The following is a 131,312-nucleotide window of genomic DNA, read 5'->3' on the forward strand; positions in this document are numbered from 1 at the left end:
ATCGCGGTAGGCTTGTTAGCGGCGGAGGTAACAGTTACAAACCGCGCCAGAGCATCTCGTTTTCTACTAATTTTTTTCCTAAATCCTCCTCATTTTATTCTCGTTACCATAACGACATGCCTCCTTTGGAACACTCGAGAATATTGATCTTATTTGTCACGATTTCTTGTATTCCGCATCTCCTTCCGATGCTTAACTGTTAATACGGAAGCCCCTACATTATGATCCTTAGGATTTCTGCGTCGACTTTTTTTTGGATCATTACATTTTTATGAGAAATATTTATAAGCAATATGATGACGCCAGGAATAATAACACGGAGGCGCAATTTTGGCTTGATTTCTCAAAGAGTAAGAAATTTATGTAACATTAATAATGATTGAAACGGTTCGTGTAATTTCGAACACCCACACTTGTCTCTACAACACAAATTTATTCCCCAAAATGTACGTACATACTTCAGGTACGACCACCAACAGCCAGCAGAGCATGTAGAGTAGGACAGCATCAGCCATTACAGTGCATGCATAGTGCGAGATGTCAATGTGCATTATTGTTGATAAAATATACAGGGTGTATCTAAATAACACCGAAAAAATTCAAGGGGCGATTCTCCGATGAAAATTAATAGGGGTCTTTGGTATAAAATTTTTTGAAAAAACCCTCCCCTGAAAAGTTACGCCCCTCCTAAAATTACAAAAAAAAAATTGTTTTTCTTTTTTATCTTCCACGTACATCAAGCTAAAGAAACCAAACTTGGTGAACATTATCTGTCAATAAAACTACACTTTTTGAATTTTTTTCAACCCTGAACTATTTTTGTAAGGGGTTGAAATAATCAACCCCTATGACATTTTTTCTTATAATTTTTTTTTCGATAAAATTTTTTCCTTTTAAAAAATATGTCTAAAAAACCCCATTCATTTACTAACTTTTTGATCTCTTCAAGTTTCTTCGAAAAGTTAAGGATTTATGACAAAAAAAAATAAATGTATTGTAATGTATTTTTAAAAAGATGAGCTGTTTAACGCGAGTGTATTTTGCCGAAAGATCTAGTGGCCTGTTCTTTACAATGGAATCCGTAGAAACAAATGTCAATGTCATTTATTGTCATATTAAATAACATTTTATTAAAAAACACTCAACCAAATAGTTGACCTATGATTCTACTAGGCTAAGAAGTTTGGAACTTAGACTAAAAGTGAACAAATGATGAATAATGTTATAACAGTAACAAAAAATAAAAATCTGTCGGATATTGACAATACAATCTACAAAAAATGTTGAAAATGATTGCCTTCAGCTTCAATACAAGCATCTACTCTTGTTCTCATAGAATTGCGTATGCGTTCAAATATTCCTGGTGAATTTTTTATCGTTTCACACCCTGCTACAATGCGGTTTCGCAAATCATTGATATCTTCAACTGGCCTTGAGTAGATCAAAGATTTCAGATATCCCCATATGCAAAAATCCAAAGGATTAAGGTCAGGGGAGCGGGCTGGCCAATTTACATATCCTCCTCGACCTATCCATCGATTGGCATACACCTCATCCAAGTGACGTCTTGCACGTATACTAAAGTGGGCTGGTGCACCGTCGTGCATAAACCATAAACGTTGCCTAATTTGAATGGGAACTTCTTCAAGAATAATAGGTAATTCTTCGAGAAGATGACAATATGAGTCACCATCTAATCGTCGTGGAAGAAAATAGGGACCAATTAAATGATCGTCGATAATTCCGAGCCACACATTTAATGAAAATTGATACTGATGATTTCCTTCAAAAAAGTCATGAGGATTTTCCTCAGCCCAAATATGATTGTTACGAAAATTTCTAATACAGTCTCTTGAGAAATTCGCCTCGTCAGTAAATAAAATATTTCTTAAGAACTGCGGCGCTTGGCCGATCATATTAATAAGCCATTGACAAAAAACCACACGTGGTAAAAAATCTCGAATCAGTAACGACTGCACCCGTTGGAGATGATAGGGATATAACTGTTGTTCTTTTAAAATTCTAAAAACTACCGAATGGCTTACATTTAGGACACGAGCTATTTTCCTGGTACTAGTTTCTGGGGATTCCTCAATTAAATTAAGTACGGCTTCATCGACAGCTTCAGTTCTAACTTCTCGGCTACGGCCACAGTCATGACTTCTCTTTTCAAATTTTCCAAGTTCCCGCAAGCGTTGGTGAATATTTGTGAACGTAGTATGGTGGGGTAATCTACGCTCTGGGTACTGTTCAGCATAAAGTCTTTGCGCTTCCAATGCATTACCGTTAGCATACCCATATGTAAAATGCATATCTGCCATTTCTAAATTCGAATAGTTAACCATATTTTCGGTTTATTAACTAATATTTTCTACACAAAATCATGAAACTTGTGAAATAGTAAGAAACAGTAACAATAAATGACATTGACATTTGTTTCTACGGATTCCATTGTAAAGAACAGGCCACTAGATCTTTCGGCAAAATACACTCGCGTTAAACAGCTCATCTTTTTAAAAATACATTACAATACATTTTTTTTTTTTTGTCATAAATCCTTAACTTTTCGAAGAAACTTGAAGAGATCAAAAAGTTAGTAAATGAATGGGGTTTTTTAGACATATTTTTTAAAAGGAAAAAATTTTATCGAAAAAAAAATTATAAGAAAAAATGTCATAGGGGTTGATTATTTCAACCCCTTACAAAAATAGTTCAGGGTTGAAAAAAATTCAAAAAGTGTAGTTTTATTGACAGATAATGTTCACCAAGTTTGGTTTCTTTAGCTTGATGTACGTGGAAGATAAAAAAGAAAAACAATTTTTTTTTGTAATTTTAGGAGGGGCGTAACTTTTCAGGGAAGGGTTTTTTCAAAAAATTTTATACCAAAGACCCCTATTAATTTTCATCGGAGAATCGCCCCTTGAATTTTTTCCGTGTTATTTAGATACACCCTGTATAATTTATTATCCGAATGAGGTTTGGAAAGTCTATTGAAACTGAAATTTAATTGCAAGATCTTGTCGGACTTTGAACCTGAACTCCTGAAGCATAGTACAAGCAAAGGGGCAACCTGTTATATAAATTTACCACAATCACAAAATGATTCCAATAATCCTTTGGCATTAAATTACGGCTTTACCATAAATGTTAATGTTAATATTAATAAGTAGGTAGATTGTAAGTTTGTAGCATTTTAGGTTATTTGTTGACTTACTAATGTTTCAAATTGATTTTTCTAATAAAAACTAGAAAAATAAACCAAACATTTGTCTTTTTATAATTATTTCTGTAAGTCACTAGTCATAAGTCATAACGTCTGTATTTAGAGAAACTACTAATCTTTCTAAAGAAAAAAACTTTTTCTACCATAAAATTAATTGGATAATCTCTGATTTACAAGATATTCTGCAATGCTGACTAGCACTGTTTAAAATTAACGGTTTGTATAATACAATATTGCGATAATTTAAATACATTTTACGTATACTCTTGCAAATTCAAGAAATCGTCTACATGGGAAATTTGAAGTGGTCCTTCAATACTGCACGTCACGTGACATAATCACCGGGGTGCTATCGCTATCGCCAACGAGGCAGTATGATAATATTGTAAAGTAAATAATTATAAAGTCAGCGCTGTAAGCGATATATGATAGCTTTAAAAATAATGAATTTCCTCGAGAAATTGCAAGGGTGAAAAATGTAATACGACATCAAAGGGAATATATTATATATCATTATGCCGCAGTTTTAGAACGATCTCGGAGAGACTAAGGAAATTGCACTCATTATTTCAGTATACCTGCTTCCTTTTTGCAATCATTTGGCAATCTCCAGGAATTTAAGAAAGAAGCGTCTATTTGTAATTACTGATTGATTTATTTGGAAATGCCAATTTTTACAGAAGGGTTGTTGATTTCCAGAATACCTTCACTCAAGTTTTGTGTAATACTTTTTACATTTGACCCTATATTGATTATAATCATGGGCGTAGCTAAGGGGGAGCAGGGCATGACCTTTTTTTTAGAATGAAATCAAAACGTGTTCAGGTTTTTGAAATTTTATTCGGCAAGCTGCTGATTGCGAAAGCTTTTTTTGGAGGCTCCATAGAGCTTGCAGCCCTAGGCCCTCCCCAAGCAAAAATTCTAGCTACGCCCATGGTGACCCCTATGGTTGTCGTGCGTTGTCTTTGCCTATTCCCATCGCCCCCATTAGGTCATCTCTTCGCGTGGTGTATGGCGTGTAGTGCTGGACAAATGTTCGTTAATCCGGTTATTTAGATGAAAATTATGTTTAAATGTAATGGTTTGATTACAATAATTAAAAACAATAATATATTGAGTCTCAGTTAATACTTGTTAAAATAAACGGATAGTTAAATTGTTGCCTATCCTTACGTACAATATAGGTTATGGCAATCTATTCGTCCGATTAGTTAACCAATTCCTTTAAACGATACCTAGAATATTGTATCTAAAGCAGATCTGTGTAGAAACCACTGTGGCAGCGTAGTAGTTTATAATAATAAAATTTAAAGACAATATGAAGTGGTACAAAACAACTCCAGAAATTAATGAAATGGGAGCAGCTTCGGCTGGTGCGGGGGGGCTCTGCGGCTCCATACTACAAAATTGTTCAATAATAGTTAAGCTTAAATTATGTTAAAGAAAAAGTCAACTCTTAATTGGTTTTACATAGAGTCAAAAGTTAATCACTTGCTAGTTAGCAGAAACTCGAATTTGAGTAAAATTCACTCATTTCGATTGCAATAGTTTCATTCACAAAGTTTTAGTTGTACTCATAGAGTGAAAATTTTACTCAATCGGGTGTGAACAGAAATTGATACATTATTGAATAAAATTGAGTGATTTTTTTTACAGTGCAGAAACACTGGCTGATGCCTCAACACTCTGACGGATGTCTGGACCTGTCTGATATTGGAAATGCATACTACATCGTTATTTCTACAGTTTTAGATAAAGAAAATGATACGTTTACTTAAGGACCTAAGGACTTAAGGAGCTAAGGTTCAAATAGTTGTTGTTCATGCAAAAATTAAGCCATTTTGGTGAATGTACCTATGCTTAATGGCCCTTTTCCGAAGATTTTATTAATATATTTTTCCTCATTATTTCATTTCATTTCTTTTAATTTAATTTTTGATCTGTATTCTTACGACCACGTGCTCTCATCGAAGACAACTTTAAGACCTCCTTGGTCCTCTGCTTGCTGAGTACCACCAGCCAAGTCTTCTAAAACCGAAATCTCAATCAAGTGCCGCGAATAATTAGTGACCCGAGGTAAGAGCGGTTAATTTGACGGAATCGTGATGTTCGAATCGAGTCCGGGGGACACAGCAGGAGGCGACGGGCGTCGGGATGCTGGTAGACAATTGCTGTGACGCGTGTTTTACTATCCTATCAATGCACCGTCATTACCGCCCTCTCCCGCCGTCCTCTATTAACTTTGTTACGTTGTTAGTTACTTGCTAGCAAATTGCCAGAGCACGGCCGGCCTGAGCACGTATACTCCCGCCGCACGATAGGGATGCAGGGAATTTTCGGCGCACCGCCGCCCCCGACACTGTAGCGAGAAATAATTAATAACAATAATTGTTATTTTGTTATAATTGTCATCCGGGGTGTTTCTAAAATGCATCATACAACTTATGGACATGATTCAGCACGATGGTAGTTACTAAGATTTTTTTTTCGAAATATTTAATAAAGTGACCCTCAAATTTCACGTAAAATATGAAAATGCAATAATATATAGGATGTCCCATTTAAAATAACGAAGTTGGTGGCGACTTCCGGTATAATCGAAAGTGCTGGAGAGTTCTAGATATTTTAGTTGCCCCTAGATACGTATCGAATAAATTGATCGATGCGAAGTTTCCAATTTTCTTCATCCTCGATAAAACAGCTGAGAGTTTATTTGACCGCACTGTATACAGTTATCACCAATACTTTGAAGTATCTACTGAATTTATGATAAACTTAGCACTAAACATTACCTTAACAATAATTTTACATTTTGTGCACTCTGTCTAATTTTAACCAATAACATTTAAATACCTACTTAATGTTGGGAAGATCCATTACCAATAAACATTACCTGCAATTTTTTTTTAGTTTATTATAGTTTGTTTGTGCATCGGCTAAGTCTTACATCGTACAGTAAATAAAATATCACCTCTAGGTGATTCCCTGTGAGATTGAAACTAATGAGGACCATGCATGTCACAAGTTGAGCCAATAAAACTTCCGAACAAGTTAACAAGTTATAAAGCCCTTACTCCATTTTCTGAGTGATCGTGCACGTAGCTACCTAAAATATTGTGCTTGTTCCTCAAATTCTCGAGATAGATCTGTCGGGTCAATTTTGGACCGGTTGTATAAGAGGGAGGTGCGAAAAGTGAGAAGGTATTGTTGAATAAAGACAACGATTGCAAAATTTGCAGGAAATGGACAATTTTCGGTTTTTAAATGTCAACATATAATCAAAGTAGTGGCAAAATCTAAATGTCCAAGAAGAAGAGCATTGAATTTTATTTTAGCGATAAAAAATTGCTTCGTGTTAAGGAATAAAGAATATCTGATTGAAATATTATATTTTTTTACTTAAAACTTAGCTTATGGGACAATAAAATTGAATTTAGAAAAAGAAAATCAAAAACAGTTTACATCATATTTAATCAAAGGTTTCAGAAATTTATTTAAAAAAATCGTTTCTGTAAAGTGTAAAATATTAATAATAAATAATAACCTAATAATTTTTAATTCCCTTCTATGAAATTAAATAATAGATTTTTTCAGTAGTCTCAACTTAATTTTCAATAACTACCTAATAAATTAATTACATTATTAGGGGAGTATTCAATGATATTTATTTGGAAATTAATATGTTTAGACTTAAAGCAATTTTTTATTTTTCAATTTCTGTCACGTTATAGAGAACTAATCAAATACAAAACGGGCCTGCCATCTCATTGTACTTATACATTGACATTGTTAATGTAAGACAAAACTGAAATTTATGAAAATGCCCCATTTTTGTGCGGCATATTTAAGTTTTAAATCCTCTATCGATTTTAGCAAAGCTTCCAACCTTACCGAAGAAGTTCGCGGTATTAAATTATAGTACAGACTTCTACCTCTCACTGCTGTAACTTGTTGTAGATTTCTACATTAGCCTCTGTAAAACTGTAAACTGCAAGTTGTATTCTGAATATAATTTAAAGGTATATATTTCACATTTTTAAGTAAATATTATTCAAAATTACAAGTAAATCTCTATATTTCAATGTAGAAAATTTTGATGATCGCAAAGCTGATTTAGTCACGCGATTGTAGAACAAGAGTGACACATATCATTACTATTTCCATCTAATTACATGAATATCAGCGGTACCAAACATATCAAACATATATGTCCATAATCTTCATATTTGAAAAAAAAAGTTTGTCAAAACTTTTGGGGATCTCTCAGTAAATATATGGAAAACAAAAGAAAACATTATTGGGATCAAAATCAAATGCACTGTTTAGATTTTTTTCTATGAATTTGTTTCTTTAGTACTTAAACATATAAAAAAAATGCAAAAAAGGAAATTTATTATAATAATTAATTTGGTATATTTTAAAGGAACCTACATACAGTGTGACCCAGTTGTGTAATCCATGGCCTGCTACGCTTTTTTGGAAGCGATATTTGGGAAAACACCACAGATTTTTTTATTATTTTGATTACTTAGTTTTAATCAGCATCATTTAAAACCAATATAACTCAAATTTCGTTCATTTAAAATAAAGGAAGCGTTTTTCTATGTAGACTAAATGTTTTAAATTTATTAAGTTACCGTTTCAGTTAAAAAATCTAGGGGGCTTTGGAAATGCCCGATGCTGAAAAACTAACCAATATCTGTTCCGAATGAATATAAGTCTATATGTAAATTATTTTCATAATTTTCACAATTTCGAACTCATAAGCAGAATTTATTGTTTATTTGTTGTAGTTACAAGTTTGAGGAATTTGCTAATTTATCACCTTCAATTGATTTGATGATAAAAAAGGAACCACCTCCAAATTATAATTTTTTTTAACTTAAGTTACCTTTACCACATATTTCAATGAATTTAAAATAATTCGAGAATTGCTTGTTTCGCAAGCAAACAATTTTTCTCTAGAAATACAATTTGAAACAAAGTCCAAAAGAACCACTTTTGTAAAAATTTTGAATATTTTTCAAAACTGTACACCTTGATACCTCTAAAGAAATGCAAAATTTCATCAATATCATTCCAATAGTTTTAACCAGTATTATCCGCGACCGAAATTGCTTGAAATGTTCCCCAATCTTCCAAAAATATGCACGAAATATAAAGCATTTCCGTTAAAATATAATAAAATAAGCTTTCTGTTATAATGGCGATACAGTCCATACAATATTTGTTGAGATAGAATTCCAATAAAAAATAAGCCCACAAAGTTCTGTTATCGAAACTACTGCAACAATTTACCGTGCTTTGAAATTTTCCGCGTTATTTTCGGGATATAAATAATATAAACACGATAATCGATTGGGAATTAAATTGCTTTCTTTTATTTTTCAACACCATTGACTTGTTTTAGTAAGAAATTACAAGCACAAGACGATACACGTACGAAGAAATACGCCATCGTAAATGCAAAATACAGTACCTATGCACTGCAAGCTGCAACGATATACGAAACGCCGCCAATGGCTTTCTACAAATATCGTACGGACTGTACTATAACGTTTGTCATGTAGAACTGAAGTGATCGTAATTACCTTGACTGACTTTTCCCTGTGCGATACAGATGTGTATTAATTAACCTATTCGAAATTATGAATCATTTTAACTTTGTCTATGAAATCGAAAATACTAATATTCTCAATTTTATATCTAAATGTCCTAGGTATATTTAATATTGTTTTGTTGCGTCGTCGTTATTATTGTTGTTGTTGCAGATCAATAGCATCAATAACAACAACAACAGCAGTGGTAACTACAACTGTTGCTACTACCACTACTACTACTCTTAAATCTTGTTACTTGCACTGGTTTCCTTAGTCGACAGTATGACTAAGGAGGATATGAAGCGTTCTACCGAGTTCGCAAGGAATGCTTTGACTACTTAGTAAGGAATACTCTGATTATAGATTAAAGAAGTCTACTTTAGTTGTTACTGTTGCTACTGCTGCTGGTGTTGTACATGTTATTACTGTCATTGTTCCTGCTGCTGCTGCTACTGCTGGTGTTGCTGTTGTTGCTGCTGTTGTTATTGTATTTGTAGCTGTTGCTGTTGTAGATCAATAGCGTCAATACAACGACAACAACAGCAGTAGTAACTACAACTACTACTGCTGCTACTACTGCTACTACTACGGAAACAACAACGACAACATCAACAAGCAAGATCAGTAACAGAAATAACAACGACATCTAATCTATGACAACAATGTTGATAACGCTCTTAAATATTGTTACTTGTTACATGTTATTATTGTCGTTGTTCCTGCTGCTGCTGCTGCCGCTGCTGCTGCTGCTGTTGTTGTTGTTGTTGTTGTTGTTGTTGTTGTTGTTGTTGTTGCACGAGTTAGAAACGACGAGTTGCGGACAAAGTTTAGTAGTGGTTTTTTGTTATTATGACCGTTTTGTATATTTTAATTAAATTTTTTTGCAATATTCAAGTTTTGTTTGAGTTCCACTCCTCAAAACAAATATTGCTCTGATTTACTTTTTCGTTGATTGACATTATTCCAACTTCTATACATTACTCACATACACTTTGCTCAATTAAACAAAATAAACTTTTTTTTGCAAAAATTAATTAATCTTCGATGTCGTAACTGGCTCAGGAAGTAAGGAATACGCCTATTCATAAAAGTTCACGAACAAAACGAGCTCGTTACGTCGTTTATATAACCTCCTCGGTTTCTAATTCCGCACAAAAAACACGTCAATCCGTCGGTGGCAGCTCAATCGTGGATTTTTTACTTAGACGAAACTTTCTCTCATTGTTGCTGAGAATTAATCCTCAAATACGAGTAGATCCCGCGGCTCCGTATTAGGTTTCCATTGATTACTTATGGTACTTAGAATTGGCAGTTCCATAATGGCTTTTGTTTGGGCGGGCAATTTGGCAGTGAGATTTGGGTTCGCGTAGGCAATAAAGTAGGCAAGTTCTCGTATGGGGAATGTAGACTTGTAAGATTTAGTGGAAAGTTTAGATACTGAAAAGTCATTTTTTCCTAGTTTCAGTTCGAAAATGTACAAAATCAAGCTCTTTCTGTACTTGAAAATGAATTATGTCCCTAGTATACCATTTTGGTGTAAAGTTATTTTTTATTATTGTTTTTTTTTTGCGATTTCTTATCAAACTACAGAACGTAGTAGAAAAACTGACGCACACGACATTTTTTTCATAATATCGGTTCCAAAATGTATAAAATAAGATTTTTGTGCACTGGAAAATTAATTCCGTTCATATTTTTATATTTTTTTGCAGTTTCAAGCGGAAAACATAATTTTTACGTTTTTAGCCGATATTTTTATCTATTTTGAGAATTATCTCTCGGAATATTTATTTTCGTAACATGTAAACTGCTTCTTCTTGTTCCAGTGACAAAACATGTTCGAATTCGAATGCTTAACACCCGATTTTACTAGAATCAATGTAAGAGTAATAGTGGTTTAGTCACAGAATTTGTATGGCATCGATTAATAATTTATTATTTTTTTGAAAAATTACATTTTCTTCATCGTGATATACATATATATTTAAATTTGATATTAATATTCCATTTCTCAAACTCGATAATGCTGTAATTAAAAAAAATAATAATAAAAATGTAAGAAAACGTTTGTTCCTAAATCATGTACCAAATTTGGTTCTTCTGCGGTAAAGCGTTGCAGAGATATGGGACACCCTGTATATTCGGAATTATGAATAGTAAAGTCCGAAAAATTTAAAAGATGTCCTTTGAAATAATTTAGCACAAAGAAAACTTCCCTTATTGTGAATCATTAAATTCCTCTTCAAAATCTTTAAGAATTTTGTTGAACGATACATAGTATATAATATAATCCGTATGACTTTGTCAAACAATAATTTTTGTCTACTTAAATTTTGAATAACACAATAATCTTCAACAACAAATTCATTAGACATAACTAAAGCATGTTTACAAATATGGCATTTATCAAAGAAATGAAACAATATTTGCGCTTTATAATCCAAGAAAAGGTTCAAAGGTTCCATCCACAAGTAAAATAACATATCTTTTTTCTATGAAAGGTACGAAAAAATATTTTTAGCATACTGAAAAAATCATTATCTTATAAAGTTAAATCTGTTAAAAATTTGTTACAAATCGTTACTAATGTTTTTGGAGAATACCGATTTTAAACAGCATTGATGATAAATTTAAACTTTTCATAGAATATCGATCTTTCTTTAGGAATGCAATATAATTACTTAATTTTAATTGTTAAGTTATAAATGACAAACTAACAGTATTCAAATTATTCTGGTTTGTATTCTCAATGAGGTCTATATTGTCTAAAGAATTCTCATTTTCAAAAATATATAAAATGATACAAACATGATTTATTTCTGAATTTTTTCCGCATTCTTTAAAATTATATTGGAGAGATTTTGTATTACAATGATATTAACAATAGACGGTGTTACCAATTTGTCTACATCCAAGTGTATGAATTTGTCATAAATAAATGTTTTGAATATACAGGATGATTCACAAATGGTGACCAAAAATGAAACCTCGTATTCTTTGGGGAATTAAGGGGAGTCTTTATCTGTTCACTTCCGATTTCATCTGCAGTATTCATCGATCTAAACTGACTTACTCCAACTATCCCCAGATGATGGAGACGCGCTTGGCGAAACATGCCCCGAGACCGAGCTCCGCCGAACGCCGTTTGTTTTTTGCATTTATCATTCAGCTTTTATAATTAACTTGTCTTAATTAAAATCCCTTTCTATAACGACCGTAAGGATCATTAAAACGATCCCAACGCCACACACCTATCAGAATCAAGCCATCTTTGAAAATAACCCTTCCCCGTCCCGCGGGCGCATTCGGATGAAGCACTTTTCAAATCACCCAAGTAAAAACAAAGCCGTGTGGGCCGGGATAATTAAAAATTCTTACCGCGGTAGGCTAGGCCTCGCTTCCATTGGGTCTCATTATTTTTCGTCTTCCTCTAATGTCACAGATCATTCTTCGGCCGCATACACTTAGCAGATTGAGGCAGGAGCGAAACCTGCAATTAACTTAAATAAGCATTTCTCTTATTAAAATCTACCAAACAGTAACACTGAGATTTTTACACCGTAATTGGTTTTATAGTCGGGGCTTTGCAAAATTAAGATTAATTGCAACGGGAGAAGGTCTGGCAACTTTAAGCAAAAAAATATGTAACGCATTTTAAGGGGTGGTTGTCGAAGTTATTTTGTGAAAAAATGTTCATATAAACGTAAATTTTTTATTTATTTTTTTAATTATTTCAAAAACTCGAAATTTGATGGCTGTATTTTATTTCGAAATATTGACAGCAACCTACTAGATAATGTACCAATAGAAATTAAAAATACACAACTTGTAGTAAAATATGTTTTATTTTTTCCCTCAAAAACGGTGCATCTTACAAAAAAAATGAAGGGACCAATTTCATTCAGAATTGACGGCGGATTTCTAAAAAAATATCAAAACGGAAAAAAGTCAGTGGGCGTACCATTTTTTTTATTAAAAAAGTTTGCGGCATTCTCCCACGAACGCCACTGGTGCAAGTAGAAATATTCAGATCACTCCAAAAAATGCACATTTACTCTCCAAATCGTTTTTCAAATTTCGAGTGAATATCTTTAAAACTCTTTGAAATAATAAAAATAAATTTAAAAAATTATATTTAAACACTATATCTCGGAAACGAAGCATATTTTTTTACTTTTTTTCACAAAATAACTTCGACAACCACCCCCTAAAATATCTCCCACTTATTTACAAACACCCTGTAAGTATATTAATTTTTTTTGTATAATTAAAAATCTATTTTTTTTAAACATGCAAATTTTGTAAAAACATCCTCGACGAAAACAGGAACATGAAGTAATTGTATGTGAAAATAATAGTTCTGCTAAAACATCATCTAATTAACTATAATTCTAATCATTCTCATTAATTAACTGTTTCGTATAATTAAAGATCGCAGGTTTTTTAGATATGAGTTTGCAAACTTTATAAAATATACTCAACAAAAGAAAAACGCGAATTAATTATATGTAATAATATCAGATTTAACTTACAAATCAGTTCTTGAACTTTCATTATGCTTTAAACATTAAACTGAGGGTAAAACCACTGATTAAAATTTGTACACAAATTTTCATAATTAATTACTCTTATCAATAATAGTTTTAGCACTAGAATATTACTTAAATAATATTCAGTGTTACTCAAATATTACTCAAGCTTGTACAACAAATTACTCCTGCTTGCCTATCGAATTAAATTAATTCTAAAGATGTTTCTAAATCTTTCCGAATTAATTTCAGTTAGATACGGTACAGTCTATTACCTACATCTTTTTTATTATTAGAGATAGACGTATCAAACCATTCAAACCCCATATCACTGCTAAGAATATATGTCCAAATATACAGTGTGTCCACAGATGGAGTTGAAAAGAGGGCAAACTTTCCTATTTATCAGTTTATGAAAAAAGTGATTCTTGTTAGAAAGTTCTGCTTGTGCTCAGATGTATAAAAATCTGGTTTTACATGGGCTTATTTGCTATTAAGACATGTTTATAAATACAACTAAATTAAAAAATTCATATTTTAGGACATAAATCTGATTGATCAGAAAACAGTCACTGACGTGTGTTTATTTATAAAAAATTAAGTAGTTCTGGACACGAACAAAAAAAAAATATTTTCTGCGTAGGTCAAGTGCCTTTTTCGTATAAGGTATCAAAAATTTTCGTTAAGAAAAGTTATTCAATTGGTCTAATTAGAACTTTTTAACTTCTCAGTCCCGCGTAAGTGCCTTCTGTGTATCAGAAATCAGAAGGAAGTTACTTAGAATTATTAAAATGTACGTCGAGTCCCAAATTTTTTGGCAATCTGTTTTAATTTTACAATTCTGTGATTTATCAGAACAAAATATTTAAAAAAGTAGGGTTGTTACCTTCAAAGACATATGGACATTTTTATTGTGAATAATTTTGTCAATAAATTTTTTTCCGAAAATACCAAAATATTTATTTTTTGCTTTTACAACTTCTAATTAGTTTTTCAGAAAATAATGCTACAAATTACGTTTTAACTACAAATCGAAATAAATGAAATAAACTCCTGAGTTTGAAAACCGATATTAAGAAAACGTATGGACAAAAAAAAATTGAAATTTGGACCATATATAGCCTCACTATTACTCTATTGTGTGCTAAAATTTCAGTTAGTTTCGTTATCCCATTTTTTAGTTATTAATGAAAATGTTGAAAAAATTATGGTTTTCTGCCTAGGTACAAAATTGATACCTCTCACTTTAACTCGTCGTAATTTTTTTTCTAATTTATAAAAAAAATCCAAATTTTTACTGACGACAAGTCGAATTATTGTCATATTTATATCATATTTATAACAGAGAAAGCTCAACAAAGTTATTCTTAAAGTAAAGTGTGATGTTTCCATGCTCTGTGCAAGCTTCGAGTATGTCCTAAATTAAAGAACATCTTAAGTAGCCGTCAAACGAAGCCTTAAATTTAAACGTATGTTTTTTACTTAAGAATAACGAATATAATAATAATAATAATAATATCTCTACTCCTCATTCTAATTACGAGAATTAGCCCATAAGTCGGAGACTTGTGCGGGGGAGGAGGCGGCATATTATTATTAGACAGGCCGCATTTGCGACCAGGAACAATTAATTTAGCATTCTTAAGGATAATCGCCATACACATATTTAATTTTTTTGTGGTCTTGAAGCGTGTCTTTTGCTTGTTGCCAAATTCCATACGCAAAAATTTGCACCACCTACCACCTTTCCGTCTTAATATCCCATTCAAGTAAAGCAAATGCAGCCTTCCCTGCAACGGCCCTCGTTTAAGAAACTTCTAAATTGCTGAATTTGTTGAGAGCATTCGGAGTAGTCGGAATGAAAGGCAATATATTTAATATCCAGAAATTCGAAATTCGCTTTATGTTTGAGGACCGAATGCCATCCCCGCAATGTGGTATTAATTTAAATTTAGCCAAGAGAATGCTGAGTAGATTTCTCTTTGAAAATAATTTGCGATTATGGTCATACGGCGACCCGGAGGCCGACGACGATTCAATCTCTGTGGATCTCAAAGAAATTTGATGGCGGATTAGTATGTAAGGAAAATGAATTACTTAAACGTTTTATTGCATGGCTGTCCGAGGAAATGACATGGGAGCAGCCAGGGGGAGGCTGGAGAGGATTACATATTTTATAAGAAAATGGAAACCGAAGTGAAAAAATTATAAGTGTGATCCTCAAGACATTGGACGTAATACCAGAGTCAGAAGATACGTAGAGCTCTCTCAGAGTTAAAGTTAGAATATTATGATTTCCTAATCACAATAACTCCCAACTACCAACTTTCACAAGATATTCTAATTCATTAAATTAGAAAGGAGAATGAAACATTTTATTTAACTTTGACACCCTGTATCTTTTTACCTGTCAACATTTTATTGAGACATTATTAGTTAAGTATTATTTTGCACAGAGCGTAGGTGCTGGCTCCATCTATCGTGCTACTTCAGACCTACGCCATTCTGTGACCTACAATTTTCTTTCAAGAAAATATAAGTTTGATTATAATATGCTATATTTGTCTTGAATAATTCCTACATTAATACTAAATTTTAAATATATAAATATATTTTAAGGAACTGGTAGTTCTTAAACAAATATATTTGCAGTTTATGATGAACTCTAAGAGATATTGTAGCTAAAGGCGGAGATAATAAATTTCAAAACTAAAAGATTAGAATTAAATTATAATATACATTTACAAATAATATAAATTCTAGGAAAAATTATAGATTACAGCAAATATTTCACATAGTTTGACGAAAGTATATAGCTTTGAATAGAATAAAATAACATTTACGGCAAATAATTCCATTTAAAACTATCTGCTCATTTGATCCAAATACTTTTTTTCAGTGATTTCCAGCAGACAAAATTTGAAATATGAGTAAAAGCAAATACCAGAGGTGTAACGAAGGACTCTTACTGTATATGCCATTGCTAAGATCAGATTTAACCTAATTAAAAAATATATGTAGACTTTTAGTTTTTACCAGAAACACATATGTAATTCATATAATTCAATAGAACATCATTAGTAAATTTCACTGCAATAAAATAAATATTTTTTATGGAATTATAGGATTTTTTTATTACAATTCTGAGAGATTCTTATGCAATATGGAGAACTACAATCTTTTATTGTTCACCACAGTATCTGATAATATAATAATTTTTAGCGATAAAGATATACAATTTGAATTTAAATAAAATATAGGTATGCATATTTATATAATAAAGCTGGGTACCTATATTAGTATCAAATAATAAAAACTATAAATATATTTAGAGCCAATGAAATTCAAATGAGGAGACTAAGCAAAATAAATTTTAGAAATAATTAATGAAACAAAAAATACAATTTAATAAAATAAAAACTAGACAGTTTATTTAAAAACATACATACAGGGTGTCCCAATTTATAGGCGTTTAGGTCATTTACGCAGTAGCTAGAAAACAAATGAAGATCAAATAGTTTCTACATATTTCAAAACTGTACAGGTGTACTTTAGGGATTCAGATCTCAGAAATTATAACAAGTGGAAACTTAACACTACTACTAGTACTAACTTAATAGGCTCGCAGACCAGTTTTAGCTGTTTGGATTTTAGATACATTTGTATAGACTTAAAATATTCAAATTTTTAAGATTTTTTTTAAATCTGTACAAACTTTTTCAAAGCTACTTTTTGCAAAGAAATTCGCTGTAGACTCAGATTTTTGTTTCTTATGTCTCCAAGAAACTGTCATCGTTTACTTTTTCTTATGTTTTTGGCACGTTTAAAGTTTGAACCCAATGATACAAAGTAGAAACGCTTATAGAAAGTCATTTTCATTGATCATACACATCAATATATGTAATAAAATAAAGTTGAATATATACGTATCTACCTGTAACTCGGTATAAATAAACACCCAGTCACATAATAAATATGCTTTTTGATAAAAGCGTGTTATCGAGAAAGACGATTTTATTTCCATAAATTTTATAATTAATTATCCACAATTACAATTTTCGACATGAAAAATATGAAACAAGTAGATAGAGTTTACATTATAATAAGCATATCAGCTTAGAAATCGATTATTTAATATTTATTTTGTCGTGACTGACAAAAATTTAATTTACTTTTAATTTTTTTTAACCAGGTACCTCCGCATGTGCAGGGCAGTGTATTTGCCCAGATACTGGACGCACATTTCAGTGGCCTTCCAAATATTTTATATATTTTAAAAGTAAAAAATTAAGGTCAGGGAGATGACCGGGCTTATTTTTATATTTCAACAAAGCGCCGTTTACAATACCCCATAATTAAAACGTCCTTTTCTATTACATTACAAAGTAATTCCAATCGGCAACAAAAATAATTTGACGTTAATTAGATGATTACAATACTATTTTGTGTCACGAACTAAAACAGAGCCAATTAATTGCGCCCAATTATGATAATTGAACACATCGTTACTAATTAAGCATGTAAGCTATTTGACAGTAATTGTAATAAAACGCAACCGAAACTGAACCGTATACCTCGCAAGAATAGAGCACAACGACATCCAAACAATTCCCCCGCTAACCACGCCTGACGCGCGTCGCCACTCGCGATTCTGGTCCTTCGAGCCGGATCGTTACGGGCCGGAATGCCGACCGACGGGCATGCCAATAAGGACGAGCTTTTCACGGCGATTATTGGTAGAAACGTCACCACGCCTACTTTAAGGGGTCCTTTTGACTTGAATATTAGGGAGTATCTTTGTTTGTAAGAGACCTACGGACTGGTTTTTCAAATTGAAATAGTCAGTTGACTCTCATATTTGGCCATGTAAGGTTCTGTACAAACCCCATTGGAAACCGCGCCAAAAATCGAATACTAATCAGTGGCCCCGCGCCGATCCGTACTGCCAGTGTTGTATTTAGTGTACCGATACAACGAAGGACCTTTTTCGAGTGGCGCGGGACTGAAAAATGAGTTCGTTCGTTTGCCGACGGTAACTGACCAAGTCGCTTGTGGCCGCGCTCACCAGGGCATCGAAAAATGAACAATGAAACGTTAGAAAACACCATACACGTCACTGCTCCCAGCATCCTGAACAAACCATCCCAGACCATGCCGCAGAGGTCGCCGTTCGCCATCCAGGAGCTGCTGGGCCTCAGCGATAGCCAGCACAGGTCCCCAACGGCGGCGGTGTCCGCCATCACGCCCAACGTGTACCCCCAGAGACACTTGCAGGCGCCTACGTGCTTCCCGTCGGACCACGGCTTCAACCACCACCACATGACCATGGCAGCCAGCCGCATGGCCTACTTCAACGCACAGGCGGCGGTAGCGGCGGCCTTTTTGCCGCACAACATTGCGGCGGCCGCCAGCATGAACGCTAACGGGGCGCCGTCGCCGGCGGCGGTCCTCGGCCTCGCCGGCCACCAAACTGGAAGTTCGGGTAAGGACTTTTAAGTATAACTGTCACTTTCCCTTGAAGATTGGAGTCATGTCCTCCAATTTTGGATACAATCGGTTTTCTGTTCGCTTACTCCTTTAGGGAATACTCTATAATCAGTTCACAACTAATTTCTATATATTTGTATCTTTCTTTTCGTTATGTTATGCTCCAATAACGAAATTAGTCAACCACTGAAGTGGGTAGATAATAATATTTGCTGCAATGCCCGAAGTATCCGCACAATTGGTAGATAATAACCAGATTCTTGCCTAATTTAGTCTAATTTACAATCAACCTTTAATAAGGCGAATTTACTGAGCCATATTGCAAAAAAGAAATGGAATTTCCAGTTCCTGTTTTCCTTAAATGTAAAAATATGTATAGATGATAGTAATATAAGTAAAATCATTTATATATTTTAATATGAACAATGAAGTTAAATTAACCAAGTTAAAATTCGTGCCTAACTTAGTCCAATTTACAATAAGGCCAATTTATTAGTTGTATTGCAAAAATAAATAGATGTACTATTTACTATTATCGTTAAACGTAAATAATACATAATATTTAAAATAATAACAAGTAAGGATAATGAAGTTATATTTGATGAAATAATTTTAAAAATTCTTGATTAATGTGGTCAAATTTGAAATAAACTAATTAAAAATCATGTGAAAAATGCAAAACATCACAAATAAGGATAATACTAAATACTTATTACTAAAATAACTAAATTAGTCAACCGTATAGTAGGCTGCGTTTACTGTAATGGAATTTTAGACATATCGACAGTAAAGTTGTATTCACGAGACTAAAGTTAAACAAAATCTTGCCTTATTGTGTCCAATTTACAAGCAGTTTTTAATAAGGCGAATTTACTGAGTTGCGTTGAAAAAGAAAACTGTATAACTATTTATTGTTTCTCCTAAATATAAAAAATACTTACATAATGTAGGAGTATCAATGATAACGTTATATCTCCCAGATTTTAATTAAAAAATTCTTGCCTAATTTAGTCCAATTTACAAGCGGCTTTCAATAAGACCAATTTATTGAGTTGTATTGGAAAAATAAATACATGTACTATTTACTATTACCATTAAATGTAAATAATACATAATTATATTTAAAAAAAATAATTACAAATAAGGATAATGAAGTTATATTTCATGAAATAATTTAAACATTTCTTGACTAATTTAGTCAAATTTAAAATAAACTAATTAATAAGGCGAATTTAGTTAATTGTATTTGCTACTACCCTAAATGTAAAAAATACATATCATCATTTAAAAAAAGAAAAAAATCGCAAATAAGGATAATACTAAATACTTATTACTAAAATAACTAAATTAGTCAATCATTTCGTAGGCTGTATTTACTGTAATGGAATTTTAGTAATATCGACAGTAAAGTTGTATTCACGAGACTAAAGTTAAAAAATCCTTGCCTTATTGTGTCCAATTTACAAGCAGTTTTTAATAAGGCGAATTTACTGAGTTGCGTTGAAAAAGAAAACTGTATAACTATTTACTGTTTCTCTCCTAAATACAAAAAATACATAATATTGTAGGAGAATCGATGATGACATTATATTTCTCAGATTATAATTTAAAAAATTCTTGCCTGATTTAGTCCAGTTTACAAGCGACTTTTAATAAGGCGAATTTACTGATTGTGAGTTGTATTGAAAGAATAAATAGATGCACTACTTATTATTGCCCTTAGATGTAAAAAATACATAACAATATTTAATAAATTAATATATAAGGACAATGCCGGTATTTCTTAGTAAGAATTAGACAACCAACTAAGAGATTAGGCCTTATTGATCGTAATGGTGGAAGGTTTAGGAGTGTCAACAATAAAGTTGTATTCACTAGATTAACTAGTTAAAAAAATATGTTGCCTAACTCAGTCTAATGTACAAACAACTTTTAATACGACGAATTTACTGAGTTCTATTCAGATATTGAGTTGAATTACTTTCTTGCTATTACTCTTAAATTTAAAAATTATACATTCTTGTCGGTATTCCTCTATTACTCAAAAAAAAATAATTATATTTTGCGAGTGGCAACAATTATGTTATAATTATCAGATTTTTAGTCCAATTTGAACGAATTTACAGGTAAGGCGAATTTACTGGATTTATTTTATTTTTTTATTTATTAACCGTAAATGTAAACAATATACATTAACGTGAATGAAATACAAAAATAACAAATAATAATAATGTAGCTGTGCTCAAATATCCAATTTTTCACAAGGGACTTATGTTGGTTACATTAAATCTAAAAAAATAGAAATAAAGATAATGTAGGTATTATTTTATTTTGCATAGATATTAAAATTTCTCTACCAACTGAAAGGATTAGGCTATGTTTGTTATAATAAAAGAAATGTTTTTAATATCAACAATTCGTCAGATTAGTATTTAAAAAATTATCTCCTAATTCATTCCAATTACTTGCAACTTTTAATAAGGTGGCTCTACCGACTTTTTTCGACAAAAGAAACCGATTTGCTATTTAATATTACCCTTAAAGCTAAAAAATACATAGTAGCGTTAATAAAATGTAAAAAATAATATATAAGGGTAATGCGGGTTAGTAGAGATAGTTCTTTTGTTACTCAAATATCAAGAGTCAATATATATGTTGACATAATGGTCGAAGTTTTAGAAGTGTCGTCACAATTCATCAAATCTAAATATAAAAAGTTCTAATTCAGTCCAATTTACGAGACATGCAGGTACTTAATTTTAATAAGGTGAATTTACTTACACTGCTTTATAGATTTTAAAATGGACTTGTACCTACAAATTTGTTCAGTAATTAATTGGTCATATTCAAACAATTATTTTGATATTATGTTCTTATGTTACAGTTTTGAAAGGACTGTCGTTTCGATGTCATAATTTTACATTAGCAGTAAGACTAATTTAAGTGTTCAATTTGCTTATTATTATTTTTTATAGAAGAATTTTATGATGGACAAGAAACGCCACAGAATAATTCTAGGTATATAATTATTTTTGTTTAACTGAACATTGGATATAAAAATGCTATCCATATTTATAGAAGTAAACTGATCAAATTTGATACGATAGAGAAAAAAAAAGTGTGGAAAAGCTGTTTGTTTTTTGTTCTGTAGGGGTTTGTTTAAGGAAATTTGAGAAATCATGTCAGTATCTGTATTCATAATTGAGTCTAAATTGAAACTGATATAAGAGAAAAGCAAAAAAATTACTTGTTAATCAAAAGATCACTGGCCATAATAAAAAAAATAGTATCATCTATATTATTATATATAATTATATTTAAGTTATTATTATTAGTTCGTATCATCTTAGACTTAATTGCGTTGCAATTGAAAGTAATACAAAATACTTTGTTTTCCAAAGGCTATACACTTATTATTGTAAATAATACATATACATATATTTAGCGAAACAGTAAATAGCATAATAATCCATTTACTCCTCGCTTGAGTCCGTCAAGACAACTTGTTTCCTATGTCAACTAGTGTACGCCATATGCAATCATTAACCTGTCAAAGAAAATAGTTGCGAGTTAATTTAGATACCAGTTATTTGTTATACTTAACTACCAACTTGGTATCTGTCAGTATAGTCACTTAAAAATATTAGTTTTCCATTAGCCCAACTTTACACACATATAATCATTAAGTGTTCTGGGTGTTCATTTAATTTGGCTGACAAACGGTCCAAAGCTGGACACAGATTTATGTTTATGCTGTAAAAATTGTTTAAATAAAGTAGAAATTAGAAAACTAAAAGAAAAAGGCATACCGGATTTTAATAATATCTAGTACACAGTGATATAATTTGAAACTTCATTATGTAAAAGCTAAATTTTGTTTTTTTTTCTAAATTATCTCTATTTTTTTAAGATATATCTATCTATATTTTTATTATATTAAGAGGACATATTGTAATAGATTCAAATATTTAGAAAAAATTATAAATACAATACCACAAATACCTAGATCTGTATCTGTATAAGAAAAATTCCCTTAAAAATATGTTGTAGGATATGAAAAAATATTTTTACGACAAAATTTCAAACAATCTATGTCCAAAAAATTCAACTTAAACTTTTTTAATAGTTTTTCATGGTATCCCACTTCATCATTCATCATGAACAAAACTCGCGCAGGAAACAACACCTTTGTAAAATAATGCATTCAAATATTAGTAAAAGCTTAAAAATTTGTGAGAAACTTCCTATGTCAGTTGAAGACAATCAAAATCTTGGTCATCTTTTGTGAAATAGGAAATTTAGTCGCGTCTTATTGGGAACCGTATACAAATTTTATCTAGTCAATTTAAGAAAACAATTGCAATTTAATTTTTTTAGTACAGGGTGATCACGCTAAAATTGACCCCCTTTTTCTCCATTCTTGTTAGAGGTACGAAAATAGAATAAAATAAAAATTCTGTGACAATAGATCTTTTTAGTAATGACGTCACATACGTCAAATAAGAGAAAGTACGCTAATGATGACAGCGATAACATATCACCAACAGCTCACCTGCGTATGAGGCTAATCTTTCCGAGCATGCGCATTAGGCATAACACAGCTAATGTAAAATTTTTACTTTGTTGAAATTTAGGAATTTAAAGTATCATATAAAATACACCTTTGAAAAGCTCCTTCGGTGGTCTTTTCAAGTCTAAAAATATACAGGGCGTTCGATTAAAAAAGTGCGTTAAAAAAATTTCTTAAATCTCTACAGCGTTCACTCTCATTTTTTTTTAATCTTGGACAGCAACGGAAAGAAAGGGAAAGTCACTTTTCGCGTGATCACCTTGTACACATATAAGAACAATCTTTGAATTGAAGTGGCTCAGGTGCAACAAAATCTTTAATTTATTTTTTTTTAACAAATATATTTTCGCCACAATACACAGTCAGACATTTACTAACTTTTCTTGCAACGATGCCACACTCTGAAAAAGTTACTCCTTTCTTTTACCCGAAAATGATTGTAGTGGTTAATAAAGTTAATAATAACATCGATAAATTAAATATTTCATAATTTGAATTGATTGTGTTAGGGACAAAGGTGGTTACAATACCGTAAAGTAACAAAATATATTCAACATCGACTTATCCGATGTAGATGCATGTCAGATAGCGTCCGAAATTAATTATCCACTTATAGTTTCCTGTTTATTTTAACCGGGTTGAATTAATAAATGATTTCGTGGTGCTTAACACGTCAGTTATTGTACTAATTTGACATAATTACGGTAGAAACCGTCTAGTCATGTAACCACCTCGTCGTTAAGGTTTTTTCATTCAACACAGACCACAGCTGAAGTATTACCACCGCGTTAACTGGCCTGTTATTACTATTATTTCGGGTGAGAGTTGCAAAACACTTTTTATGTATCTCGCATGTCAAGTTTTCGTCCGGGAGATTGCCGCAAAGAAGTCCCTGTACGGCTCAGAACATCGTTGTTTTATCGATATTCGCAGGCGATATTCGATATTTGCGGAAAGGTTCACCATCGTTAGTCGGAAGCAGTAATTTTCTTCTGATTAAATAAATTCAAAATTATTATCCTTAACAATCTGTGCAGATAGGTACATTTTCATGCTTAAATTTTTGGTATCGAAGTCGAAGAACATTATTTGACTTCCTTTGATAAGACTGTTTAGGAAAAAATGTTTATATATTTGACTTAGATTAATACCATTTTGCATGCAACTGAATGTCGTTGATATAGCGCTCAATATTTCTTTCTTCAAGAAGAAGATGATCTGGGCGGCCAATTCTGACCACCAAAACGGAAAGTTACACGACCAGGAAATAACTCATGCAGTAATTGAATTTTTTCTCGGGTTGTACGACATGTGACACCGTCTTGTTGAAACCACGTGTCGTCTACATCCATATCTTGCAATTTAGACACAAACACTGGATTACCATGTCACGATAGCGAGCACCATTTACTGTTATTGATCCAGCATCCACTTGCTGTTGCTTCATAATCCATTCAACGAACGCTCTTCGCTCTGCTTGGTCAGTAGGCTTTACTTCTTGAGTCAATTGAACTTTGCAAATGTCAAGATGCAAGTCTTTCGTGAGAATACGCTGTAAGAGCTCCTCGAAATGTCCAATTCTTCACCACGGTGCTGAATTGATGTCCCTAGACTCTCAGCAACACTCTGTGGTTCGATATTTTGTGTTGAACGACTTATTAAAGGACGGTCAGAGTGTTTAAGGTCACTAATTGATTGAGTCTCCCTGAATTTTTTAATCTCTTGACAGTTGATGAAGATAAATCACTATTCCGACCATATTTTGTACGAAATTTGGGAATTGTACCTGCCAAACCAACTATTTCCTGTAGATACCCTTAGAAATATCTTATTTTTGACGAATTTCATGGTAATTACTATTTATCAGATACATAAACAGTACATAAACATGTTGTTGGATATGCTGTTCTAGTTTCAGTTAAGCAATCGGTATATTATATTCAATTGAAAAGAAATATTTAATGAATGTAATTTTCCTACTATTAGAATAAGTTACAAGTACAATTATCATCACGTGCTTCTTATTTTGAATATAAGAAACACGGTATTGGATAAAATCGAAAAATTAGCTAAAAATATCCAAAAAATCTAACAATATTAAAAGCAAATGATTTGTAATATCAAGAATGCAAGTATACAACATGTTTGTGTGATTTACCTGCCCAAAACGGATAAACTGCCCAAATATTCTACACAAACAATGCAAGATGTGAAATTATGGACATATTTAGAACTTTACACTGTTTCAAAGTTATTAGGCTAATTGAAACAAATTCAATTTTTCTCTTAAATCTTATCAAGTCAAGTCAAACCATATTCTTCGATACCAGAAATCTAGATATACAAAAGACAAGACTCCTAACTGCTGATTTTGCAGAAAACAACTAGTTTACAAGCTACTTGCCCTAAGCAGCATTTAATTATACTACGACAATACCTAGTAAACAGTTAGACATAAATAATCATCCAAAATAAAAAGTAAAAATGGTATGTATAAATACAGTTAATAAAAAACCACTAGCTGATACATTGAAATTGTTACTACAACCATTCAAAAAATATTTTGTATTCTTGCTCTCTTATTAACACCCTTGTCAAGACTAATCACGTAAAAAACGGCTATTACAAAGAAATCTGTTTATTTCCACATTTTGCTTGAGATTTTTCAGGTCGTCTTCTTCAAAAACAACCAAGCAATAATAGACTTGTCATCAGGAACTGTCATTTTATTTTTAAGATTTGATATATTAGTGTTTGTAAAATAATGGATGAATAATCAAGTTTTATCAGAAGAACGGCCTTCCATTCAACTGAGATTTGCGGTAAAACGATACACTATACCGATTTTCAACAAGTATACCTTTTTTATGTAGAATCGTCCACGGAATCAAAAAATGAATCCTAAATGATTATTAGGTCATTGGCGTAGAAGCTGGGGTAAAAAAATCCCACTATACTACCAATTCCTACGCCATTCATCTACAAAAATTTGTAAATTTTACAGTAAATTATGCATATGTGTAAATGTTAACACCACACCAAATTTGAATCAATTTGTTGTAACCAAAGATTTCGTAAATAATATGAATTTAACAACAGACCAATGTGAAAACGGTGAGACTTAAACCCTTGCTTTATTAGACAATTCTGAACTATTTAATGAGTTCTATTTGTGGTTAAAGTTTGATTCACTCGAAGTGAAACACCCTGTATATCTCAATGTAGGATAGATCGTCACATGTAAGGTATTCCTCGTATTTCTCGCAAATGTTGTCAAAAAGTAAAAAGGTATCACCATGATTACACCCTGTTTCCGAAAACATGTTTATAGGAACTTTATTTGGTAATTTGCGGTACGAAATTCAATTTATGCTCTTTTCCGTTCGTAGAAGTAAGATTACGCTGCTTTCAAACAGCGAAAAAAGAACGTCAAAACTAGACCAACATTAAATTAGGTGGGGAATACACCAACACGGATCGACTGCAGCTCGTGGTGGAGCCGGAATTGCCAGACGTCTATCCGGAGAGTTTTGAGCAGCCCGCCGAATCGGATATGAGGCTGTTTAAAATGGAACGTAGCGGAAAGCGGCCCGAGCCCGGGTAGTCTAATCAGGGCCACATCAAATTACCAATTAGTATTGATGTTCAGATCACGACGTAATGAGCCATTGATCCTCATTACGCATCCTATTAGTCTGTCTTATGGAGATCCACCGACGACTAACAGCATTATAATTAGAAATTTACCGGAGATGCTTTCGTACTTCGAAACATTAGTAAAATTATTAAATGTAGCATTCCCGCCTCCAAACATAGTATTCCACATGAACCTGTCATTTTTCAAATCTTCAAAATGTTTTTGACAGTTGGCATCCGGGTACGCCCTCTACTGGTAGCCAATACAATGCGTATTAGAAGTATTTCAATATCCATATTTAGCAGCGCACCAATCAAGCGTAAGTTTGCCAAGTCATAAGTCAAGAAAATCATTTAAAATAAAATCTCAATATTTTAATTTCAACCAAATTTAACAGTGATAAATCTAATAAATCTAGTGACGGGTTCCAGTTTAAAAAATAGTAACTGGTTCCAGTAATTTTAATTGCAATATTTGAAAAACTTGTTCCCATATTTATTTAGCCATACCCATATACAGGTCTGGTTGCCCAGTTGAAAAATGAGCGCGCGGGCAAAGCGGCACAAACACAGCCGCACTGGGCGACCTGGACATAAATTCAGTTGTCAACAAATGGCCTAACAGTGCAGTGCAGCAATGCGGAATTTGGTGTGATTCAGATAATTTTAATTTGTTATAGGCACCTTCTATTAGTCATTCATATTACAATTGCGAAAGGGAGAAATACGAGGGATATTTTGTTTACTAATACTATTACAACATTTTGGAGATCTTTTGAAACGGAACAAAACGAAATTTATCATCGCTATAATAAAATTGTTTGAGGACATAAATAATTAAAATGTTGTTGGTCAAACGAACATATAATAGAAATTTTATATACAAATTATTATAAATTTTTACCTTTAGCAGAAAACTCTTTTAGAGACGCCTATGAAACTCATTAAATTTTATTGCTAGGCGTTTTTATACATTCTCAACCGACTTCGGAAAGACTATAAAAGTAATTAATTTAGAACAATTGTTTAGATAACTTCTAACGACAGCTTACTTGAAAAGATTTTAAAAGTTAGATATTATTAAATTTAGAGTGAGAAATACATATTCTCGCTACTATAGAATGATATTCAGAGCACTAACTTGTTTACCTCAAACGGCAACGCTTGTCTCGAAAATCATGTGAACAATTGAACGTTGTTTTTATAAGCTAGATTTGAATAACACTTTCTTTATGAAGATATCTCATTTTATGGAACACTGGTAACACTGCATAGTTGATATCCCGTTCAGAACGTTAGATATTCATTTTAAATATAACTTTTTTATTAAAAAGCTAATAAAAATAATGTTAGTACGGTCCGAACAATATTTGTCGAGATAGAATTCCAAAAGAAGGATAAGCCAATAAAGTTCTGTTATCGGAACTACTGTAATAATTTACCGCGGCAGTTGTCTTGTCTTATAATAATTGTACACGTTAGACACGATAGTCCTCGACTGGGAATTTAATTCTTTTTTTTATTTTTCGCCTCTATTAATTTATTTTACTAAAAAATTACTCTGCACAGGACAATGTCTTTCTGTGTCGAATGCGGTTAATTCCAAGAAAGTGATGCGGGGGTCTTCTTGAAATTCTATATCACAAATATAGTACGGGTTTTCTGAAACCTTCTGAATTAGAAATGTTCGGTACATGTTATTGGCAATTCTGCTTCAAAGCTGGCACTACCAACAATAAGCCAATAGTAGTGGTAGTGCTGAAATGGATTATGGTTATTGGAATCACAACACTAGGAGGGTTGTTATAAGAAAAATAGTTCCAAAGCTCCAAACTTCTACAAACTACAAAACAAAATAAAAAAATTAAATATTTTACTTGGATTTTATTTATTTATTTAAAAAATACAATATTCAAACGGACGAAGTTACAGGGTAAGGTGAAAGAGAACAGACATCTAACATTGATTGTGAGTGTAAAGATATAAATAGGTACAAGTTAAAAAAACTGAGTTTGCATTTACAAGAACAAAATTCTAAGGTAAAAATTCAAAGTTCCTTCTAAATGAACAGGGATTAGAGTATGTTGTTTCATTAATTTGTATTAATCTTAACAAAAATAACACAAATGATTAATTAAATTACATGTTAATAGCAAAATTAATTTAAAACACCTATAAAGTATATTGCGTTAACAGATTTTGGATGTGAATATATTAAACGTAACTTTAAGTAATTAAAAAAGCTATTAGTTAAATTTAGGTCCAATTTTTTCAATACAATAGACATTTTCCATCGTGTTATATTAAATTAACAACGAATTTACCAAAATTTGCCGTCACTAAACAACTACTACAACCTGCTATAGTTCTCCTAGTTCAAATAAGCAGCTTATGTAAACAGTTTATATAAGTATTTATTAATTGAGATATTACATATTGCCAGAGCTTTAAGTGTGTAGGTTTATCATATCCTGAATATTGTTGAAGAAACTGCTCTTTATAAAAGTACATAGTAATGTTACATACAAAATTAAGTTAGAAGATATAAAATAATAATATACAATGTCTGTTTAGCATCAAAATCGAAATTAATTTTCAATTGGCAACTACTGACAACAATTTTAACAATTAATATTTCTTCGGAAAGATGACAGAATTGCTCCAGCAATCAAGAAAAGTTTTTGGTAACCTAAAATCATCACTTGACATACTGACTTGCCCCAGTGATAACGGTGTCGACTTTTCAGCGAACGAAATGGTTCATTAAGACGAACCTAGTGCCGAGATGCAGTAGGTAATTTATAATAGGGCAGCAATGCAATATAAATGTGATGATCAGCGAGTGAGAGGTCTGAGTGGGGTTGGCCGAGAAGGCTAGGGCAACACAAAGCATCACACCACAAATTTAGTGAGCTGTGAACTGGTCCAGTCTTGATTTTCAGTCGCGAATGACGCCTTACTTACGGCTTATGTACAGGGTGCCCAGAAAAAAGGCGTCATACTTCCTTGGATGAAAATGAAAGGAATTAGATCAAGTTACGAGTTAAGTTATTTTGGTGAAATTTAATTTCCTATTAAAGTTTCAGAACTTCGCAAAAACTTTTTTTTACGGGAATTTTAGTCTAATTTCAATTGTCAATACGTAATCAGATGCGGTCCTAGGAATGCCTTCAGCGAAACAACATTTAGGGGCCTCTATCATGTTCCTTCTCTAGTTTCTCTTTCAGCAAAAGCCAGGAATTTGCTACGTAAAAGACAACAGTGTCATCAGCAAAATAAACAAAATTGATCACTTAGAATTGGGAAAATGGAATTTATGTAAAGGATACATAGAAATGGTCCCAGCACAGTACCTTGGGGTATCCTAAATTCCATTGTTCTAGTCTCATTTGCTAAGAACTTGTATTGAAACTACGAAATAATCTGGAAGTGGCAAAGAAATGTGGAAACAATTGAAGCCTATGTATTTGGAGGGACAAATTTGAAATTTGTTTAACAGATACAGCAGCAATTTCTGATCTGTCATGTGTTATTCCGTCAGTATTCCTTTGTGTGACTACGATTTAACTATATTCAGTTTGGTTGCTACGTCTTCACAGTCTTTTTTTTTATAAATGAAAGAAATAACACTTTTTTAATAGAATTAACATTCAAATATTTACACTCAAGAGGGTTGCTTGGAGCAGCGTAACGTGATTTTCGACTGCAGACTACGAAGGGCCGCGAGTCTTGTAGACGCAAATGATCCGTTGGTGACAAGCGTACAAAAGCTGGGTGCCCAGCAGGGGTTGACGCTCCACTCTGGCGGCGGCTCGAGCGGGCTGAATGCCAAAAACGCTCCTAAAGTCGCCTTACAGAAGGGCCGTCCTCGGCCCCGATTACAGCGGGGCAGACGACGCGATGCCGAATCCCTCGCGAACGTTTAAATCCTACGACTGCGTTCGATGCGAGTTAATTAAATAATTTTGCGTTCTTAACATTCCACTTTCGACGGAAATTATTTGTTTGGGCGAGACAGAGGCACGTCCACCCTCACGTGACCTTATTCAATCGACTGGTTCTTATATCTAAAGCCATCCATTTTTTTCTTAGTATTAACACATTATAAGAAAGATAGAATATATGAACAATCGATAAAATATTTTAAAAAATCATATTTTACGTTATATTCCACAGTCCAGGGCTTCAAATACCAAAAAAGTAACCAAGTGATTAAAAAATTGAAATAAGTGACCTAAAAGTAACTTGCAATAAAAGTAGTTAAAAACTTCGCAATATTACCAACCTTTATTTGGAATACGTTGTGTTGAAATTAAAAAAAATAAATTAAACTTAGTTTTATGCCTCGGAAATCTATATATAACAAAATTGTGTTATAATTTTACGTGAAAGATAATACCTTTGATCACCACCAGGTGCGTATAGTTTCAGTTGATTGGAAAATCTAGAAATATGCAAATGTCATTAAAGCGAACCATTTTCGAAATAAATGATACGCTACTGACTAAAATAAAAAATGTTACTGTATTTAGAATCTGCAGACATTTTACTGCAAAAATATGCCATTTTCAAGAACAAATTTCATTCAGTGTGTATTAAACATTTAAAAGAAATATAATATATTACAGTATGTTGTATATAACAAAGTGAAATCATCCATAAAAAATATCGAACATGGAGTTCCACAAGGTTCCATATTGGGTCCGTTACTCTTTCTGATATATATTAACGATTTTCTTAATTGTTTACCTCATGATACTAAAAGTATACTCTTTGCTGATGATACAAATATAACTAGAACCAACTTAAACTTTGAACAGTTAATGACATCAACTCAGTTTGAATACTTCGAAGACCGAAACTATGATTTTTAGTCTCAGGAATATGGAAAACTGGGATAATCCAGCACGTGTAAAATTCTTCTTCATCTTGACCCTAAACTGACATGGATCAACATGTTAATTATGCTTGCTCCAAGATATCAAAACATACTTATTTACTCCGGAGTCTCAAACGAAGAGTCTCAATATCAAGCTTGCTGATAGTTTATCATGGCTATATCAAATCCATCATAACATATGCTATTTTAGTATGGGGTCATGCTCCCTCTATGAAAAAAGTTTTTATTCTTCAGAGAAAAACTATTAGTCATATCTGACCTTGGTTTTAGAGATGACTGTAGAGAGCAGTTTTCTAAATTGAACATACTAACTGTACCCTGTGCATATATACTTCAATGTCTTATTTATGTCAAAAAACATATACATAACTTTGAGATCAGAAGTGAGACTCACTCTTATAATACCCGAAAGAGCACATACTTATGTAATAAATTTTTAAGAATTAGTAAAACGCGGGTCGGTACTAATTATTGGGCCAACAAATTTTTTAACACAATACCTCTCCAAATTCAAATTCTTAATGAAAATAATTTTAAATCAAGGATAAAAAAATACTTAATAAAAAATGCCTTTTATAGTTTTGAAGATTTTATTGACAGTAATGTAGCTCGAATATGAATGTTATCATTAACCTTAGTATGTAATTTATCATATTTATTTTAATTATATGTTATTTTTGTATATATTTGTATAACAGTTAGTTGATTGCTATCATTATGTGTATTGTCATTTACCACTTTCTTTTTTTTTTTGGTCGCGTGTAAACACTTTTATGTGTATGTAACACTAGCCTTTATAAATAAATAAATAAATAAAATAAATTTAAAATAAAACATTTTTGTCTCTCGTTTTTCCAAAATTAGTCGAGAAAAACTGGAGCTGGTCTGTGAACATCCCAAAGTAAACAACAGAATGGTCTAAAACTTCCGTTAACCGTTTTTTAATATACCTAGAGATCCCATACATCAATCAATCAACACAATCAGTCATTTTGTAATTAAAAAAACACACTTTTTAAACTTGAACAAGCTGTTTTGAACACATTTACAAAAACATTTTTTCGAGAATAAGTCATTTGAATTTGGAAAGGTATTACATTTACACTTTGTATAATATACTTTCCGAGACCGTGTTTACACTGGTTTACACAAGTCCAACTTTCATAATACCTAAATCAATCAAGTTTCTTGCATATCCACATCCACACATTTTTAAACTTACTTTATTATTGTCTCACTATGCCTAGTTCCTGTAAATTTTACTTAAAAATTAAAGAATACAGCTTTTTTCTTCCGTGATTTCTTAATTAGTTAACATTTAGCAGTTGTAGAGCAATACAACTTACTCAAGAAATTGCCTACATACCTACTTGTAAAATTTATAAAAACAATAAGATGTTTAAGTGTTTATAAAAAAAAATTATACTGTTATACAGGGTGTCTCCAATTTTATTAGCAAAGAATGCTTCGTTTCCGGGATCCAAAAATTAGATTATTATTTTATTATATTTCATAGGTGGTATTTCATATAAATGGTTTCAACTTTTTGTATTCTTACAGTAGATGATTTCTGATATTGGTTATTCATACTCTTCTATGAGTGAAACGCGTTGTTAGATAACATCGCTAGAAGCATCCGTTTTTGAAAAGAAAAATAGTTTAATAATTTTTGCTTGTTCGTAATATTTAGATGTTTTTATATCTAAAATTTGGTTGAGGAAAACTGGAAACTAGAAATATTTTGAAAATTGGATAAGTGCATCTAACTTTGGTTGGTGTTTCTAAGAAAAAAATGTCTTACTTGAAAAATTTAAAATAAGTCACATAATTATATAATAATTTAAATATTGCCACAATAAATGTCTCAAATTTTTTAGCAAGTGAACGTCAGTCAGTTCGAAGACACTTGTCACATCCTTTATAAATTAACGATGGCACACACACTTCACTCTGAAGGATGTAACAAGTCATCCACGACAACAGTCTCTATTCCCAATTAAAAACTATGATTGGTAATTTTGCGGCCACCCTGTAGCTGCGGCTCAGGTACGGCTTCCTATATTAGTCTGCACATTGCGAAACACCTCTCTATTCATTTGCCTGGAGGAATTAAACGGTGCCAGTAAACCGGTGAATAGGTGGCCAGGAAGCGTTCCTCAGCCCCCGCACTTGTCATGTGGCTGGGTCTTTCACACGTCCTGGTGTCCCTTATTCAGCCTCTAATGCGGAACGTCGCCTCATGTGACCATCTCTAATTAATAATAGTATGGTCTCCGTTTCTACACAGAAATCAAGTAGGTACTCATGAAAATAAAAAAAGTATATTTATTCTATTATCAGCAAACAAATTCGAAAACATTTTTAAAAAAATGGCCAAATAATGTTCTTCGTTACCAGAAATTTAGCTATGCAAAATATATCTAACTCCACGAGAAAGGTAAGTGTTGATATTGTCGGAAACAACCTAGAAGTCAGCAAATTGTGGAAATCAATAATTTTAAGTCTGATAAATTAAGTTTAGAATACGGGATACCTCAAGGTTCCGTCCTTGGGCCATCATTATCAACTTGTGACGTACTAGACTATGCTAGTGCAGAAAACTTATTTTAGCAACCCTTCTCTATCTCCGTGTTAGTAAATAAATTTCATATAAAAATACAGGGCAAATTTTTTATAACATTATTTAATTTTTCGTTAATATCCATCCCATGGAAGAACTAAACTGCAATTTTCGCATGGAGAAGAGCGAGATGTGTATCAAATCTGACTTTGCTTCATCTGCAAATTGAATCTTTAGTTATCTAGTATCTAATTTTGATAGAAACTTAAGAGAATTGTTAAAATTTTACTTTATTTAAGAAAAATAAACATCGTATCAAATGAGGCTTCAGCAGTATGCTTTGAACACTGATATCTTTGATATTTTTGATAGTGATTTCATTTGAAGACCTTTAAAATAAAGTATATAAAAGTACAAGACCTAATAATAACTGTCGAGATTTTTATAGTTGGATGTTTTTTGTTTAAAGGACTGTTACACAAATTAATAACTTTAAAAGGAAGAATTTTAAACTTATAATAAATAAGCAGCAGTTATGGCTCTCAGTAATCACTGCTTTGTGATTTGGAAATTATTTACTAAAGCTGCCACATCTACTTCTATTTTTTTTCTAGAAATTTTGCGCAGACTTCATTTACGCGATGTACGCTTCCATTTGTCCGCCGAAACATAAATTTGAGAGACAAAAAATCGAAAATATTGGATGAAAACCCGTCCGAGGGCGCGAACAATCCCTTTGTGCGGCATTATTTTCGCGTCAAGACCGAAACAAAAGACAAAATCGCGCCGAGCGCGGAAAGGAACCATCGGCGTCAATTCGGCTGTCGCCGGCCTTCCATTAGTATTTCAAAAACACGAACACACACACGAAAAGTAATTGAAACAAATTTTCCGGACCGTAAACATAACTTTATACAAAAAACGACCCTTCCGTTAAAACATCCAAGCCGGCGTTGGCGTAAGGTCCACCCGGCCTACTCCGATCCGGTTGTAGCCGACCGAATGTGAGCCTTACCGTTCGCTGTGGTGGCGCCCAACGGCACTCGTTGGAACTAATTAATTATCGGAGTCGTAGTTAATTACTGCCGTAACGAACCCCTTCCCTCTCGCTGTTGTTGGTAACCCTGTTTCGAGCGGCCCACTCCCCAGCGCCAACCCTTTGTTTTACTATAATTTAATTTCTACGTGTACATAGAGAGCGCAGTGCTCTCTTTCAGAATGTAATCAAGCTGTCAATGAAATACTGTCATTAATAAATCCATTTGCGTTGCGGCGTAGGCTGAAAAATGGCGATTGTTTAAACGTCAGTTGACGGGATTCGGACGGGGTGGTTTTGTTATCCGGCCCTGTAACCTGGCAATCGAACTTAAAACTTTCTTGCGAGCTGGTACAGCAGACTTAGATTTGATCAAATTTCAAAGATGGGGACATACTTTGCAGAAATATAACACCGAAGCCTTGAATGTTGTAATTAGAAATAGATAATCGAAAATTCGTTTGTTTTATTAAAAAAAATCTTTATTTTTTAGATTTAATGCAGAATATCAATGCAATTTTTAGTAAAATGTTGCCAATTTATTTTTTGCGATGAGAAATTTTGACAACGAAAGTCTAGTTATACCCAAATACCAATTTTCTTCATAATTTTATTCAAAACCTTGTTTTGGCGAGCTTTTTCATTATTTCTTTGCACAAAAAATATACCGTGCAACTATGCTTCTATCTCTTTCTATCAACATAATGTCTCAAGAGGCCCGAAATACAAGGCATGAAATTTTAGAAAAAAAATTTGAAGTGCCTATACAGAGCGTTTCTCTGAATAAGTACGTTTCTTTAAAGGGGTAATAGAATTATTTTAAGCAAAATGTTTCATATGATACGTTCATATTCCAGATAAAGGATGTTAGATTTAGAGAAAATGTCACATTTTTTTAAATATCTCAAGGGAACATAATTCACATAAATTTAGTCATATTGTCACTACACTGTCGCACAAAATTTTCTTTAATTTTCTTGTTTATAGCATTAGTTTGAAAATAGTTGTCCCTAGCAAAATTTTAAATAGATAAAACATATTTTTTTAATGGAATTTTATTCAAAACATAACAAATCAGCGAGGTACCATTATTTTTCTCCTTTATTACAGAAACATGTTTAAGTTTTCTTCATTCGTCTACAGTCTTTATTTAAACTCCTGTTTTTCCTAATTTTTAACGGATTATCTTTTTAAAATTACGTAACAGCTTTCACGAACACCCTGTCTATTTATTACAGTAAATAAATGACCGTCCACACGTCAGCGTGAGAAACTCGAATACAGCACATTAAAAATTAATCACGTGACCTTCACGTAAGACAGTGGCGGCTCGTCGTATGAAGCAACTGGTACTTAAATAAACTAATTTTCAACTACCTATTAAGTTTATCAAAAATCAAAATAACAGTATAAAATAATTGTTTGAATATCTTGTAGGAGCGTCACACTTGCCTACAATATGCTACAGTTCCCCCTCCATGTGAGGCGGTTAAAATAAAGTGAGGTAACGAGGGAACTGAGGCCCACTCAAAGCTGCTTATAGTTTCAGTTCGCGGTTAATGTACGCGTCACATTGTACGCGGGTAGTGTCTGATGTCAGTATGAGGATAAGGACAAGGCAGATATTAATTTAAAATAAATAAAAATCAACTTCCTTACAACAAAACAAAGAATACAATGTATTTCCTAGTCGTGACGATACGACGTAAAACAGCTGGTTCGTTCGTCGGTTGTCTCACCTATGACACACTGATGAGGACTAATAAGTCCGCAACCGGTCTGTGCCTGGTGGGTTAAACTGATGACGAACAACTGTTGCGACTAAGTGTTGCGAGTATAATTCAATGCCGGTAGGGGCAAGTAGCCCTCGGAGTAGTTGTTTCTCGCAACACTGACAATTAAAACAAAGAAAGACTAAATTTAAAGTAATTTAATAGATACTTATTATATTATCAAATACCTATATAGCTAGCTAATAATGAGTCTATCTCACAATATTGTTTTATCTCTTGAAACACCTTTTTTAAGAGGTATGAAGTAAACTATTGCTCTAAACAAATTAAAATCACTAATGAAAGAATTTCTGAATTAAGAAACGAAGAAAAATTTTAAAATATTTTTAATTATGCGAAAAATATTACTACATTTACATGATTTAAATTTTTTTGCTTTAATAGATCCCTCAAAATTTTCCGAATATGCAAACAAATTTCCCGAAAAACCGATACATTACAAATGTATCCAAACGTTTTTAAAATTGATAGATTGAAAACTTAATATTTTGTACAGAGACGTACAATTTCGTAATTTAGAATTCAAAAATCGATATATACAAGGAATTTAAAATAGTATTTTCGGAAACATACAAATCGTTTTGCCGAGTTTTAACAATTCCTGCAACAAGTGTCTCGGTAGAAAGAAACTTTTTGTGTATTTAGAATGAATTTGAAAATTTGTCAAACTATGTTAAAAAACTACGGTGTTGCCATTTTAAAAATTATTGTTTTAGTAGCTATTGAAGAAATGTGACAACATCGGAAAGCATTATTTGCAAATTTTTCTTAATCAAGTTATTTCCTACAACTTTCCATTTGGAAATAAGAGTCTATCACTTCGAATAAAAAAATTGGCCATATGTCAGGTTTTAAAAAAATTACACTAATTAACTGACTTTTGTATTTGCATGTATTGTATCATCTTATTAAATGCATGTGCATATGATTTTTCATTAACTTTGACCTTTTGTACGTTAAATTATGTAGTTTTGTTTCGGCTTGACGTTCAAATTTTATCAATTTTTTTTATTTATTTTTTGATCCTATATGTTCCAATACAATACATAACATAATCTTGCAAATCTATCGCAAATAGGCAACCAGCAATACACTTTTATAGATTTTATTACACAGTTTGTCGAAATATGTGTTAATGCACAAATAATAGACTTTCCTCCATTCTAACGCAGATTTTCTATAAAATGGAATTAGTTTGAAATTCAAATTACTTTTTGTTGTAAAGGCATTTGTAATTTGCAGCTTTTGAACAAGCGGCATCGTAAAATACTAATTACTTTACACCAAAAAGTAAATTTGAGTTTCAAATTAACTCCATTTTATAGAAAATCTGCGTTAAAACGGGGGAAAGTCTGTTATTTTTGTATTAATTCCTAAAACTACTACTAAACTATAAAAATGTATTGATGGTTGCCTATTTGCTATAGAGCCCTCTTAAGAAAAATAAGCATTTGCATCCTCGCTGGGCGAAATTAGTCCACTGCACCCGTACCGGCAGCAAGCACAACACGAATTACATAACAGCCCAATGGGTAAGCGATAACAGAAAATGGAAATAAACGAGGCGAACAAGCCGTTTCTTCCCGGCTATATTAGACCAGTGCTCGGCGCACAGAAGCCGGAAAGGCGAGCTGGTTATAAAATTACCCTCTTCGTGATTTGCGACCTGGCGAGCGGCAAATGAAATTCCAAATTAAGTAAGCCTTGGAAGTAATTAAGCCCAAGATGGCTTATTGTAGCTGCACTGGGGGCGGAGGGGCCATATCCGTGGGGGCCTGGCGCCGCGCAGGCACTCCGGATATATATGCCCCGAAATGCCGCACATTCCCACCATTATATTATTCTTGTATAATTATGTTGCATTGTATCGAAGTTGCTTGTGCATAGCTTACGGTTTTATGGCACGAATTAAATTGCCGCGCATACTTCTCGCTCGCGGACGACGGAAGCCGTCGCCGGGAAAAAATTTAATTCGACCGCGAGAGGATATAACGCCGACTAATTCTCGATTCTTTGCAGCACTTCAGGATAAAACGGAGAAATGGTGGCTTTTTACTTACATTGAGTAGAACTAGGTTTTATTTTGAAGTCGAAACGTACATTTTTTAATATACTTTAATAGTTATTTAAGTTACAAGTGTAAAAAAGTAATTTTTCGTGCAACAGTTGCAGTTTTGTAGGTATTTTACTGGTTGGTTCTTAGTGAAGATAATTGTGGTTAATTGGGCCATATATCTTTTATTCTTTGGCGCTACATAGTTCCCAGTAGGATTTTTTTTTATTGGGCTCAAATTCGGAGCACAAATTTACCATACATTTAACCACATGTGCTTCAATTTGCAGCTTTAAGTTAAACATACATAACGAACTCTGATTTTTTGGACCCTGTATATTCAATTTCCATTAGAAGTATTAATATTTATTAATTGGGTAACTGTTTGACATTCGCTGAAATGTTCTGTAAAGCTATCGTGATATTTTAATCCTAAATAATATGACTGTAATTGCCACAGGTGATAAAATTTAGGGTTTTACTTACTGCTGATTTTATTCTATCACTCTTACACCAAGAAAATTAACGAAAATAAAAGAGAAACTCGAAAAAAGTCCTATTCGCGAGATTATTGTAAAATTGTCTAAATTGTCTCTCATCTCGTGAGTCAAAAATTTTTATTAGCTAACTTTTCTATATAAACAAATAAGTGAGGAAAACAGTTTTTTCACTTTGCAGGGAAACCATCAATTTTAGCGAAAAATGACTCACAGACAGCTTCTAGGGAGTAAAATTATCTACAAAATGAGACTTGTTAAATTAAAATCGGTTAATAAACAAACAAGTTAATGTAAAAAAACAAGAAAAGTGCCCATTCTTTAATTTGTTTATAACTATCGCATTTATTGTTAAAATTGTATAAAACCTATGACAAGGTGAGGGTTGTCATACTTCAAAAGTGTGCTAAAAGTGGGCGCTGTAGGTGCAATAGTTTTCACACAATTCTATTTGTTTATAACGGAGGCTCTAAAAGTTATGAACTTTAAACTTCTGTACAGGCGTTAATTTTCAACCAAACATGATTCTGAAAGCGTCATTGTAATTTTAAAAACGTAATTAAGCGACGTATTAAAAAATATTACCGTTTTTTGACAATAACATTCTCAAATTGTGCATTAAAAAAACGTGCGTTATTCGCTTATAAACAATTTGAATAACATTGTTGCTATTTATGCTAACTCACCGAAAATAGATGCAATGGATAGCTGACAAAAAAATACAGTTTTAAAATAAAAAAGTACCCTCTACGACCAATAGGAGCCAAGATAAGATTTTTTTTTTAATCGTAGCGCAATTGTTTTTAAATATTAGGACTTGAATTTTCCACAAAATAAGGTTTACGACGTAAACTACGATTTCCCGTGAATTGCATTGAAAAATGTGGAAAATTAACGACTCACGAGCCCTTTAAAGAGAAAGTACTCGCTAAGTAAACTGTCCGGCGGCGTGGTGGTGGGGGAAGCTCGTCCAAGCGGTCGCACGCGCGAGAAAAGTTAAATCCAAAGTTCAAATTGATGCGCGCTGTAAAATTTTGCAATATCTCGGCTTCTATTCATCGTAGAAACTTCTTTTTCCGGTGATTAATATTACTAATAACAAATTACTAAAAGTTAGTTCCGTTTTCTAACAAAATGATCATGGCCCATTTACCCCATGGGCCCAATTAATCACAATTACCTTACTAGCGAAATAATTATAATTTAAATAAAGAAAACAAAATTAAACAATAATTAACGACAATTTTCTGGCTATCTATCTGCTTCTGTTCTATAAAAGCAGGCAGCTTTCTGATAACATTTAAACAAATGTTTTGAATTTGATTTAATTAGCTTAATATCTTTAAAATAGAGTAAAAAATGTGTCAATAAATTTTCAACTAAAAAATTTGTTCACGGTTCAAATCAAAGTAGACTTTCAATGCATATAAAGAGAAAAAACTTCGGGTGACTTTGTACCACAAATCTGTGTGTCCCAGATCATGGGATTGCTGGAGTTTACTGGCCCTATAGTAAGGTCTTAGGGGTTTATAACAAGACTTAATTCCTCAGTTTGCATTTTGACAACCAAAACCTTGCTTCAAGAATAGTAACTGTAACCTTGTAGATATATTATAAAGAAGAATCAAGAATCAGGGCTGTCAACTTCTTAGATAGAAGGTATACCTAGGGGAAGCTTGTTAATGAAGACAACGAAGAACATAAGTTTCAGTATACAATTCAACTTCTTTTATTGCGTTGGACAAGCTACAGTATAATTCGCCGCTTTTAATAAACGCTGACAGATGTGGAAAAATATCTTTCAAATGTCTGCATGGAGAAGCGAGACTACTTTCAACTTCAACGAGAACCCGCAGGAAACAATGTTTATGTTTGGTATACACGTAGAGATAATTAGGAGGCTTTTCTAAAGGAAAACCTGACCGAGCTTATGCGGATACAAGTCGCAAGTGGGTGTATGCAAAGGAGTTTTTGCCCGTTTTGTGATGTAATTACACATTTTATAAAGACGGATCCACAAAGGAAAATATGCTTTTTAAAGGCAAGTCACGCGGGCGCGAGGCATAATAAAACACAAGGATTTAATTAAACTTATTCATCCCGGCAAAGTGGGATGATGTTCGAGCAAAACTGCATTTAATTAAGAAGTTCAAATTCTTCGCATTTTTGACATAATTAAGTTTACGCCGTCCTTTATTCCAAATGGCTCAATTCCCGACCGACTTCTTCATTAGAGACGCAGAAAAGACATTACTTTGCTTAATTTCGTCGCTTCGCGGAGTTTTGCCACGAAAATAGTTTATTTAGAACGTTGTATTTTATTTATTTATTTGGCTATATCACTTAAATTACCCTGGTAATACACAAAGTGTTCCTGACAAGAATAAAGCTGGGTTATACAGGGTAGTCCTAAATTGTCTTCCAATATTTTTCTCAAATTTTTTTTAACTGTTTAACAGCATTTTGTTCATTACTAGACCTGAACTTTCTACAAAATTCCATGATAATATAAACTAATGCAAAAGAATTTCCGAAATTTTTCCGTGATTTTTGAGTCTGTATTTAGGTGAAAAATGGTCGTATCGGGAATTAATAATAATAATAATAATAATAATAATATCTCTACTCCTCATTCTAATTACGAGAATTAGCCCAGAACTCGGAGACTTGTGCGGGAGAGGAGGCGGCATATTATTATTACGCAGGCCGCATTTGCGCCCAGGAACGACTTATGTTGGTAGGCCCTAACCACCATTCCGTGCAGGAATGAGGGAAACCTGGAAAACCTCATTAATTAGGGGGGTGGTCAAATGCCAACCGGTGTCAATCTCTCACATTGACCCAAGCCAACATTCTTCCACCTTACCATACCTGCACAGAGGGCGCCAATCCTCCGTACAAATATAGATAATCTACGGTCACCGGCCGCGGGATTCGAAACCCGGGCAGTTCGACACATCGATTTAAGTACTGACGCCTTAAACCGTGCGGCTATCGACCGATAAATTAAAAAAAAGCATTTTGAAGCTCTAAGATTCTAGTTTAGATTTTTCGGTCTAAATTTTTTAGCAGCTACGGTTATCATGCAATTCTAAGAAATAGCGCTACAAAAAAATTTCGATACGACCATTTTTCATCGAAATGTCGGACTTTTAAAAAAAATGAATTATATGATCATTTTCGAGCGTGAGCAAATTTTTTATTTCTCAAATTCTCGTTTTTAATCAAATCTTTTGTGCTTGTCTTATCAAATTTTGTAAATCAAAAGGCCTCTCCAGTTTATTGTATTCGCAAGATATGCTATATAAATGCATTTTTTGGATTTTGAAATTTATTTGGGCGCGTTTTTGTCTAAATGTTCCGTCTGAAAAATCCTTCTAATGTTAAATTTGTTGCCTATTATCCTTATTTTTTCCGATATTACAAGAATATACGCAATTTTTGTTGTGGATGCATTTCCCTTTGTTGTCTGGTAGAATATATTTTACTTTCAATATTCTTAAAAAATCTTTCAGCAGACTCTATTATTAGTACATTTTTTATAATACAATGCATTATTAGAAATTCCATCTTTTAAAGAAATCTATTTGGTTATATCGTATTAAAATTTAGATATATGTTAGTCTGAGTTTCTTACAAACACTTGTTTCTAAACAATTGCCATTTTTTTTAAATGAATATATCTAGAAAGGGTAATGTAATTAATAGTTTTCAATTAATTCATTCTTTGTTATTAATATTATTTAGAAAAATATTTACATTATGTTCTCGAAATGGTAGGCTTTTTATATAACTTATTAACATACTTTTCTTTAAAAAACATCCGTAAAAATATTACTTAAAATTGCCATTCTGAACTCTCGTTGATAAAATTCATTACTTAATTGAAAATATGTAGTTTTTATACATAATCCTAGCAATTCCAGTAAACATCCTATACCAGTTAGTTCTATCTGTCAAATTTTGACCATTATCTAATTTATTTTTGATAATACTCGACGTTTTTTTTTTCTGCTGGTAGAATCCGACCGATTCCCTCCGTTCCCGAGTTGCGCTTTTAAGGTATGGGAATGAGATGTGCGAAAGCGCATTATTTCCCACAAAAAGAACCACTCCAGACGAGATGAGAGCACATCGGGGTCAGGTGTCCGATGTCATCATCCACACGACACCTACTCAATAGAATTGAACGGAACCGAGCAGTCTAAAGTGCCTGCTTATTGTGCCTCAATTTGTTGCTTGAATGTGAGCAAATCCGCACGCCGTACACCCTTTTGTGCCGGAGGTGTCGCAGCCCGAGCCCAGACCTGCTGCATGCTCCTCAACCAGATGCCTATCGTCTCCGACGATCTGTCCTTCCTTTTCGATTCTTGGTGCCTTAGTTAGAATTCAGCTCGGCGAAGAAGGATTTTGTTGGGTTGTGATAGCGAGAGGCGTGTTAGGATAGCGAGAAAATCGGCAAAATACAATCCATTTTATCGTAAGACTAAAAACTGGTAAAAAAATAACGGAACAAAGGTCCATTTTTGCCCCAATCAGCATTTAAAATAACCGACATTAGCTGATATCTCAGTTAAATAAAACAATGCTATTAATTTATAAATAACGATAATATTTTACTTCTAAAAAATATATGAATATGTAGTTCTTTCCAGAATTCTGAAGTAAGTAAAATTTTAGTTTGTTCTAATAAATCCTGACCAAAATTTCACTCATGTCTCTTATTTAACAAGTTACATTGAAAAACTATTATCAAGTGATTTTCAATAAAAAATCGTCATGTGTCTGATGTCTGACATTTCATTCACTTGTTTTGAAATAGTTTAATATGCCCAATTTGATTCAGAGTTGGTGGACATAATAATTTTATATTGCAAAATATACCATCCCCTTTCATTGTATTCATAAGGATTAGCCTAGAAGTCAAAGATCTACGAGAGACAGACGTTTTCTTAAGATAATACAAACGTATTTCCTAAAATTATACAATCCTTGATAGACTCTTTTAGTGTGACGTCACATATTTAGGCAACCCGCAACAAATTGTCATAGTTGAAATTGTTCAAATCGAATCCGGACTTGTGTACTATTTACATAGATACTAATACAAATGAACAACTTAGTTTATTTTTACAAGGATTTAGAAGTACTTAAGAACAACCAACATGTGTTTTGTAAAATAGATAAACTAATGTACTTTAAACTTACAAAAAACGATAAAAGAGTAATGGTGAATATTTTAAAATTTGGTGCAAAAACATTTTTATTATTTTTTTACAATTACAATTAACTTCTCAATATTTACAAATGTAGTATTGACAAAAGGGGAATCACATTTTGAGTCCTGAAGATGGTGTCAAAAACGCTACAACGTTGGCGGATATTAAATTTATTATTTTTTAATTAATTCTTACGATCCTCATCCTATTAAAATTCTCTGGCATTGATAAAAACACATGTTTCCAGCGCTGACCCGTGTTAAGTAAACCTACAACACCATTATACTACTTAACGACCGCATAAAATTAAATGTTTTGACTCGCACATTGTGCCCCCGACAAAACCCTCCGAAACCGTCGTTCAGAAATATAGGATTACACTTATTCTACCATAAAGACTTGAATATGGTCTATTATCCAAAAAATCCGAGCGCTCGGCACACACAAAGGAGCAGCTCTTGTGGTCAAAACATCCTTAAATCGATCCCGTTCGGTTCTTAGCGATCTCCTTCCCATTCGTCGGAGGAACTCGCAGGGTATTAGATATGGTTCATTATTCCTCAATGGTAGCTTAGACGTCTCAGGTTTACCGGGTATTGTGGCCTGGATGTCGCTTGACGTGACAGCCACTTAACATAGGCGAAGGTAAATGGTATAATAGGCATGCGGAAGCATCGGCTTGAATTATGCGAATTGTTGTCTTACTCGCTTGTTCCGGGTGAAACGTGATAAGTTTACGCAGTGGGCTCGTTCAATAACATTTAATTTATAACTTATTCTTACATTTTCCGCAAGCACGTAATCCTCTGTGTACAGGGTGAGTCGCGAGAATCGCAACAAACTCCAGGAATGGATTCTACGTTGTGGCACTCTAAACACTTTCTGCTTCGTTTATATCTCTCCTGATTGCTGCACGTATTTCTTTAATAAATGTTGATGATACGTCGAATTAGTGCCTCCCTAGTGTTCATTCCGACTTTGTACACTTCCATAAACAGTAATTCAATGCTGTGAAGTCTGGAGGTCCTGGAGGTCAACTAATAGACCACAGCGGCCAATACAACGCCAATCTTTAAATGAATATCGTATAACAATATTTGAATTTTTTCTTATTATTTTTATTTGTAAAATCCATTACTGGAGTTTGGTGCAATTCTTCTGACTTACCTTGTATGTGGTGAAAAAATCAGGTCGTGATAAATAATTTCTAATTCAAATAACATTTGAAACAGTTCATTGCGTTCGCAGAGCATCTCTGACGTCACACCACTCGACTGGCCGATGGACATTTGTATCTTAATAGCTATTAAAATAAAATACTAGAGCTAATAATAAAACAATATATAAGCTAATGGATTTGATATAGAAATTAGACACATTATAGATGTTTAACTGTTTTTTTTTTGTTTCAGGTTTAGCGCAATTTAAAAATTCCTTCAGTTCCTCAGGCCCTGGTTCCTGTTTGTCAGGTAATATTACTTTTTTAATATATTTCAAATATGTATTATTTGTGAAGTATGTACTTTAGTTAAGAAAGAAAGTCAAGAGCCCACTTAAGACGTGTCAATATCTTAGTAGGCAGCTGGCGGCAATTTTGTATATTTACATTGTATACATCATTTATGACATATGAGAAATACTAAATTCTTGGATTGCACCATAACGATATTCAGATGCGGGAAACGTAATAGGTCTCATACAAACACTTGTTTTTCGAATTGTTATATGCCATGGCATAACTGGTCTCCGCCAGTTACAGACTTATAGCCCATCTGAAAATCTTTGAGAGTTGAATGACCTCTCCATTGTCATCATCCATAGGCGTGTGTGTGGGAGAGGATTACCATAACCAGTATATGATAAATATATGGTTGAAGATTATTTGTTTGTTGTTAAAAATAACAAAAACACATAATCTGAATAACCCTTTACATGCAACAAAACAAAATTAAATGGACAACAATGTCTTGCTGACAGACCGTCTCTTTCTCGGACATTAAACTCTCAACAATTTTTAGATGGAATGTACAATACAGTTTCTTAGCCTTAGTTAGGAACCTTTGACCTGCTCTTGTTGTTCTCGGGCTAAGTTCTGGTGTGGCGGACCCACTATTAGAACCCCTAGGCCTGTCCTAAAATTTATTTTGATATTAGTTTTAAGTCTGCTAGGAATGGAACCGCTCTTTAAAGTGTTCCATGGCAGCATCTGTAGCATACAATGTTTCTAATCGGGCCAGTATAAAACCCCATACAAACGGCGTCAACGTACTGAATAAACCAAAAGAATAATCAAGTTATGAACCGCGCCGAGGTCCCTTAGCGCTGACTTATGCCGGTATAAGCGATTAATAAATGTGATAAATGGACGTTCTAATATAAATAATTGTCAATTGTAGCAAACGCGCTTACGCGACACTTAATGGCTCGTGAAATTCACCAGAGAGACGAGGGCGCACCCCTGCGTCCCTCTCCGGAATAAATGATTCGGGTAATGTCTAATTAGATTATGCGAATGCGTTTTACTGTGTATTTATGTAATGTAACGACGGAGCGATTTTCGCTTGCACGCGTGATGGATGTTCCGTTTAACGTTTGTGTATCGAGTTTGGATTTAAAGTGCTGCTATGTTGCAGCAAGTTAGTGTCACCACGGTTGCTTTGGATTTCGGATGTTCGAGCCCCACGTTGGGCGCCATGTCGTCTTTCAACATGCTTTTCCCGGGAACTTTTCATGGAAGAATGTTGTTTAGTTGCCTTCTTCCATTTTGGTACATCCTCCAGGTTTCCTGGAGGCTTTCAGCTGAGCTTTGTTGCACTAATTGTTTTAGCGACATTTCGAGTATGGTTACTCTATATATCACCGTCTCTTAGGCTTTGCCTTGCCTCTGGTTTCGAGATCTCCTGTGAGTAGCTTCGAGGAACTTGTATAGAAGCTATTTAATTAGATTTTTTTGCTTCCTTGGAGGGATTGTGTATGACAGCTTTAGGAACTGTGTATGGCAGCTTTAGAGTATCTTCACCCCAGGGAGGATAACGCCTGAGTGGTGGTATGCTACAAAGCAAGTGGAGCTTTGAGCTTGTTTAAATTTTTTATTTATTTATTGCAATTTTTTTATTTAATTACAATAAATGGTGTGTGTATAAAATATGTATAGAAATTTAGAGCGTACTACGCGTACTAGCCAGAACTCCGAATCAGGGTAGACGTTCGATCACAATCCTTGGTGGGTCCGCAGAAGTCCTATAACGAAGTCCATCCTAGTTTGGACAATAATTGACTTAATCCATTTTTGGATTTTCGCCAACTGGCGGCTGCTCTAGCGGTCGCAGAAATACGAATATTACGTTTAATTTAAGATGCAAATGATTAGGTACCATTGTTTTCCAAAGTTTTACGATTTATAATAAAGCAAATTGTAAGTACTGTTTTTTTTTTAAAGTCATCCAACTCTCCTAAGCTTGCCCTAGTGTTGGAAACGTCTCTCAATTTTTTTTAATGTACAAAGGAGATCTTCAAAAATGTAAAGAGAACCGGGCACATCTGTAATATCCAATTTTTATATCATTATATACTTTCGCTCGATTTAACAGGCCCAACAAGCCAAACGCGTAATTATGCTCTTAAAAAGAGTTCGTCTTATTCCTTTAAAAGTTTTTTTAGGTCGACGTGGGTCCCGAAAGAAGTAAAGCGAATCGAGTTCTTGAATAGGGGCAAAAGAGAACATGCTCGGAGCCTTCCTCCAATTATAATATTATCAAGTTATCGGAGAGAGACTCTAATTGTCACTTTGGTTTCCAATTAATTCTGACGCAACTCTCGAACGTCCCCAAACTCTGGAGGGCTTTGTACGTTTGTTAAAATATTTAAACTCCAGTTTCTAATTTAACTAGCTTTGTCATGGTAAGATTGTCAATTTTGTTTTTTTTTCTGTAGGCGCGTTGATTGCTCGGGGGGCGCCGCCAGCGCCCTCGCTGCGAAAATGAGCAGCTGGGCAAAAGGACGGAAAAAATTATAAAAAATTGATTTTGTATATAGTATATCCGGAATAGGTGCACATTTTTTTAAGCCACACTTTTTTTAGGGAAAAGAATCTTTATCAAATTTTTAATCACCTCTTATGTCAATAAACGTTTATTATAAATAACCAGTGGGGGCTCGACTTCCACACCAGGGAGGGCGGAACTATTTTGATACAACGTATTGAAAAAAAAAACAAATATAATTGGGCAGTTTTATTTTAATTATTACGGAAATATAGGGAAAATGTGTTCATTCTTCTGTGTTTTCTGTGTTTATCCGAAATAAACTTTTCAACTATTTTCGATTAAAGTTTGGTATTTCTCGCACCATTGATTTTTCAACAGATAACATTACTGTTAGTCTGTCATTACAATAAATTTATACTTTTAAAAAACACAAGAAGGAGTACGTAAGTTACACAGGTGACTTGGCCATAAATTCAGTTGTCAACAAATGGCCTAGCAGTGCAGTGCAGCAATGCGGAATTTGGTGTGATTCGGGTAATTTTAATTTATTATAGGCACCTTCTATTTATCATTCATATTACAATTGCGAAACAAGGAAATAACAGGGATATTTTGTTTGCTAATATTAATACAACTTGTCATTTTCTAGACTTAGACGTTTTGAAACGGAATAAAACGAAATTTACCATCAATATAATAAAGTTGTTTGAGCACATAAATAATTAGAATCAAGAGAACATATAACAAAAATTTTCTACACATTGTATACAAATTATTATAATTTTTTACCTTTAGCAAAAAACTTTTTTAGGGACGCCTATGAAACTCATTAAATTTTATTGCTAGGCGCTTTTATATATGTTCAACTGACTTAGAAAAGACTTATACCAACCAATTGCATTTGAAATTTATGTAACTTTCTACAATCTTGTTAAATATATTCATTTTGTATTTTACTATAGGATATACACAAGATTGTGTTAATTAAATATTAAATTTTATGGATTTCTGTATATGTATGTCTAAGGTTAGTGTGAATAAAAAAAAAACAATTTAGTGTCACTAGGAAAAGTTGTACCTAATTATTAAATATTACGAAAAAAATCCCATTTGTGGTAAAATTGGCCCATTTTAATTATTTACAAAAATTTATGTCCCCGATTAGTGAACAAGATGTGAAAATATAACTGAAAATATTGCTATTTTTTTAATAATTTTTCGACAACTTTTTAAATATGAAAAGTGTTGTAATAGAATTTCAGTTATGACAAAATTGGTACACTTTGATTATTAAAAGATGTGTCAACGGACGTAATTGATATAAGGACAAACTTTTTTTTCTCCGTTATGGGAGAGAAATATTTTTTATAGAAAATTTATCCTGTACATGAATATTATGAAATTATATTATTATTGTTATTATTACAATTGAAAATATCATTAATAAAATTCGAAATATATCTACAACGTTTATTTGCCATATTTTTTTTCTTAAATGAGTAGTATCCGAGAGAACCCTATAGTCAAAATCTAACCTAAACCTATTATTTTTTTAATGCAAAACACAGCAGAAATACAACTGTATTACTATTTCCAACGTACTCGTTAATAACAATCGAAAGGAGGCGGCTCATTATTGGCCACCCCGAGCTGCCGGCGGCGGAAAAGCAAACAACGATCAAGATTAGCAATAAGAATTTTGCTATCGATCCGGCTTGCGCAGAACATTTCAAACACACACACACACACAGGCTCTTTTGGGCTAAAACAACGCTATGTAAATTGCCACCCAATTCCGGGAAAGCCTCGTTCACAAACCGCCCCCTACCCCGCGCGACGGTTTCCATAGCAGTGGACGGATACTACAGTTAAGAGAAGAGAAAACGGCTCAGCGCCGGCCCCGGAATGGCTAATCCGGCTGCGTCAATCATAGTAATTGCTTTGTTTGTAGCGAAACACTGAATTATCTGTGTATATTTTTTTTACTTGTGAATGTGACAAAAGGTGGGAAGAATTGGCGAGAAAATAGAAGAAATACATCGATATGTCCATAATTTCAAGACAAAGTCAAGTGGTGTTAGTTGCGGTGACCGAGGTGGCTATTCATATAACTACTACCCGCCTTATTTCTTTCATTCTATCTAGGATTAAATGGTAAAGACCAAAGTTTTAGGAAATTTTCTTGCGAGTTAAAGAAATACCTATATAACAAAACAATTGACTGTTGCATTTCAAAGATATAAATCAAACTTTTGTTTTTTTTAATGGAATATACTGTATATTCTAAAATATTTCGATTTCTTTCTTTTTTCTTCTCATGAAGAATTTCCCAATATTTTTGCTAGATCCATTTTCGACCATTTTTACTTTGGACATAAGTGCCAGAAAAATGTTTTATTTGTCATTACCTTAAATTTCGCGGTATTCTGGCAATATTAGAAATATTTAAAAAATTTCAAACCCCAAGAGACAAACTAAAAGAATTTTAGAATTTATATATTAAGATTAAGATAATTTCAAGTAGCCTCGCAATAGGATATAATTCAAGAAAAGTTTGGTATTGGTTAAGAGTACGTCTATAATAAACCACTTGAAGAAAAAAATACTCGATAAACACACTGACACAGCACAACACTAAGAAAACAATAAAAATACTTAGTAGAACTAGAAAATACTAAGATTAAACAAAAGAAGAGAAAATATGCTAACAATAAATTCATTTAAAGTTGTTCATTTTTATGGTAGTATCCAGTGTAGTATTTATGTAAATAGTACACAAGGGTCAGATTCGGTCTGTACAATTTCAACCATGACAATTTGTTGTGGGTTGCCTAAATATGTGACGTCACACTAAAAGAGTCTATTTGCACAATATTCTGGTTTATTAACTAATTCTGCACATAGTCAAGATAGCCATGGAACCACTTCATACTTAAGTTTTCCGCTATAGAATAAAATCTTTAAATTCTTCATTAACGAAAAATATCTGATTATAAAATATGTTTTATAATACCTTCATCATGATCTAGACAGGCTAAAATAAATAAGCCTGATTTTTTAATGGACCGACTTCACTGTGGCATATACTTTTACTCAAAATTTTTGTGAGAAATTGCAAATTCATAGAAAAGTTATTACAGTTTTAACAGCCTGCAAAAATTAGAATTTCTGGAGCATTGTGCTGAAAAAATGTAGAATTTGAAGATTTATTAAAAAGTATTTGGGCCTCATTTCTTATTTACTTTTTGCAATGACGGTTTAAACATTTATAAATGGGAACACCCTGTATAAATATTTAAATACACGCTGACTTCAACTCACAGTGCGGTTCATACAGATGCAGGAAGTGAAAGTATGGAACAGCAGAAACAAAGTATAGCAAATTAGGCCAGGAAAAAGAGCTGGAAAATGACCATTCTGCGACTTTCCGAATATGTAAGAATATATAACTATATCACGCGCGTGCGTCGTATATTTCATTTTGTTACTAAAGCTAAAAAATAAAAAACTTTCCAGGTTGCAAATTTGAAATTAAAAAAAAAATGATAGATTTCAATGTATTATTATGAAATCTACCATGAAAAAAATCGTTGCGGTTGTGGAAGATGCTTGGGATCGTTCAGACTAATAAATTAGTTAATTTGTTTATAAGGCCATAACTTGTAAACTATTCAACTTACCGATTCCAGATTTCGTGTGAGTTATTAGACAGTGATAAGGAATGAGAGGATGCGATGCCAAAACGTTCTGATGGTAATAATAACGCAGTTTATAAATGTTTAATTAAAAAGTCATAAATAAACTTCTTCTGTTTATAACTTTGATCTAATCAATATTTTTTGACGCTCGAGGGCTAGTTTTGTAGGTCGTTTGAAGACGAAAAAAAAAGTACTTTACTGTTTTCTAGTGGAAATGAAAGGAAAGAAGTTATAAGCGAAAAACGTGAATTTACGAAAAAATTATACAATTAACCAGCCTGTAAACAATCTCCCCCCCCCATTTTTATGACAGTGGAAACTAATATGTTATTGTAAATAATGTTTAGCATCTATAGTAATAAATTCAGCTTGCCGAAACAAAAAGTCGCGTCCAACTCTATATTTCCTGGCCTAAAATGACTGAAACGAAAACTGAGGGAGTGAGCCGAATACGACTCTGTTAAGAACCGTGCCTCCCGAACTCTAGAACAGTTCGGCAACCAGAAACCCGCAGTATTTTGACTATCTTCCTAGTTGAAGCGGATGGCAACACTTAAAGAAATTAATATCTGTCAATATTCGTCATTTCGAAAAATGAGCTTCACTGAACTTAATAACTTCGCGAATTATAATTCCTGTTAAAAAATATATTCATTTAAGGCTCACACTTATGATTTTAAACAGCGTACACCACTTTTTAAGAAGTCGTCACTTTGTTTTCGCTTGTTTTTATCATGTTTGTATTGTTTTTATGTGTATATCCCTTATTGATTTACTTGAACGCATATCTTGTAGGTGTATTTCGTAGGTTTCATAATTATTTCCGATTTCTATGATTAATTTTTGATCTTCGTGCTACTCAACAGCAAAATTTGAAAAATTACAACAAAATCGTCACCACACAGTCGATCTACCCCTCCACCGCTCTTCCACCGGCCCCGACAGCCGATTTGTATACATGTGTAGCATCCGATAGCGCTCATAATCCTCATAGACGAACTATTAGTCTTGTAAAAACAAACCAGCGGAAGCGAGTCGAAACATAATATCAAGTAGACCAATCCTGGCGCCACTGGCGGCGTGTTGTTACTTTTGGCTGTCATAACATTGCTAATGAGGGTCCCTCGCAACGTTGTTCTCGTCAACCGGCAACAACTAATTAGTTACCTATTAATACGTTCGGAATCGAATCATTCTTAGCCGCCGCGACGCTGTCGCGTTTCGTCTATTAGTGGCTGCCGGCGTCTCAAAGGACAAGCGCGCAAGAAAGCTTTGAAAATGGAATGTTTTCCATGTGGTTTGTCATTTTTAACGACCGCTTACTACCTTTGTGGAGCCACGCTCAAAGGGGAATAATTGGCGTATGAGGATGGATTACTCGAAATCTATATTTACGGAAACGCGAGGATATAATTGGTAATGAGCCGCCAAGTTTTAAAAGGATTTTCGAAACAATGAGTTTTCTTAAACCGATTTCTTCCGACTGTTGTCGGATTTCATTATTTACTTTAGTTTTGGTGTTCGTTTAGGGATTTTTTCGAGTATTATTTCGAAGCGAGTATTATTAAAAGTCGTGTAGAGCAATAAAGAGATTTTTTTATTTAACAATGAATATATTAAAATAGTGTGCTAGAAACATGACGAATATGAATAATATCCCCAACAGGTCATAAAAAAGCCGAGGATTACATTAGATGAAAACTTAAGAACGTTTTTTTTAAGATAATTTACAATTACAACAGCAAAATATAGATGGTGAGTCATTAATAATGGTATACAGCTTAATGGCATATTGTTAACATCAAAATATCGATAGGGCAGTACAACTAGCGCCCCCTAGACGTGACCCCAACACTATTTGTATATTCGTATTTGCCACCTCAAAAAATATAAAACTACAAATTTTCAAAACAATCGGTCCATACATGCTTAAAATATAGACAAAAAAAATATTTTTTCAAGTTTAACACGCTGTAGAACGAAAATGAACAGCAATTGATTAAGGCATTTTAGCTCAATCGCTATATTTTGACGTTAACAAGCTGCCATTAAGCTGTGTACCATTATTAATGACTCACCCTGTATAATACTTACATTCTTATACATTGCCAAATAACCGTATAATAAACATAAAAGTTTGCACATTTAATGTATAGCAGTATCAGTATAATTATGCATGTTAATAATAATCTCTCTGTTGTATTCGCAATATGAATGTATGTATTCGACAGTTTTAAGATAAGAAATAGTACATTTTCCAGCTAGTTATAGACACCGTTCACTTTATAAATAACAATAACACATTTAGTAACGATTTTTTTAGAATTTTTATTAATTTGGTCGTTACTTCAACATTTTCCATTTTATGGAACTTTTCAAGCTCAATGATATGAATGTTATAATCTATATAACTGTACAAATTGTTTTTGATTTTCTCTAATACGCTTTCTCACTAGCCACATGTTTTCTAAAGCACATTTTTATGTCCCACAACAATTTTGTAGAAAAATTATTTATCGAGGTCGGTATCATCATCACAGATATGAAGATACTTAGGTCACGTGACTAAGACAAGCCGGAAAAAGAAAATAAATAAAAGAAACACACACGCTTTTCGGTATCCTTAGAAATAAGTGACGTTGCTATTTTTCTTTTTACTCATCTGCACAAAAGATATATATTTTTTAATTCTTTGTCTAGAATGTTTAACTATATGTTATGTGGTAATAGTAAATACATATACTTAATATTTTTCAGACGAAAATCTAAACATTTAATCAACCAAATCTATAAATCCGATAGTTTATCAGCAAAGCCCGATTATATTTGGATATTGGATTTAATATTGAGATTTATCTTTTCTATCTCTATTCTCAACTGTATTTTAAAATTATTTTTTAACAATAGTCAAGGACGGGTTGGTTTTTTCATATAAACATTATAATGTACATCCATATTCTATTCTACAAATAAGGCACTACAGTTTTAGGAATATTTCTTGTGGTCTCAAAGAAATATAAAAAAAACAAATGGTTACATATCGAAAATATAAACCAAACTAGCGTTTTTTAATGAAACACTCTGTATATTTGTTACCTTTTGGAACCAGGATCAGTAAATAAGTCGAAATGTTGTACAAACTGTTAAAGCAAAATATATGAGGTGAATATATCATTGTAACCAGAAATAAGAAAGAAATCTGAAATGCAATGCTCAATTGTTTATTTATATATCTCTTTGAGATCGGAAGAAATTTTTTTAAAGCCTTGGTCTTTACCACATTTTCCTATATAGAAAGGCAAAAAATATAAAGAGGTAGAATGTTATGTGAACCCTAAACTGAAGTTAACTGTACGTCCGTAATAAAATATATTTTTCACAATGTCATGTACCAACAAAATACGGACCTGGAATGTACGATTGACTTGCGGACCTTGCCCGTTTCCATTCCAAAAATTTATTTTTATTTTTGTCTTAAAATTCATCAAGTGCACTGAAATATTTGACACAGTATAGATAATTTTCTAAATTATTTGTCTTTCTCTGTGGATATATTGTTAAATGTATGTATACGAGGTAATAAACAATTTTTTTAAGTGGGTACTTAATTATAACGTCTCCGATCGAGAGAGCTAAGGCCTCCGTCATTTCTCCGTATCGGTTATGATAAATATTTTATAAAAGGCATGGAACCGGAGCCAATATGGCCGCTAGGAGCACGGAGCGGGGTCTGGTTTCCTGGATAACTCAAGATGTGGCGAGAGGGGATGTTGATAATGAGCTTGGGACGATTCTCGTGCCCCGCGCTCCGGTTATAACTCCAAAATATGGGGATCGGAAGAATTATTATACGGGCTTCCCCCCGTTGCCAGCCGTGGGGGAATGGCTCCACGTTTCGCTTTACTTGTAACGAGGAACGTAATTGCTAATGGAAACGCTCGCTGGATTTTTCAATATTTTTAAAAGGCCCGTGTTTTTCATCCGCTAACGACCACAAAAAGTTCATCCATACGCGCGGTCGGCTCGTAGAATACTACACTGGGCGATCCAGACATAACTGTTGGATAATGAACGTTTACAACATTATTTAACGATAATACAGGAATAATTACGGTAGTATGCCCTTATATTATTTGAAGTATACAGGATAAGTGCCCTAATGAAGGTTCTTGAGAAAAAAAGTCATTACTGAAAGAGTTTAAATGTACATTAATTTCGAGTAATATTGCTTCTGCAATCACGACCGCAGTTGATAGGGGCCCGTTAGATGCTCCAGAAAAGCGTGATCGCCAGGATAGCCGGCGGCGGCGGGTCTCAGCTGGCGGATCTCAGCCAGGACAGGGGGAGGCCCCGCAAAGTGAATTAATTTCTGTATATCCTAATTAATCATTTATCAGTGATTTATTTTTGCACTCAATATTTAGTTAACTAAAAACTAAGTATGAGTAAAAAAATTACTCAATAATAGTTAAATTTAAATCATATTGGAGAAAAAGTCAACTCTTAATTGGTTTTATATACTCGTACTTAGAATAGTGTCAAAAGTCACTCAATTAACAGTTAACAGTAACTCGAATTTGAGTAAAACTCATTCATTTATTATGCAATAGTTTCACTCAGTTGCACTCATACTAATAGAGTGAAAATTTCACTCAATCGTGGACAGAAATTGATACATCATTGAGTAAAATTGAGTGAAATTTGTTTACAGTGTAATTATCATCTCCATTATTTTAAACAGAACGCCATTACTGACATAACAAAAATAAGTCAAACACATTCAAATTTTCCTATACCTAAAACTAACCGTTTTCAAGATAATTGACATTTTATAAAAATTTTGAAAGATCCAAGCGTTTCCTCGCTCTGGAAGCTTTCACTTGTTTTTTTGAAATACCTACACAAAGAACATAAGATGCACTACGTTTCGCTATCAAAATTACTTGAAAATAATCCAACTATTAATAAAATGGTTTCTGTTAGTGTTCTTAGAATTTAATGTCATTGTGGAAGTTTATAAAGTATGGCAAAAATAAGTCATTTCGGATAATATCTAATAAACGCGTTATCAGGTATAGTCTTTCTGATCTCGATTGAAGGCCAAAGAGCTAGGTAACAACTCGGCATTGAAATATTTGAAAAACTTGCACAAAACGCCGCACAAACACAGCCGCACCGGGCGACTGGGCCATAACTTTCAGTTGTTGACAAATTGCCTAGCAGTGTAGTGCAGCAATGGGAAATTATTTTATTGTTTATTATTTTTATTTAATAACTTTTCTAACATAAACTAACAACGTTTCCTCGTCCCTTCCTGGCAAGCATATACCTTCTCGTTGGTTCTTGGTGAGCAGTAATGGTTTTTAATGAAAATGTTAATGTTTTTTGATATGTCATAACCAAAATTTACCATCAATATGATAAAATTATTTCAGGACATAAGTAATTAAAATATGTTGTTGGCCGAATGAACATAGAAATTTTCTACATATGATATTACAAATTAATATTATTTTTTACCTTTGACAGAAGACTTTTTTAGGGACGCATATGAAACTCACTAAATTTTATTGCTAGGCGTCTTTATACATGTTCAACTGACTCCGGAAAGGGTATACTTATATGGCTATCTCAGTTGAAGCAAGATACTTAGATTATTACATTTTAAATTTTTCGTTACTGTACACTTCAATGTTTTCTTAATAAAACTATAATGATTTGCTCTTTATTGTATTTGTAGTTACTATTAATAACAACCCATTGGAAAATTATATTGTTTATTCATCTTCTATATTCCAAAAAGGAATTCTAAATTATGGTGGAGTCGCCAGTACCGTGGCAATACATTATATATTTTAAAATCTTCAAAATTAACAGCTCTCCATATGTGTTACACAAAAAGTATGGCTTAAAAACTCATTTGGGAATAGATGAATAAAATTTTAAGCAGTTAGGTTCATAAAACTACTTAAATCGGGTTCTTGTATTGTCTTTGATACCGTATATTCGAAAAAGAAATAAAATTCAGATAATTCGTCACCAATATAAATGAAATACATTGATTTTTCCATGTTAGCAGCCATCACATGTGAGTTTTCATTCTTATGTGAGGTATATTACAAAAATAAAAGCTCTTGATGCTTTCATTTTATACTTTTTACATTTCTGTACATAAATATATAATTTTTCAAGAAATCTAATCGATTTTCCAAACTGTAACATGCAGACCGTAATAAAATAAATTTGAAACTTTTGTTTCAAATTTATTCCTCGTGTTCTATTTACCTGCTCAACAGTATTCTCAACCTGGTTGCATACACAGTTCTAACAATCGAGCAATTTAGAGAAACTAACGACATAATAAAGCAAGTTTATTCGCATCATTCTTAGCAGAAGGAGAGCAAGCCCAGGGATCTGGGTCATACATCAAAATGTGTGTGTATCTTGCTTGACACCTTCATAGAAAAATTCTGAAGAGGATATCTGATATCTTCTGTTAAAAACAATGATGGGAGCGTGGAATAAAAACATTCCAAAACTTACCCTCCAACAAAAAGGATAGCCTTGAGGAATTCTTTTTATTGAAGGGCTATTATATGGGCCCAACACCTCCATTCTCTCGGCATACCAGGCAGAGTAAATAGTTTTACTGAATTTGAATATGATTTTTGAGTTGATGACTGCATAGGTTTACGTTACTTTTACAAAAATGATTCTATTTTTGCTTCCAGAGGAAGACACTAAATATGTCGATGAGCAAGGAAGTTTTTTGTTTCAATGTGAGTCTTTCACGATGTTCTTGTAATTGTCCAATATCTCATCGATATCTTGCATGAAATAAAATCCTCGCAAATCGGAATGGGACCTCATCTGAATTCATTATGTATCACCCGTGGTGACTCTACAGCGTTTTGCTGGCATTCGCCGTAAAGTAACAACACAACAACACTAAACTTGATTTTCGTACCCTACTGACAAGTCTTATAAAACTCAAAGATCTTACAGTAAATTAAGTAACAGCACTGTTTTATGTCATATAGGATACTAAAAAATTTGCCCGAACTGTCACTAAGGGTAGTTATCCATAGAATTAATTTCATTGTACGTTCACAAATGGATACATCAGCCCGAATGCGATTGTATTTATTGGGTAAACATCTGTCAACACACCTCCCATTTTACCGGCAACCTGTCATTACCTTTTAACATGATAATTGCGACTCCTATTACCAGAGGTATATGGGCAATGGGATATCTCCACCATCACTCTATACGGCTCACCTATACCTATACTTACGGGACACGCCCGATCAAAGGGTTATGTGCCAAGGGTTAATAATTCGATTCTTTGTGTACACAGCGCTAGGCAGACATGTTTCTAACGTGTCCCATTCGTCCAATGGCGCCCGCAGCTGTAGTTTTTTTTTTGGGAGGATGATGGCACCCCAGAAGGGTTGCTCGAATGGAAATATTAACAGCTGAGGTAGTCCTTTATTTCTACCAGTGTATGGTCGTGTTTGTGTGTGGCGTACAAAGCGTAAGCTGTAGTGATGTTTTAACTGTGACAGATCCTTTAACTGGAACAGGAAAATGTAACAAGTACCAGATTTTGAATTCCATTTTTAACTTCATTCAGAACAATACTGCTTGTGATTTTTTTAAACAAATTTACAAGATATTTGTTGGAAAAATGTATAAAAATGTATGTGTCCAAAAAATTATAAACTAAACTATTTATATTAACGTTATGAAAAATTTGAAGGAATGAATAACGCAATCTGGATAACGTTCTTCATAAAGGCGGTTGGTGCAAGACCGTAAACGAAGTGCACATCGCACATTTCACTATTTTTGTATTGTTCTCTTAAATTATTTGATAAATGCAACATCACAAAATTCATTAACAAATTTTGGTCGCTATACTAAGTGAAACAAATAGTTTTGTGGACAGTCTGATACCGAGCAACAAAACAGTTACTAGCTACGACATGCTACTAACATTTATTGGAAATTTGCCAGGTTTTCTTTGCTTGATACTAAAAAAAATACTTATACCAAACAGTAATAAACACATATGTAATAATTAAATGCCAGGGGTGGTTTTGAAGGCATTCCGTGGAAAATTGATTCGTGCTAACCCCGAGGAAAATCTAGGGGATTTCGGAAACAGAAAACAGGTTTCAAATCTTCCATTCGCATTTTCCATTCACGCGAGGCTGTCCTACTCGAAAACTTGTCTCGGGAATTTCACATAACGAAGGAATTCGAATTAACTTGTTAAGCTAAAATGAACGTACGAATAGGGGGAACACACGGAGAGAATTAAATTGAAAACATAAAAAGAAATTCGAACGCTGCGGGAAATTTTAATCTATTAATCTAATCTAATCCAGGGCTTTGGAGCGTTCTCCCTGAGGTATACGTATAAGAAATTCCGCTTAATACGACCCTCGTACCACGTACGACAAATATAAACTTATTTTAATATTTTCAGCTAAGTACATGGCGATAAATACGGTAGGTACTCTAACTTTAGAAAAAAAAAATTCGAACTAATAATATGGCGCAACAAAATCGTATGGTTTTATTTTAAGGCATTAGTAGGTTGCTTTCTGCCAGTATACAGGACGTAACTTTAAGTGAGAGTCAGTTTTTTAGGGGTAATAGTACGTATTTCCCTGAACACGAATCTGAATTTTTTTTTAATCTAATAAATAGTCGAGTTATAGTTAGTTTTTAGATTATACCTTAATTCTTGCCACAGAACGGCGTAAACCTGGGTACCCCTAATTTATTTGAGAATTTGTATTAGTACACAATCAACGTTGCCAGTTGTTTTTAAATCAATCAACATTGTGGGTTGTGACAATGAAAAGTAATTTAGTATAACTGGTGTTATTTTAAAGTCACCATATTTTTTTGATATCACTGTGGTCGAAGCGCTGAACAAAACATTCTATCGGTTCTAAAAAAACCAAATTTTTACATATTTTATTAAATGTTGACTAATATTGGTACAGGGAGACGTTACTAACTGTAAATATATTTTTTAATCAACACAAAACAAATTAAAAATGATTTTGGGGAAAACAGATTAATTTAATATTACAACCACTTGTTATTTTAAAGTCACCATATTTTTTTCTATGTTAATGTGGACGAAGCGTCGAGCACTAAAAAACCGTTGCTCTGTTGGGGTATGGCTTTGAAGGCGCGGATAAGCCGACTATCTTCGCACCTGACGTATATTTGTTTAGCCTTCGACTTTATCGGTTTGAGGAAGGTTATAAAGTTATTCATTTCAGTGTTCAGTGACGATACAGTGAATTCTGTTTTAATTTCGAATGTATTTACGTGATGAAAAATCATGTATACGAATCAAGAACGAGTTGATATGGTTAGAGCCCACTCTTTGTCAGAAGCAAAGAAAACGATTTGACAACAATGCACAGCCCAGTTCGCAATTGTGCATGCTCTGCGAGGGAATTTGAAAAAATAAACTATTAATAGAAATAAACCCCATTTTTTGCACGTTCATCGGTATCTACCAGTAAACAATTCCGTATTTTGCACATATCTATCCATCTTTCCGATGGTTCCCGCCAACAATCGGCTTAATCTACTATGTTGACACAATTGGATTTGGTGCCCGCCCGTTGCGAAATTTACAAGGCCCGCCGTACATAAATCCTCGCTGATTGGATGTTATGGTCGCATTACCAATATTACAAGACCAAAATTTACTAGTTATAACTCGTTTTATTTGTCCTTTGTTTCGGGGCCCCCGAGTCGGGCCCTAACCGGGCGATTTATAGCTTCTGCTTCGGTGCTTAACTGGCCGGAACAAAAACTGATACTAATCTGCCAACAGAGGAAGAAAAGTGCGGATGTATTTTCGTCGTAGTGCCAACTCCTTTGGCTTATAGAGTTGTTTTAATGTCTTTGTTTACGCGAGTTTGAATTTTGATCGACGAGGCGAAGTCGAGCGCAAGAAATGGCCGATGAGAAAGACATGTTAATGCTGTTAGACTTTGTATTTTCTTGGTGTGGGGTACACTCGATACAAATGGTAGAAAGAGGTAGAATTGCGATAATTTTTATTGTTATTAATTAACTAATTTTTTTTAACCAGGAATACATTATTTAAACAGGATTTTAATGAAAAATGAATGAATTTTGGAGGATTTTCAAGTTATTCAATTTATTTCAAATAAAAGTTAAATAAAATCAATTTCCTTATTTTTTAAAATTATTTTTATTTATACAAGGTGTCTTATTTCTCCTAGGCGTCGCGTTTTTTAATTTTTCGGTGAATTTGATAAAAAAAAAACATAGGGTTTATAATACAGCGGGTTAGGCACAAGATTTTGCTACGCTCCAGGATTGGCAAAATACCCAAATCGACGTTATTAATTTTTAATAAATCCCTTCAAAATTGCAATTTGGAATCTCCTTTGCCGCAAAATAATCACTGATATAATTACGGGCAGTCTTTGACACTGAAGAGCCCCCAAAACTTTTCAACAGTATCGTTTTCACAGAATAAAAATTGAGACGTTTCTCCCCGGCTCAAGCTCCTTAAGTAACTGCAGTTGATGAATTGTGAAATATAAAATAAAGACGCCTCGCGAAATTAATACTTCTTTTACATTCTTTAACAGGGGGAGGGTGGCTCGCCGCAAGGGGAACGAAAAATAAGACGTTCGGAGGGTGGGTTTACCAACTTAAAAATATCCGAGTCTCGCAAGGCTGATAGTAAGGATGTCTGAAGGAAGGATTTAATTTGATGCCCGTATTAATACGAAGAAACAACGTTTGTTACCCCGACATCAACAAGTGCTTAGAAAAATACATACTTTTTTAAGAAGTGTGTCCAGAGTTCCAGAGAAGTTATTACTATATATTTTTTGCTCTATTATAAAAATATTAAGCTAATTGAAGCAAATTCCAATTGTTTTTCTAAACACACAACAAGGTAAATCGTCAACATAGATTAAAAAAACAACCGGGTCAAGAACTGATCCTTGTGGTACTCCTGAAGCAACACCGAAACATGTCAATGTTATATTACTAATATCTACAGGGTGTCCCATAAATATTGCGAAAACATTCAGGGGGGGAGTTTCCTTGACCAAAAATAAGAAAGAAAGTTCCTATAAACCTATATCCGAAAGTGCTTCGTTTCGGAGATACAGGGTGTTGAAATTTAGAGAAAATACAAGGTTTTTACCGATATCTGGAGAACCCTAATTCCGATTTTTTTGAAATTTGGTATGTTTGTTTATAAAAACGGTAGACGTAGACGGAATTAGGGTTTTTCTCCGGATATTAGTAAAAACCTTGTATTTTCTCTAAATTTCAACACCCTGTATCTCCGAAACGAAGCATTTTCGGACATAGGATTATAGAAACTCTCTTTCTTATTTTTGGTCAAGGAAAGTTCCCCTGAATTTTTTCGCAATATTAATGGGACACCCTTTATAACTCACACGTTGTATTTATTAAAAAAGCTGAAACAATGTTTGCCCCACCAATAAGATGTAACGAGCGCCCACTCCACAAAAAAGACAGAACACTAAATCACACCAAGCTCATTGGACATTCTCACTGAACACCCTGCATGTGAAAGATTTTTTTCGTCAAATATTGATTTAATCAACGCCACTTAAATCACTACTACGCCCTTATGTTTTTTTGAATCTCTAATTAATTGACGTGAGTGACGGCCGAAAACTGTCGCCGTTGTGCTATATTGGAACCAATTACATACGGCGAAGTAAGTAACATAATAGATCTTTATTTGTTTGTCACATAATGTAATTCATTAAGTGAGTAAATGCGAACATGTTAGCAAGTGTATTACATTCCCTAAGCGACCTTAATCGACCGTTAAGTCGCTCCCTGGAGATGGGGTAGTTACCCCGAAACTACTTCTTTTCGATGGGATGCCAACCACTCGCGCACATGTTAAGATAATCAATTCGTTTTACCATTACGGGATGAAGAAGTCTGTTGCGGGGAATTTTTGTACGAGTTACAGTATGCATTTTTTTTAGTATCCTACTATAAATGAGATCGCAGACCTTGTGTTTCAAGTACGTCAATATGTAAAATATACGCGGTGTTTTAGATGTAGTTCAGATAGATGTGAAAGTGGATCGGTGAAATTTCTTTGTCCTTTGGCCTTAGGAATAAAAGTCTCAAATTTAAAATAAATATGCATATACATTTTATTTTATTTATTTAAAAACTGGAAAACAGTTGTCTTGAAATTTACTAAATGTTTCACAATAATAGTTGTTTATATTTTTGTTATTCCATAGGACAAGTCTGCCGCGTGCCGTTAAGCGCTGCGTCACATTGTGATGAAACTCCCCACTATTAACACTCGCTGTATTTTCAAAACTGTTAACCTTACGCCCTTGTAATATACAACTTTTTTGTTCATTTGCTGTAGTAATGACAGTCAAACCTCTTACACCCTGTATATCTCAAATATTAAAGGAGCCACGGAGGTGGCGTCTGAACATATACCACCAGAATGTATATTTCAGTCGGTGGGTGAGGAAAGTGCACGTTGGATGCGCTGAATTAGTGATGCATTTTATTGCCACCGCAAGTCGAGATCGTTTCCTCCGTTTGGCTTTTAGTTTTATGTCACTGCAGTGCGGCTTGTTTTGCATTTACGCCGGTTTTTACAAGCCGTGCGCCGAATCTCAAAGTCGAATTTGCATTTTAGATTTTTGAATTTTTCAGCGCGGCCATTTACCATTTATCCCTTATTCATGGGCCGACGTGGGCCGGACCTCTCGATATTCGATAAATCTAAATGCCAGAGGTCTTAGAACAACCGAGTTGTTGTTTTATTACCGGCGTTTTTATTCACCCTGGTGAAAAATGGAAACAGTAGCGAATTATTTAAAAGAGAGCTTCTAAGTTCTCCCAATATCTGGTAAGCAGCTGGAATCATTTGTCGGTCGAATCCACAAGACATATACCGGTTTCAAACTTATTAGTCCTCATCGATATAACAAACGAATAATCTAGCTGCTTTTAATATCTTAAGTACAGATATGCAGTATACGCGAGATATAAATATCGTAAGTCAAAAATTTGTTCGCCTAGTTGACGATAGGTCGTGCTTTCGTAGTTCCAGCAAAACTGCAGGTCCTTCTCTGCCAGTGTAGCCGTATTGAAGGGGTAAGCATTGAGTAACAGTGACAATTCATGAAAGTAGCACCCTGTTATGTTCCGCATATCATGAAATATCTCAGAAAGTAGGTACCTGAGACATGTGTACGTCAGAAATATAACCAGTAGCAACAGTGTGAAAAATTTCAATGTCTTAGGCCTTCCGTAACATTCCTGATTTGCTTATTTTCTGGTAAATCTGCGATTACATTGTTTCTCACACGAAGAAGGAAGTATATCCTCAACTATTTGAGATAGAGGCTTTGCTTGTTTGAGTCGTAATTTTCTCTCGTGAAAACCCGTGCTATTCTTGTCCTATCTTGGAAGAAGTTCATTAACTTTCGCGCGACTTACGGCGTTAGCCCCCGCAACAAAAAATCCGGACTAGAGGGGCAATCAATCAGACGTTCTTAAGCGTAACACGCAAATGGATTAAGATGGCGCTGAAGCTATTTGAGGCATTTAGGGAGAACGATTTTATACTCGTTCACCCCCCAAATTAACCGGTAGGTTTCGGAATTTTCAATAAAGAGCTGCCCTACCACCGGTAATTGAATAACAAATTTCCGCGGTGGAAAAGCCCGCTTAATTCTTAAGTAATCTGCGTAGGCAATAATATTCAAACAAATTTTGTATGTTGGTAAGCGGATAGATGAACGGAATGGAAGCTTGGATGTATATAATTTTATTTACAATAGCAATTTCTCGATAAGATTTTTCTTATATGCCAAAAATATTAAACAAATTTCAGAAGAAAGTATAATTCCTGAAAAAATGATTAAAATGTGGAAATGTCCATGATGTAAATTAAAACAACTAAAAGAAGCACCTATCTTCCTCTCTTCAAACTAAAAACAGGATTTAAGCACTGAAACAGTAGCCAAAGATTTTATAATGAGGAATAATAGAATCATTTTTGAATATAATGAATTTTTATTTAACAAAACATTTTGAATGACAGAGGGGGCCCCAAATTTAAATTTGCACAAGATTTCATTATAGAATTTAGAAAAAAATTCAATTTAAATTAGTGGCTAATACTAAACCAAATTATTCGGCATATCTATACTACTTTCTTATTGGTCGGTTTAAATAGACATTGGCCTAAGGTTTTATTTTAGTCCAATTAAATCGCAATTTTAGTCAACTTGCGTGAATTTTTTATATAAGTTAGTTTGAGATATACAGGGTGCCCAAAAGTGACGCCCGTCCTCCTGGGGTTTGATTAAGAAGACAAAAACAAATTGACAATCAAGAGTGGAAAATTTTCCGATTGTTTTTCTTTGTTGAGTTATTCAAAAAATTATTCAAAAAACTAAATCCATTTTTTTTTGTCTCAAAACTGATTTCTGTTCTTATGAGGACCAAGGCAAATAATTTATAACCAATAGTAGGTAAGATAGTTTCTGATTGTCGGTTGTACGCGGGTGTAAGGAATTATTTTAACCTGGAGAGGATAGAGAAAAACATTTTAATAATAAAACAGTTTTATAAAATGGAGAGGAAAAAACTTATAAACTAAAACCATATTGTGCTTAAATAATAGAAATTGTTTTTACAAAAGGTGTTCAAATAAGTTGTCTTCTACTTCAAGACATTATCACGGTTCAATATTGAAGCATGAACTCTTTGTAGCATTTGGTCTATTAACGCGACAGCAGCGTGTATACGAGCTACTACATTTTCTGGATTTACAACAGGTTCGTTGTAAATCTTTTCTTTTAAAGAACCCTACAAGAAAAATCTAAGGGATTCAGATCTGGTGATCTAGGAGGCCATGGCCACCTCTTCCAAATCCATCTGTCTGGGAAGTTTTTATTCAGATAATTTCATACTCGTAAACCATAATGTGATGGAGCTCCATCGTGTTAGAAAAGAGCTAGAAAAAAGTTTCTTATAAAAGTTGTAGAGCCTAAAATTCTACATGAAAATGGCCCATTGACTTTTTCTTGTACTATTAAAATTAACAGTTAACTTTTTTATTAAAAATTAAAAAATATATAAAATTCATTCATTATTATGCCTGTTATGATTTTTTAAATTTCTGAAATCAGCCCTTAACTTCTAGCCACCCTAACTCTGTTAATTTTAATAGTACAAGAAAGTATCAATAGACCATTTTTATATAGAATTTTATGCTCTACAACTTATATATAAAAAAAAAATTTCTAGCCCTTACCCCTTAGTTGAGTTATTTTGAAAAACCCATTTTGTCACCCCTGACCGGGGTTTGAAAAAAATGTATTTTTTTTGTTTATCATCCATCTAAAAATGCTTGAGATTTGTCATTTTTTTAAGTGAATGATTTACATTTTCATTTTGTCCCTCGTCGATAGTTTCATCCACGTAAAAAATATTCCTTCCTTGCCGGCAATATTTTTTAATTCACTTCAAATAATTTCATCTCCTTTTTTAATTTAGTATAAACATTTACTTTTCTTTCTTTTTCTTTTTTCTTTTTTGGTTTCGACTATTTATGCCATCAGGGAAAGAGAAAAATCAATAAAAAAGAATTGACTGCAGATAATTATTAATTATATTACTTTTTGTGTAAAAATGAAAATATCAGTAAATTTTCTTTAACTGCTACCAATCAATATTACAATAAATTTTCTTCGAGTAGTTAAGAATACTTTTCCTATCAACCTTACCGTACTGAAAATTCATACCATATAAATGTTTTTTCAATGCGTTTTTGCCCATTTCAGAAATGATTTCGTTGTCACCAACACTTTGAATTAATATTACCAATTTTGGCGCTTAATTTTTTCTATCTGTTATCTTCATCCACCTCCATTTTTTTAGATCGTTGCTTGCTGTCGGCTTTTGTACTTTTCATAGGTTTTCCTCTTTTCAAAAATTTTATAAACGCTTCTGGATAGTTCTGTCTATTGGTAAAGTATTAGTCATATACCTTACTACACGTGACAAATTCTTGCAACCATCCTATAACGTGCACACTACAATCCGGATCTACGTTACACCAAACGCATAATTCGTCCGTAATCGGGAAAAGCAATTTAAATTTGCGCCCGTTGCAAAGAAATCGAAGTGTATTGAAGTTTAAAATTACCCATATGTCGTAATCCAGAGGACGAAATGAAATAACTAATCATCGCGGGGCTTCTAGAGGCTGGCAATCTCCTGCCCAATAAGCTACCGGTTTGGAAATTCAATTATGCCCAAGTGAAGTGGCGTCCCCGGGGGGGCAGAGGCGGCCCTACTCCCTGGGGGGGCCCTCCTGGATGCGGCCCCACGTCATCAAGCGAGAGCGACCAGCGCAATAGAGCGTTTTCGCACTAAAACGATAGAAATTAAATTTTAATTATTTATAATGGGTAATTATAGCGAAAAATCGCACGTTATTAAATAAAGCACAATACAGGGTGTTTAGATGATAAAATACGGGAGATAAGAAATTGCGGTAAAAATATTTTGTACATAATAGCATGAAGAAAACAGAATAAATATTAATAATTCAATATTTTCGTGACTGTTTTTATTTTGACAATTCGTCTACTATTTGTATAAAAATTGGTTGTTTTTTAACTGTCATGCCATTTAAAACTCTCTCGTGTTCCGATGTTAGAATAGTGTAAGTTACTAAAAGATTTTTCTATGAAAAAAAAAAAAAAAAACAAATTTCGATGTCTTAAAAATATTCCTGTCAACCTTCATGTATGAGTGTTTCAAAAACCTTCTGCCATTACACCCCAAATTTTTATAAAAATGATTTCCATATTATTTATATATCATTAGGGAGAGCTATTTTCATTTTAAGTTTTTGAATCCCTGCTTGAATTGTTTTTATACCCATAATAATGGACAGTGATTCATATCCAGCACTTAGAGGAGTAAGGGAGGTGAGGGGTGCAAGATTCCATAGGCGTACTACTTGAGAAGCAATCAAAGAACAGAAAATTATAAAAAATAAGTTTACTATGAATATTTGCTTTAAAAAGCTTATAGCTCTCCACAATTGTTGCCCATCACCACCCATTTAACCTGGCTGATGCGCATGCCGCGATATCGCACTTTATCACTTATAATAATACATTGAACCAGACATACACACCCTGTTTCAAAAATCCTGCTGTTACTTCCAATATGAGAAAGTCAAATTTGGGAAAATAAAATTGGTAAAATTGATTTTAAAGAAATAAATTATAAGTTGAATAAGTGTGACCGATAGGAGTACAGTAGATGGTTGAAATTGAGAAAGAAAAGATAAAATAAATAAAAATTATTATATGATCGATTAAAATTTTCGTAAAAAATGAATTTTAAACAAAATTTAAAGAAATATGTATAATGTAATAAAATATATTCGAAATTGAAAATGTGATTGGTATTATATTCGTAGTTCAAAGAATATATACACATTTAAAAAAAAGTTAGAGAATATCTAGTTGCTATCTGCCCCTACAATTTAGAGGAATATTTACTGAATAATGCTGTACAATAATTTATTAATGTATTATTTTAGTTTTCTTTTTTTTCTCCATCTTTCCATTCTATCGATTTTTTTCCATTTTTTCTCCATCCAGGATTTTGTATTTGTACATGTATTGTAGTGTATTGATGTTTTTTATATTTTAATTTGAAATATATTTGATCAGAGTAATGAAATGCATTAGAAATTAATTTTACGAGAAATAGAATAACTGTGGCCAGTTATAATTCAAATATAAATTGCCTTTTCCTTCTCAAGATTAAGTATCTAAATACATTAATTCAAAATCAAAATACTAATCTTCTCAGAAGCTTACCCTGAGGTAAGACTACTTATATTAGATAAAAATTTGCTTGAATCTTTAATTATTATTTTTTTTTTCAAACAAAGACTTTCTCTATGAACATAACAAACAAAATTTGAATTAAATTACAACTATATACTCATGTGAGCTGACGCACAGACAATAAAGAAGAAAAATAGGATACAAATACAGATAAGAAAATTACCATCTCACAAGAATGTATAACAATATATGTATAATACGATTTAGTTTTCGAGCTTCTAATACTTTGTCTTAAATAGTTTCTTCGCCATATCACTATTTCCTCTTTCCTTATTCACGGCACGCATAGCTCTCAAAAGCACTCTTCATATCCTGTAAGACAAGATAGCAGCCTGAATTTTTTTTATTGTCTGAAGCTCATTTTTAAAATACCATCCAGTTTGAATTACAGGTTTTAATAACAATAAAAACAAAACAAACAAAAAAAATATGCACGGAATGCGCGATCCTTAGCAAAATTTGGAATGACTTTATCCATTATTAAATTAAATCTAGACTCTAAAACTAAGTAGACTGCTCAATGTGGAACCTAAGGAAAAACTGCCTGTTTTTTCGGAGATCTCTCCTGAATTCGACACCTCGCTTCGACACGCCCATTTCTTGGGTCCAGATGTTTATGTTCTTATCTTCCACTGGCGGAAACCCTGAATATCGGGACGCTTTGGCATAACTATGCCATGTTTATCGTTATCTAATTGACTGATTTTTACAATTGGTTAAATAATTTTGAGACTAAAGTTACAAACAACCCTATACCTCCTCTTGTGAGGACGGATTAGTCAATCTCATTTAATCCATCCTTATAGCTTGGAAAATCCGCCAAAAAAACAGCTATTTGACCTATTATTACTTACCTGACAACATTCTAACAACTTTAAATATCTTGGAATTCCTACGTGTTCTTTCGAATGCATTTCGCGCGTTTTTAGTAATATCGATTTTTCTCTTTATACCAGATGCTCAACACATGGCCCCGACGGTCTCAGTGAACTTGTGATATTGCTAAATTTCATGAGGCCTTCTCCGAAGGACGACCTTGTGGCGACGCTAAACCTACTTGAAGACTCTTAACCTTTCGATAAAATTAGTGTTGACTGAAATATTTTACTTTTTGGCCCATCCGTTCCAAGAACTAACAAATAAATTACTACGCATCCCGGCTTTTGTTACAACTGAATAAACGCAACCCAATTGACGTCACACACCAAACACCAATGAAAGTCTAGAATTTGCCACAGCAGAGGTTCTCTGCCAAACGCAGCAGAAGAATATCCCAAAACTGTGCAATATCGACTGTTCTGGAAGAATGAAGCACAGGAAAGTGAACCGGATTAAAGATGAAATCACTGCCTATTATTTTGGGATCCGATTGCAGTAAAAATGAAATTTGCTCTCCTTTTGAATTCAGAGTGGCCGTATTCAATTAATGCTAATGACGAGACAATGTACGAATAGCTCAAGAGCCACTGATTTGCATCTACGTATCTTCGAATGTGAGAAAACCAAGTGCCATATCTGGCTATTAGGGCGACAGGACGAGGAATAAAAGGAGAAATGATTCCGGGAGACGAACGCATTTGAAACCCGATAGGGCACAATGGGAACGCGACGACCATGATGTTGATGTTTTCACACCTTGGTTAACCCCTTCGAGGCCATGCGGAGAGAGTGCAGATATGAGCTTAATAGGCGTATGAGAAGGTGGGGCTCTTGCCTACGCGTTCACACCTCGCCGTCATTCACATTTTCACACCATGCTTTTAATCTCACTTGTGTCCTTTTGTTTACAGACATTGATTGTTCTGGAAATACGATATGGGAGAAAAAGAAGAAAACAGGTAGTTGAGGCGTTGCCTGGTCGTGGCGTGTTAATTACACTTTAACGTAATCGGGGGACTTTTTGTTCCTAAATCCCGTACGGGGGCGTTCGGAAGTTCCTTCTAGGCGCAGCAGAAATATTTACCGGTTAATTTTTTGTTAACTAACCACTTAACCAATGAGACATGTGACGTTATTGTACATTCAAATGCGTTTAACCAGGTCTTAAACGGTATTCAAAATATGGTCTTCAGTAAAAAATGTCACTCAAATTTCACTCAATTTTACTCAATATTGTACCTAAATCGGAGTAAATGTCCTCATTATTAACTTACCCCATTCTATGGTTGTCGTGCGTTGTCTTTGTCTATTCCCATCGTCCCCATTAGGTCATCTCGTGGGTGTAGAAACCACTGTGGTAGCTTGGTAATTTATGACTTTAATACAATATTTAAATTAAAATTTAATGAAAATATAAACCAGGTCTGAGTAAAAAATTACTCAATAATAGTTAAATTTAGAGAAAAGTCAACTCTTAATTGGTTTTATATACTTTGAACAGAGTCAAAAGTCACTCACTTGATAGCAGAAACTTAGATTTGAGTAAATTCACTCACTTCTGTTGCAATAGTTTCACTCATAAAATTTTAGTCGTAGTCATACTAATACTTCTTTACTACATCAAAGTAGACGCCAAATGAACCAAATGAACTTTTTTCCCCTTAAGTATAATTTTTATGGGAAAACAAAAGCAACTGTGGATTTGCCTTTGTCTTCAGCAAATATCGACATGGAAACATGAGAGAAAAAGGCCTAGAATCAACAACTTTAAGACTGATTTGTATAGCTTCAGATATGTTGACAAACATTTAACATCTGCCTTCATGAATGCAGCATATAAGTACTTCTAGATTACGCGAATGGAATTCATCACTAGATCAGCTTTACCAAGTAATTGTAAGACAATGGAACCCTATTATAGATGTCCTAGTCAAGAGGAATTTGGATGGTACTCTAGGAAACAGCGTTTACAGCAGATACAAATGTCGAATGTTGTGTCTTACCACAATCCGGTCCAAAAACAAGGTATAGTCAACGCCTTAGTCTATTGAGCATACTTCATCTGTAAACCAGAACTCTTGAACTACATCATCTACTCAGAAGAAAAGATAAGATCAAGATAATAGCTTAATGAAGAAGTTCTTGAATTTAGTAAAGTAGCAAAGCCGAAATGTTGCCTCAGATATGTCGACGATTCATTTATTATTTCTAACCTCATGGATGAAATAACATAAGAAAATATTTAGATCAGTTTTATCGTGATTCCATGGTTACACACTGGGTTATAAAGCTACAGGTTTATGGGATTATGGTGCAATGAAATCATGAATTCGAATGTTTTTCTAATCACTGACTTCTATCTAGAGGAGTCTTGATGTTACGGTCAAAACACGAATTGATCCCGAAATTCTGAGATTTGATTTAGCAAAGTACTATAAGATACACTGGTCCACTGTTTTGTGGCGCTGTTTTATTAAAACTTCAGTGGTTTTATCCAATATGTAATATATATTTTTAAGAACCGTTACGGGATATTTTTAGGCCAAGTGACACAATTAGGCACTTCCAAAAGGGTTATTACTGATAAACTCGGTTTGTTTCAAGGTCCTCCCCAACCCCAATAGTTAATTTATGCCTCGGAACTATTTGGCTATGCAGCCAAGTAATTTAACCTCAGTTTGTAGATAAGGGTACGGCTAGCTGTTTGTCAGACGAGGGCCTGTCGTGACTTATGAAATACCATTGGGCCATTAGCACAATTTATGGAGGACACAGGCGTTGATTGCCCGGGCTGCTTTGCTTTCACCCTTTACACATCAGCAAATAATTAATAATAAACTCGGGCTCGGACAAACGTGTCACGAAGGGGCCCCCATGAATGTTAGTTTGACAGTGTTCGTAGTGGTAAAATTTCTGCGCCGTAATGGGAATTATGGGATAGTTCTCTTGAATGAAAGAAAACTGGATAATAGCTATTTATTGTAATCATATTATGGAGTCAGAATTATTGGAATTTAATAAAAAAAATATTCGCACGACTTGATATTTCTTACTAGTACTCAATGAAACGTGGTAGGTTTTGTTATACCCACTGGTTGCTATAGTATGATGTTTACTATCAATTGTTTAATAAACAGTTCTATCTGAATTTGGTAAAAATGCAACAAAGTAATTGTGTTCCTGTGGCTGTTTTTAAGAAGCTCAAGAAGCAATTTTCCATTTATTGCCAGCGAAATCCAGGGAACATTACCAAAAAGTGTTCGCTAAATTTAACGAATGGGAGGTAAAACGCACAGTAATAACAATAAATGAAGTCATGCTATCGTATTTTTTAAATTACTATCAAGGTCTACAAAAATATATATTGGAAAATATAACAAGCTTACTGCTAATTTGAAGAATTATTCGAGAGGATACAAAGCAAAAAAATTGCAGAATTGGAAAGAGCACATATTGAAGAATTTTTGACTGGGGCTTCCGATAAAAAATATTTAATGATTAAGGTAATATCTCTTTACCTTTTAAATGTTGTTAGGTATATAGTGAACTTTGAATTATTTTAGGTTGCACTAATAATGGGGGTCTCTGGTGCCTGCGAATAGACAAATTTGAAAATTAGTGACGTACAGGACGTTGGCAGTTACCTACTTGTTTCAATACCTGACACTAAGACGCGCATTTCAAGAAAATTTACAATTATAGAAGGATTTTGCGTGAATGCTGTTGAAATATGCAGAAAATATATTTCTCTGCGCCCAATTCACCTAATACAAGACATATTCTCTTTAAAATACGTCAAGCAAAAATGTACTCAGCCTGTTGGAATCAACACATTGACGAATGTACTCTCAATAGTTGCTTCATTTCTGAATATCGTAAATCCAGAAACATATACTGGCAATTGTATGAGGCGCACTTTACCAGTTTTATTGGCAAATAAAGGTTCTGATTTTACAACCATCAAACGGCATGGTGGATGGAAGAGCTAACAGAAAGTTATGTTGAGGAGTCTATATCTAACAAACTTGATATTGCAAGGAAAATCCAAGGAAAATATAGCTGTTCCTTACAAGAAGAGACATCCGTAACTTGTGAAAAGTCTTCACAAACTTCGGCAGATGTTATGCGTTCCGAAAATGATAGCAACAACGCTACAAGGGTTGTTATTACCGGAAAGGAAATTAAATGTGATAAAACAAAAAACAAAATGTCTATTACTATAAATGTAAACGTTAATGTTAATAAGTAAATAAATTAAATTTGATTTATTATAGGTTTATTATTTTTTTCATTATTCCACTAGTGAAATTAAGTTACTTTATTCCACTAGTGGATAAAGTATCACTTTATACGGTTCATATGTGTGGATAAAAGTCCGATTATATGGTGATGATTGTGGATGAAACATTTTTCTTTAATTTGTAGTTCTTATTTTTTATTTATTATCTCTCTTTATTTAAAATATTATTTTATTTCTATTTTTATTATTTTTAATTGCAAAACGGTTATTATATTTATGATTTTATTTAAATAAAATAATTTGGAAATTATTAAATCACGTTTGATAACAAATCTGCATTCTCTAACTTCTAGTTAGTTTTAAGTTATTTCCTTCCACTCTTCTTTGAGTCACCCGGTAGCTTATTTCGCCTTATACTTATTTGCGCCACATAGTATATTGACACCTCTTATTTCGTACGACCATATCTTCACTAATGCTAACTGTCTAATTCTGACTTAAAACTGACCTTTGACAGCTAACTGGCAGAAGTTGACTAACATTTACGATTTTGATGAATTTGTTTCCAAGAATTAAGAGAATTTAACGATTCACTACTACTAAGTTCTTCCGCGAGGGCAAAATTAGATTAAATTAAATATACTTTCTTTTGTTTCAGGGCAGTTAGATAATTCCAAAGACTTTTCAGTGGCGGACGGTTTAGGTGGTTTTAATAAAAAGAAGAAGAAGAAGAGGCGCCATAGGTAACTATTTATTCTGATAATAAGTCACATAAATAAGATAAATAGTGAGTACGTGGTAGTTAAGGCTTAGCTATTTTTACGATTATCAACTGTACCTATGATTAGTTCACAAAAATCGAACCCTTTTCCATTTCCTGTTATTTTTCAAGGTCGAATCCTTTCAAAATTATTCATAGTGTTATTTATCTCAATTCTTACATTTTCTGAAAAAAAGTACCTACCTTTCTAATTAATTATGAAAGCCTGGAGAACGCCACAAGTAATCGAAAAGCAAACTCGGTATTGCAAAGCAAACAAAGCGACTCGGGCAACTGCCCCTCGATCAAATATTCCTCAACCCTTCCGTTAGGCGACCGTCCCGTCCCGATGAATATTGCAATTCCTAGAGAAGCGCAAAGTTAGGGCCGTGGCTAGGTAGTTAGGCTACGAACCCTGTGTTACATATTTAACTACCCTTGGTGGGTTGTGTGGCAGGACGATTTTTACGAGCTATCAACTGGAGGAATTGGAGAAAGCCTTCAAGGACGCCCACTACCCCGACGTCTACGCCAGGGAGATGCTCAGCCTGAAAACGGATTTGCCCGAGGACAGGATACAGGTAAGAGTCAATCTTGCAATTTTTTTTTGTGTACCGTTACAGAACGAGTCAATTTTAAGGATTCGTGTAGTCGGTTTTTGATATTGCAATCGATAATTCTCATGTCTTTAGTTATAAGAGGACGAAGTACTGTCAGCGAGAAATAAACGCCGACATCTAGCGGTGGATTTTGTAACAAAACACTATATTGAAGTATCAATTCTAATAAAATAAAGTTAACTGATATAAATCCTACCTGTATTATGTAAATTACTTTACTATGCACAGGAACAATTAATGACTGAAACCACTGACTGAATCATTGAAATTATGGTAAAAAATTTTACACCAAAACATGCCTAGAACATTCAAAGTTGTGAAAATTTTAGGTCTTACCTAAAATTATGTAAATTACTAAGCAAACTCTATTATTTAGACAATTATTGCAATCGGCAATGTCAGTAATTGGTCAATTTTTCATCTGCAGGCATCGCCAAAGCCTTCTAGATTTTTAATTTGAAACGAAAACTAATACATTTAAAAATTTAAGTCTGTATAAAAATATTATCCACTATACTGGGGTTTTGAGCCTATGTATCTAGATTTATAACAAAAATAAAATTCCTAAGTGATTTTTGGTTTCAGTAAATATATTTAGATACACTGAGAAAAAAGTTAGCTAGAATACAACATTCCTGGTAGTCAGTTGCTAGTCACAAGTGAACACAGGTCATCTAACAATGGCTACTAACTCTGATTAAAATTTCTTGCTGTAGTAATTAAACTATGTTGCTACGGTTAATGAAACTTTCAGCTAAATGCAATTTTGATGCATTAAAGGTAATTGGACTGTACATTAACGGTAAATAGACCGGAATGCTGTGATAATTCAATGTTTCAACTGTAGCAAATACTTATTTCAGATATACAATTAAATCAAGTGAACTGTATTGCTACAGTAGCAAATTAACTTTTTAATTGTAGGTATGTTAGTTTTGTTCTCGACAGAATATTAGAGACGAAAAGTAGTGTTGCTATAGTAGACCAGGGCGGATCTATTTTGAGGTGGATGTGAGAGTGGCAAGCAAATTTTTTCTGGATTACCTTCAGTACAATTCACATAATAAAAGTGTAGATCCCTAGATCAAGACAAGGTCCGAAAAATTTTCAAAATTGCAAAAATGTTTAAAAAATTGTTTTACTTATATCTTGGAACCTATGCATTTTGAAAGAATATTGAAGAGGAAAATAATAAATAAATTTTGAACAATATACTGAAAGTTAAAAATGTTTAAACGTATTACTAATGTTGAAAAATAGCAATAATTGATGAAAAAAAGGTAAAATAATCAAGTTTTTTTAATAATTTTTTTAAAATATTTTAATTGCTCCGAGGGCATTCTAATTTTGGTAAAAAAAAACTTTAGGGTATAATAAAACAACACACCAAATTCGCAAAATAATTTTGTGAACAAAATTAAAAAAAAATTCGAATTTCCAAAATTTGCACAGCCTCAAATAAAGCATCTAGATACTTGAAAATTTTTTCACATAGAAAATACCGCTCAACCTACAAAATGGTTTTTGAAAAATTGAATTCGGTAAATTTTTAAAGTTAACGCTCTTCTTTTTTATTTTTAAACGATTAGATTACATTTATCAATTTGCAATTTAGTTTTTGTCAAAAATTATAATTTTAAAGTACCTACCTACTATTTTTTTCTTAATTTTATCTGTATTTAACAAAAAAAAAATATATTCAAATAATTTTTTTTTTTCATTGAAAAAAATTGGTCCATTAGAAGCCGAGATAATGCAATTTTTTCGTACCCCCACATTTTAAACCGAATTCAGTCTCGGAGCGAAGCCCTCTCCCCACTTTTCGTGTTTTGAGTCACTTTTCGCGCGTGCGAGCGACAGCTTTTCCGCTGATTTATCTATGTTGCCGATAACTTATGGATATGAAAATTTTTTCCAGCTTAGAACTCTGAAAAACGAAGCCACTGGATCAAAGATTATTGCTAAATTGTTTATTAATTAACAGTAAATGCCAATAAAATTTGACCGCTTATATCTCGAGAATCAATAAATGGAATTTAAGTTTTTTTTAAAAAGAAGAAGCGTCTTTTCGAGTACTTTAAAATTAATATTTTTGAAAAAAACTAAATTGCAAATTGATAAATGTAATCTAATTGTTTAAAAATAAAAAAAATTTAAAATTTACTGTGGCCCTCCTAATCAACCGATTTCAATTTTTCAAAAACCAAGGTTGAGGGGTTTTTTCTATGTGAAAAAATTTTCAAGTATCTAGATGCTTTATTTGAGGCTCTGCAACATTTTGAAAATTCGAAATTTTTTTTCAAAATTTATTTCAAAAAAATATTTTGCGTAAACAATTTAACCGATTTTAATGAAATTTGGTGTGTTATTTTATTATACTCTAGTAATTTTATTAAACTTATGTATAATAGTGAAGAAACCTTCAACAGTAAAAAAAATATATTTATGGTGATTCATATTTTCAACAACATAGTTAATTGCATCGTATTAGGTACTCAACGCGAAAAAGGTGGCGGCAATTTCGAAGCTATTTTAAAACTATAAACTATATTGGCATTTCAGGAAAAGGATAAACATTTATCGGGTTAACATAGCCGCTGTGAATGAAAGTGTTAACGATGACCCGAATCTTTCGACTTCAAGTCGAGCTCAGCATTTGGGCTTATCATACGGCACATTGTGACGCCATGATCATCGACTTTTTTTAGCCTGAAATTGAAGATTTTGATCTGGACGATATGTGGTTTCAACAAAATGGGGCCACATGCCACACAACGCGGCCAATTATGACTCTATTGCGCGAGAAATTCCCAGGACGCGTAATTTCGAGTTTCGGCGATGTAGCTTGGCCACCAAAATCCTACGATTTAACGCCTTTGGATTTCTCTTTGTGGGGCTATGCGAAAGACCGTGGTTAAGCGAACAATCCCACAACTTTGGAGTAATTGAAGGACGAGATATATCAAGTTATGGCCGAATTATTGCCCGAATTGTGTGAAAAAGTTTTCGAAAATTACCTCAAAAAGTTTGAATCCTGCAAACGGTTCCGTGGAGTACATTTGAATGATATTGTTTTTCACGCATAATGGCATAGTCCAAACTTTATTATGAAATAAAAGTTCCATCGAAATTTAAATATTCAATGTGTTTTTTTTTAAACTTTACTTTCCCAAGGAGAAAATGGATAACCCGTTATCTAATCGCATCATCTGTATTGACGATCATTGATCCTTTCCTGATGGATCTAATTTCATTTTGAATATAAGAAGGCACTATAAACTGCCTTAATCCTTAAACATTAAAAGAAAACATCATTAATAAAATATTTCTAAACTACCTAAGTGGGCATTTAAGCAATTTGTACAGCAGCATGTATTCATAATTATAATTACAGTCTTCCTTTCCCCGTTCGAGTTCCCGGCACCTTCACAGCCATTTACAATCACATATTAATTAAGTTTCCTTTCACCGTACGCTTGTGCAACACATTCGCCCGCCGAAGATTGACACCTGCTCAGTTATCATGATTCCGGCGCGTATTGTAGTCCGCAAGTTGGACTTCATTCATCTACGAGGCGTCTGGCAGCCATTGGAAGGCGTCACACGGCTCGGCCAATAAGAAGGGGCGACGGCAACGCGCCCAATCGGCGGATCACCGCGTTACATTCAAGTAGTGGCGCTTTCAGACGTTTTATGCATTTTTAGCCTGGATAATTAGTGGGTTGCACTAGACTGGCATTGTGTGTGCGATTCGGGTTGTTTCTCCCTTTTTCGCTTGTTCTTTCTTGCTCTGGACGCGAGCGATTTGGTTGCGGAAATCCCACTTCTGATTTCGGTGATTGATTTGAGTGTCTCGTTCGTCTGGATCAGATCTAATTGAAATAAATTAATGTATAAACGCCAGATTGGCAGAAGTGGAAAATGGATATCATTGAATACATTTTCATGTAAAATGTGCTATAAACGTAATAGATAGAGAGCATTGTTAGTTGTAAAGCAATCCTCACGCAATCGATTCTGTTTAAAATTTGTGTATCTTTTCTTAGAAATTAATTATAGACAGATTTTTGTTTGGATGTTTCAGTTGCGTGAAACCATCATAATTTCCCATGCAACCTTCATTATTATTATATTCTTCCGGCTCGCTATTGATTTTTTCTTTGTCTTTTGTCACATATCACACTTTGATCCTTAACATTATCACAATGTACCAGTAACCATCATCAAAGGTGTAGTTAAATATTAGCGGTTCTCTTTTAGAAGTAGACACCATCTATTTACAATATTTACATGATCTACCAGTTCTTACAGTATTTAACAATCTTCCTAATTAGATGCGTTCATAAACAGCTTCAGGTCGTCGGCAAACATAGATGATTATATATTAGAGACAGAAATAAATCGTTAATAAATAAATTAAAAAACATTGGTCCTAAACTTGATCCTTGGGGTACTCCAGATGTCAGATTTATATCCGTTGTATGAAACATATGGTACACAATGAAAATGGTAAAATTTAAGGAGGAGGCTTATACGAGCAATTTTTTGTCCAGCATTTTAGAAAATCTAAGCAAGTTAGAAATAATAACAACAAGTTTTCTTCAGGGTATAAGACAACTGACAATACGTTCAGGCAGTGGCGGCTCGTCGTATGAAGCAACCGAGGCCAGGAATCACTGTAAAATTTGGCTCTCACACCGTATATTTCAATACCTACTATTCTACTATTAACCAAAACAAACCGTTAGGTAAAATATTTTATTAAAAGTGGAGGCAAACGAGAAGCTGGCGGCGTTTTTTTTATATATAAATATATAAGTTGGCTGGCTACCTTATGAAAATTTGTTTTTATATTTTTTCATATTTTTTTATATTCATAAACCAAGTAGGAACAATTTTGTCAATTATTAGGTAAATATATCACTTTGTTTTTTTCTGTTACTTAATTTTATTGTAAATACAATTATTAGATTCTGATATTATTATTAATAACATACTTTTTAATTTACGGTTATAGTAGGGCTATTTTGCGAAGATCTCCATAATAAAAAATGACATGGAAATTTATTCCGATTATTTGAGAGCAGATTAATAAAATATCCAATTAGTTGCGTATTATTTTTTATAATGTCTGAATGAAAATCCTGCTCGTGAACATCAGTTATTCTAGTTTGCCTGCGTCGTTTTCTTTTTCTTTCTTGCCCAGCTACTAAAAAAGCCACGGGCCTCACCTATTCACAATGACAAGGGCCGCCCATTCCACTCAGAATAAGAAAAAAGCATATTTTTACCTCGTTATCGTTTCCAGAATTTTGCAGACCTATTGAACGTAAAGAAAATCGCGAGGGTACATTTTCTGATGTTTACATGTTCTCCGTGATCTTTCAATACGAGAAATTAAAGGAAGTTGCTCTAGTTTAGTGTTACGCTTCGTCACTTCCTGAATGGATCTACCTGTTCTACCATTATCTTACCTAAAAGTAAGATTTCTTGTCTACAAACGCCAGTCTTAAGAATAAGAATCAGATCAGATCAATTAATCCAAAAAAGTATGCCATAATTAACTTTATCGAAGGACTTCGAGAAATCTGTGTACACCACGTCAACTTGTCATTTGTTGTTCATATGATTTTTAAGGAAGAAATTATGCCAAAATTTTTTCTTTTCCGTGCGAAATGAGCACGGTTCACGTAAAACAGTCCAACTGGGCGTTCTACGGGGATCCAAGAGGCTGCACAATTACCAATTATTTACAAACAACTGAGAGAGGCGATGTCGGTTCATTAAAAGCAGTCGTTTCTGTTCAAGTTACGTCATTAGTCGCGTTAAACAACTGAATGTCAGAACAAAACTTGCACAACTTCATAGCCCTCTATTAGCAGCTACGTAATTACTTCGTTAGTAAAATTCTTGCCAACTACGCGCTCCGCCGACGAGCTATCTTTACGACTTTAATTTAATTAAGACGAGGTAAAATGCAAATTGTTGACGGGACTTCTTTGCTCCCTGATGTAAAATCGTTAGGTTTTCTGGCGGCGACAAAGCCGACACGCACACAAGTCGGTACGCGGGGCCCGTACTCGACGGACAGACGGACGTGTCTCTCCATTTGCGATCGGGAGTCGAATTATTCAAATTTGTGCCGCTGCAGAGGACTCGTTAATTTGGTTTTTGCCTGCTTGCGACGCCGGGGCGAGGGGTCGGACGGGTTGCGATGCGGAGGGGGCGGTTTCAGCTATATTTTGTTTTCATTTAACGTACAAGTTAATTGTAAGCCGATAACCGATAATTACAACGGGTTTTGCTCAGATACTTACTGTTCAACAAGTGGAGTCCCACAGGGATCAAACTTGGGTCCCTTGCTGTTTTTATTATTTGTAAATGTTACAAGTGATACATTAAACTGTAATGTCTTAATGTTTGCTGATGACTTAAAGCTATACTCATCTATTTCTTGTTTTGAAGATTGTTTAGCGATACAGGAACAGAACAACAATTTAGAAAATTGGTGTGAGGAAAATAAGCTTTATTTAAATCCCACTAAGTGTAAGGTTTTATCGTTCAGCGGCAAATGCAGTAACATTGAGCATCCCTATAGTATTGATGGCACAGTTCTTGAAAGGTGCGAAACTGTTGAAGACTTAGGGGTTTATTTTAACACTGGGCTTAGTTTTAATAGTCACATCAACACGATTGCCAATTCAGCATTTCGTACTCTTGGATTTATTATCAGAAATTGCAGAGATTTTCAAGATATATTAGCTCTTAAATGTTTATATTTTAGTCTAGTCCAAACGAAGTTAGAGTATGCAAGCATCATATGGAATCCTATTTATATTCACTATTCTCTAATTATTGAAAGAATTCAAAAGTCATTCTTGAAAGCTCCTGCTCATTTTAGTCGACTAACGAGAAGGTATTTTAATGAAAGCTATATTAATAGATGGATCGGACCTGGAGGACCATATTCTTGTCTACAGAGATCACCAGAATCCTTTGGACTATTATCTGTGGGGCCATCTTAAAAGTTTAGCGTACGAGATACCAATTAATAATAATTAATGTCAGCAAGTGAGGACTAACCCGGGTATTTTAAGAGCGGTCACTCAATCTAGTCTTGGTCGTACTGTACAGTATATCATTGCTGAAGAAGGACATTTTGAACCACGTAAATAAGATGTTATTTTGGTTTTATTGCCAATTTGTTATTGTTATTTCTGACAAGTACTTATTTCTAAAGTTTAAGGGATCACAACCCGGTAATTATGGAGAATTGACCCTATGTATATTATAACTTTTTTCTTAAGTTTGTCCAGTACCTCATGCTACATCCTGTAGGAACAAAAATAATTTTTTACTCACAGCCGGCGCAACTAGCTCCTACGATCAAAAAAATACTCGTATATTTTCCGTCCCGGTAAGTGTACAATTTATATTCGTGTGAGCCCCATACTGCGGATTCGATATGGCAGCAAATTGCTGTTGGCAGATCAATCGGGCGGCTTTATACGGCACAAAAAGTAATTTTAACGGACTCTTATATAATCTATTCCTAAGGGTGCGATTCACCGGCGGAGTGACGCCAGCGCGAATGTTTTCGACAGCCGGTGTGAAATAAACTAAATACAATGTAGCGGGGTGTGCACCGTTAATAATTGGATAATTCCGCGGAAAATGAATTCGTTTGGATTCCTGCGCTGCGGATGTATCTCCTAACAGGGCCGGCGGAGGTCTGTGCGCAACCAGATAGATACCGGGTGATCTGAATTCCACTATTCGGCGCTAAAGTAAAGACCAAATTATTGAGTAGAGAAAAAACTTTTTTATTTTACATTTTACGGAAAAAAGGCACACTTGATAAAAAGTTTCACTTGAATTTGAATTTAAAATGAGGTTGAAATGGTGAAACTTAACATTTCATGTACGGGGTGTCCAGAAAAAAAAGTCTGAAAATGTCACGAGAGTAAACTAATGATATATCAATGTCTCACAAAGATTTTCTTAGTATTTAAGTTTATATATTTACGGTGAGGGATACAGAAGCCGCAATCCTAGGTATGCTCCTTGGGTAATTTTTTTAACTTGATTTGCTCCCTGAATCTTAAGTTGGAATATAAGATGAAACTTAAATTTTTTGCGCTCTTAGAAAATTCTAGCAAATGCCCATTTATATTAATCTTAATTAATTTATAGATATCAAAGGCTTTAGACTTCTTACAGAATAAAAGTAAAATTGTAAACAACAAAGGACCTAAGATGGAACCCTGGGATACTCCTTTGCAGATAGATCTAGATTGAGCTAGGTTTTCAGAGATTCTTAGAAACTGTGATCTGTTATTAAGGTATGAATATAGCAACTATCAGCAACAGCCGATTAATTTTTTATAATCTGGAGGACATTTCGCACGGTATCTATTGAAACAAGTTTAAATTTGAAACTTGAGCTAAGAACTTTATTTAAATTATAGTAATTTAGGATGTTAGAATTGTCACCTATATTATCTGCACAAGATCATGATTAGATATATTCAGACCTCCAACCTTTACCAAAGAGACAATGTTCAAATCATTACATATAATAACAAAAAGTAAATAAACTTCTTAAGTGTTTTTAAGTTTATTTGTTTAGTTTTGAAATATTTTTTTATCATGTTGCCACTTTCTTTCATGTTTTCCATCATAAATCGTCATTTATCTTGAAAATGTTCGCATTAAAGGTTTTGATAATGAGTACCTTTTTCGTGCAGAAAACACTAGCGGTTTTAAAATGTACTTTCAAAATGCCAATTATTCCAGAGTCGTAGAAATTAGGGGCAAAAGAACCTCACGCAATCCTGAAATCTCAGTCACTGTCATAGGAATACAAATTGAATTAGCCCTCAAACGTTTTGAAACGCCCTGTATATTAAGAGCGACGTTTTAGAGAATTTCAAAGCTAATGGTGAAATTTTTAAACCATTTCCTCTTCTCTCAAGACGACTAAAAGGAACTATTTTAATTACCTACACTGTAATTCTTACAATCAAATCTCAAAATCGACTGTTCCTTCGATGCTATCTATTTTTCCATAAGTATTTTAAATTTAAACGTTTGGTAACCTGTAACCGGGGTAAATTCACTCCAAGGGGACCTCTGAAAGGCTACAATAGCCCATTGTTGCCGGGGAGGTTTAGTTGGATATTCAATGTATTGTGTGAGGGATATTCCGAATTTTAGAGAGATTGGACAGTATCTAAATTGAGAGGAATTAGATGAAGCCTTAGAAACTTTTAATGTATCAATTACTTAGCGAAGAATATCGGTTAAGTGTTTAAATGAAATTATGATGTACGGGGTGTTGCAACAGTGTGAAACAGTGAAACATGCAGAGAAAAGTGATAAGATCAATGCAGAATCAACTTTAAAGTTTACATAAATTATGTAGGTTGATAAAATTTAATAATTAATTCATAAAATTACAATTTTAATTCTCGCGAGTAAGATTTTCAAAGAGTAAGTTCAAAGCACTGCTACCTAATCGAATTATAAAAAAATATGAAATAGAAACTTTACAAATTATATTCTATACACCTATCTTCGTATTTGCGATTTTTATTGCGAGACTGATACTATAAACACTGTCTACTTTCCGCATATAAAAAATTTAGGCGTCCCTTCGAAGGGATACATTTTTTTCCGTCGTCCTACGCTGGGGTGTGAAGTAAAGGGGAAAGAAACAGTGCATACAAGCCGTTTAGCAGTGTTTTGAGGCTATGGACCCTCAAGGGATTGACTAGTCATTAGGGCATTACTTCGAAATTAATTTACAGCAGTTACCAGTTTGTCGGGCAGCGAATGAATTACAAACATGGAACTAATCGATGAGCCAAGGATACGAGTATGTGGATGTGCACCCCACTTTGTTTTGCGCGGCCGGTCGTGTCCGATGTACAGGGCGAAGACGACAAAGAGTAAGTAAGAGGAGGTTGTAATATGACAAATGTCTTTCCATAGCTGTCTTGAATAAAAATGTATTTATATATCAACCAATATACAGGGTGAGTCAGTTTTTTGTAGTAGGATTTTAACAGTTGATAGAGAATCATTTTTTAATAAGAAAAGTTCCTATAAACATAGGTCTTAGAACGCTTCGTTTATGAGATATAGGGTGTTGAAAACAAACTTTTTTTAAGAATTTTTCTTAATATCTCTAAAAGACCAACATATATTGAACTGAAATTTGGTATTCATAACACATTAGTTATGGTGAATAAAACAAAGATATCTGTTATCCATGTCACACACCAGTGACGTGCCTGAGATGGGTTACTGCCCTCTTTAAAAAAATAATTCGTACGTCCGTGGATTTTTCTGGAAAATAACATCATTTCTAAATTTTTCTGAACAAAACAGCTCTCAATTTTTTATAAAATGAACGGTTTTTGGTTAAATTTATTTGGCATGAAACTGTTCCAACATTTGTGAAATAATAAAAAAAATATGATGTGCACTGAAAATCAACAAAAACGATTTAATGAATAATAACAGTTGATAGAGAATCATTTTTTAATAAGATAAGTTCCTATAAACATAGGTCTTAGAACGCTTCGTTTTTGAGATATAGGGTGTTGAAAACAAACTTTTCTTAAGAATTTTTCTTAATATCTCTAAAAGACCAAATGAATTTAACCAAAAACCGTTCATTTTATAAAAAATTGAAAGAGAGCTGTTTTGTTCAGAATAGATTAAAAAATTTAGAAATGATGTTATTTTCCAGAAAAATCCACGGGCGTACGAATTATTTTTTTAAAGGGGGCAGTAACCTACCTCAGGCACGTCACTGGTGGGTGAAATGGATAACAGTTATCTTTATTTTATTCACCATAACTAATGTGTCATGAATACCAAATTTCAGTATGTTGGTCTTTTAGAGATATTAAGAAAAATTCTTAAAAAAAGTTTGTTCTCAACACCCTATATCTCACAAATGAAGCGTTCTAAGACCTATGTTTATAGGAACTCTTCTTATTAAAAAAATATTCTCTATTAACTGTTAAAATCCTACTATAAAAAACTGACTCACCCTGTACAAATCGAAAATATGCAATTCTAGATATTATTTGTAGTAATTTTGGCGATTGTGTTGTTTCTGAAACAGATGGTCCTTTTTGGAAAGAAGACGACCACCATCCAGCACTTATAACAGCATCATTATATAAGAAGGAATCTTAAGGACATTATTAATAAAGTTAAATTAAAGTGTAAATTACAGTGTAAATATAAATCTGCAAATACCACAGACGATTATAACTGTTTTAAATAAATAAAAACTGAAGTTAAATCTAGCATTAATTTGGTTTCCTATTACGCTTTAAATTCAATTGAAAGTGAACTGTCCTCAAATCCTATAAAAGATTTGTCTCATGTTAATTTAAGATCTAGTTCTACGTTCTACCTTAATCCCATTCTGAAGGAATGATAATGGTACATAACAAATAAATAATCCTTCCGATATTAACAATGCTTTTATTAATTATTAACAAAATTGGAATTATATGGTACTATACCCTCTCTGTTATCTTTATTTCAGTCTTATTTCAGTAACAGATACTACTTTGTACAGTATAGTGACTTCCAATCCGATATTTTTTTATCAGTCTTCAGAGGTTCCTCAAGGGTCAATCCTGCGGCCACTCCCGTTTATTATTTTTATTAATGATGCATCAATGTCAATCGTTTTCTCGATGCAGACAACCTTAAATTGTTTTGGAAGATAAATTTTCCATCCATTGCACAAGATTACAAGATGAATTTGATAAATTGAACAGTTGGTCTACAAATAATAATCTACTGTTAATCCTACAGTCGACACAAAACTACTCTAGACTACTTCGATGATTAAACTGTTGAATCTTTTTTAGAGTTACGTAATTTGCTGACGCTGATGTTATATTTGGTGCTAAATTTTCGTTTAATGAACATATTCGTTTAGTAACCAAGTCTGCTTTTATAAACTTGAGCTTTATTTTGAGTAATTCTAAAGACATTCAAAATGTAGAGACTCTAAATTAGTCTAAATGTATTATAACCAGCATTTGTGCGTTGCAAACTAGAATATTTACAATACTCAATTAGATAAAGTGCAACAGAGATACCTAAAGACTAGGATATATTACATTAGTTATGGAGTTTATCCTCCTTGTGGTACACCTGAAGAATTATTGCTTTGTTGTTTTAATTTTATTAGTCTCTGTCGTAGGCGAATTACGTTTTAAATGATATTCCTTTTTAAAATTATCAACATCAACATTACATCCAGATTCATTAGTTTCACAGATTTTATGTCAAGCTTCTAGACCTTATACAAATCCCAAATGATTTCCAATTACTAACAGTATGAATATTGATTTAATCTATATTTTTCACTCTATGAATAACATTAACATAAAAAAATTGTTCGTTTAGCAAGTTTTATACATGTTGTTTACTTTAGGCACATATTTTATTTGTTTCTTATTGTTTTGTCTTTAGTTTTTCCGTGTCTAGTGAGATTGTACCACTGGATATTTATTTTTAAATAAATAAATAAATAACCATGCAAGCAACAACGTAGCATAACGATGTGATGACTTACTTCTTCCCTGAAAAATCATCAGATCATGTAGAACACCAAATTTTTCTGCAGCCAAACAAGGAGCAGGCTTTTGCAGCAGCTTAAATGTAGGAAATTCGTCTGATACGAGAACAGGGGCTTAATAATAAGTGGCAAGTTATTAAACAGTCGGTAGTGATAGTAATAACGGGCGGATGGATTAAAGCCGAGTATGAATATAATGCCAGGCTCAGCCGAAGTAGGCGAGACGAGTCAGGCAATACATCACTGGCATAGCAATTACCCATTATGTGAGGAATTAGTTAATTAAGACTGACTATCCCGACTCACGAGCCGGGAATGCCAGCAGGATCGTGGACTGCCAGCGGCGACTCGTTACGGGGTATCTATATCTCACATCTCAGTAATAACAAAATAACACCACCTCCTGTTTTGGGCAGGTATTTTGTTCCTTGTAGAAATTTTGTACAAATATGAGTATAAAAATTATTAGATTCACATCATGAACACGAACATAGATCAATAATACAGAGTGATTAGAACTTATTGTTAACTTTGATAGTCAAAACATAAATTTTTTTCTTGTAATGAAAAATAATTATTAAATATAACAAACGTATATTTGTCTGTCACTGTAAGAAATACAGAAATACAAGTACAAAAAAAAAGGAAAAATATTTAACAGCTAAGTACCACAAATAAATAATTTCAGACAATATTCTAAATTTTTAAAAAATTCTAACATAAGTTTCTTAAGTTTTTTAGGTATCTATTATACTATTATTTATAACGACTATGAATACTAACACATCATGTTTTGAAGTATAAAGTATAATAAACAATTTCGAAAGATACGTAAAAATTATTTTTAAGCTATACTTAATATACTAAAATCGTATGCAAATATATTTTGAAAATGATTATTCTGGTTTCTTTTAATAATTCGTCTGAAAATACAATTTGACTGCTAACAATGACATTTACTGTTTCCTACACGGAAAAAGAATACATACGTTAAAAATTTATTCACTTATAAATACAGTTTGTCGACAGTTACCAACAAATTATATTCAGTGTTGTATTTAAATCTTACTATAACACACTAAGGCACCTTTTTCTTTGCACAAATCAAAATTTTTATATTTGGCCTCCGATAAGTTCTGAAAGCTATGGCGAAAATTTCTTAGTTACGCCACTGTCCGTGTGCCGTTAGATTTAGGACCCTGATCAATGCGCTGCGAAACGAAATATTTGACTTTATTAGTTCCAACTGTTAGAAAAGGAATGCGCTTGTGTTTTCATTCATAAATATTGAAGAGGCAGGACTATTTGCATTTATAACTACGATAAGAGCCAAAAATATTACGCAGACGGATAGATAGTTGGTTTAAAAATTGATTTGGAACTGAGTTAATTAAAAGCATTTTGTCATATATATTTTTGTAGAAGATACGAAGTTGATTCAATATGTTTTTAGCGAAACTTCGATTAAAAGGAACTACGTAAACTTTATAAAACAAGCTACTTTTGTTAAAGATAATTAAGTATGATCAAAATAATGTTATACATGCCGACATAAGGATCTTTCTTCTTTTATCTAAGATTGTGTTAAAAGTGACAGGTTTTTCACATAATTTCTAGTAAAGAAAATTGGCTTTTGTAGGAGATTAAAAGGTCTATCAGTAGGAACAGTATTATATACAAATTTTTTTTATTAATATATCACTTCACTCATAAAACTCAAATGATGTGACATCAAAATTGTTTTCCCAATTTTACACATATTCTTTTAGCAAATGAAAGTTTTTATCTTTTTCAAAAACTTTTATTTAAAAAGTTTTTCGGTATCTCTCCTGTTGAAATTGTTGAAAACAAATAAAATGATTTGTATTGGCGACAACACTAGTTTGATCAAGTCTGTTACTTGTTTTAACAGTGTTGCAACGAAAAACAAGATGGTTTGAATGTTCATATTCATTACTAACACTATTTAATTATTTTTGTGCAAATTTCCTACAATTACCAAAAAAAGAGTACTCAATGGAAAAGTAAATATGATTCTGATTTTTAGAGGAGCTCGGGAGTATTCGAAATTAACAGTAAGGCTATGTAGAGACAAATAAATAACCAACAACAACAACAACAACAACAACAACAACAACAACAACAACACAAATTTATGCCAATAACGAATACATACATTGAACATTTTCTATTTTACAATCAAATCAGTGTTCTTCTCTATACTTATCACTAGGCTTACAATTAGTGTGGCGCGGAGTTTAACAGGACCGTAATCAGGTTACGAATGAAAATATTAATATGTTTACAGAAAATATGTCGCAACATAGTACTATTACCAAATGCAAGGCTAAGTAGAGGCTAAAATACCTATATAAATTTAATTGACACCACTTATCCGATAAACATTAGTTTTCAATTTATTTTACCGTTTTTCTATAATCGAAGCCAGCCAGTGTCACCCTGCAGTGTCGTACAGACCGCGCGCACACTTGATTTTTTCTTGGTAACGTACTCGTAGTCATTTGGCCAAAATTTCCAGATTTGGCAAATCCGCCGCTACAGAGCTCCTTTACGCGGGGCTATTGAAAGTAATAAATGCAGGGGGTGGTCACAAACACATGCAATAATTGACTAATGCCTTAATGCCTTCCACAGCCCTAGATTAACCGGTGCTAGCGCAACCACTCAGTTCGGTTCTCGTCTTTCATCCCGCGTTAACCCGTCGTCGAATTCGGCCGTTCGGCTGGGTCCGCAAGCCCGGTATGTGCGCCAGGAATGTCCTGCAGGCCAGAAGGGTTGCAGGACAACGGGAGCGATGCATGAGCTCCGGTAATACCGCCGGTCGTAAGCCGATCAACGCGTCATTCACTCAGCTGCTAATCTCTCTAGCGATTTGCCAAATTGGACCCGGATTGGATACGTACAAGATAATCATTCATATAATTTGATTTCGGGCTGGGTGGGTAAGGCCGGGGGATAATTCGAGACGGAAGGAAAGTGGGCTTGTTACTCGGAAAAAAAACTTCGCGGAGCACGTACGTCTATGCTATGTATTCCAATTTTCAATGCGGATAGGTGTATCACAAGGTTCAGTTCTAGGCCAAGTACTTTTTAAATTTATATATGGGGCATTTCACGCCAAATCGACCACTTTTAACCTTGACCCCTTTTGATTTGGCTGAAACTTTTTTATTGTTTTCTACCCCATTGAAAACCTCTGAGAATTTTTTCACCCAACTCAAAAAAAGTTATAAAAAGTTATGAAATAACCATAACTTTTTCAAAAATTGAGTTATCAGGACCTTTTTTTCACAATTTTTGTTTTTAAATGTACTCCGAAAAAAAATAGATCAAAATTGTCTGGACCTATTTTCAGGTTTTTTTTCAATTTTCGAAAAAAAATCGAAAATTTCTCAATGATTTCATTTTTGAAAAGAAATTTTTTTCTTATAAAAAAACTGACATTTTTTTATAAATCCTCAAATATTTTCAGTGTTTTTTCGATTTCAATTTCTTTTTATTGATTGAAAAAGAATATTTTTTTCAAATTTAGGTTATTTCACATAACCATTTTGAAAATTTTTGATAATGTATACAGAATAACAAAATTGAAAAAATGTATTCTATGCAGCGATTGATGATAATTTCAAAAAGTCAAAGTAGGATGGTTTAAAAATGATTTATTTGAGTTCAAATGTGTTGCATGCCTTTTTTTTAGTCCATTCAAAGGTGGGCCAAATAACAACTTTTTTTTCATTTTCTTTGTTTTTGGATGTAGATTTCGAAAAAATACAAAAAAATTATTCAAAATGATCTAAGTATTTTTTTCTTAATTTTTCAAAAAAAATCGAAATTTTTCATATTTACCACTTTTAATTATTTCTTTCATATATTTTTTTTCAATTTTGGGATTCTATATACATTTTCAAAAATTTTCAAAATGGTATTAGGTATGTGAAATAAGCTATATTTGAAATAAAAAATTTTTTCAATCAATAAAAAAAAATAGAATATGAAAAAACACCACTGAAAAAATTTGAAGATTTATAAAAATTCAGTTTTTTTATAAGAAAAAAAAAAAAATTTCAAAAATGCTAATCATCGAGAAATTTTCGTTTTTCTGTGAAGATAGTGAAGATAGGTCCAGATAATTTTGATCTATTTTTTTCAAAAAGTACATTTAAAAACAAAAATTTTGAAAAAGTTATGGTTATTTAAAGAAAAAGCAATTTTTTTCAAAAATTCAACTTTTTTTGAGTTGGGCGAAAAAATTTGAAAAAATTCTGAGGTTTTCAATGGGGTAGAAAACAATAAAAAAATTTCAGCCAAATGGAATGCCCCATAAATGTCAGATTCCAAAATTTTAAGTTTTCGTAGTTCACAAAAGAAGGAGGAAAGAACAAATTTTACCTTAGATAATAAGTACTGTTGGTGAGTGAAATTTTTAGGTCTTCGTATAGACAAAAAATTGATTTGTGAAATTTTAACAAGCGAGCTGTTCTCTCCAACCTATCTACCTATTTCGTAATTTGAGGTATATTTTAACTATTGAACAACTCCGCTGTTTATACCATGCACAATCTTTAATATTATCTGGAAAAATTTTAATTTTTCTACTCAGATTGTTGTACAAAAAAGTAATTTTAAGATACATATATGACTTTATTTAATTTGTTTGCAATTCTTTAGATTGTTTACTCCGTTTAGAAAGAACAGAAATAAAGTTAATTTTACAATAGATACGCCAAATTTGATAGACTCGATTAGGTTACATAAAATCCAGTGTTGTACTCAAATTTTAAATAAAAAATTAGTCAACCAACTTCTGCCAAATTTAACAAAAAATAAAGAAGTAGGTTTTGACAACTGAAAGTAAATTTAATTAGTATGTGACAATATATTGTGATAGAATGAATTATAGCAAGGAATATAAATAATAAAGGGAATGGTAGGTTAAAAAAATATATATCAAAATTGATTGTAAAATAAAAGATAAGTTTGCCCAAGTTATTAACCAAAATAGTATGTGTTGGCAAAAATCAACCAATAGGAATGAAGGAGGAAGTTGAGATTAAAAAAATTTTACATATAATAAATTGAATTTATAATATGACAGAGTAAACAATCAAAGAGGGAGGATTTGAAACAAAAATTTAATTAAATATCGTGTAATGAATTATATTCAGAATTTAAACTTGTGGTTGGTAAAAAGATTTGTATTACTAGAATTAAGAATGTGATTTAAAAAAATAGTGGGATATGAAATAGAAAAAGTGTAGTCACTAACAGACGAGAAATCAATCAATAAAGATTTTAAAAAAATTGTAATAAGAAAAATTTTGGAAGAGGAGTATTTTATGAAATAAAGACGAAAAAGTTATTGTCCAAATATAGTCAAAAGTAGTAAGAAAAGGAAAAAATTGAATAAATAAAACAAATTATTAGCCATTCACATAAAATATCTTTTATTTTATTTAAACTAAGGTTGATGCTAAAAGTAAAATAAAATTGAAATCATATTTCTATGATAAATACAGTAATTTTGATCACATACAGTTTAAAAATAAAATTTTAATATTAATTGCCCAATTCACTGATTAATATAAAAATTTTAATAGTCAACAACCTGTCTCAAAACCTTACCCTGAGGTAAGATTGCTCAGACTGAATTAAATTTGTTTTTATATTGTTTTTATGTTTGTTTTTATAAATTAGCTAACCATATCTAAATTAAATTATAATAAATATACGCTTACATAAGCTGGCGCCCTAACAAGAAAAGGTCTGTAAAAAAGAAGAAGAAGAACTTAAGCAAATTAAGGTAAGAAAAGTTAACATCTCCCGAAGTTATTACAATATATTTTTCAGCTCTATGCTTTAAAAAACCCGAATTAAATCAGACTATAAATACCTCTTTTAAAAAGGTGTTTCCATTTAATATTGGTCACACTGTATAATAAAACATTTTGTGTCCTGTACCCAAGAAAGACCCAAAATTTGCACAGGGCCTCATCATAATAACAGGGTATCAGAAAACAGTGGGGATAGAGCAAAGATATTGAGATGAAAACTGTTGAATTTCTCTTATAATTAGTCCAAAAAAGGCTACTGTTAAAACTTACGGGATGTTATAATCTCACTTTTGAAATGGTTTTTCATTAAATCTCAAATTTGGTGCATGTTATACTTAATGGCGTCGGAAGCAATAAAAATAACACAACCAATGATAGTGTAATTTTTTGCTTTGACTTGGGGATTTTTCGTTACCAGTACCAACCCTGCAATGTTGGTTGTCTAAGCTTGTTACTGTGTGATTGCTTGCTGGGACTTCCTGTATAGCACCCCACTGATTACGACTTAAACGTATTCAGATTGCTATCCATTTATCTCCACGGAATAGATGCGATCCTGGCTGTAAAAATATTTAACGACCAAACAATTTCCTATGAAGATTATGGCACTTTGGCGCTAATTTAAAATTGATATTTTCGAGTGTTTACGTTACAAGTACAGTGTAAATAACCCAGGCAGAACCAACAGGCCCCTTGGCAATTATGTTATAGAGACGTTAGTATTTCGATTTGTGAAAGTCACTGTGAGTGGGCTCGTTCAGCGTTTCTAAAATAACAACGGCCCACTGTGTACACAATTATTTATTTTTTTGTGGCTCTCCACGGACAGGCCGTTTTACAATTATCCTGTCAAAATTCAATTAACGGGATAAGTAGGTAATAGATACGAATTCGATTGGGACCGTAGCTTGGGAGGCATCGGTGTTGTTGATGCTGGGATTTTTTAACTTTCGTTTTAATGATTTTTCAAAACATTCCTGTGTTTTTCAAGTAGGTACAAATCTGAGAACTACTAAAAGTAATACATTTTTGGTAGAATTACACAAAAATATTTTGAATATGGCGAATTACAATAATATAGTAATTTTTTATAGGGCATTATTTTCTGTGTATATAATTCTGTACATGAATTTTCTTAATTTATACTTTGTGACAACTGCAAATTATATAAAACATTTCCTTATTTTTCTCAACTTCCCCGTCGTTTTCTAGTATTGTCCTTGTCCGCAGGGGGCGCCACGTGCCGGTAAATGAGAAACATTCTCATGATTCTCTTGATGCCACTAGCACCTCTTCCCCAAGTGATAAATAATAGGGTCCACACCCAAGGGAAAATGTACGATTGTTATAATATTTAAGCGTATATTCACACACTTATTATCGTCGTCGTTAATTTTAATATTGCAACATCATGTAGAGAAACAATACTGATGTTAGCTTTCAACGGAATTCAGAGTAAATTTAACAAAAATAATTTAGCGCACAATGTAACATATCAGAAGTGGGATTCTAGTTCTATTCAGTTGATTACAGTGAGAAAAATAGTGTTAGTTGTAATTGAAAATTTATTTGCGTCAGCAAAAAAGTTGAATTGAATTTAGGACCCATGTCATGTAAGGTTTTTTGTTTATTTTAATGTATTCTATCGTGTTAATTTAAGGCAGTCAAACTTCTAACACCCTATATAACTTTTCCTCTATACAAATCACATCAAAAAGTATACAGTCAAAAAAATATGATCTGTGTATAAAATTTTTGCCGCACATACACTTTCATTGCACATAAAACGAGCCTCAAACACTGCGACATCATTTCACTATTCTTTTAAATCTCCACATCTCACTTGAACACGAACACGCCATAGTTCACCAAAAACATTGATTAAATACTCTTAAAAGGTAATCACTGTCCGTGAAAATAACCAATCGACACAAATACATCGGACTAGGACTCAGTTTACTAATGTAAATACATATTCACACAAAGTATGCCGTAACGCAATAGTATTAATACATTAGTAAAACACTTAACCCTTCAAAGTTTAGGGTTCATGCAAGGTTTCAGTGTCATACTGGCTACGTTGAAAACATATCAGTAAGTGAAATTTCGAAGTCTATCAGTTAATGGTAACTTGTGTTAGGCAAATGGCCATTCGACTGGAATATTTGATTTTAAATATATACTAAAACCGCGCTTATATTGACTTATATGAACTTAAGCTAAATTTTAAAGTATATGCCTGTTACAAATTTTTTAGAATCCAATTTTTGGAAAATGTTCTGACTATTGTTTTATTAATGATAAAATTCTTGCAATTTTGGAGCATACAAGTCCTCAAAAAAAAAATAATAACTTTGCACTTCTCGCTTAGTACATCACAACATCTTTCATGGATTCAGTTTCCCATTTTTTTTATGTAAATCGCGCGTTTTAGTATACTTTACGACAAATAGTTTAATAAAAATAACCTAATACTGATGTTACTGGCGAAAGGGCTTATTTAATTAATATTTATCACAGCCGATAAATAAAAAAAAAGATAAGTTTGTTAAATCAACCATTCCAAATTTAGTTTCGTTTATCTTCAATTAATTCCGACACATCTTGTATAGAATATTTATTTATCCAAAAACATGTAGAAGATAGAGATGTTATCTTAATCATTAAATATTCTTTATCGGAAAATCCAGTCAAAAATTCTTCAATACTCTTTCCAATACTGCAGCTTTTTTTGCTTAGTATCATCTCGATTCACTCTTGAAATAAGCAGTAAGCTTGTTATATTTTCCAATATCTATATTTTTGTAGATCTTTATAGTAGCCTTCAACATCGAATACTTCGGCCACATAGATGAAATTGCATATTTTTTCTTCAAATTTAAAAAATACTATAGCATGACTTCTTCATTTATTGTCATTACTCTCAGTTTTTTTCCAATTCCAATAATTCTGACTCCACAAATGTGATGGTGATGTGATTATGGATAAAACGTTGTATTGCATTCGTGTTTTAGAATATTAAAAACTCTCGAACTTTAAACATTCTTACGTGGATAAAATGCTACTTAAAACACTTATACAATAAATAACTACTATTTTATTTGTATTTTATTGTATTTTTTATTCTTCATATCTATTAATGAAAAACGGAATAAGAACGGACTGTACCTAATTTTTAATTCGACTGTACAACCCAGGGGCGGCATTTTTCTGCACCTCGGATGAGTTCTGTGTCCATCCGTTCGTCCCGAGCCAAATCCCCGAACATTTTACAATTAAGTACAGTGTAATGATACCGCAAAGTAATTGGACGTTGTTTGAGCACGCGTCCGCACGGTTCGTTAGTTTAACAGATCGGCGTCGCGGGCGCCGCGACGCAGGCGTGTTTTAGCGCGTTTTACACTGTTTCTAGTCTCCTAGACACGTGCCAGGGCGCGCTTGACACGTGACCATTGTTCGGAGCGGCGCATTATGCGAATATAGCGTTATAATAGCATCCTATAATGTCTAATAATATCTGCTGGATATGACTAATACGTTTAATATTCATTACTGGTTCTGATTGTTATTTTTAGGGCGTTCGGGCGAGTTCATGAATTCATCTAATTTGTCTTCATAACGGACGAGACATTTTATTACTTAAGCTATTTAGTTGATTAAATTGTGCCGGCAAAGCGTTCAAATACACACTCCACAAACACACACAATGATTGAGTGACTTTTTTACTAAGGTTTTGAAAAAGAAAAAAGACGACCAGTCTGTCGAGGATACCACAGGCAACATACGAAAATTCCATAAAACTACACCGAGAAAAAACTAAAATTAAACTACGATGTCAAAAAAAAATATAGTATTTTTTTTAATTGTCGCGGGTATCTTGCATATTACCCGTAGTACATCAAAAGCATTGACATTTTTAAATTTAGCATCCTAAAAAACCCCCGTACCCCAAGTTTTAGGCCAATAATCAAATCTGTTTGGAAATTATTCCCAAAAAATCGAAAAAAAAATAAAAAATTTTAACAACCTGTATATCGAAAACTAAGCATTTGTGGTCCCTATTTATAAGAAAAAAAAGTCTTATTTTGACCTCAAAAATACGCCCCTAAATTCTTTGTACTGAATTTTGAATCAGCCTGTATGTGTAGATATATTTTAATATTCTGAAAATAACGCGGAAAATTTCAAGGCACGCCCCTGGCGCGGTATACTGTTACAGTACTTCCGATAACAGAACTTTATCGGCTTATTCTTTTCCCGGAATTGAAAATAATGTCGAAATTTATCCTATGTAAAAGCGTTGGATATTTTATTTTTATTAAGTAGATAAATCTAAACAAAATGTCAACAATTTCCATCTGTGAAACAAAATGTGCCATAATTACCCCAAAAATGGAAATCAACTAACCCCGTCCGTAGGCGATACCGGCGCGTCGGTAGCACGCCAGTTGGCCCTGGCAGGATACGACAAACAGTCGAATCATCCTCGTCCCGACTTCGATCTTCAGATGTTCGTGCATTGTTAGGCGACCACATTTCAAAGCCTCCTTATGTCCACATCAAACGGTCTATTGAAATGTCCATCAGGTTGCCACTAAATCATTTTACAAAGATTAACACCTCACATTTTACCCTCATTATGCTGTACCCATACCTTATAATGATACTTGTTATCTGCACTCGAGCGGGATGGGAGTGAAATTTTGTTTTATCGACTGTGCATATACGTCGCTTGAGTTAAAAGGAAGAGACGTAAATGGAATGCTAATAAAGTTTAGTAAAACCGAGACGTAAATTAGTTTTATTTGATAAGAGGCTTACATTTAAAATTCTTCAAAATATTTATCTTCATTTGTCTTCCTTCAGCATAAATTAAAACGATATCCATCAACTCCAAGTTGCTATACACGTAAGCCATTTTTGACACTTGAAAAACTAATGTAAACACTATCGCAAAAACAAGTTACGGCTATATACATTATTAGCCTATATTATTTTAATATCGACTAACTTCATTAACTAGACGCCCTGTATATGTCTCTTTGTTCGGACCACTGTGTTCAAAATGCGGCAACAAATTTGTACTCATCAGATTTGCATAATTATATTAAAGCTCTCGACTTGGTGTGCTGTACGTTATCATGGCGTGCATGTTTGTGCAGCTACATCAATAACATTGTGTCGCAACGATTGATGAGCTTTTAACTTTGCCTGTGAGGAACCCGTGCTCTAATTTAATAATATTTAAAACGCTGGGGTAGTTAGTATAATTAAATTTCATTTTTGAAAGGAACCGCTGTAGAGCGATAATTATAAAATATGTATTTTATTCCTTTGCATGGTGGTGTGACTACAGATGATAGCGATTTATTTCATTATGCCAAATGACGTCAGCACGCAATGTTTTGGCGCGAAATTTAAATTAATATTAGAAACGTATACGAAATTTCAATTTTCTAATCATATTAAGTTCCATTCAATTCGAATTTATTTTCTGTTGCCACGGATAACATTCGAAATACAAAGTTTAATGAGGGCCAAAATCGACAATTAGGGCGCCGGCCGCCAGTCTCTACGCCGCAGAAGTATCAGTTTACATATTGTTAGGTTACTCATGTAACGTAATATTTACCAACCAATATGCTTCAAGAGCTAAGTGTCTATTAGTAACAGCTACTTCTTGTAACAAGTGTATTATTTTCCCACAAACATCCCGTATGTTCGGCGGAGTTATTTCAGGAAGAGAGATCGAATGGAATTGTGCCAATTAAATTTTTTTAAATCTGGCAAGTTTGAGGTGAACGATTTTTTTTTTGTTTTCCATATTTGTACACTGTATGGGTACAAAATAACACAGTCTCCAGTTTATTTCATAAGTAAGTAATTATTACACACAAGGTACTGTTTTCTTTTGTTAGTTTTTCGATTGGGAATATTCTGTGTATGTAAACAAGTCTATCTACTATCTAGATGCTTTATTTGAGACTGTGCAAAATTAATAGAAACATTTTACTTGTTAATTAGTTTCAATAAAGAGGTCATTCCAGGTGCGGTCTCTGGACAACTAAATTTTATGACAGGCGGCACCTGAACTCAGGTCGACGCAGTGATTCTCTTAAATCTATGAAAGTACTTTACATCAGGCGCTCGGTATAACGATTTCACGTGGTGCAACAATCGCCAAGAACCGCGTTAACGCAATAAAATAATTTGTGCGTCAGGGTGGGATTAATATGGCCCTTCTGAGCGGCGGGTTATCAATCACGGACCGAACTTATGGCTTTATTCGGGATAACAAAGAACCAAAATAGATTATAACGAGAAATCCGGGTATCAGAGGGATGAAATATTGGACGCTCTAACTTCATAAATTAGATTATTTTTGTATTTTCCGCAAGATAGTCGCGAGTTTTCGTCTAAGTCGGCTCCAGTCTCCGCCATTACCCTCAATCATTGTTCACTTATTCCATGTTTATGGTGTTCCTTTTCCACGCAATTTCATCCGAAACTTTGTAACTGGCTAAAATATTACATTTATGATAATATCCGCGAATTATACGACCGGGAATTGGTTCTGCTGCTCCGGATTTGAATATGCATTAGGGGAGTTCTCAGCTCACAAAAAATTTTAAGTATACAGTGTGATCGTTTACGCCCGCACCGGACGAGATTTTTTAATTACACATACCAACAAAATTTTCAACCAGTAATACGTAAAAGTAAACTTAAAAATGTGAGAGACTTTTTAATTATCTTTCTCTAAAGTACTTGAGACAGAATCTGTCATTCTTGAATAGAACACGCATATGCAGTTGTCATGTGACTTCCGTTTGTCTGTCAGTATAGACATATTTTTGGCAAATAATGCCAAAAGTAACTGTATTTCTCAATACAGTGAAACATTTTATTTGAAAAATTGTCTCACTTGCAATAGGACCACTTGAACGAATGAACTCATTATAAAAATCTATACTGGCCAGCAAAATCTCCCGATTGACCGAGTTACTGCTAACTATCAATTGAGTGACATTTGACTCTATTATGAGTATATAAAACCAATTTAGTTGACTTTTTCTCTAATATGTTTTAAATTTAACTAAATATTGAGTGCAAAAATAAATCACTCATAAATGATTGGTTAGACAATGCATCTGGATATGAAAAAGGGTGGGATCACTCAGTCACATAATGGTATTGCACATAGATACTGAGATAAATAAATAATATGGCAAATTATGTAAACGTTCGACGGGCTCCGTTGTTTAAGGTCTCACTAGTGTGTCTAGCAGCGGGGTATGACGATTACTAAAATGAGGATAAAAAAATTTGAGAAAACAAACTTGAGACCTGTTTCTAAAGGTGAAAAGTTGTATCTGTATAACCCCTATTCAAAGTTATTTCTTTTATAATGAATGATGAAAGACACCCAATAAATAAACCTCCTACTTATTCCCACTATTAGTTTGTTATTAAGGGCGTTGGTTCAGAAGGCCATATTTACACTACCGGTTAAAAGAGTGGATACAATTTAAACGAAATCGACGCAATTATTCCCATAATTCGGAACAGGGGTCCGTACAATAAAACAACTTAACCATTCATATCGAATCCTGTGAAATTACTAAGCAGAAAGTTGAGCGCAACCCGAGGAATTATATCGATATAAAAAATACGATGACTCGATGATTTCCACACAATGAGCCTGTCAGTTGAGCCAACATAAGGCCGAGAACACGTAAGGCGGCCGGGGAATAATGAGTCTTATAAACAAGACAGCCAGTCCAATTAGCACCTAGTACTTTTTTATTTTTTTCTCTCTCGACATAATAACATAATAGTTGGATAATTTTATTTGCTGTTTTCAGCTAACCGGTCCGGAAATATATGACACATGTCCGGGTCCGATAATGACTGTTATTTGTCCCGTTCACCGTTGTGATCAGCACTTTGCTCATTTTGTTGCATTTTGTGTACAGGGTCGCCAACCACCAGCTCTTCAGTAAGTAAAACAAGATTTGTCTACGATTGTCTCAAAAGTAACAGCTTTTATATACTTTCCATTGTAGAAAATTGTCTTATATAAGAATTAATAATAGTACTTTGTATTAAAAGTGAGAGAAATAAGACATTATAAACAACTGAAATGTTTAACACAAAAGCGTTGTGTTTAATAGCTGCTTCTACTACTAGTGCTTGGTTCTAATCAAGGCCTATTGTGCATCCCACTATTTAATCCTATTCAGCAAGTAATTTTGTTCTTTTCACATTCTTGGCAGAAGAGACTGCCTACAAGCCTTAGCTTGTATAGATGTTTGCTAAAGCGCCAGTGTTCCGTTATAAGTCGCGTCACTTTCCTGAGCTAGCTTTAAAACATATCTTCCCGTGTCTGCGAGCATGGTTGCAGATGACAGTCTAAACCTATGAACTAAGATATCTTCCCAATGGTACAGAACCTTTCCAGTAATAGCTAATATGCAGTTGAAATTAAAATTATCTTCATATTTCAGTTTGTGTGTGTGTGTGTGTCATGTCTGTGTGTGTGTGTCGTGTCTGTGTGTGTGTGTCGTGTCTGTGTGTGTGTGTCGTGTCTGTGTGTGTGTGTGTCGTGTCTGTGTGTCTGTGTCGTGTCCGTGTGTCTGTGTCGTGTCTGTGTGTCTGTGTCGTGTCTGTGTCGTGTCTGTGTGTCTGTGTCGTATCTGTGTGTCTGTGTCGTGTCTGTGTGTCTGTCGTGTCTGTGTGTGTGTGTCGTGTCTGTGTGTCTGTGTCTGTGTCGTGGTGTGTCTGTGTCGTGTCTGTGTGTCTGTGTCGTGTCTGTGTCGTGTCTGTGTGTCTGTGTCGTATCTGTGTGTCTGTGTCGTGTCTGTGTGTCTGTGTCGTGTCTGTGTGTCTGTGTCGTGTCTGTGTGTCTGTATCGTGTCTGGTCGTGTCTGTGAACGGAAAGTTTCTAATAGTTGCTTAAAAATTCACTTAAACATGATATGCGGTCCTGACTGAAAAAAATCTTCCTAACACAAGAACAAATTTTTCATAGAAATGTCAGGGGGACTATCGAAACATGGGTAAAATTTATATTAATTGATCAAAGCATGTATGATTAATATAAATACATTCTATTTTATTGTCCATATTTCAAATTCAACAGAGTTAAGTTTAATATTGTTGAATTTAAAAAAGTGATACAAAACCGACATACTTTTAAATTAACGTAAATATTAAACAACTCCAAGAATCCCAATAAAGCTTCTAATGAGGTAATTCTTTTAGTCCTGTTAAATATGAAAGACTTGCTAATATTGCCATTTACATACAGTTTGAAGGCAGAATGCAAAAGTACTTTCTTATTTTCCCTACTTGGTTGTAGTTTATATGAAAATTACTGGAAAAATCGCAGCTCCTTTAGAAACATTAGCATCCATCTAATCCTATTACGATTTGCATAGTAATACGATTGTTACACATCATCAGCTTCGAGTGGAAAATTTGCTTGAACATAGTGAATATATTTCAGTAACTTCTTCTCTTGCCAAAATTTTTATTGGGCGCCTAAAAATTATTGAAAAATTCCGCTAGAGCAATTCGAGGGAGTAAACCCCGAAAATAGCACTAGAGTTTGCTTGGGATATTTCCATAATCCTATCCAGTCCTTTCTAACGAAATTTTATCGAAATCTGCGGAAGATACGAGGAGAAAAGCTAGAGCTATTACTTCCCTACAAATTTTTCAGTCCAGTTTTGACTGCCCTGGTGTTAAGTGGCGGTTAGATAGAGACTTCTGCGTTCAGCTCCAAATTATTTAATTTGGACAAACGCATTAAATGATTACGCGCCAACAAAACGGGAATACTGTTATAATCACGGCGGACACGCACTGACAGTACAACAGCGACATGAACGTCAATAGCAGCCGGGGGAGGGGGCGTACGCCGAATCTGCACGGCACTCTAGATAAAGCGGGCGCTTTTGTGAAGGTGTAATTCCGGGCACAATGGAACCGATTAGCCCCCGCCGCGCCGTGTTACAGAATTAATTAACAAATTAAATTAGAAATTAACTCGTTCAATGGGAACGCTCGGCGCCCAACTCTGGTAGACATCCAAACCGAGATTTTTGTTTGTACTACTTCTGCCCCGCCTAAGTGTAAGTCGGCGGGATTCGATTAAGTTCCACCGTCGAACGGAGTCGCTAAATCAAGAAAAGAGTTTGATTAAGACATCGCCCGGCAACAATTGGCGGGCGCCTAAAGATCATAAACGTACAGAGCGAGCCAACTAAAAAAATATATTTCTGTAAATCACCCTGTATATCACAGTTTTGCAAAAATACGATTATGGGATGTAGAATAGACCCCGTTTCGAAATTTCACTCCACTTTCGAATCTAACCTTCGAGCTGTCTCCAACCCGTCTACACTGAGCCAACGTCTGTAAAAACGGATGGCCTTGTTCGAAAGAACCGAGATAACACACCACGTGAAAGAGCGTAAACTAAATTTTCAACTAAGTTTTGAAAATTTCCCAAAAACGTAACTACGACAATTCCAGGTGCCCCCAAACACTAAAGCCGCAACAGACGACGGAGACCGATACTGTTGGCAATTCGACCGCCAACGACGCGAGGCGAGTATCAATAAATCGCCTCAGTTTCGAATTTCGGAAACTGAAAACTTCTCCGAATATTACGAAATTCGAATTGAGGAACCACAACACGAAAACAAACACACTACAGATCGACGACCCGTTCGAGACCCATTACAAAAGATTGTAAAGATGGGCTCAATCTGGAGAGGTCAAATGTCCAAATTTAATGCGGACACCGCTGCAGGACCTCTACAGGCCCATCATAGGAGGTGTTCGAATGTCAACCCTGTATCTTACAACTCATTAACCAGGGCCAGATACTTGGCTAGTACATATAGTACGTTCCAAATGTATTTCTTGTTGCATTATAGACATATAACTTTATTAATTAAAACATTATAGTGTTATTCAAGTGTTACAAATAAACAATTTTTACAAATTCAAAACTTTGTTAAATTTTTTTCACGCATATACTCCTAAAGTTTTTTGGATAATTTGTGAATCACCCTGTATATGAGCCACGTAGTTGCGCTCCTTGGATGAAGCTATCTTTAGCACTGAACTAAAATATGTGTTAGTACAAGTATTCTACGTAATCGGTAAACTTTTTTTTAAACACTATTTAAATCCAATCAGACAATGGTAAGCTGCAAAATATATGTACTAGTCAGTGGCCTACACAAAATTTTGCATTGGTGTGTTGGCTTTATACATTAAATTTGACAAGAAAATAGGGACAGGGTGTCCAAGAAATAAGTGCAATCATTTTTCCACTCATTTATAACACCTACATTTGCTTCATAACCTTTTTCAAGAACCTTTTGTTTTTAAGATATTGTAATTTTTTAAATCGTAAATTTTGGCACTTATTTCTGGGACACCCTGTATAATACTGATCCCCAAACCGTGCCCCGTTGCGTACGCCAAACAATAGAAGAATAAACACGTTTTTTTATAAATCAAGGAAACTATACATACCTATACAAAATAGTTAATCAATTTTTGAAATGCTGACATTCATTTAAAAAAAATCCTAAAACTTTGGTATAATACATCATAATTCTAAATATTTTTTCATAGGGACACTGAAATATAAAATATTTCATTATTTTCATAAAAAATCTCAACAAACAGAAAGCAACTTCATTAATATATTTTCTTCTCCCTTTTTCAAATCTTTGGTTTCCTATACCTCTGTGCCTCTGCATCATACAAAATTTTTTTTTTTGAATAATGGAGAAGCAGAAATATTATACATGTTTGTTTTTTTTTTCAAGGTATGGTTTCAAAATAGGCGAGCGAAATGGAGGAAAACGGAGAAATGTTGGGGTAGAAGTACGATAATGGCAGAGTACGGACTATACGGCGCGATGGTACGACATTCGTTGCCCCTTCCGGAGACCATCCTTAAAAGCGCCAAAGAAAACGAAAGTGTCGCTCCCTGGCTGTTAGGTAATAATTGTATGTCTTTTTTTAACCACAAATGGATAACAAGTGAAGAAATCATTAGAAAACACTGTATATAGAAAATTGTATGTTTATTGTAGTAAGTAACCTCAGCATTGTTCAGATAATATATTAGGACATTATTAGTTACTGAATTCTACAGTTGTTAACCATTTATCTTGAAATAAAGGCAACATATTAGAAAAGTGTCGCTTTAAGGTCGATAAATATTAAAACAGTAAAAAAAAATCAGCGTTTTCTGTTTCCATATCTCAAAAAATGGCACCAAATAAAATGTTTCCACAAAACTACATACCCATGTCAGTTTTTTTTTTAATCAGAAATTATTATACTAAATGGAAAAATACTTATTTACCAAACTGATATTTCTGTATGATTTACATGCATTTTTAAGCTCAAATGTTGCTCTTTATCAATATATAAAACTGAAAAAGCGTGCTAAGACTGGAATTTTACTGTATATTTGTCGGTATTTGAAAAACGAGAAACTAGAGGTCATATTTGCTCAACCAGCAAGGTGTATCTAACGCCCCCTACGCACAACATATGTACTATTTAAAAATTTTCGCCATTAAAAATATATGGCCTAATTTTCAACTTGAACAACGGTTTTCGAAGCATTATTGCCAAAATTAGACTTTTGTAAGCATGTAACATCTTGTAGAATGAGTAATATTTGATTAGTGCTTGTCTACGCTCAATCTATCTGTTTTGACCTCAAATCTCCAACAAATTGTGTCCTTTTCTGAATTAAATACCAGATTATTTTCTTTTGAAAATTGGATTATTTTAAGAAGGTACTATTTACGTATTTATTACCTAAACCAGACGATCCTAAAGGCTGAAAAGTAAAACAAGGACTTGGACTTCCAACTCACAGGCATCTCTGCACCCTCTGTCGGAGTGCCAGAAAAAGTTGCCAATAGTAAATCCAAAGCACTAGAGAGAACCTAGAAAGCTGCGCACTTGCACGATTGACAGTAACGCCACCCGATGTCGCCACTTTATGTAACGTTCCTTGTCCTTGGATGTCCTACTGCTCATATCCGTAACGCCGTCATAATCCGTACTCCGTTACTTTAGCCCACTTTTGTGATGCATGAAAATTATTTTCAACTCCGGATATACATATACACACGCATGTAGTGTATTCGGTGGCGCTATTGCAGTTGAAAATACAATAAAAACATTCTCTTATCCATGATTTACTAAATTGTAACGTTTTACGATATCACTTTTAAACTTTGAAACTGCAATTTTTCATTTTATGTAAGAAATTAAATGCCGGCAAACAAACAAAACTTCAGTTATGTTTAGGCATGTAATTTTCGTGAAATGTCAACTACGATAGTAGAATCTGCCAGAGAACTGGATATGACCAGCCTGTTCTCAATTTTAACATCATTAATTGTCATTTGGGATAAAGATCATTGCAAAATGTTGATGCGGGAAAGAGAAATTATAGATAAATTACCAGATCCATTATTTAGTATAGGAAAGCGATAATTAATGTGCGGTGAAAGTATAATGCAATCAATATTGTGATTAACAATTTTATGTACGATCATTATACATAATTTGTCACAAGCATACTTTTTTTATTTAGAATTGAACCTAGTTAAATAATTTCTAGTTAGACATATGTTTACATTGACAGGACACTATAACTATCGCCCCCTAGACGTGACCCAACACTGTTTGCACATTCGTATTTGCCACCACAAAAAACATAAAACCACAAATTTTCTAAACAATCGATCAATACATACTTAAAATATGGCAAAAAATGGAAAATATTTGTTCAATTTTAACACCCTGTAGAACGAAAAGGAGCAACAATTGATTAAGGCATGTTTGGCTCGATCGCTATATTTTGACGTTAACAATCTGCCATTATTAATGACTCACCGCGTATAAGAATATACAGGATGTTTCTTAATAACGTGCTAATATTTAAGGTTATTCTTGGGTCCATTTTAAGAAAAAAACTTCTTATGAACATATGTCCTAAAAGTCTTAACTTTTGAACTACAGGGTGCTAAAGTTTTATGAAAAAACATTTTTTTATGATAACCAATTACCCTAGATATTTTTCAAATTTGGTACACGCCTTCTATTCATCGAGATGCATTTTATGATGTACAAACAATTTTATTATTTTTGCCAGTGGCGTCTCTACAGGTTTTGTATTGAATATTTTTGAAGAAAAATATGTTACGTCATTCCAAAATGTATGTAGATTACTGTAATTTCATAATTTCAACGTTTAAAAGTTATTATCGTAAATAAATTATTGTTCAAAGTGACATAAATCTTTTTTTTTCTCGTAAGTGGTCCAATAAGATGCAAATGAATGAATTTTATTTTTTTGAGAAAACCGTACCTACGTCAAACGAAAAAAATTCAAGACACCGCATTTGCTCAGAAAGGAAGAGGATTTCAAAAATGATTTTTACTTTAACAAAAAGCAGTGGCATAACATATTTTTCTTCGAAAATATTCAATACAAAACCTGTGCAGACGCCACTGGCAAAAATAATAAAATTATTTGTACATCAGAAAATGCTTCTCGAAGAATGGAAAGCGTGTACTAGGGTTTCTGGTCGAGACTTCTCGAAGCGAGAATTCCCGGGAAATCTGGCCTTACTCGAGGTGAGAAAAAAGTGTCGAGAAATCGAGAAATTTAAAAATCACGCGCGTCTTAAGTTCTTGTTTGGAGTTCGTTTCGTTCATGCTTTCAATTCGTTTCTCGACAAATAACTGAACGGTTAAAGTGGTTTCTCGACTAGCTCATGATTTATTTAGTTTAAGTTTTTAAGGCTTTTAGTTTACTTTGACGATTCTTATTTTTTTAATGTACTTTGTTATATTACGTCTGTGTAGAAATTTTATTATAAGCAGATACCTAGTGTTGATGTTGATTCTGAAAATATTTAGTTTCTGTTCCTTTAGTTGATTTATCTTATTTTTGTTTTGTTAATTAAAAGATTGTGATTATAAGTTATAAATTAATAGGAAGAACGCTTCTGTATCTTTAAATTAAAGCTTGATTTTTTTTAAGATTTCTTCGGTTAAATTCCTTATTTACTATTTGTTTAATTAAAAGACTGCATGATTAATAATTATTAATAATTGTTGGAAGAAAGCTCCGATTCAAAAACATTGAAATAAACATAAGTATAATGAAAGTATTTAATAAAAAAACCAGTTAAAGGTTTTTAAGAAGAAGATACTCAAAGTTTAATTTAGTTTTGTTAGTAGAAGTAGAAACATATAGTATTTATATATTTATATAAGTAATTTGGTAATAAAAATATTGAATAAATAATAAAATGTTAATGATGATTGTTAAGTATAATAGCATGTTTATATTTCGCATTGCAATACCAAAATTATGACCTTTTTCAGTTTTAGAAATTTGTCGAGAATTCGAGAATTCCCGGGAATTCCTAGTCGAGAATTCTCGAGTCACGAGAACAAAAGTAGGCCGAGAAATCAGAAACCCTAGCGTGTACCAAATTTGAAAAAATATCTAGAGTAATACCAGTTATCATAAAAAAAAATGTCATAAAACTTTAGCACCCTGTAATTCAAAAGTTAAGACTTTTAGGACATATGTTCATATGAAGTTTTTTTTAAAATGGACCCAAGAATAACCTTCTTAAATATTAGCACGTTATTAAGAAACACCCTGTATATATACGTTCTACTTAGTAGGGTATTACGACGATTCTCTACGAGTGCTTACATTACTATATTTGTCCTCGTTATTCTTAAAGTTTTAGCTCTCTAAAAGAGAGAGTGCAAGAGATAGACAGAATGTTATGTGCATACTACCACGAATTAATTTTCGTTAAAACCCTGGTGAAGATCTTTTTAGCTCTAGCTTGGTCCGGGAACTATTGGTCTAGAGCAAGGGTCGGCAACTGGCGGACCGCGGTCCAGGTCCGGACCGCGGAAGGTAGAATACTGGACCGCCAAAAATTTTTTTAAAGTATAAATTACTCAAATAAATTATTTAAAAAATGTTTTTTACGTTTAAGTGCCAATCTTATCATTTTTTCTAGCATTTTACAATTCTATGAGTGTTTTGAGTTCTTAATTAGTAAGCAGATTAAATTTGAGTGTAAATTAAAATAAAAAATAAGAAATATGATTTTTTTTCTGGACCTCGTTAAAAATTTTCAAAAGTATCCGGACCCCACCAAAAATTACTTGCCGACCCCTGGTCTAGAGTCTAGAGTCTAGAGCAAGGGTCGGCAACTGGTGGACCGCGGTCCAGATCCGGACCGCGGAAGGTAAAATAATGGACTCCCAAAAATTTTTTGAAAGTATAAATTACTCAATTAAATTATTTAAAAAATAGTTTTCTATTGATAATAATACGTTTGAGTGCCACCCTTATCATTTCTACTACAATTGCATGATTGATTTGAGTTCTTAATAGTTAGTAGGTAGATTAAATTTGTGAGTGCAAATTAAAATAAAAAATTAGTAAGGAATGTGAGTTTTTTTTGTGGACTTCGTTAAAAATTTTCAAAAGTATCCGGACCCCACCTAAAATTACTTGCCGACCCCTGGTCTAGAGTCTAGAGTCTAGAGCAAGGGTCGGCAACTGGTGGACCGCGGTCCAGATCCGGACCGCGGAAGGTAAAATAATGGACTCCCAAAAATTTTTTGAAAGTATAAATTACTCAATTAAATTATTTAAATAGTTTTCTATCGATAATAATACATTTGAGTGCCACCCTTATCATTTCTACTACAATTGCATGATTGATTTGAGTTCTTAATAGTTAGTAGGTAGATTAAATTTGTGAGTGCAAATTAAAATAAAAAATTAGTAAGGAATGCGAGTTTTTTTTGTGGACTTAGAAATTTTCAAAAGTATCCGGACCTCACGTAAAATTACTTGCCGACCCCTGGTCTAGAGCATCAAAATGATCAGATCTTGGTAATTTCCTAGAAGAAAAAAAATTAATGATGTTGATCCTTCATATTTAAATATCCACATTTGTTTCTAAGACCTTTTCTGACAAAAATCTATTCGACCGAAAGCCACACCACCGCCGACAGCCACCTAACGCTCCCCCCCCTGGTTCCAGGAATGCACCGGAAATCGTTGGAGGCCGCCGAACACCTGAAGGAAGACAACACGACCAACAGCGACCACGAGGAATCCACGTCGATGCGGACCGACGCGAGCGACTCCAGCGCCACCTCGAGCCAACCCCCGCAGACGCAGCCGAGCCACGCGGGCGCCGGCGACAAGGACCAGCAACAGCCGCACCCGCCCATTGCCGGCCAGCAGACGTACAACGACGACCCCGAGGCCTTTAGGAACAACTCCATAGCCTGCCTGAGGGCCAAGGCCCAGGAGCACAGCGCCAAGCTGCTCAACCACAATCTGATGCTCCATATCAGGCCTAACCAGCAGAGCTGTGATGCGAACGCCAACAACCTCCACCACCAGGAGGTGGTGACTTCGGAGTCCGGCCAGGCCATCTTCTGACACAACGCGGACGGGTCCGCCTAAGATTTTGTACTGTTGTAGATTTCCTTCGTGGTTACTGAGGCTGAACTATTCGATGTTCCTTCTATTGGCGAAAGGTATTTGAGGTTCAGATTTTCAGGTGGAAGCGATTAGTTTTCTGAGAAAGCTCTAGTTGCTACTAGTTTTTCATTTCGATTGTAAAAAAAATCGCAGATACCGGAAAACTAGGCACTTTCACTACATTAATATGAAATATAAATATATTTTGTATAAATAGTATAAATAGAAGCAATTTATTTTAGATAATCCTTTTAAAATAAATTTTCAGTAGCTGAAGTATCTGAACATAAAAATAGACAGAGCTTTTTTTAAGACCATATTGTAGACAGAGCTTATATTCTCGTCTAACGTAAATACAGGGTGTAAGAAGTATGACTGCCATAATTTCAGCATGAGAGTAATCATAAATGAACAAAAAAGTTGTATATTACAGGGGCGTAAGATTAACAATTTTCAAAATACAGCGAGTATTAACATTGGGGAGTTTCATTACAACGTGATAACAGCGCTCAACCTGCTGACGTGTACACGCGGCAGACTTGTCCTATGGAAAAAATGTAAACAACTATTATTGTGAAACATTTAGTAAATTTCAAGACAATTCAGTGGCGACGCCCATAAGAGGGGTAGCCAGATGGTGGCCAATGATTTCAAAGGGGTGGTAGAGAATACAATATATCTAACTGTGATAAATATTAATTTTTATTACTGCTTAATCTAATAAAAAAAGGTTTAATTATTCGGATATTTCTGATATTTTTAAAGAGTTATCTTTAGTCTACAACAATTTTAAGCTTAAATAAACTTAACGTATTTAAAAAAATAACACATTTTTATCATATCAGCAAAATTCGTCTATTATTATGATTTTGAGCAAATGCATCTACAACGCAATCAAGGTTAAGTATTGTGGCTTTTTCCTTTTCAATACTTAATATAGAAATATTTGACAACCTATCATTAACCATCATTGTTCGAAGGTAGGTTTTTATTCTTTTTAAGCACGAAAAAGATGTTTCACAGCGTGCGGTACAAACTGGCAATGTAAGAGCAATTTTTGTTAAAGTTGATAGAATTTAAAAAGCTGGATAAAAATTATGTAAAAGTTTACATAGGTCTAACATTGATTTGATATTTTTATTTTCTTCTTTGGCTAACATTTTGACAGTTACTTTTGTAATATAGGAGTGGCCGATAAATTTTTAGTGGTGGCCTGGGCCACCCCTGCTCCCCCCCCCCCCTAGCGTCGCCACTGAGACAATTGTTTTCCAGTAATAATAATGGTTAAATATACATATTTTTCTTAACTTTGAGATTTGTCTTCAATTAAAATGTTTATAGTACATTAGAAGGAAAGAAAACAAGTTAAAATTTTCAACTTTCGCCAATTTCATTGTATTGTTCAAGAATGACCTACAAAGTTCGTCCAATTTGGATGGCAATTTGATGTGAATAATCTTAAAGAAAATTGTCAATGTCATCATCGTCTCCATCGCTTCATCTTGAGCGCAAAAGATCTAATACTTCTAGAGTACTATTTATTGTTTTTTTTTTTTTCATCAAAAAACATTATTTAACGTTTCATTATTATAATTAACAGGACTAAGATTTAAAGTTTGTTTAGAAATGCAATTATTTCTACGTTTCTTTTATTTTAATGAAAAAACAATGGAAAGGATTGTCTAAAATAAGTTGTCGTATTTTTTTCTATCACGCAAAAAATAAACGGTTGTACAAATGTAACATCGAATTTTCAGTAAACCGAATTGTTTTAATTCCGTAAAAGTGGTTTATAATTATAAATCTAGAGTGTACAGGGTGAGAAATTAAAAATCATTAATTTCTTTTTGATATTTGAATGTCATGCAATAAGTGAAGTAAGGTGAATTTATTTTCCATATGGATCTAAAACCAGTTCTAGTAGTACTTTTCATTATTCCAATGTACTAATTCTTAGAAAACTTGATCAACAGATCAGAAGTTCGAGGTCTGATCAAAAAGTAATGGGAATTCTTAATTTCTCAGTATTTATTTAATTTTCAATTTTTATCCACTCACACTAACGTAGGTTGGTGGTTGAGGCATCACAACGATATTGTGTTTCGCTAAATCCTTGACTCTTCTCTTGTGTACTTGTCGTATCCTCCTGACTGACTCGTTCAAATTCCACAAAACTTGTACGTAGTACTCCTTGTTAACTGTACGACCGGGTAGTAAAAAACACTTGTACCATTGATAAACGCGTGACTGTGACATAGTATCGTCGGCAAGATACAAAACGAACAATTTGAACATTCTCGTTACTTTTTGATCAAGCCTCGTATATCATCTACGCGAGTCTAAAAAATATCTTCACCTTACACAAATATCTTTTAATTGTTGTGCAATATTACGACCTGAGGTGGCAACGTTTCGACTGCCTAACATTGTGCAATTATTTCCAGCATTTTTAGAGAAATGTACTTAAAACTAGTCGGTACGTTGCCACCCAATCAAGATATAGCGTCGTGTTATAAATGAATTTATTTTGTACATAGTTGAGATGATGAGTTTCTTTGTAAATTATTTAAATTATTTTGTAAAAATTGCTATTGTATAATTTTGTACATTTTGAGAAATATTAGAACTTAAGTACCAATTTTTTTACTTACATACTCTAAATGAAAGTTACTTAATCAAATGAACCTATGGTGATTGAAAACGGACAAAATTATATTTTTATTTGCAACATTATTTATAATTGACCGAGACTCAAAGTCGTATGTCGCGTCGTGTGAGAGCAGCTTAAGAATTATAAATTTCTCAACGAACATGCATATTGTTTACTGATTATTTACGACCATATCATTTTCCTATGTATATTCCTAGGTTTTATAGTGTGATATAAAGGAGCACGATACGTTTTCAATCACCTGGGGACATTTGGACAACCAAATCGAATATGCTCACCTTACAGACGATTTACTACATATTTTACAAAAATTATTTACGTACTTAAGGGTTACATGGAAGTGTTAAATAATTTTTAGTTATCGGTAGTATAGTATGCAGTGAGTGTAGATATCGTACTTATGGATAAAGTATAACTATATAGTTATATTAAAAAATATGCAATTTTTAATATTGCTGTTAAGATATATGTGTACTGCAAGAATATGTATAATAAAAATATCCAAGTCAAGTTTTGTTTCTCTTATATGCTAACACGCCTTCTAACATCAGCCTATCCAGAATGGGCTCATTCAGCATTTTTTTTTGTATTCAGGAAATACACATAATAGTTAGTTAATGTGTAAAAATCTGCATTTCTTTTCAACAATTTCTCCCTAATAAAAACGGAGCGCGAATAAAGGCACGAAAGTCATGTTGTGACGTCATATCACTCGCTGGAGGCTAGCCCACGCACTTGTCTGGCTCCCACATGACGTCTTTAGCTACGGAAGCAGACAATAACCCTGGTGCAAGAAAGGAATAAGCGGCAATACTTAAATTGTTCTGGATAGGAAAAATAATTGTTTTTATGTTAGTATTTTTTGTTGTTGTGTCATTTGTTACTTATTTTATATTTTTAAATTTGCCCCAGGTGGAAGACGTGATCAGATTTTATATTTGCGCCACACGAAAAGAGTACATTTTTGAACCCATATTTGCAGAAATGTAATTTAAAAAAAAGACTTATCCCCTTCTTACACCAAAGTCTTTAATTGAACTGGCCTGCTTTTTCCGGTTAATGATTTTTTGTTTGGCAAAAATAGTTTAATAAAAATAGCCCTACGCTAATCCGTTTGACGCAAATATTTCTATAATTAATTTTATAATATTTCACGTGTGGAAAAATACCAGTATACAGAGAAAATACTAAAACTATACAACAAACAAATATCTTGAGACAAAAGTTAATAACGCTTTAAGCCAATTGAGTGGTGTGACGACACAGATGCATTGCGAGTAGCACATTTCACCATATATTTAAGCGGTTAAGTATTTGTGGAAAATGTAAAAACAAGTTATAATTTGAATGAGCCCAATGGAATTATTGAGCATGCCCCTAAGAAATATTATTTAAAGCCTGTGTTGTCAGCAAAGAACATAAGTTAAGAATTCGAAGAAATTTTTCAAAAATAATTATAAAATGCAAAAATAATTAACTGTTCTTTTAGAACAACATATTTTGTCAATATCCTGTAAAAATAGCGATTAAAACAATTTTCAGGGATTGAATATGTAGCATTAATTAACAAACAATCCTAAATTAAAGTGTTTACATTTAATATTTATTCTTCAAACTCATATTTATAGTTCATACGTGATTTTACATTCAACCTAACCTTAGTGAGTCATCTAATATTTCATACTATGCTAAATATTCCTATGATAAGAACAAATAACATAGCCAGTTGCGCTCTCATTACGAATTGAATAATTACTATTCTTCATGAACAGATTAGATTCATATTACAATCTTTACTACTGTAATATATAGTGTGGAACTGCCAAATGGAATAAATTCAGTATCCCAATTATTGTGCATATTTATAAATATTTGTGAGACACGTCGATTTTGGATTCCGAAATGACATTCTGCAAAGTAAAAATTTCATCCCTCAGAATGGCAGTTACAACCCCTACATTTTTAAACGGGAAGTAAGGGCTTGTGATACCTCATTTGAAAGGTATTTGCATTCTCTATTCAAAAATAGTATGGTTTTAATATTTATTGCCAAAATTAGCAGTAAAAAAATAAATTCGCTACAGCAAACTAAAAAAAAAAAATTCAAAATTAGTAACCCAATTTTTTCTTATTGAGTAATGAATTCCGTAAGAATGAATGATTTGACTTTTAAATCAATTTGAGACCTGTATTGAATTTTACAGTATATTTAAAATTTTATAATTGAAATGGCCGTACAGTGTACAATATAAATGATGATAGATGGCATATTCGTCATATCTCGATCTCATGCGTTGTTGTTTTTTATTTAAATGTCTGTGATTTCGAAAACATACTCTAATCTATCTTTTACATCCGTATTTTATCATAATTGTATTCAACAACGCAATATAAAGTTGTTTTCTTTCGCATATCTTGTATGGGTAGTCTCTAAAAAAAAACATAATAATTTCATTAGCCGATACATGTTTTATTGGAATACAATTTTCATCGTAACTTTGTTCAATATAGCCACACCGACAAATTGTAGTGTTCGTATATGCAGATATAGATAATTATTAACATCAATAAAAGCGGGAATAACTGTTTTCCTGGAACGACTCCTAATCCTAAGGGCTCTTCAAAGATTGGACGTGAAACAGCTTTTCAAGGGCCATTAAAGATATACAAGGGGAATCAAAATTCATTATTTAGCGTTAGATTATAAATAATGAGAAAAATGAAGAATACCAAAATATTTACAGGGTGATTTACAAACGCTGACCAAAAATGGAATCTCGTATTATTTGGTGAATTTTTAGGGGAGTCGTTCCTATAAACTTTCTATCTAGTACGATTCGTTAAGAATATACAGGGTGTTAAACTGAAAAAAATATTTTTAATTTTTTTTAATAATTTAAAAACTAGTAACTGAAATGATTTGAAATTATTCACATGTATTTATGTAAACATTATCCAAAATCTAAAGCCTTTTTCTAAAATTCAGATGCTTCAGTGGCTGACATACAGGGTATCGGTGACATATTTTTCGAAATAAAATAGTACGCCACTGCTTTACGGTAAAAATCATGATATTTTCCGATTCGTCTTCTAATTTTCTATATATTACTACTCTTTTATGTTTTTCGAAAAAAGCCTGACTTTCAAATAACACCTAAAACGCACTGAAAACACCGGACCTCAACCCACTAGATTTCTTTTGTGGAATACTGTTAAACAGCTGGTATACAGTGAACAAATTAATACACCGGAGCAGTTAGCAGAAACAATAAATGATGTCTTTCATCAGATTCATGCAACAATAAACTTCGAACAAATTACATTTTCATTACTAAAAAGATGTGGCGCCTGTGTTCGTGTTTACTCAAATAAAATCATTAAAATGATGATGACTAATGTCATTAATTTCTTTATTCGGTTCAATAACCGAATGATTAGTGTTTGTCATGTCAGTTAAGTAAAAGTGTTTTCAGTTAGTTTTTTAAGTTTTACTCGAAAATCAGGCTGTTTTCGAAGTTTAGCACCCTATATCTTTTTAACGTTCTAGATAAAAAATTTATACGAAAGACTCCCCTTAAAATTCACTAAAGAATCCGAGGTTTCATGTTTGGTCACCGTTTGTGAATCACCCTGTATTTAGATTCTGTAATGTTTCATAAAACTAACCAAAAATTTAAAAATTTCTGAGATATTAAAAACGAAACGAACAAAATGGACACAAAAAAGTCTTAAAAATATATTTTTTTATCAATACATCTCTGCCATAGAAGTTCCTGGTCACAGGATTGAATTTACCCTCATCAATCCGGACAATAACATTGCCCCCTGCGACAGGCAAATTAAAATAAACTTTTTCGGTATTTTGGTTCATTTTCCGTGTTCGAGATTTTGTTTTTCTTCATATTTGGTTTATTTTATTATTGTAGGATTTTACGGATGGCGATTTTTCACAAAGTAGCAGGACTGAATCTCAAAAGACCATCATTTAACACCAACACTTGTCTCTCGCAAGAATCGTATCACTTATCGGAGGACACCCTGTATTCCGCACGCTGCGAAGATAATTTCTATTCACCCTGTATACTGCAAAACTGATACGCTACAATTCCCTCTTACGTGTGAATTTAGAGAAAAATTAACCAATTGCCTCGGTTTCAACTGTATTAAAAAATATATAAATTGACGTTGAAGATAATGTTTTTTACAGATTTGAATCCGCTAGTCCCAAAGTGATAAAGACAATTGGGCACCTAAAAGTTTTTTTCCACATAATGGATACCGTTCAGGACAACAAATATATTTTTTTGACAATTGAAACCTCTCAAATATCTGAGGGAATGATACTATAGCAATTTTGAAATCTACGACTATGATAGAATAAACTAATACTGACTGATGTTAAAACTACTCATTTTCCAGAAGAAAACTGAAAATTTTTTTTGTTAGAAATTCAGTTTTTAATACAGCGCAATCATGTAATCGTAAAAGCCCAAAAAATATAATGTTCTAGGAATTTTTATTTTTGTAGGAGCAACTAAAATTCAAAAATTTCGGCGTAATTTTTTTTAACTTTTGATAATGACGTATTAAAACTTTTATAACAAAAAGTGTCAATAGATTATTTCTGTAAACGGATTGTTTTATAGTTACAGTTGATTTATTCAACTGTGTTAGTTAATACTGAAAAAATATAAACTCAAAAATTTGTTATTTCCGTTAAAATATACCAATCAAATTTCCAAAATACTCAGTGACGTCGAAATTTTGGGGTGCCAGTGGTAGCAACTCTGCCACTGGTACCCCAAAAAAAATTTACTTGCCCCCTCTCACATCCACCTCAAAACGCCCTGGTTTAAGTCATTATTACTAAGCAACAAAAGAACAGATGCAAGCTCAGAATGATGCCTGTGAGGAAGAAAAAGGAACTTTCTCAAATTTCTAGTTTTCAGACATCTTCAAAGGCGTTTTTCTCGAAACGACATTTTCTTGATTCACGGGAACTCTAGTTCAAAAAGTTAAGAACCGATCGTTATGAAAGTTGAAAGTGTTTCTTTATAAAATTACAAAGAACATAAACCAACAATTGGAATGATATCATAATAAAGGTGTTTTTTATTCAAAATAAGTGAAAATCGATAAACTTTTTTTTAAAACCCAGCTCAAAATATTGTTAAACTAATGTGAAAATTTGATCAAATTCTAATCAATCTGTCCCACTCAAAAATATTCATGAGAAACGCCTGAAAATCAGCCTCCTAATGTAGTTTATCCCCTTAACCCAATATACCCTATTTCAAAAAAGGGCTACCTATTTTGTTTTCTTTTTCTGGAGCCTAATTCTGGAAAACTATACTTTCAACAGTTTTACTCCAGCTTACGTCTAATTGTTGTTAACAAACAACCGCCCAATACCAGAACCTTAATTCGCCAAAATTACCCGGTGCTATATTCAGATCTCTCGCCGAATACGAAAATTAAGCAGCGTACAACTCGGACAAACTGTGTGTCGACGTACGTAACACAACAATACCTAATTATAAACTTTTAACAAGAACGTAAGTTGTCTAGTATTCGAAGAAACTCCTGGTTATTGAGATAGTCAGCATATCCACATATTTCTGCACGCGGTATCAATGTTATCCTTTAAAAACCCAAACAAACAACAGATAAAAGGTTAAATATTGGTTTCTGAATATTTTGTGTACGCTGTATGCTGCTTGCAAGCATATGTTTATGAAATAATATCGCTCATGTAATATTCATCAGGTTATAATAATTTCTGTCTACTATTCAATATCTACTTTTTTTAAATACAAAACTGTCCAACAGAGGACTTTTGGTACAGAAAGATATACTAGGTGTTGTCTAATGAATGGGCAACGCTGTAATGGGATGATCTTAGCGATGTTAACTCACTACTTTTATTCGTAGAAAAGTGTGAAGAACTAATTTCTAAATTCAGAAATCACCCACTGTGGGGACCAAAAAAGTTGAGATTTTTAACCTGCCGAATGTATAGCTTTAAAATATGACCTAATACTAATCAAATTTGAATCCCGAACGATTTTTTTTTCCATTTTTTGCCTCTCTGTATCTTTTTCACTAAGGTTACGTCTAGGCTCGAGATAATGCGATCGCTGATTGGCTGGTGAATCAGAACTCATTTTTCTGATACTGTAGATCTACTAACAACTTAAGGCCTTACAGTTAATGAGCAAAGCTATCGAATAAACATACATGGATGATATCACAAATAAATAAAATACCATTTATTTATGTAACTTACCACATACTGATTTGCAGCAAACGTTTAATAAATAAATAAACATTATGGACTGGTTTTGATGATAATGAAACAAACTACGATGGAGATTTAATTCCTATGTACAGGATGTTCATCACATTTAAATCCCTTTTAGAAACAGGTGCGATATGATGAGATAACTATAAAATAATTATCATTGATGCGATCTATAAATTAATATTCATTCGCGTCATTAGGCACATCAATACCACCCAAAACAATCTTGTGATGTTGAAAAACAGTTTTTTATAAACACGTTTTTGTAAGGGTGTGTGGGAGCTAATGGGCACCTTGCTTGAGTGAAAATAAACCGAAAAAAGTTACCCCAGTAACTTAAAATGTTAAATAAAGCTACTTAATTTAAGGTAACCCATAATTTTTAAGGATATTTCAATAAATCGTCAAAAAGGATTTACTTTGGCCAAAATGTGATGTTTAATTGGATCAGAACACCCCCAAATACTGAACTGTGCGTATCTGATGCAGAAAAAAAATTGGAATCTATATTTTCAGGAACAACGCATTTTAGTGCAAGTAAAGTTAAGTACTTTTGAAAAAATTACTGCGTTCTCACAATATTGACCGAAAAAGAAAATATGGTGAAAAAAAACAAAAGGTTATTAGTTGATATACACAGGGTGATTCAATAATAATGGTATATATGTTAAAGAAAGATTACGTCAAATTATGACAATTGAACTAAATATGTTTTATTCGAATATTGCTCCTTTTTGTTCCAGAGGGTGTCAAAGTCAAAAAAATATTTTTTGCTATATTTTGAATATTTTTGGATGGATTATCTTGAACGTACTCCTGGTTTTTAAGGTGGCAATTACGAATATGGTAACAATATTGCAGTTACTTCTAGGGAGCGCTAGTTGCATTCTCCTGTTGGTGCAAAAATATGTCTAACTATTTTGCCCTTCCAAAATCTAAATTTCCAGTAACAAATTATTATATCTAGTTCAATTCTAAATAAAAAAGGTACAGTTGTTAGAAGTCGCTAAACTCCACTGTTTTAGAATTACAAAGCAATAAAATTTTATTATTGGCCAAAACTAAATAAAACACTGTTTATATCGAAATCGCCTACCCATATCAAATTTCAATGAAATATCTTTAAAAGCAACGAAATTATCTTAAAAAAAATGACAAAAAAATTATGTAAAGGCCGATAACTTTTTGACAAAGCAAAATTTTACTGTGGTAACTGGATCTAAATCGTTTTTGTTTCACTCTTGAAGTACAACGTATTAGCTTCCAGATACCGATATTAATGAACAACAAAAGTGTAATTTACAACAAATACAGATTCCGGTAACAAATATCTTTTGTTAGAACTTTCTCCGCACATATTTGCAAACATTTTAAAAGACTAGTTAAAAACATAATGTATAGTTCCACAAAGTTCTTTTTAATATAAAAAATGTTTTAATTATTTTTTAATTGTGAAATAAAAGAAGGTACCGACTAGAATAAACCCTGTATATGCAATACTGAAACAATGAAACGGCGATATTACGTCACCTACACATTTTTCACCCAGTTTTCCAATGGTTGTGAATTTTTAAATACATGCCCAATTATTTAACGAATTCGAATACTGCAATGAAAATTCATTTGTGTACTTTATTATCCTTAAAAAAAATTATTACCCTTAGGACTAAAGTAGTAGCAACAGTAAAGGATTTGAATGGACATGCAGCTGTCTTGGCGGCAATACTCATCTACCTTTACCGTTTCTTGTACAGCGTACCTGTGTAATACCTGGTTTTCAATGGAACGGGACTGTTACAACCGATAGTGGCGCCGCCAACGGCCAAAGAGCGAAACCCTCGGAGGCATCGATCTGAAATTTATTGTACGTATCCCGTTGAGTTCTAAAAATATCTCGAAATACTGACAACTTTACTTAACAAATGAAATGAATTCCCTAGATTCCCAAGTAGCTCTGAATGTGACGCTTTCGAGGCCGAGGAAATTTTTTAGAATGGGTCGGTTAAATAAGCGAAGGGTAAATACAAAAGAAATGAAATTGAATTCTACGGAAATACAAATAAATTAGCAAAAGGGAGCATTTAAAGTTATTAAGTGTTTTGCTGCAAGAAAAACTCGTCGAAATTGGTTTATTTATAAAATATTTTAGTAATTGATAGCAAAATTTCAAAAAGACCTCTAAACTTTAAAAATATACGATATACATGGTGTCAGGGAGCGATTGAGCCTTACTTCAAGGGTGCCTTCTTTGGGTGAAAACAAACCCATTTAAATCAAGTTACCTTAATGCAGTTTTGCTTCCTGAAAAAGTTACGAGGTTTATAAAAAGTGTATTTATTTAATTTTTTTAAGATAACTTCGTCACTTCAATGAAATTTGATACGAGGGAATTTTTGGGGTAACTGAATATGAAGATGAATTTATTATTTAACTCAAAACATAGAGATATCTAAGAACACATTAACAGTATTATTTTTCAATCTTTTACAACAGTCGTTGGTTCCTGACAGCTGCGTTCTTAGGGGTATTAAATTTCAGTTTTTCCTAAATTTGCAAGAAAATTTAATATTTCTTACAATTTACACCAATTTAGCCATATTACAAGTCCTGTGCATTTAAATTTGCGGTATTACGTTCAGAAATCGAAAGTTTATGCCTTAGTAGACATTGACTTTTTAACTCAGCTACGTTATTCTAAAAATAATTAATTTTGCTACAAACTTAGCAAAATAATGTAGTTTACTTGTAGTAAGTAGTGTAGTTGATAATTGACGACAGTAAAAAAATTAAATAAAATTTTCTCTAGAAAGATGTATAAAAATGACAAAAAACAAAAGACTGTTAGAGTTACACAAGGGCGTCGCCAAGGGGGGCAGAGGGGCAGCTGCCCCCCCCCCCCTAGAAGTTCGAGAAAAAAAGGACAAATTTTCTGAAGCTAAGAAAACATTAGATTGAAAATTTTTAATAAAATATTTTATTTACTTACAATTTAATTTTGAAAATTAATACACTACTTTATTTTTTAAAAAAACAATTGTAATAAGCTGCCCCCCCTAGAAATTCGAAAAAAATGGGCAAATTTTCTTAAGCTAAGAAAACATAAGATTGGAAATTTTTAATAGAATATTTTATTTACTTCAACTTTAATTTTGAAAATTAATACACTGCTTTATTTTTTAAATAACAATTGTAATAAGCTCCCCCCCCCCTAGATATTCGAGAAAAAAGGACAAATTTTCATAAGCTAAGAAAACATTAGATTGGAAATTTTTTAAAAAATATTTTATTAAACTTTAATTTTGAAAATTAATACACTACTTTACTGTTTTAAAAAGAATTCAAAAATATAAAATTTTAATGTTAAAAAGTAATACATTTCCATATTTTAAAAATTTAGCTCTCGAATTTTAAATTAAAAGAAATAAATTTTTATCTATCGGGACCAGAATAAAAGTTTAACAACAATAATGAGTACACACAGAAAGCTTATTTTTGACAACCATGAAGATTGTATTAGTAAAGTGCTCAACAAATTTTCAAAAAACCCGAGATTATGTTTTACCTAAATTTCGTTGAATTTTTTTAGCAATTTATTTTTTTTTTGGTTTTCTTGTATAAAAATGTTTTGTTAAAAATATTTCTAAAAAAAATAATTCACTGTACTTATTTCTACCTATAATTTATATTTCTCTCATCCCCTCTCTTATTTACATAAAAAAATATGCTGGGGACGGGGCATATCATCTTTTGATCTCTGTATCTCAAATACTGGGCAGCAAAGGCGATTTTTATAAATCAAACCATCTTTTATTTCTCTTTGTAAAGGTGCTCTTATACGAATGAGCCATACCCCAAAGGTAGCTTCCTTGGACGAAAGTAAAAAGATTTTGATAAGGTTATCTTGACGTGTTTCTTTAGAAAGCTACAAGTTTTTTTGTTTCCAAAAATTTGAAACTTATCTATATGTTTCAAGTGCCAATCTCTCATGATAGTTACTGAACGAAGAATTTCAAACTATTATCAGTAGCGTTGGAATTAGAAAGAATTTTCGAGATTTAAGCTAACAAAGAAAACGTTCGATAAACTTTTTTTATATATTGAGAAATAGACCGCTTCCAATTAAAACTCTTGTTTTACTTATGTCCTGACTTTTTTTTATAGAATTGACCAATAAAGAGTAAAATTTAAAAAAACCACAAAAATTAAGAGATATTAGGAAAATTAACACCCATTTTAGAAAAACCGTTGAGATTTTTGAGATGTAACTAAAACCCGAAATGTCAAAATTACATAAAAACAATCACAGTGATTCCATTCAAATTTAGCATACCCACTTGATTGTTTACAGACATATTTATACGCCACATTTTCTCAAATACAGGGCGTAGTTTTTGGAGTGGACTTGGTAATTTTAGTTTGCAAATTTTCTTCTACGATATTTCTAACTAATTTCTTTCATACGACAGAGCCCTAAAGACAAAACACAAATGAATTTTTGCTGCATGTTTTCAAGATAAACGGTAAAATGTACTATGTATAGGTAATTATTGCTAAAGGTGCCAAAACATCAAAGTTGTTTTAAAAATAATATAAATAAAATAAATTATAATCTACATGGTTCCTTACAGCTACATTTACAGCTTGAAGTAAACTATAGGTACCTTTCCATCGATTTTGAACACCCTTACAACCTGTATCACGAAAACGAAAAGATTCAGCAGCAACTTTCAGAACATGAAATATACTAATTTGTTCAACAATTTGAGTTACAAGATTTTTAAAAATGCGCCTCAATCTTTCATTGACTGAGTCTCCATTACTTATAAAAACAAACCAAAATAAATTTTCAAAACACTAAATAAATTTATAAAATTGTTTTCCAAGATATTTTTTTTACATATATCAGCTTGAAATCAGAATATTATTTATTTTAACTAAGTAAGGACATCACCAAATGTGTGATTGTTTTTAATTTCACCAGAAACGTACTTGAGAAATTGAAAAATGTCACTAAAACCAAAGAATATAACAAAAATATCGAGTTCTTTACTAAAATATTTATATAATTTTTACTATCCTTTGTTTCGAATAAGATATTCCATCAGTTTCCACCGACAAACATATTAATATAGTTCAAGCTCCACAAAGTGCTTATACTCAAGGTCTTTTAGATACCTAGGTGTCGCATCGGAAACAACAAAGGTTGATATACTTTTGAGTGTATCATTTATAAGCATCACACTAAAAAGGACTCATTTTAACAGTAAGTTATGGCGCGATACTCATCAGAATACTGGATAATGTACCTATATTCAGGGGGTTACACAATTTTTTTACAAATCTGTCTTAAAATATCTCTAAAATCATTCTCTATGATCATTCTATTTCATGATTCAAGCAAATTGTTGGCTTAAAATAAAAAAACGGAGGATTTTTTTTCTTTAAATATTTAGTGTCATCTTTTTTGTTCAGGATTATATCAGAAACTATAAAAAAACACTATTACACTTTGCCGATGTTTTGTCATTTTCATTACATCTTAAGGACTCTATGTGTTGGTTTCAAAGGGGAAAAAGTTATAATTGTGTGTAAAGACATTTGAAATATAAAATTAAAACTATTCCTGAACATGAAAAATGATGTTTAACTTTTTGTTATCCTTTCTGACGGAATCATAATCATCACAACATAAAAAATACTGAACATTTCCAAAAATTACTAAAATATTTGAACTTGCATACTTTAATAATACATATTTATTACCAGAAACTGTAGGTATGGTACTTGAAATTTTGACAATTCAAATCACCTACATTGAAACAATATAGTCACTTTCCAACATGATGTATGTAAATATGTGAACCTCCTTATATCAAATAACATTTTAAACAATGCCTTTTTCTAAGGAAAATTCTGTAGAAATGCATATTATGCCATTTATGTGTATATATGGCGCACAAAAAAATTCTCCAAAGGTATGGAATTAATGTATATTTTTTTAGTAAAAACTAGCAAATATATACAGAGGGTTGCATGTTAAAGGGTACAAATTAAGACGTAAGTCGAAACGCAATGTAATGTAAGACCCAGGTAGTACTGGGCATTATTAAACATTATTAGATATTTCTAGGCAATGCTCAGGTATTCCAGGGCATTATGAGGGAATTATCACGGCATTATGAGCATTACTAATGCATTAACAGAAATTCAAGACGTTAGACGTAAAATAGCAATTAGTGGGCAAAATTTGGATGAGCGGATTATTCCTCAACTAAGCTTACAATTTGTATAGTTAAAAATTATTTTAGAGACCAAACTCCTTTGTCGTATTATCATGCCAACAAAAATCATAAACGTGGAAAAAAAATCACGTTAAAATCGTAAAATTTGACCCGTGGTTTTAAGGACTTTGCCACATAATATAATTCAAAAACATATTCCTATCGTTCTATGTCTAATATTCATTTTACAGTCGAAATGAAATCGTTCGGTTCGGTTATTCACTTCGTTATCTCCTCAAACTCAAGAGATATAGATAAGCTCAGAAAGATTAAATCTAATTTCGTCGACAGTAAGTTTACAGTTCGGGATCGTCTTTTAATTAAAATGTATTTTATAACTTCGAAACATCAGTAACTAAAGGTTTTTGCTTAATACTATGATAATATAGATACGGGGCTGAAAAAAGTCGTCAACGTGTTCAAAATTAAAAATATTCTTTGATGTGAATTTAATTTTCATAATATTTATATCCTTTATCTCATAAATATGTAGGTTCCTATGTAAAATGGAAATAATATGTTTGATATTATAATTAGATAATTACAACTCATATTAAAACGGTAAAAAAAAGAGAGTAATGAACTATTTTAGACATTAAATACTATTTTATGATAAAATAATACACATATAGATATTCTTGTCTTCTTCATCATATATCTACCTAAATTTAGATCAAAATTAAAATAGACAATAAAATAAAAAAAATGTTATGTAATTATCAAAAATTAATTTAATTTGCGTGTTTTTCTCGAGTTGTTAACTCAAAACGTAAGGGTGATATTATACCTAGTTCTCATTATATAGATACACTACATATTGTCAGAAGAACCCTACAGTACAAAAAAAAATTAAAATCTGTTTTACATTTACGTTTTTCTATTATTAGGCAGGTAATAGTTAAATTCAAAGCTACAGTATTTTAGAATAAAAAAAAATAATAATATCACACCAGAAACTATAGTAACAAACACGTATACGTAACTATTTTTTTAATATTTAAAGCAAAAACAGATGTCAAATTTGTAAAATGCAACTGTTAGTATTTCGAATAATTTTAAATCATTAAAAATTACCAAAATGAGCGATAAATTAGAATACTTTTTTATCCAATTTATTGACGAATATCAATATAAACTGGTCAATTTCTTGAACGAGTTGAATATTGGAGTAAAACAAGTTTTATTAAGTCTTTGCCAGGTGTCGAAAATTTTTTTCTATAAGGTTTTGAACATGCTCATGGTTCCGCTAACTAGATGTTTTACTCATCAAAAAAGTCTGCTTCGCTTTTTCCAAGTTTCCAGTTGCTGTTAGGACCTGTTGCTTCTCGAGGAATTGCAGGAACACTACACTTTTATGTCCCTTTCAGTTCGCATAATTTTACCTCAACCGTTAAACACTGATTTTATTAATGATGTGAACACTCCGACACGTTAATTAATTCACGATAAATTTAAAAAATTACGAAAAAACCGTACAAAACCGACACACGACTCGCACCCACCCAACAACAATAGAAGAGGAGGGCGGCTCTAAATCTAACGCTCAAAGCACACTACGGTTATCCAAGACCTTGACGCCTGTTGACTCTAAACGGGTTTTTTGCATTTCTAGGTATTGCAGATTGGAAGAATAGTGAAAACACATAAATTTGACGTAAATTAAAGAAAATGTAGCAGATTGCCTTTGGGTTACTGGAAGTACAAATAAAAAGCATAAGATACTATGAATTTAGAAACATTTTGACTAGCTGGGTACAACAATTCAGTGCTGACAATATAACAATGTAAAAACGCAAGAAACTTTAAAAGTCTCTTTTTATTATACGTTTTATACCTACATAGGCTTTTACTGTTATTTAACTCTGAAATATACTAAGCTAATTTAAATAAAAAACAGGCTATAGTCCACAGTGAAGTTTTTTAGGTATAGGTATCATTAATAGCTTATTCTGAAGAAGCTACTTTTATACACTACCAGATATTGGTGCCAAACAGTACCTATGTGACCACCAGATGAGGATTTTGGGAAAATTTTTAGATTTTATTTAATATCCTTCAAAGTTAAGTAAATATGAAAAGCTTGATGGTGATTAATATATTTGTGGCATTTATAGTAGTATGTTTTATATAAACAATATTTCGAAATATGCAGTGACTCGCTTAATAACAGACACTATGGAAATCTGGGAAATTGTAAGTTAGAAAGTTGGTTCATACAAAACTCGTAGATTAGGTCACTAGATTTAAATTTTCAACTATAAGTAACATTTTTAAATAATTTTATTAACTTTGTATTATAAAGTTGACCTTATTAGATAATTTATGGTGATACTGCTTGAAAAATTTACTAGATAACATAGTTCTTGAATAAATGTTAAACTACTAAAGATTTAAAGAATATATTGAGCCAGTTTTATTTTAAAACCGGCATATCTCGAAGGGTATGTGTATTTTTAGAAATGGGTATCTATAGTAAAAACCTACTACTTAATCACAGCTACAAAATGAAATAAATAGGTAAGGTACCTATACAATATCAGTGACAACTGTTCTTTTATGAAACTTTTACAAAATGTGGGTAAATATGTAAAAATGTGAACCTTTTCTGATAGAACATGATTCTAGGATAGTGAAAGGACGAAAGACTAAATAAATATTTGTTACTAAATAGAGGATGACGATCGACACGTTCATTTTGTATTCAGTGCGAGTTGCACA

The 131,312-nt window shown here is 33.1% G+C and overlaps 1 protein-coding gene across 1 annotated transcript; it reads left to right on the plus strand.

The window, feature by feature from the left end:
- Window positions 1-18,431: 18,431 nt before the first annotated feature.
- Window positions 18,432-113,299, plus strand: LOC108912001 (visual system homeobox 2-like). Its single transcript, XM_018717100.1, has 7 exons — window positions 18,432-18,834; window positions 29,329-29,342; window positions 46,488-46,572; window positions 76,555-76,639; window positions 77,114-77,237; window positions 107,598-107,772; window positions 112,893-113,299. Exons 1-7 carry the CDS (start codon window positions 18,432-18,434, stop codon window positions 113,297-113,299), a joined length of 1,293 nt encoding a protein of 430 aa, XP_018572616.1.
- Window positions 113,300-131,312: the final 18,013 nt, after the last annotated feature.

This window comes from Anoplophora glabripennis, unplaced genomic scaffold, assembly GCF_000390285.2.
Source record: "Anoplophora glabripennis isolate ALB-LARVAE unplaced genomic scaffold, Agla_2.0 scaffold88, whole genome shotgun sequence".
Lineage (NCBI taxonomy): Eukaryota > Metazoa > Arthropoda > Insecta > Coleoptera > Cerambycidae > Anoplophora > Anoplophora glabripennis.

Coding starts and splice junctions, on each gene's coding strand:
- LOC108912001 (XM_018717100.1), top strand. CDS start 18,432: ATGAACAATGAAACGTTAGAAAACACCATACACGTCACTGCTCCCAGC. Junction 46,573..76,554: donor CCCTGGTTCCTGTTTGTCAG/GTAATATTACTT, acceptor CTTTTGTTTCAG/GGCAGTTAGATAATTCCAAA. Junction 77,238..107,597: donor TGCCCGAGGACAGGATACAG/GTAAGAGTCAAT, acceptor TTTTTTTTCAAG/GTATGGTTTCAAAATAGGCG.